Genomic DNA, 144,179 nt, shown 5'->3' with positions numbered 1-144,179 from the left:
AGAAAGATAGGAAATGAAACCACTAACTGCAAGGTCTTCTATCATGGTGTTGAAACACTGACAGCGTAACCATTTCACTACTGGTTAAAACTGTCACCCGTCATAACAGCCTGCGTCTGGGTGTGTGAGCCAACATCCTATTCATGTGGTGAGCAGGTGGTTTCCCGAGTGATGTATAATGTTCTATTATCACTTCTCTAGAGCTTTTTTCCCCCTATGGAAGCTAGCATTGAACAATGTGAACGACTAGGGTTGTACAATCAGTCTTTGTTTGTATAGCACTATTAATGTACTTCACAAGTAAAATAGGCAAAATAGTTACATAAAAAAAATAAATTAAAGCACAATGGCCCAGAATAAAATAAGTGATAAAAGCAAAAGAAGTGGCAACATAATCGGGCTGATTGTCCAGCTCCCGTGAACTAAAAGGAAAGGAATACCGAGGCGTTTCTGGAAGAGATTTACAGCAAGTTCACGCCAGTCCTGTTTAATCCACTTTATTCGAACTCTAGTTCGTTTGCCAAAAAGAGTCTGGTACGTTTGGGGGGGTGTGAATATGCAATTGAACTCTGATGGGGACCAAAAACTTCAAACTCTGGTTCATCTAAAAATCTGCGTCTTACTTTGGTTGAAGTAGGGTAAAAATGCTGAGCATTGTGGGTAAAAACAACCAAAACAAACATGTGAGCCTAGCGCTACTGCTAGAAATGTGTTATGATCTTTTTACCAAAGACAAGAAAGAAATCTTACAACCGCTAAAGTCCGATGCCACTCCATATTTGTTCACATTTTGTGAAGAAGGAAGTTGTACTCAGTGTCTTCTTCAGACGTTTCCTTCAGCTGTTCTTGGTGTAGCACCTCCACAGGCGAGGAGGGCAACAAGTTTTTCAAGGGGTTCAGCTCGCTGGACGCAGGGTGAAAGCGAATCACACCAGCTGAAAATGTAAAAACTTGCAATGTTAGTCCCCAATCAAGCCGAGTCTACCAAACTGTCAGGTGTGACACAAAGTGTCTAAACGGGCACTTAGTTCTTTATCTAAAGCTGATCAAAGGTAGATGCTAATATAACTATTTTAGTTGCAGTTGTTTCATAGATTTAGTTGCCATTTCATAGTTAGTATCTGGTTAAAAAGCGGACTATTTGTGGACCTTTGGCAAAGCGGACTGCGTATCCCATGATGCTCTGGAACCAGTAGAGGAGGAGCCTGGAGTTAGACGAAGAAGAAGAGTTTTTGGGTCTCCCTCTGAAAATGAGCTGTTAGTATGTTAGCTGAGTTCTGACTCTCTGTCGTGTATTTGTACGTATGATTCGTTCATTCTTTATCCACTAAAGTCCATCTAAAAATCCACCCGACTCCTTTTCGTCATTAAATCACTCGAATATACAACAGATGCAAGATAAGAGACACTTTTGGGGAACAAAGTGAATCATGTAACCATTTGTTATCATCTTTGCTCCCTTTAGCTCTTCATATCTGTCAAATGACAGCTCTGACAGATATTAAGCACACAAATGACAAAATGTGTCTAAAACAAAACACTTTTTGTCACTAAAGTTTAAGCTTACTGTCTAAACTTAAAAGCTTTTACAGGATTTCACTTTCATTCGTTCAATGTAGAAAGATGGAGCTTTTGTCAACATTATTTAGCAAAAAACGAAACTTTTTGGAACGTTACTAGAGATGCACCGATCTGATACTAACATCTGTATCGGTCCCGATATTAAATGACATTCTAGATTTAGAATCGTGACAATGTTTCCGGTCCATAAGGGCAGATCTGTTCAGTCTAATTCTATCTCACAGTCACAAGAAGAAACAGATGAACTGATGTTTCTATGTTGGTGAAAAGATGTAATCTTTAAAATGTATTCAGTGAGGCCTTCTGGTTAATCTGCAGTACACTGGTACTGGTTGACATTTATAGAAGTCAAAGTCTGACTCATATGAAGATGTGATATGTCTGGGTTTTCAGAACCTAATATCTTATAAGCACTGTTTGTGTTGCTTTTATCTGCTGCCTGTCCTGTACCCTTCTGATTATTGCATGCTAGCATGTGTGCAGCTAAGAGATAACTCTGTTTGCAAAACTACTCAATCTGACTGGTGAATGTTTTTTTTCTTTCACTCCAGAGAAGTAGGATAAGTGGTCAGTTTGTCCTTCAGAAGCCTTTAGCAGCACAAATACAGAGAGAGCTCAGGTTAACTCTTAAGTCTAAGCAGTCTGCAACCACAGGGTTCTATTAGGAACATACAATAGTTCTGACATATCACGGACCTCAACCATCTTCACCATCGCTGTGGTTTGCGCATGTAGGTTGTGCGTCAGATTTACGGGAGAAGAGAAAAAAAAAAAGGAAAAAAAACTGCGTTTAAAATTTTAACGTGTTAAAATCTGAGAGATTAAGATGATCAATTCGTACTTTTTGCCTTTGTCTTTGTTAGTTGAACAGCCCTTTAAGACGTTTTTTCCAAGTTTTTTTTTTTTTTTTTATCTTAATTGCTTTTTGCTTAAAAAAAAGCTATTAAAAACATTTCAATTGTTTTTGGTTGTTTTTTGTTGTGCATCTTGAGTTGATGTAAATGTGCTACATAAATTTACCTGACCTTTGACCTTAGACGACATGTGCCGCTCGAAAATAACAACAAAGTTCTTTACATCATTACCAAAGGACAATTTAATGCCAGCTAGAGTAAGTGACTAGCTAAGCAGTTGTTCTTTTAGAGCCTTTGTCATGTCCTAATTTAAAGGCAGAAAATTAATTCATCCTGTTTTTTGCACTGAATCGTGTGGCACTCCACAAAGTGCATGAGGAAGATTATTTATTCGTGTTAATGAACAAAGTCTGTCCGAGAACCATATCCAGGACATGTGACTCTGAAGTTAAAGTGTCGTTAAGCTGGTTAAAGGAGGAAATGGGACTGAACGCGGTTAATGGACAAAGTTCCAGCTGAATAAAAAAACAGAAATGTGTGTGTTTTTCATGTACTCTGCCATGATGTCCTACTTGGTAGATTGCATGAAATCCTAATGAAAAGTAACTTAAGCATGATGGGTTGGGTTTGTGTTAAATACATTTTTTTGAGTGGATAAAATTCTTATTATGAAATAACATCACAGCTATTAAGCTGCTGATGTATTTATTTCGTATCATATTGATTTAGGAATGACATGTTAATGAGTTTTAATGAGATTTTTTTTCCTTTCCAGACAGTTTCCCAAACACCTGCTTCATCAAAAGCTTCCTGTGTTCTACTCCTGGTTTCAGGGACTGCTTATGCTGTGTCTGCTGGTGTTCGTCGTGTTCTTGGCCTTTTCGGACAGCACCCTGTCGTGGTCCGAAACATTCTCTCTTCAGAGACAGTACCAGCGTTTTTTCAACCAGAACAGGCAAGTGCACGCACCTGCCTATCTGATTGACCCAAAACACAGAGCTTTTCATAATACAATGAAAGAAAAGACGACATTGACCCCTGAAGGCCTTCAGTACCATGAAGCTTATCCGCACAACTACAGGTTTGTCATGGAGAACGCTGAGGTTTGCAAAGTCAACTCGCCTTTCCTGGTCCTGATGGTGCCGGTGGCACCAAGCAACGTTGCGGCTCGGGACGCGATCCGGGCAACGTGGGGCAAAGACCGAGTGGTCCAGGGCGAGACGGTACTCACTCTGTTCGTGTTGGGTCTCGATAAAAGACACGATGTTGAGAAGCTCCAACAGGAGAACCAGCAGCACAACGATCTGATCCAGAGTAACTTCCTGGACACGTATCTCAACCTGACCATTAAAACCATGGTGATCATGAACTGGCTGGCCACGCGCTGCCCTGCAGCGGCCTACGCCATGAAGGTGGACTCTGACATGTTCCTGAACATCGATAACCTGGTGATCATGTTGAAGAAGCCAGGGATCCCCCAAAAGAACTACCTAACAGGAATGCTCATGTGGAACAGACCCGTTATCCGGTCCAAGAACTCCAAGTGGTACGTTCCCGAGGAGATGTACCCTGACCCCGAGTATCCCACATACACCCTGGGCATGGGGTACGTCTTTTCCAACGACCTTCCCGCTAAATTTGTCGACGTCTCGAAATACATCAAACCCTTTAACATAGAGGACGCTTATATTGGGATGTGCATTAAAAAGCTGGGACTTTCGCCGACGTCTCCGCCTGACCCTTCGCAGTTTAAGGCGTATAATTCTGTGTACGATCGCTGTGAATTCTCTAAGATCATTACGTACATTCTTGGCTCTTCGGAACAATTGAAAAACTATTGGGCAGACTACAAGAAGCCTGGACCTCACTGCTAAAGCCGTTCACACTACGGATGCAACGTGAAATCCCTTATGATGTAACTTATTTCTAGATATTCTGCAGGTTGAAAAATTGGGAATGACAATCAACTTTTAAAAAGAAGAGTGTTTTGCTTCAAATTTTGTGAAGCAAAGCTGTAATACATGTTACAGTTAAGCTGGCAGGATGTGAACCACTACTGGAATTGATGTGCAATTCTTTTAAAAATGGTTTTATGTTTTTTCTGTGTGTTTTGTTATATTTTAAAAAGGAAATTGCATAGAATGCACTGTTATTCAAACAGAGAAGTTGGCCTGCACTTTACCGAGTAATGGATGTCAAACACCAAAACTAACATGTCAACATGAAAAAAGGGCAAGGACTTTTACTTGAAGTTAGCACAGCATAACTAGTAAATGCAACTACGACTATCAGAGAAAATGTTGCATTATGTTGGCTATGTCCAATAAATTAAAAACATAAATCAACTGTGTTCCTGTCAATTGATTTTAAACGATGTACCTGGGATTTTGGAATAAAATGATACGTTTTGTGAATTTTGTATTCGATTTGCTTTTCTTTTCAGCCACAATTTCCCACATGTTCTTTAGATTTGTTTTTAATTGTTCTGGATTTTGACTGAGTACATACTAAAACTCATCACGATATGAGAGTTTCATATCCACCATTAAGGATGTTTGACTGATATTGATAATTGTAGATACGGGACTTTTTTTTTGGTTTTTGTTTTAAATACTGCCAAACTGGTGATGTGACATTTCCCGTTTTATCTACAGTTTTCTTTAAACACTGTAGTTTGTTTTATTTTTAAGCAGTTGTGTGGGGAAATCTAAAACTGTTAGAAGGAAGTTTAGCTTTCAACACGTACAATTAAGACAAAAATAAGTATTGCATGCAGCACCTACAACTCTAAACTTAAATTAAAAGTGGGTGGCGCTTGCTTATGGAAAGTAAAGATTAAAATGTTTGTAAGTTATTGCTTCACCATGTTGAAATTCTGACTTCTTTACTAGAACGCTGTTACCTTGACATCAAGTCCAGCTCCGGGTTCCCATTTCTGATTTAACTGGAACACAGTGTAAAACTTTCAGGAGTGCATTTTGTCTTCTGAAAACATCGGGAGAGTTTATCCGCTTCTCTCTGGAGCCAATACAGAGAGACCCAGAAGAAAGCAGCGATATGTTTGTTCTCTTAAGAGGAAAAAATGAAATTTGGCCACAGATGCTTTGGATTTTAGCTGCAAAATGAAGACGAAGAAAATGAGCTCACCGGTCGCCGTGATGTGTTACCCTTTTTTTATTGGTATTTAAGACATACAGAGTCTAAATCTTAAGATTTTATTTTTAACCGACCAATCCCTCTGTTTCTTTGAAAATAAAAAACAGTAGTTTGATGGAACTCAAAGTGCAACGTGGCTTTTATTTGTAACCTCTCAAGAGGTCAGATCATCCTCCCTGGGTCAGCTGGGTCACACCAACCAGCAGAACCCCACCCAACAGTGGAAACGGACTTTTTGTGCTCAGTTTCTGCCCGATGACAGAGATGATTTCACATCCTTCTGCTTGTTGGTCCCACATGAGAGAGTTTCCTGGTTCTGATCAGTCAACAGCAGTCGGGTTTTCTGAAGCTTCAAAACGCTCTGGCTGACGGAAACGTGCTCACCACTAACAAGTGAAGGCGTTACTCTCAGGTCTCCAATGGGTCTCTGAGAGACAGAGCAGCGGCTAACCGTTAGCATCTGAAAGAGTCCCCTCTGATGCTGCCTATATGAAAAAACCTTAAATATTTTGTAGCGTCCTCTATAGATTTCATATGGGAGTAGTTAGAAGCTAATGCTGTTTGGGGTGCAGTCTGATTCTGAAGGGACATAAACTGCTGTTTATCTGCTGTGGATCATCCTGGATTCAGATCCATCAAACATACAACAGCTGAAGTTGATGATGATCTGCAGAACTCAGGACCCTAGTGAGGAAATAAAGTTCTGGTCCAGCTTTCTGCAACAGAAACACTAGAATAACAGAAAGTTCACGATTTGCATTGAAATTAAATCTAAACTGAACATTTAATTGATATCTGTTGATATATCTGTGCAAAAATTTATCAAAAACCAACTTGACAAAACTTTACTGTACACTTTTAATAAGCAATTAATAAACTTATATTATCAAAAGAAAGACCCAGAATTTCTGTAAAGAGTTTTAATAAATGGACACAGGAAGCTGTCAGACCTGACAGCCCTACCAACAGTGCCGTATTTGTTAATAAGCTCAAGGCGCATGCGCCAGCCAAATGAAGCCTCGTGAAATAACGAAGCTTTCCAGCCCTTTGTTTTGCCCAAAGGTTCATTAATTCATGCTTCATTCATTACTCACTGGTGACATCTGCTGGTGAAACGGTGACAGCCTCACTCATCATACTAAAAAATAAATAAATAAAATAAAAAATAGCGTATGCAATGTTGTCTCAAAGTTTTTGTGAAACCCATGCTTGGTGACAGTGTCTAATGAATCCTGTTTAACTGTTTTATATTTTTATAGTTATTGAAATGATTTATACCCAAACTAATCCTGTAATATGTTGACTGTTTTTTTTTGTTATTGTTAGTTTTGTTTATTTTTTTATGTTACACTTATTCAACCGTAGAACATCAAATGTTTTATATTTATTATTATTAGTATTATTATTAGTATTATTATTATTATTGACTTGTTGGGTCAGACGGTATAGACCCTTTTCATAGTGACGTCAGACAATGGCCACCATAACTCGAATCGGTGTATCTTTACTTCCGGTGTGATTTTTTTCTCGGGAAACCTGACTGAAAAATTCACGGATACTCATTATCTTAAGGATATAATTAATGGTAAGGTTAATAATAACAGCATTAAAGTGTTAGATAACCATCATTACTCGTTGTCAATTCACCATTCTCTGACTGTGTATAAAATAAATAGCCTCCGATCGGAGAGTAAACCAGCTAGCAGCAGCTTTAGCCACAGTTAAGAAAAATATACACCGCTCCATCAGTGCTGTAACATTTAGAGATTCACTTTATTTATCAACTTTAATAAAACAGCATTTAAGTGTTAGTCGTTATTAGTCATTGTCAATTTATCATTCTCCAACTGTATTCAAAGGAACCAGCCTCTGATCGGAGAGTAAATCAGCTAGCAGCAGCTTTAGCCACAGTTAGGAAATGTATACACCGCTGCCTGTCAGTGCTGTGTTGCTAAGTTTCACAAAAATCACTCACATCTTCCAACACTGTTGTTTAGAAAAGCATTTTAAATATTGATTTTAGCGCTATCTGCCAAATAATTTACATATTCTGATGTGATTAATAATTTCTCCATTTGTTTTGTTGTCCATCTTTCTCAACAGTAGCCGACCTAACAACCCACCATATCTGAGATGATCCTGTTCCTCTGTCCACGGCAGGTTCAGTCAATCAGCTGTGGAACATTTGCTGCCTAGTCAAACTATCATGGGCCTCTTGATTTAAAAGGAGACAAACCAGTACAGAGCCTCCCTGCTCCTGCAAGTCACACTTCTTGGATGAACACTCACTACTGCAAGCAGCTGTTAGAAATGAAATCTTTGTGTATCTATTCTGCGGTTAATATCTATATGTATCTATTAATAAATGAATTGATGTTGTGTAGAGTTCTGTAAAAACTATTGTAAATAGCTTCTCTTGAGTAATCTACATATATGTAACTTTTACATTTAAATTGCTTCTTTTTGTAAATTTTACACATCTGGCAATGAAGTATGTGGAGGAGAGGAAATGCTAAAATTAAAGCTGCCATTAAGGACCAAATACATAAGGTTTGTGGCTGTTTCTTTAAAACATATATTTAATAATTATATTAAATACTACATGGTTACTACATTACACAAACATAATTACTACAGTTAACCATTTAAGTCATTGATAGAGAAAATGAATTTGCAAAAGGCATATACATTTTATTTCAACAGTATGTACTCAGGGTTTACAACTTAAGAAGACATCCATGTTGGGTCCTTGGAGGGTGCCAGTCTGCAGTGAACTGGTGCCAGTCTGCAGTGAACTGGTGCCAGTCTGCAGTGAACTGGTGGCAGTCTGCAGTGAACTGGTGGATGACAGAGACAATAATATACTGTAGTGAGCAGTTTGAAGCAGAAGTCCCACCATGTGATCCACAGGGTTTTCCCAGCTGAGCACAAACTTCATGCACTTTGTTTCCACAGGCACCACAGCAGAATCAAGTGTAACCTGTTAAAAGGGATGTAAAGTTGTTATTCCTATGTTATCAATTTTCTACAGCCAAGTCTACAACAGCAGGAAGACAAAGTATAAGAAACTTAACCTTCTAATCATAACATTTGATAAATATTAATTGGAGAAATGTGAAGTTAATGAGCTAATATAGATAGATAGCTCATCACATTTCTCCAATGAAACGTTAATATCTATATCTATCTATCCATCTATCTATATCTAAGACAACGTCTTGTAGCAAGAGTTTAACTTCTCAGGACGTGATGGAGTAGAGGGTGTTTGGCATAACTTAAGTTTTGGACTTGTGGCTACAAGTAATGTTGCTACTTAGCGGGTGGTGAAACTAGCGTTAGTGAGGAGGGTTTAATACTATCATGCATTTTACATGACGGGTGGCAACCCCAGTAAAAATGTGATTAAGATTTAAATACGTTCCATTTCCAAAACAGAAAGGCTACGTAATGTTAGCCAGCTAACAAATTACTATTGCTATCCTAGCATATCAACTAACAACTAGAAAAAACAAAAACACGTACCTTTGTAGTCAAACTGGTGTCATTCAACAAGGAATTTGTCCAGTTTAGATTATGTTGAAGAAAATTTGTTTGCAAATAGTGATATATCTTCAAATCATATTTGTGGCAGCAGCTTTAAAGTCCAGAAACAGCGTTAACTACACACACCGGAACTAAAGATACACCGTTTCGAGCCATAAAGGAAGTTGTGTGACGTCATGTGAAAAGGGTCTATTCTGACTCGCTCTCTGAAAAGCTAAAATTACTGCAAGTTTGACACTTGTGGTGTTCCAGTAGGCCACACCAGCACTTTTCTTTTGCATAGCTTCCTCTTAGTGATGGGCAAATGAAGCCTCATGAAGCAATGAAGCTTTCCTGCCCTTTGCTTTACAAAAAGGTTCATTACTCGATGCTTCATTCATTACTCGCTAGTGACATCTGCTGGTGAAACTGTAACAGCCTTGTCACTCAGTTGGAACATACTTCCAAAAATTACTAAATGCAATATTGTCAAAGTTTCCATCAAACTCATGTTTAGTAACAGGAGAATCAATGAAACCATATTTAATTGTCATATGTTTTAATTATTAAAATTATTTGTAGCCAATCTAGTCCTGGTTTATGTTGAATGTCAGTGGATGTGTTGGGTTTTCTTTTATGTCAGACTGATTTGACAAAGACATTTGATGTTTTAGTGTCTTGGGAGTGCAGTGCCTGTTGGGACATTCGCTTTTTCTTGGATTTATAATTGGCTCTCATCCCTTATATTTGGCTACATGTTGAATTTTAGTTCTACAACAGGATTAAATCTGTTTCTGCTGTGCAAGACTGATATATCTTTGCCAATCAGACTACAAATAATAGTGGAACTTTGCAGAAGGTGAGAAATTGGGAGGTGGAGGGTTAATTATTGTTATCTAAGAATTTTATTGTGAGCGATCATCTCAAAGTATTCCCAGATATCAGAGATTTTCCTCTTGCTGGCTCCATTTCAGACAATTAATCAAGTTTACTTGTGTAGTACATGTCAGCAACAATACAGTTCAAAGAGATTTACATCATAAAAACACAAAAATATAATTATAAAAAAACAACATAATCTACAATTGAGAAAAGCAGTAACAAACATTACATTTTGATGAGTGCCATGATCAATACACATCAAATATGTTGGTCAATATTCATTTTATTTTGGCTACTGAAGACAAATATTCTCCTCTGATGCGAGACCAAATGAACACCAACCCATGATGCAGCGCGGCTCACCGCGCTTTTACTTTGAAAACCGACACGCAAAATGAAGCAGTCACGTGACCCATGCAATGCGAGGCCTCGTTTGTTGCCAGTCACGTGGTTTTCAGCAAGACGTCACAAGCCTCGAAGCGGGGTTTCATCGGACACGCCCCCTTTTTACTCGGTACAAGCCTCGAAGCCTGAATTCATATGGCCCATCACTACTTCCTCTCACAGTTGAGTGGTTTCAGGGTGTTTTCAGAGCGGGTGGGACAGCCGTGACAGCCTCTCCGTGTCGATAACAGAGGTGCAGCCAAAAACCTTATCAGGCTTTTCGCTGAAGTCAAGAATCCCGCAGCGAGCTGTCACCCCGGCGGGCGGGCGGGCGGACGGACTCCTGCTGCCTGCGGCTCCATCGGTGAGGACCTTCGGGGTTCGGTCGGTCCCCGGCCTCCGGTGGGCTCTCCGCCGAAGTCGGTGTCATTTTGTTCACGTTTTCTGCTCTGAATGGACCAAGGCGACGTCTGGAAATGTTCTGCGGTGATGTGCGGGAGCCCCATCCTTTACATAAGTAAGCTAATGCTTAAATTAGTACATTCCTTTCTGAGTTTATATTCTGTAGCAGGTGGTTCGTGACACTAAACTGTTGAGGGCCTATTATTTTTTGATGAGTGGAGGCGTGGGGGTTATGAGAAAAATAATAATGCTTCGTCGTAAATAAAGTTGGATATGCTGAAAAAAAGAGGTTTTAAATGTACAAAAGACAAACGTTGGTTTTAGATCAGTGGTTCTTAACCTGGGTTCGATCGAACCCCAGGGGTTCGGCGGAGCCTGTGCCGCGGAGGTAAAGACACACTTGTGTAAAGTGGTGATGACGCCCCGCTTTGCCATCACTTGCTGCAGAGGATCACGTTACGTTACATTGCTTAGCCAATCAGAGCTACAGAGGAGCCCTGATTGAAGGAGCTCCACTCTCAGCATGGATTTGAACTTGTGTCCATAGACGTTAACACGTAGACGCCTCATGGAGCGGGCCGGCCCGTTGCTGCGATACGTAACAGCGTCCGCCATATTGAATGTGGAATATGTGGTATGGATCGAACAGAAAGGCTACGTAATGTCATGGATCGAACTTTATAAAGTGCCGTTCTACAAAGTATTTTAAGTTAATACCTGCCATTGACACATTTTCTCACACACATTAATGTATTTGACAATCAAAGAAATTACTAAAGACAGAGTTTCTAACTTTTGATGTGAATATTTAATTGTTTTGGGGCCTTTCTGAATAAAGAGCACAATGTTTTATTTGATAGAAATGATTGATAATTTTTATATTGAAATTGATGAACAGACACACTTTTGCAGTGTTTTATTAAAGAATATATTTACATAATTCCATAATTTAATGTGCATTTAACATTTCAAGACAAACTATTTTCCTGTATTTTTTTATACGTTATTGAGAAATGACTTTTGATTTATAAATCAATCATTGTCAAACATTAAACTACATATTTTTCTTACTTTTTTCAAGAGAATAAATATTTATTACAGTATGTCAACTCTGCTTTTGACAGCAAAGAGTGAAAATAATTCTAACAGAGTAAATTATTTTTATTTCATTACATAAGCTACATTATTACACTAATACTTCAGATTGAGATATTTAAAAATACACACAAAGTGAAAGAATAAAACATTTATTATACTGGGAACACTGGTCACAGGCTACAGTCTGCTGGTCACACTGGGAGAACTCCAATGACTTCTGAGATGTCCTGGTTCACAGGCTAAAGTCAAGGATAAAAGAGAAATTATCCAAAAGTGTAATAGAAAATACATACGATCTATGTTTTGTATATGTTTCTTTCACATTCAGAAAAAGACATTTTCAGCATGTTGGGCTCTGACTCGTAGCATCTTTATAGCTAAATACCGACATGGTGAAGCTGAGCTGGGAAACAGACTGAAGAACAGCAGCTCCAGCTCTGATCCTGACTGATCTTTACTCACAAAATCCTCTGGTTTTTAATTAACTTCTCCTCTAACAGCAGTTTCTCATCAGCTCTCTCTCATTAGAAAACAGTATGAAAACGTTAGCTGCTATGCTAACAATCAGCGGTTATTTCGGGCCAATTTAGCTACATAGGAAATATTTTCCGATTGTTTAGAAGGACATTTCTGGCTGCAAAGTCAAGTAATTCTGATCTTTCATCCTTACCTGGGGAAGGTAATCCTAACGAATCCAGTTTGTTTCATAAAACGGTTGAAACAAGTCCACAGAGCACAGGACTTAAGGAGCTCCGATCGCCCTGCTGCCACATAGAAGATGGCGGACGCTTTTACGTACGACTCAGTGCTCCATGAGGCGTCTACGTATTGATGTCTATGCTTGTGTCTTTAATTACTTCAGCAAAGCTCACCGTTTTTACCAAATTCTATAGTGTAAATTTGCTCCTTAGTCGCATCTTTTCGGGGTTGCTACTGCGTCTAGTGGAGTGGTAACACAACTAATATAATTACATTACTAAATCAGAATACCGCAAAGTGGTGAGAAGGGTTCTGTGAATGCGCATATAAAACTGTACCTCATAAAAGGTTAAGAACCACTGTTTTAGATAAAGCAGCGCCATCATTTTGTTCGCTGCTCTAGAACAAATAACAGGAAGCATGGCAGATGTGCTGTTATGTTGTGGCAGCTAACAGAGGAGCCTTACTTTTTCAGAGAAAATTATTTGCTAAATAAAACCAAATTAGTCAGGGTGGGGTTTCTTGTTGCCCTAAGAAAAGTGTCATCAGCAAACAAACATTTAGAAATTATAGAAGTTCAGAAATATATCTCAGTCAAGCACTTTTTATCCTCAAAAATGTTTGATTTTTGTTTTCTTTGCTTGTTTATATGTATGAGTATGATCAGAAATACTTATGTATTGGTTGCTTTAGTTTTTGGAAGAAAATTCTGTTTGATAAACATTTAAAATTTTGTTGGGACAGGTTGGGATAGGGGCAAGAAAAGACTGAAAGTTAAAGGATGCTTAAAAAACCCTTGCTTGTAACATTTCTCTGGAGGACAGGGTAAACAGGTGATTGATTCACAAGGAAGGATGGGGACAGGTTCAACACTTTGTGAGTCCAACTATTTAGGTACAATGATCTTCAATGTACAATTGCGAGTAATTTTGAGATTTTATACCAAAAAGGAAAGGTGATGCAGCACAGTGAAGATCCAGGAACAACGTTTTTGGAACATGTTCCCGGCATTAAAATTTAATTAAATTAATAAATTAAGTTTGTCCATTTGAACATTAAATATCTTGAGTTTGTAGTGAATTCAGCTGAATATAGGATGAAAAGTATTTGCAAATAACCCCATTCTGTGTGTAGTCATATTTTACTCAATGGCCAAACTTCATTGGAGTTGGGGCTATAATAAGGCCTTTAAGGAGCCCAGGAGTTTAGACTTATGATAATGAACTGTATTGAAAACCGGACAATGTACAACTCAAACAGATGCCACAGTGTGATGTGCTGTACTAGATTATAGCAAAAGCTAATTTGCATCTGCAGTCCCTTGACGACAATTTACAAAAATGGACATGCAATAAAATAAGACAGAACAAAGTAGAATCTGTGGCGAGACATAGATTATGGCAAGGAGGGATTCCAACTCATCACCAAATATGCTAACCAGTTTTAATTCTTTTCTCTACAGAAAACCTTTATGTCAGGAGAAGACGTCGTCATTTCGCTTTTGGTTTCAGTTCCTGGTTCTTTTTTGCCTGCTGATCCTCTGTCTCTTATACACCATGTGCAATAACACACAGTCACTATGTGAAGGTTTTTCTCTCCAAAAGACCTTCAACTGGGTTTTTGTCCAAACTTCTCTGGGTAATGCACCGCCTTATGGAGTCCACCTGAAACACAGACTTATGCTAAATGATATGCATGACAACACAGAGCCACATCCTGCGCAGCAGCAGCGCCTTCAGTACCATGAAGCTTATCCGCACAACTACAGATTTGTCATGGAGAACGCCGAGGTTTGCAAAGTCAACTCGCCTTTCCTGGTTCTGATGGTGCCGGTGGCTCCAAGCAACGTTGCGGCTCGGGACGCGATCCGGGCAACGTGGGGCAAAGACCGAGTGGTCCAGGGCGAGACGGTACTCACTCTGTTCGTGTTGGGTCTCGATGGGGAAATTGATGTCAAGGAGCTCCAACAGGAGAACCAGCAGCACAACGATCTGATCCAGAGTAACTTCCTGGACACGTATCTCAACCTGACCATTAAAACCATGGTGATCATGGACTGGCTGGCCACGCGCTGCCCTGCAGCGGCCTACGCCATGAAGGTGGACTCTGACATGTTCCTGAACGTCGATAACCTGGTGATCATGTTGAAGAAACCAGGGATCCCCCAAAAGAACTACCTGACAGGATTGCTTAAGGGCAATGTGCCTGTTATCCGGTCCAAGGACTCCAAGTGGTACGTTCCCGAGGAGCTGTACCCTGACCCCCAGTACCCCATATACGCCCAGGGCATGGGGTACGTCTTTTCCAATGACCTTCCCGCCAAATTTGTGGAGGTCTCAAAATATATCAAGCCTTTTAACATAGAAGATGTTTATATTGGGATGTGCATAAAAAATCTCGGACTTTCAGTTACATCTCCTCCGGATTACTCTCAGTTTAGGGACTATAACACAAGATATGATCGCTGTGAATTCTCTAAGATCATTACGTACATTCTTGATTCTTCAGAACAACTGATCGATTATTGGACAGACTACAAGAAGCCTGGACCTCACTGTTAGGACAAACATTAATAGTGATATGGGATTTACTTTTTATAATTTTTTAATTAGGATTTTTTTTTTTATGTTCTTACACTGGAATCTTTTGTTTCAGAAACTTTCAATCTGCACTTTATTGTAAAACAGGGAATTTATTATTATTATTTTGACATGTTTTATTTAAAACTCATTGCTGTCACACTGAGCAGCATTGAAGTTAAATTTAATTCACTCTAAAAATAATTTCTCTTTTTTGAGTGTTCCCCCCCCCCCCACTTCATCCGTCTAACAGATTTATATTTATCAAAAACTTTTCTGACTATTGCATGTAGCTAAAGGTTCAACCTAGTCAGGTTTATCTTGTTCAAGCCACTACCAGTGCTTCGCAGATGTACAAATACTTTTGCATATTTTCAATATTTATTCATGTTAAAGCCTGGAATTGTGAATGTGTCTATTAAATGTAATTAATCTTGAACTGATTTTTAAATAAGATTTATAATTTTTTTTCATTGCTAGATGTGGGATTCTGGTGGAGACATGCCCTAAAAGGCCTGCAGCAGAAATTGCAGAGAATGATAGTTCAGCAAACGAATAACTCAGGGTGACTGAATGCAAATGCAAAAGCACTTTTGTATCACAAAAAACAATACATTCAATGGAATTGATTAAAAACTATAATTGACGAAGAGCAAGTTTGTAAACAAAACCCAATATACAATTATTCAGAATTTAATATACTGTCCACTCCTGCTTTGATGTTATTTATTTTTTTACGATATGTCAAACATTTTGCTTTTAGACAATGTATTGTACATATGTTCCCATTGTTTGGGATACATTTAAAATTAAATGAATATGATTGCAATGTTATTGATTTTTGTTAAATCTGCTCTTTTAGAATTTGGCTGTTTATAAAAAACAATTGTCAAATAAATTTTTCTAATGAACGAAGCCAAATGAAATTAGGTTTTGTTTGCACTTCACCAAAAATCATAAAGAAAAGACAGTTTGATTTATTTAAATGCGACTCTCGTGTTTTCTGTTGGCTTCAAAGGCAGCAAACGGCACATGAAGTTTGGAATTGTAATTAGCAGCTTTCTCGTGAAGTCTTTGCTAAATTACTTCCTCGGTAAAGAAATCCTGTTTACATCTACCGAAGTCACAATCTGCCAAGTGGGTTGTAGTGTTGTGCAGTGCAGAGCATGTTTTAAAAAAAAACGGTCTTAATGTATAATATCTGTATTGAGCTTGCAAAGTTCCACTAAAGTGCTTTTTCTGTGTCCAGTTGTGTCATTCTACCTCACTTTAACTATCACTAGTATAAAACAAACATGACTTGCATATAAGTGTATTGAGAGAGGACCTTTGATGGTTGGCAGAACTGGAAATTGGTCAACAAGTCATTGTTTTTGTTCAGATATTTATCAGCTCCTGCAGGACTTTTTTTGGTTTTGACCAGTAGTGGAATGTGGGAGCAGATTTCCCAGACAGAACTGAGCAGGAAGGCTGACCGGGTGCAAACTTCCTCAGGAAGGGAGCAATTCTGACTAAGCATTTTAAAAAAAAAGTATTTAGTTCATGGTCCTGTAATAACTACAAGAACCATCACATTTATTCAAGAGATGACTGATGATTCTCTATGATCCATAACAAAATATCAGTAAGTCTGCATTTAAACTCATTAACGTTCCTATTACAGAGCATACCAATTTGCCAAAACAAAATGCAGACTATTAAACCTTACATGACTACTAAACATGCCTGTTTTCAGCTTGAACTTAAATACAAACAAGAAATTGTGTTCATTTGTTTTTCATTTGAAAATTCGTTATTACGTTGGATAAACGACAAAAAGTCAAATCGAAACAAAGATGTAAAAAACGGCAAGGTTCGCCTGACACCTAGTGGCATAAAAAGGTTATTGCACGAGTGGGATTTGAAATCGAAATTGACTATATACTGTGCAACTATATATTAGAGCAGTGGTATATATAGTCTAAAATAGTGTGGAAAAAGTGTTTACCTCCCTGCCGAGTTCCTATTTCTTTTACGTGTTCGTCACTCTCAAGTGTTTCAGAGCATAAAGTCAATCTAGATATTAGACAAAGACGACACAAGTTTTTTTTTTTTTTTTGTCAAAGTGGCGGAAAGAGGCCTCCATAGATTTACGTCGAAGCTTAAACCTTTCGAACAGTGAATCATGTTTGCTGTGAAAGCTGTTTGGTTTTGCTCTGTTGTTGGCCAGAGCCGACAAGGAAGCGGGGCGTGTCCAGTCCGCTGACAAGGATCTGTACCCTCAGGTAGCAATACCTTTCAATGGCCGCGCGCAGTTGTTTTATTTTTCCACCGTGTCATGTTACATCTACTTTAACATGACTTCCCATCTGCTGGGAGCGTTTCTGTACCTCAGAGAAGACGTCGAAGAGAGGAAGAGTGTCTGAAAAACAAAGCGAGGAACACAAAGGTAGGCTACGGGAGGGGAAATACAAAGTTATCGACGGGTTGTTAGACGATATAACTCGGTTAGCTTCCGATTATCGGACTGCAGGATGAAACACCTCAACCGTGTTCAGTTTTACACAAGTTTGGGGTCGTGTTCTTAGAGAAAATCATCTGGTGCAGGCAGCATACATCACCTACTTCCTTATTTTCTAAGTAAAGTTTTCCTACATGTTGCGGTCTAAATTTAATCACAAAAAACTCCATACATATGTAATAGCTGTTTTATTTTAACAATATTATAGATGTGAAGTTGGTCAAAATTGGTTTATTCGGCACGTTTCTCACTAGTGAATCACGAACGATCCGATTCTTTTGAACGGCTCTTTACCATGAATGACAGGATTCGAGGACTTGTTACTCCTTGGTTCATAGCTGAGTGTTTGCAGTTATTGTGCTGCCTTAATTGTTATAGTTAACGGTGTACGAGAGGAATTTTGTTTCTGCCAAATCAACTCAAGTCCACTTCTTTCCTGTTTATTACATTTTCCTCCTTTTTGTCTCTATATTACAAATGGCACTAAAATATAAAAAAATATACACCTGTAAAAAATAAAAAACTACATTAGTATTTGACATTTTGAATTTTTTGAAAAAAAAAAATATATATATATATATATATATAAAATTCTGCGGTTATATACTGAATGCAGATGATTGAACTTTTTTTGTGAACTTCACTCATGAGGATGAAGATTAAACTTTTATGGATAAACAGGATTGTTCTTATAAAGATATACACTTACAAAAATTGATAATTTGAACATGTTTTTGAAGTGAAAGTATCCTGAAGATTAGGTTCCCTTCAGAGATCCATAATCCCAAATTTACAGAGTATTGTTGTGTTCAGTTAGTGAGATTCATGGTTTATTTCTTTTATTTCCTTCAGTCGTGTGAAAAGTAGAAACCTAAACAAGCCATTCAGGTTTTGGATCCAGAACCTTAAATCCCCCAGCCTAACAGTCCTCCTGTCTGTTTCTGCCTGCTGAAGGCATTGCTTTTGATTTGAGGAACCTGTTCAACTTGTCGACTTGCATAAACAGGATTCTCTCACTTTTACTCTTCACCAAACTTTATTTTACCTTGCAAGTGTAAACTAAAATAGTCATGTTTAAAATTTAAGGTTTTAAATTTTAAAAATAATAATGACTTTGAAAAAAATTTAATAGCATAATTATTTTCTCAAATTATGTTGTATTAACCCAACTATGTAAACCATCCAAACAGTCTACACCAGGGGTGCTCAAACCTTTTGAGAGCAAGATCTACTTTTTCTCTCACCAGCCGCCTGAGATCTACCTCATGACACAAAGACATAAAAATTGCAAATTAAACTCTAATTACTTATTTTATATGCGAATATACATCAGTTATAGCAGAAATAATAAAGTGACAGAAAACCTAATCTAGTTTCTTCCTCAGTGAGATTCTGACACTGGGAGCAGGTTACTGGTTTCTCAGTCAGAAGCTGGTTGCAAACCTGACGCCAGCAGGTGTCAGTCAGTCATGGTAGATCTGAAATTTGGTTTGATGACCTCGATATGAGAAAATACAGACTGATAGGGGGAACCAAAGAGCCCAATAAAGGTAAAGGCAAATCTTCTGAAGTCGGGATATAATTAATTTAATTTCACATAATTATCGCGGTAGAATTTGTTAAAACTTAAATGAAATATATTTGTCCTATTTGATGTTTGTTGTGACGTATGCTCACAAACGAACGAGGTAATTAGTCCAATTTTGTCGTTTATTGAATGTTCAGAAACTACAGCAGATGTGATGAGCCACAGCAAAGGTAAAAAAAAAGGTAAAACAACCCGAACAGACTATCAACTGAAAACATCTCCTACCTTTTTACTCTCGGTCTCTGTCGTTTAAGCACACCCGTTGCCGTGGCAACCGCCTGCACCCCGCAAGCCGAGCAAAGATTACATTAAAAACACAACATTCAGTCCGTTACGATATCAGGTTTCCAGGCTTGATATTTATTTCTCGATTATTAATAAGCCTCTCATGAACACAGCGGTGGTTGCGTAGCTAATTTAAACTCCTACTCTGTTCGTCAGTCGGTCTTTGAGTCGCTTTTTTTTGTTTTTGTTTTTTTGTTAATGGAACCGAAACGCACAGAGTTGCGCAACACCTTGTTGAAACAATTACTGAGATTATTAATTTTAACACGTTTCGTTGACTTTTTATAATTATTCTTTTTTAATGAAGCTACAAACGTTTAGGATCTTAGTGAATTGGTGTAATGGGTCTGCCTTTTGGTTTTTATAAAAAGAACACAATAATAATAGAAATTTAATCTGCGCTAATGTTGATATAGATCAGAAACAGAGCTCATATAACTAACTCCAGATGTCTCTGAAGTGGTTACATTTACATTTTATAACTTTAATAACTTTTAAAGCCATTAATGGTCTTAGTTCCTCATACGTAACATATCTGAAGAAAGTTTTTTAATCATGCCAAAAGTGGGAAGGGGAAACTCACAGAGACGCAACGGTCTTCCTCCAGACAGAAATATGTAACTTTTATAAAAAACATTGTTTTACAGTGTGCTGTGGTGGTGCAGGGGTTAAGCACAACCCACATATGGAGGCCTTGGTCCTTGACGTGGCCGTCACAGGTTTGATTCCCGGCCTGGCGACCTTTGCCGCATGTCTTCCCCATCTCTCATTACCCACTTTCCTGTCAGTTAACTATCAAATAAAGGCCAATAAGACCAAAAAAATATATTGTTTTACGTATTTGTTTAAACTGTGACAGTACGGTATGAGACAGAAGATCTGTGAAAGAAATCCACATCCTCTGTGTTCTCCCAGCACTAGCTAGAAACAACCAATCATAGCCAAGAGGCGGGTCTTAGTGCTGTCAATCACACCCATTTACACGCCACTCACCCCCGCTGTTGGCAGAGCCTGATGTGAATGCTAAAGCTAGATAGCATGTCCACCGATGACAGCGGATAAACGGTTTTTCTGTAACGGTGAGTTGTTTCTTCACCATTAGCACATTTAGCTGCTCATACATGATCTTGATTAACAGCAGTAAGGCCCTCCTCCTGGCTATGTTTGGTTGTTTTGGTGTTTCTCCAGACGGCAATAGTAGCTCAAGGACGAGGTGGAGCAGGTCAATCTTTTCACAGATTGTGTCATATTATACTGTCACAACATGGTGACAGTTTCAACAAATATATTAAAAAAAACATACTTTTTTTTTTTTTATAAAAGTTGCATACTGCACCTTTAATGAATGGGAATCCCCTGCCAACCAGGAAAACTTGTCTGATTTGGATCACTGGCTCTTGAGCAGATCTTGAGTTCAGTGCCAAGTAGGAAAACCAATGTTTTCGATGAACATTTCAACAGTTGGTTGGCGTCCCACCCTCATCAACCGCCAGGCTGCCATATTTCTCCTCTGATCTGGAGGCAAGTAAAACAGGAAGTCAAAGCAAGAGGAGGAGTTTAATTTTTCTGAGACGGCAGGCGTCTGTTTCTGTCAGGTGTTCTTAGGTTAGGTTCTCATTCTGTTTATGAACCAGTATGCTTTAGGTAATGTGTTCATTCCAGAGTCAGATTGTAGAACCGCTTGTCTGAGACGTGGAAGAAAAAATAAGATGAATAACTTACTGAGAGGTACTGTTGTTTTCATTTTTTTTTTTCACAACTTTGTGTTGCTTCCTCAAATCGAAAACATTTTTACACATTGGTTGTAGCAAGTTTCAAAGGTGTTGGAAACGTATTTTACTGAAGTTTAGTGAAATGAGTACAGAAAAGATTCTGATGGTGTTTCTTTTTGTTTCTTCCGCTGTTGTGGCCCCAGTGGTTTTTATCTCTACTTACGCCACACATACAGAAAATACAAATATGTCACTGTGTGAGAAAACAGTGTGTGTGTCCTAACTGGGTGTGTACAGTGGAAAAGGTTTAAAGATAAGATTAAGAAAGTGATAAATTAGGTCTGCATCCGCAAACCCTGTTGTTTTTCTCCTTGTTCCTGAGTTACTTGTTTTTTGTGTTGCAACTTTGTCTCCTTAAAGGTGAAACATCAAACTCTATAAGTAACAGAAAGTTGACATATTGTCAGGACTGTTTACTTCCTGTTTTCTCACTATAAATGTATAAATATGGTCAAAATATATGATTAATGCCTAAAATTATTCTTTGTATTTAGTCCCTTTTTTAGCCCTAAATTTAGTTGTTTTATTTGACATTCTTGTCTTTATTTTCAGCAGATCTGGGACATTTTTCACATGGTTTGGCTCGTGGACATTGCCTGAGAGCTGCATTAACAGGTATGTGCAACTTATTTACCCTATATAGAAATATTTTGACTTTATCTTTTCTCATCATTTGAGTGCTTAAAGATCCATATATTAAAGCTTGCTAGTACAGCGAGTCCATTAATATTCACTCAGCTGCTTTGGGTTTGTCTGCTGCACATCCATGATACGACAAATATCCTCAAAGAGCCGTTAATGCTGTTAAAAGTGTTACAGCTTTCTCTGCATTCAATGCATAAAATTAAATATTAAACATCTTTCCTGTTGTAATTTGACACTTGTCAATAAAACAGATTTGATTTGACTGGCTAAAATAATATTTAAGCCCACAAATGTTGAAGTTTGAAACTCTATTTATGTGGCCCAATTAAACAATAGAGTGGCCGTGGGGGTATTTTGTTAAACTTTTGCATTTATGAAGAAAGATTTTTGTTTCAGGTTTACATTAAGAACTATCAGACATAACATTATTAATAAATCACATCTTCACATGTTAACTTTTATACTTCCGTGTTCATGAATGAGTTTGTAGAAATATGTTTTTGATTATTTACTCAGGAAAAGGCTCAGGAGTTAAAACTAATGGACATCAATAAAATGTATGTTGCTCCTCTAATCCTAAATTAATTCAGTTTCAAGGCAAATTTTAATCTTTCCACTGATGGACTTGTCTGCTGTGGATGTGCCCACCATCAGATTATGCTGCCTTAGAGTTTTGGTTGCCAGGCAACAGAAACCAGTTCCAACTGGAAATGCTACAGTCAGTCAACTTAAAATCCGATTAGGTTTTTGGGGGTTTTTTTCACTTTGACCAGCTTGAATTTAAAGGTATTGCTCATTGGCTAGACAATTAAGAAGTATTTTCATTTAAAAATGCTAAAATAATAACAATTCTTGGAAACCTGTCTTGTACATTAACAGTATTTGAGTATAGCATGTTCTTTACTCAGAACTTAGTCCTTTACACATGCTTTGCTCTGAAAGTTTTGCAATAACATTACTTTTTTTTATATATATATATATATATACACACAGTTCTAATGGACAACAGGAGACAACTGAAGGACATCTTCATCTGCGTTTTGGTAGGAGTGACATTGGTCATCATTTACCTTACCTATGACAACGAGCCTGATCGCCTGTATGGACCAGCATATAAAAAGTCCAACGTCACGGCCTCTATGCCGCCTGAGCCAAAGTGGGAGGACCCAGGACCGTACCATGTGTCCTACCCACGGAACTACAGATTCTTCATGGATAACTCTCCAACGTGCAAGACCACCAACCCGTTCCTGATCTTGATGGTTCCCGTTGCTCCCACCAATTTGGAAGGTCGGGACGCCATCCGAAGAACGTGGGGGGGTAAGAAAATGGTCCTGGGTCAGCTGGTTGAGACCGTCTTCATAGTGGGGCTACCTGGAGGGGTCGACGCCAACCAGCAGCAGGCGAGACTGAAACAGGAGAGCGAGCGGTATCGTGATCTCATTCAGAGTAACTTCCAGGACAGCTACCGCAACTTGACCATCAAGACCATGGTCATGCTGGAGTGGCTGGCTCAACACTGCGCCAAGGCCAGCTTTGTGATAAAAATCGACTCGGATATGTTACTGCATGTTGACAATTTGGTTGCATTGTTACTGGACCCCAAGACGCCTAAGGAAAACTACATGACGGGTTTGGTATGGTGGCACAGCCCAGTTTTAAGAAACCCTTTCAACAAGTTCTACATGCCAACCCACGTGATCGCAGAGCCGGAGTATCCCCCCTACCCTCTGGGCATGGCTTACGTCATGTCTCTGGATCTACCCAAGAAGATCCTGAGAGTATCGTCTCAAATCAAGCCCATCTACATTGAAGACGCATACCTGGGTATGTGCCTGAAACGTCTGGGTGTCTCTCCTACCGACCCTCCCGACCAGAGGATGTTTCAGGTCATCCCCCGGCATCCTTTGAGCAGCTGCGATCTCTCCAAAGTGATCGCCATTACTACGATGAGCATGTCACAGATGCACATCTACTGGCAGAGGATCGTGCAGGGAGTTCACTGCTGAGCCTGATTTAAATATTGATTATTTTTGGATGGTTTGGCAAAGTTTCTGGTTCATTTTGGTTCACGGAAGGAAAGGAAAGCCCTATTCGCATGGGATAAGCATTCTTTTTGATGAAAAGGCTGAATCCCAGGTCAACAGGGATTTGCTGGCTTGGACCCCAAAAGGTTTTCAGTTACAGCCAATGCAGCCTCCATTCTTAGCCAGAAGCAAATAAAAATGTGGCCAGGAAAACAAAAATATATAATAACGTTTTGGATCCCAACCATTTCTGTCCAAATCGCTGAGATACCGATTTGCATTGGATCAGTTTTTATCATAGGACCTCGGAGTTCAGTAGATAATTTGCTGGAGAACTTTTACTTTACAAATTACTGGCATGGTCGATTCGCACGGGATTAACAATGAAGAAAATCCATGTAATTCTTACAAATAGCATTTGGTCCACAGGTAAAACTAATCCCATGTGAATAGGGTATAATGTTGTTTTAAATTATTTTAGTAGTTTTGGAAGTAATTTTTTTTACTTATGCATAGAGAGCAGTCATTCTTCTGTGTACACAACATTTTTTACATTCAGTTTGTATTTGGCTGCTATCTGTAGAGTTTTTAACTTTCTTCCCCTTGTATACATATATTTTTTTCATGCACATTAAGCTGCAGTAACAGATTATGCAGGCCCAAATTTAAAGAAATGTAGCACATTTAGGATAAACATCAAATTTGGTTTGCCTGTTGTATAAGACACACTCCCGTTTTGTATAGGGTCTTTGTATTGGGTTGAAAGATGGGAAAAAGCTTCCCTACCAGTTGTTGCTGTTTTGCAGTGAGTTAGCTAAGGTAGCTAGCTAACACTTAGTCACTCTGATCGTTTTAGCTAACTTTAGCAGCTTAAAATAACTAAAATCCACAATACACAACACAATATAAGCTTTTATTTGATGTCTGTACATTCACAAGAGACTATTTGCAGCTGCTTTTACAGCCATCTATTAATTCAACTAATCAGCTAACTGTGAGTCTCTCTGGAGAGTCCTTGAAGATAATTTTCTAGGAAGTTATTAAATTGCACCTACTCTGAGGTTGCTCTGATAATCTTTAAGGGAAATGTAGGCAGCTATGAAGCACATTACACAAAGTGGTGATTAAGGATAGAATTGGAGGGGAAAAAAACTTGAAGGTAGAGAAGATTCATGTTGGAAGGTTAGAGTAAAAATATTAATTTATTTTAAAATGAATAAATGTCTCTGTGATCTTTTCCTGTAAAAAAAAGAAAAAAAAGGTTTACAGGATAAATTAAGATTGCTATTGTTACAGCAGTAGTTTGTCACTACACCAGAAGGGGGCAGGCTAGCACTGCATAAAAGCTGTAATCCCACCCTGCACTGACTTAAACTCTCAGGACTGCTTCACAAACAGCGGTTACATCTTTTAACACCTTTCAGTCACTTGTCTTGGAAGTATAATCACATTGGCACACGAGTAGTTGCTACAGCGTCAGCTGAGGAAACAGCTGACGCTGTTTCTGTTACTGTCATGGCTGATTCTCCACGATGAGACCAGCTAACCATGCTTTAGTGATATTCAGTAAGCAATACAGAAAGGACAGGCCTTGACTGACATGATCATGGTTGTTTTTTCTTAAAATCTCTTAGAAATAGTAGTAATAATAATACTAATAGTACTGTGACATGGTCAAGAGGTGAAACTAAATCCAAGCCTCAAAAATCGTAGTTCATATTGGACTTTTTATGACCTTGTTAATGACTTGCAATAATAATTGGAGGTTGATGAAATTGACTACGCTATACTTTAAGAAAAATTCCCAATAAGACAATGACAAATGATTGATTTATATAGCTTCTTTACATTCTGTTAATGACTGGACTACAGGTTTGCTGTCACCCTTGGATTTTGGGTGTACTATCTGAATTTTTTAAAATAAATATTATATGGCTCAGTCATCAGATTGATTGTTTTATTGTTATGAAAGGTTACGTCTTCCTCTCACATCCTGTTTCTGTTTAGACTGTTTTGTTTGGATGTGTGTCTGCTGAGTCTTCACCCAGGTTTATTTGTTGTCTCACTATTTTAGGTAGTTTTAGGCATAAACACACAGAGAGAAGACTATGCAGACTTTTCCAGTTGTGCACACGACCGAAGAAATTGTTCATCTTCTCTCCTGTTGACGTTGCTACAGGGTGCTACTGTGTATAATATCTTTCTGTGGTATGGGTATAAATATATTTCTTTGTATTTCTTTGATGAAGTACTGAAAGTCATGTAAAGTGTTTTTCTTTGATGACTGAATTAGAAAGTCCTTTTGGCAAAAGTGGATTGTGCAACGTAACAGCAGGGGAAGTAATAACAGTAACACTGGTGAGTTTATTAAAGTATTTCTTTTTGTTCCCTAAAGGTTGGATTTTCTACATAATTCATGCCGCTGCACTTTTACGCATGTTTTTACACACAGTCGTTCTCATAAACTCATAAAGGACAGAACTCTTAGTTCTGTCCTTTATGAGTTTCTTGATCATGAAAGTACTAACGATTGCAGTCACATCAGAGCATTTAAAAAGCCATTTGTGCACAGAAAAGGCTCCGTTTTGCTCAGACCAGGTGTTTCAGTAATGTCCTCCCCTCCACCCCAACCTCTTTCTTCTCCGGCTGGCAGACTGGCTGCCCTCTCCATCACCGTCTGAAAACAGACTGCACGGAGTTGTAAACTGTTTGGGCTACAGACACAATGTCTCACACACTCACTCCATCGTTTCTTTTATATTTTTTTACATATAAATATACACTTAAAAAGCTCATTTCACAGGCTCCAAATTTAAATGAAATTACTTTGTTGCACTTAGAATCTGACAGGGTGATACTTTTAGAAAGCTGGTACTGAAACTTTTAAAATAAAATGGGAATATCGGTCATCAATTAATGTTTATAATTCTAAAAAAATGTTAAGTTTTATGTGTGCTGTTCACTGGCGTTATTTAAACCAAAGAGCAACAGTCCATTGATGCTAAACCTGCAGTAATTTGATAACCATGTGCTGTCTCAATTTTAAATTATGCTTACAGTGCCACCTGGTGGTCAAACAAACACAAGATACTGTTTTCAATTAAGCATTTTAACCTTCTTGCCGCCTTAAGAGATGAGTTTTTACTCTATGCGCCGGATTCGCACTGACCCATGTGCGCTTTTTTGAGTTTTGCATCTCTGTGATTTCGGGAATTGATGGTCTGATGGGACAACCCACCCTTTTCCTTGTAACATTTTGTGTGCCCCTTCTGAGTGTCGCGCTAAGACTGAAGGAGGTTTAAATAAAGTTTGTAGGGAACATCACTCCCTTTTGCAATTACAAGTAATTAAATTAATTATGAAGAATCTGGGTTTACCTGCAAGGATGAAATGTCTAATGACGATCAGAAAGAAAAAGGAGAGAAAAGAAAGACGGTAGATGGGAGAACTTCCTGGATCAGATGCAGAAGAAGCAGCTCTCAGACTAACTCGTTCTTCTTTCCAAAACAACCGAAGCTCAGGCTCAGTGGATGTAAAAATTTATAAACATTGGTTTTCAAATCTTGCATCAAATTCTTGTCAGGATTTAGCTTAGAGCTTTGACTGGACCTAGAACACATTAACATGGTACATGTTTAGAACTGAATGTTTGGCTAAAAAAGTGCAGAACCATTTTTACACACATTTTTAAAAATCACAGGATGCAGATTTTAGCAGTTATTTTTTTTGCATGAAATAAATCCTGCGTTGAATTTCCATGACATAATGACCCAGGTAGGTTTCAGTAACATCGTCCCACACAGAAGAAAATGTATCAGTCCTGCTTTTCCATAAAAACAGGAATAAAATGGTGGTTCTTTAAAAAGTACTTCTATATTTGCCAGTTTTAAAGCTACTTTTTTCACAAAATGTTGTGTAACATTTGTGGCTATATATATATATATTTTTTTTTTTTTCAGCAGGACTCACGGCAAAAAAAAAAAAAAACGTTTTGTCTTCTCCCAGCGCTGGTTTCTGGTTTGGAAAAGTCCAGACCCCTGATCTACCACTTCAGATTCTATGGTTTATCTATTCAGCATCTTCCACAACTATGGCGCCCTTTGTCGGAACGTGTTAAAAAGACTTCAAATAAATTGTTGCTATAGTGACCGCATGAGTTGTATTTTACCTCCCTCATCTTCCTCTCTGTCTCTAGGTGTGGTAAGAAAACATTCAGATGCTTCACGTGTGAAGAAACGGGTCAAAAAAGATACGTTCGTGTTTGCGTGAGCAGCTTCCGCACATGCTGCTTCTCCAATCACGTTGACCTTCCTAAAATTTCTCGAGGACCTCGCCTGATTGAAATTAACATTAATCATTCGAGACATTCGATCTTCCTTTTTTTTTTTTTTAAACAAATCAAAATAATATATTGGTAGCTTATTTCTTTTAGTTTCACGAGCTTGCTGCTGTAACCCACAATATCAGAATACTTGACACTTATGCATTGTTAAGTGTGATAAGAGCATATGATATGATAAGAGCATAAATCACACTGTTTTGATAACTAAACGTAGCTATTTTCAGAGATGTTTGTGAGTAGGACGGTTAAATGTTAATTATTTGTCATCAAATTAAAAACAAAATCCGCTTTAGTTACAGAAATAAAGTAAAACTGATAAGTAAAATATAATATTCAAAAAATGATGGCCCACCAGATGGGTCCCATATGGGTTTGTCCGCGGGTTCCACGGTGGCCCCACATGGGTTTGCCCATGTAGGGCCCACGTAGGTTGTGGCCCTACATGGGCAAACCCATATGGGGCCCTCCTTTCCCCCACATGGGGCCCACCTAGGCATGCTGGTAGGACTGGCCTTGAGACAAGAAACTGTACCCAGAACTTCTGTTTGAATCAGTCATCACAGACGAGTGATTTCTGTTAGTTTCTGAAAGGTTTCTGCTGCTGGGACTAGCAGAAGAGCAATCAGTATTTGATCTTTAGAAACACTTATTCTTCTCAAACAGTCTGCAGAGAATCTCCTCTCTGCTACTAGCAAACACCTGGTGGAGCTGCATCTGCTGAGCTCATTATATGAACTACTGATCAGTCCAGCGCTATGGACTAAAGTTTGCCGACCCATAATAGAGGAATGTTGACGGGATGACGGCAGCGAGTCAGAAAGAGCAGGAGTTTCTTAAAAGAGACAGAGGCCCAATGTCAAGGTGTTGAATTGCGAATTCAATACATAAGGCATTTTTATAACAACTGAAGGTAGCATAGTGACTTGACTGCTCTATAAAATGCCACTATGTGGTGGGAAAACACACACTGCCCCTCTAAAAAATGCTGGCATTGTTTGGAAATGATGAGTCTAATTGCTAATCATTTTGGTTACGTTTGATGTGTTTTCAATTGTTGGTGTAATTATGGGACTTATGGTGGTTAAAGTTAATGTGGGTGGTTAGCAGCTGTTTGAAGAGTTAATGGGCAGTTTTATGTGTTTTCCAGCCACATTTTACAGCACAATCAAGTGGCTATGCTACCTTCAGTTGATGTAATAATGCTGTATTGCATGACTTAAAAGAAATCTGACCTAACGCCTTGAAATTGGGCCTCTGTCTCTTTAAGGAACTCTTGCTCTTACTCAGACTATGTCTTCAGGAAGTCATCACAACATGGCTCGTCTATTAACCCTTTAACAACATTTTTACCGGTGTTTCACTGAGCAGCAGATCCTATAATGACTTCAGTCAGGTGGTTGCTAATTGTTGCTGGCTAGTCTGAAGGAGCTGAGTGGGGTGTTGCCGGGGAGCGATTTCTCTGTGAGGTGGAGGCTCAGAAACTTCAAAACTGCAGCTCTTAGGAGGAGCTTCGTCCTCAAAGGCAGTCCACCCAGGCGTTTTGCACAGCTGGATGGTTGCCATGGAGATTAACAGATTTTTCAAACTTTTTTTTACTCCAGATAAAGAACACCCCAGGTATGTTTTTGATGAGGGAATAACATTATAACATGGTTTAGAGCTCAAAAAAGTCAATTCTACGTCGTACTAAGAGTGTGGTAGAAGTAGTGTTGTTTCTACGGAAACATTACATCCAGCATCATTAGGAAGTTCAGTCTTGGTCACGGTAGGAGTAGGAGGATTCATGCCGGGGCAGAAAAAGGGGGGATTTATGGAGCTGGTGTTTAAGTGAACGGTGGTCCTCTAGCTGAGTTATAGCTCTTTGTGTTTTGACAGTGCAAACGTTTGTCTCGTCTCTCCTTTACTGTGGTATTTTAACAAACACAGAGTGAGAAAATGAATCATTTTGGAAATTGTGCATCAGCCAAATGATTAGGTCTGTCATAGGGGAAGGGGGTCGTCTTCTCTCTTTAACATTTCTGAGCTAAATGATGTGTAGCACCATCCATCTTCTTTAGTCTAAGTCTGAAAGTCCAGATGCTCTGAAGACACATCCTAATCTGTGCTGTCAACACAAAAACGTGTCAAAACCGATTCGACTATTTTACAATTCAAACATTAGAAAAGCAAATTCCTGGTGAAATATGAAGAGATTTTTTTTCTCATTTAAAAGCACATTTTTTCTTCCTGGCAGGTGTTTAGGTGCTTAAACGTAAGCAAAGACGGATGCAGACCACCGCGGGTTGTTAGAGACTCTTGAGTAAATAATGAACCCATTGTGAGCATTTAAAGGGACTCCCGATATCCAAACTCACAGTAAACATCTGAGAAACTAGTCAGTATTACGCTTTGGGCAGTAAAAGATTCTGGCTTCAATATTATTTTGGGAAAATAATAATAACAGTCTCTTTTAATTTTAGCTGCACAAATTTAAAAGCACAATCCTTTATTGCGATGTACCTCCTATTATTGTATTTTATTTTATTATGATTAATTATGACAATTTTTTACAAGTCTTGTTTTTTGATGCCCCACTTGGCACTTGGTGCCCTACACTGTAAAAACAAAGCATAAACACCCCATAAACTCTACGGTAAAACAAAGGCAGCTGTGGCTACAAGTAAAACAAATTACAGGTAAAACATTTTTTAAACTTTAAACTAAAATGAACATGAAAACAATCTATAAAATGAATGTACAAATGACTGTTTTCATTGATTCATTTATTTACGGCAACTTTCCATCAATTCAACAGTGTACATTTTTTTATGGTCTATGAATTTTTTCTGTCACAATTTTACTGCTTATTACTGTTAAAAATACACATGTTTTTTAACGTGTACATGTCGTGGGTGGAGTAAGGGCACTGATTACAGCCGTAGTAAATATTCGTTGTCTTTATTTAGATTCTGAGACCTTAGAAACTGAGACCTTAGCATAGCGAGCTAATGTGAGCTAGCAAACCAGTCCGGCTATCCGCCTGGATTGGACGATGTTTTTAAAATGGTTTGGGTTACATTCTTTTCTGAGTGGGAAACGAAGGAACCTGAAACTAAACAGGAACGACTCATTAAGTAAATCAGGGCTCTAAAGTTAGCTTGGCTTCTTTTAATAACCCGTCACTTCAGCCAAATCCTTCACTCTTTTCCACCTCCCTGTAATCACGACAGGAATTTACTCCCACCTGTTTTCACACCGACCGTCAGCTGTTGTTTCAGGCGTTGTATTTGGCGACATGTGTTACACTTTGTCATCTTAAGTTTCAGGTTTTATACACTTTTTTTTCTTTTTATTCATTTTCTGGGTGTTTTCTCTGTAGAGTTTTGTTTTCCCGCTTTGCCGTCATTCAGCTCTGAGTAAAAATGGCGGAGAGGAGCGTCCCTGACATCTGCTTGTGGTCCACACACGGAGGTGAAAGGCTATGTGAAAGCAACACAGAGGAACTTTAGAGTCTGTTGCAGGAACCAAACACGATTTCCCATGGCTGTTCCAGTCCCCTCCCTCCGGTGTCGGCCTTCTGCTTCTCTGTTGTTTTCCCATCAGATTCTCACTCACAGTCCATTGATTAAATCTCACCTGTCGCCCTCGTCTGGTATTTTTCCCCTGCTCTGTGCCTCCATGTCTTGATAAGGTCATAAACGCATTCATTGTCATCTGTTCTAGTGTCTTTATATTGTTATTCTTCATCTGACATTCAGTGGGTGCTATAGTAAGCAGAAAAAATGAAAAGCATTCTCAAAAAGGGCATTTAAAATGTTCCATATAGGTAAGAAGGTAGAGGGGGAAAAAAGAAAAAAGTTGTACTTCTTTGTGCTTTCTTTCTTCCAGTAAAGATTGATTCTAAAAATACTGAACCCCCTTTACAGAATTATTAAAATAATTTTAATAATAGGTTGGTGTCAATATCCGATCGGTGCTGGCTAGCATGATAAGATCCACACTTCAGATAATTCAGATTCCCTCTTGTTTTACTTATTTATCGCAGTTTCTCAACTGCACTTCAAAAAGATTTCGTTTTGTTTTGATTTCCTCTCAAAAGATAACTATTTGTACTTGGTTAAAATATTTTTTATAGTTATAGTTTCTAAACTTTGGGTAATTTCTGTCCCAGGTTTGGACAAAATAATTCAAAGAAAAAAAACAAAAAAAATTTGACATATCAAACTCAAAAAAAAAATATCGGTATCGGTATTGGAGATACACTTTCTGCATTATCGGATTGATACCAAAGTATTAATTATTGCACATCTCTAGTATTAACATGGGTGTTTTTTGCGAATCCCTCTGCGGTTTGTTAGAAATGAAAGAACAAATAGCTTTTTTAAAAATATATATATTTATTATTTTTTAAATAAGTATGTGTAATATATCTAGCCTTTTGTCCAGAAAGCAAGGGTTTCTGGACAACCCTTGCTTGTCCAGAAAATATGTAATTTTATTGTACTAAATGACATCCAGGATTCCATTTATTTTCTTAAAGCTTACTACTTGATGTGTGAAATCACATAACAGAGAAGTATTTATATACCTTTGAATACAGACAGAAATCAAGCTTGAAAAGAACAGAACGCTAAAACAATGAGCACATTGATAAAATTGGCTAAATTCAAAACTTTTCTTGCTCTAAGCAGGAACATAAACATATTTGTGAAGATCTACAGGGCCAGAAATTCATTATTTTTGTCCAAGGACAGGTTACCACTATCACATGTACAATATAACAAAAGGTTCATACAACAGATTTTACAAAACTTCCACAAAATCTAATAAAATCAGAGATGAGGAAACAGGATTTAAGAAAAAAAAAACTCTGCATGCTGTTTTTGCCTCCCTTTATTTCTTCTGGCTCAGGCCCAAACACTAAATTTGACCGCCTCCCTCGGGGAGAGTAACTCCAGGCCCAAATTCCTTTGCGTTATTTCATGTTTACTTTCTGCTGCAACATTTTTTTTGCTCCCTTCTGTGCACCAGCTTTCATTAGAGGAACACCTCCAATGTCAAAAATGTCATCAAAATCCATGTTCAGGCATCTGCAGGCCTTATATATAAAAACATCCTGAGCAAGTTTCATGGATGTGTGAAAAGCACCGTGAAAATGCACAGCTAAATGCTGAGCTTCTTTTTTTTTTTTCCTGACGGAAAGAAGAGATGGTTCGAGATGTAGAAGAAGTCATTTCCGTTGTGTTGGGGAAGCCTGCGAAGGGTCAAGTCTTCCACAACTCTGACTGTGTGAATCACATAAACACCCAGAGCAGACCTCCTCCACTGACAGTCACACACAACTCTGTTCATCTCACTGGTTTGCTTTTTTTTCCTCACAGCTAAATCACATATGTGTGTGTTTCGGTTTATTTAAAAAGGCTCGTATGTTTTTGTTAATTTGATATTCCTGAAAAAATGTTGGGTGTTTTTTTTGTGTCTTTTTATTGATTCCTTTAATCTAAAAATCAATTTGATTCCAGGCACGTCGTCGTTTCGTGTCGATTTCTTCCCATGAGAAAATCCCACTTTAGAGTTTCATTGCAAACAGCAGGCCAAACATACCTAGGAGCGATGTGGATAGCTGTGTTTGCTTTCTCGCAGTCCCATCAGAATCTGTTCCTCTTTCTCACACTGACGCATCCCCCTTGCAGCAGCCAGGCTGCTCTGATCCCACCGGTCAGCCGGACCTGCAAGACAAAACCCAAAGGCTGCTGAGTTTTGCAGCGGGCAGCAAGTCGACTGATTCAGTTTGGAGATTGGGACCAATCTCAACGCATTCAACGAAACCATCAAAATTCAATTCTTAATTGTTAATTTAAAGAAGCAAGAAAGATGTGTTTTGGTCTTCAAAAGTTTGAATATATTTTTAGAGAAACTAAACTAAACTTGGCCATATCTTACAGAGGAGTGAATAAGTAAAAAAAAAAAAAAGAAGATAAATCAAACAAATGAAATCTTGACAAAACATCTCAGCGTGTTAAAGACTTTTAATTGTAACTAGAAGAACTGAATCTTTGTTAAATGAATGAGACAGTTCATTCATTTAAAGGTCCGACACCACGAATATGAATATTTACGCAGCAAAAACACAAAATCTTAAGTATTGATTTTGGTCTAGTTTCTAGTGCAAATATCTAAGTGCACTTGAAATAAGACAAAACTAATTTATAAGTAACTTTTCAGTAAGAAACAAGAGCTTGTTTTAAGTAAAAACTTTTATAATCCTGGTTAAAAAGTTCTAGATCTCAGACATGTCTTGTTATAATAAGTGAAATAATCTGTTAGTGGGACTTGTAGTTTTTCATGAACATTAAGGAAATATTGATCTGAAACAAGCTTTTGTATCTTGCTGAAAAGTTACTTGTAAGTTTTGTCTTATTAAGATACTTGTACTAGAAACTAATGACTTTGTAAGTTTTAAATTCACTCAGTATGCATATTTCTCAGTTAGAAAAGAGCTAACGTGTGTGTGTGCTTGTCAGAGAGAAACACTGGACTGGACCTTGTCTTGGAACAACCCAAGGCCTTAGAATCTCTTTGTCTGGAGATAAGAGTCATTCAGCCTCAAACTAGCATAACAAAGATGACATTATGTGCATGACCTGAAGGGAAATTAAAAACTGTGGAATGTCGCACTTTGAAGGTTGCATGCTCTACATTCTCATGAATACTTGTCTTGCCCCCTGTGTTATGGTTTCCAATTTAAAGATGGCTAACCGATGAGCTCCGCCTTCAAGGACAAAACTCCTCCTTGGAGCTGCAGTTTCAAAGCTCACAGAGCAGCCCTCCCACCCAACTCCCCCACAGTAGGAGCTACTTCTCAATGCAACGCTGGTGAAAACGTTCTCAAAGGGTTAATAGAGGAGCCATGTTGTGATGACCTCCTGAAGGCGAAGCTTCAGAAACAGCCGGAGCTTTTTAAAGCTACGCAGGCCCAATTTGAAGCAGTTAAAAGATTAGGACAATTTTCCTTTTGAATATATGTAGCATTTTATAACAACTGAAGGTAACAGTTACTTGATTGTCCTATAAAATGTCAATATGTACCTGGAAAATAAACAATGCCGTCCCGTTAAGTCATACACGACTGAAGCTTGATGCTATCCATTCACGCTACGGCTTTCTTGTCTAATTTGTGTCTTTTAGTTGGTTCTCGTGTGCGTCAGCGGCTGTGTGCCAACATATCCAAACACATATACACACCATGTGTTCTGGTGATCATGTGTGTGTACATGCATGATATTCTCCCAGACATATCTGGCTGTCAGTGATGGTGATGAAACCCTTTTGCCAGGCTGAGCACTGGGGAAAAGCAATGCCAGTCTCAGATTCCAGTTTGTCGCTGCAACACACACACACACACACACACACACACACACACACACACACACACACACACACACACACACACACACACACACACACACACACACACACAGACACGCATTCAGTGTCTCGCTTTTCAGCACTTGTCTTAATTGACAGAAGGAAATGTTTGGTTAGCAGCACACCTGCAGCAACTTTCCCAAGACTGTATATAAATAAACCTGCTTAAAATGGAAAAGCAAACTTGCACAGACTGTACTGGAAATAAAGTGAAATGTGACCGGTAAGCGGAGGCAGGGAGGAACAATCAACACGAGATGTTTGAAAGAGGAAAACAGGTGAAAGACAAGTGTGTTTTATCACTAAATAATACTTTTCATTCATATGAACACGGAGGGGATCTGAGTGATGCCAACAGCGACTTAGCAAATTATTATTATGCTGATGACATCCTAGTATCTCAAAGTTTGGATATTTTGGAATAAACTTTCAGTTTGAGCTCGGTCAGATTTAATGAAGAACGTTTGTAAATGTCAATTTTAAACTCTTATCTTAAATTTTATTTTGGATTCAATCACGCTCGTGTACACCCTGCCCAACGTGCTAATGGCGGAGAAACGACTTACAGTTTCAGGAAGTAGTTATGGGTTGTCATCTGTGGCTATGTAACTAGCCTTAGCATTCATGGCAGGTTTTGTTGTGGGGAACTAGCTGTAACAGAGAGAAAGGTACACATGCACAACCTAATAGACAGCGCTAAGACCCTCCTCCTGTCTCTGATTGGTTGTTTCTCACCAACTAGAAGGAAGAGGAGCTGGAACTTTTCACAGATTATTTGTCTCATATTAAATTGTCACAACATAGTGACAGATGCTTTAACAAATATGTTAAAGCATGTTATTTATAAAAGTCACATACTGCAACTTTAATGAATTTTTAATTAAAATTCCTTCACACATTTCCACTCACATAAAATCATAATAAAGTCTGTTGAAATTTGTGTTTTTAATATGATAAAATGTCATAAGATACCAGGCAAATGAAATGTTTTTTAAACATGTATTACTTTTTGTGATGCTCTTTTAAAGCACCATATGGAAGAAAATAATATGCCAAAACAATTCTGAAGCCAGATGACCGATATGTGTGAGCTAGATATGAGTTACCTATTAGTTCAAAGCTACTTTATATCAAATATAGTAAAATATATAGTAATTAATTCGTAAATGTATTTATTTAGTTCATTTTTTAAACAGGAAAAGATTAAAAGATTCCGGCCTGGCTCAGAATAATTGCTGTTTTATAGCAAAATGCTGTTCTGCAGAATATATATAAAAAACACACAGATACCCAACATCACATGTAAATAACAAAACTACATTTAAAAGAAAATAAAAAATTTGACATGAGTTGTAAACTGATGTTCTACGTGTTTTAATGATTACTTACGTAAGTAATGAATGAGAAGATAAAACATGGAGGAAAAGCCTCGCGCAGGTGCAGCGTGATACGGGGACGCGCACGGACGCGCGCGCCCTGCCTGCCGTACCTCCCACTTCCCCGCAGCTTGTTTAACTTCTTGCCTCCTTCACTCCACTGAGCGCTTTTGTTGAAGTCCGGCGGAGCTGATGAGAGTCTTCAGAGCGCTGCAGTGATTCTCGGCTCACTTTAAGCGATGTGTAGGAGCTAACTGCGCTGTGCTGCGAGAAAAAGAAAAAGCTTTTCCCTTCAGTTTTTGTTTTTTCGTTTTTCTTACTGATAAACCCCCCCCCTCTTACTGTGGATAAGGAATTGGAAGTGAAGCTGCATTCCAGCGGGGCTCTGGATTATACTTTCCCAAGGTAAGCTTCTTCTAAACCTCCGCTTGATTGGAAAACTGTGAGCGCACACTGAGTCTAATAACGACCTATTCTTGTTTATCGGTAGAAATATTGCACTTTTAAGAACGCTTAACGCCTAATAATAAACACATCAAACGAACAATGATGTTGTGATATCGATTATACTTATAGTTACTCAACAACTGGGTGAACCTTAAAGCCAAGAGGGTGTGAAAACGGAGCTCTGTTCGGCTTACATGTCAAAAACCGACTTCCAGGCTGGGGGGCTCCAGCAGCGGCGCCTCACATTCCTCCGCACCCGGTGCATGGGTCTGTATCTCGGGTCAAGCGGGCGCTCTTGGTGAGAGTCCGGGAGGGAGGAGGAGGGCTCCCCGCGGAGAAATGAGGAAACACGATTAGTTCTTATCTCTATCGCTTCTTCAGACCGTGGCGGTGTTGAATTTTTCGGATTAGAGGCTGTTATCTGCCTCCTTCTCCGCGGCTCCTGCCTGACCTCTGGTTCTCTTATCACCTCGTGCGGGAAACCTTTATTCGTGATGCCCGCGAGGCAGCAGAGGCAGCCTGTCTGCCAGGTCAGACGCTCGCGCTGGGTCTGATCTTTCTGTCATGTATTGTGTGTAAATGTGTTGTTCATAGCAGGCGCCGGCTAATGTTTGGTCGTACATTTGATGCATAAAAAAAATGAAATCGAAAAAAAGTTGTTGGTTTCTTCTAGAGCTATCTATGGTTTTCTCTGAATATTGTTATCTTAAGGCTTCAACTAAAAATTAAAGTGAATCCTAATGAATTTAGAATATTATCAAGAGCTGATTTATTTCACTTATTCGGTTTTAAAAGTAAAACATGTACAGATTTCACAGCTGAAGGACAATATCCATAATGGAAAGTTTTACGGAAGGAAAAAGGTTTGCAAGCAACAGGTGTCATCATCTTCCGAAAAGTTTTTGTTTTTTTTTTTTGTCAGTGGCTCAATTACATCTTAGTGTCACAAAAGTTTCAACATAATTTTTTTTTTATCGCCGTTGTGATGAGACTGCTTGCAAGCAATAGGATGCGTTATCTTCAGTGTTATGTAGTTCTTGCTTACCGTATTACCCGCATCTGGCGGGTAATATCAAAGATATGTCATCATCAATATCTTTGATGTAGGCTGCAGCTAACGATTATTTCAGTAATTGAAATGATTATTCTATCTATTATTCTGACGATTAATCGATTAATCAGATTTTAAAATTGGCACATTCTGCAGATTTTTCTTTTCATACTTGATAGGATTAATCCAATCAATCGAAATTAATCTGATTAATCACGATTAATCTGACTAATCACCATTAATTTGATTAATCGTGATTAATTGTGGTTAATACGGATTAAAATATTATATTTATGCAGTCATTTGCAATTGAATTATTGAACACACAATAAAATGAGTGTTGATGGCTGTAATCTGAGATATTGTGCAGCTCTGGTTTAAGCAGCTCATCATGAAGAAGTTTAAACACATCAGTTTGGTGAATTTGAACGTTGATTGATATAATTTACAGTTTCCGTTCTTTCAACAACAAACAAGCAAATCAGCATTGAAATAATCATAAATTATGATACATACTTACTTTTTTTTATTTTTCGGTAATATGTTATTACTTCATAATAAGTGAACCATGTGTCATTTTCATAGTTTGTATAGTAAAATACATTTTTTACCTTTGTTTATAGGCTTGTAGATCTACACTTCATTATGATGTATAGGGTGTATGGTTGAATTGTGCGTTTAATCAGACTCCACAGCCTTATTTTCATCTCAGGCTGCAGCTTTTACGCTAAATCACCACTTGTCGCCCTCATTCTCTGAGGTGTGAGGAGTCCGAGGCCCTGAAAGAAGGCCTAAAGTGGAGCACAAGGATGGGAAAAGCAAAGAAAGGTGGAGACAAAGGTAGAGGCAGAGAGCAGAGCAAACATTCCTGCCTTGGTGTCTCAGCAATTTAATTAATGTTTTTGTGAGATGCGGTGGCGAGCAGCTCGAGGTGAAGGCTTAACCCACCCTCCCAGCCCTCAACCTCCAGGTTTTCAAAGTTGGGCTAATCCCACGGGGTCAGCTAATAAGTGTTCTGGTCATGCTGCCATGACGACTAAACAGGACGGAACCGAAAGGGAAGCTCGCCAATCAGGGAGTTAATAACCCCACGAGGGAAGTTAAAGAGGTACAAGGTGAAGAAGATGGGGCTCTGCGCTGAATTGTGTATGCGTGTGTAGGTGTGCGTGTATTTGTGTGTGTGTGTGTAAGATTTTATTTGCTATCAGTCACATTAACAAAAGAAAAATCCCTTCTCTTTGTAAGCTTAAGTGTGCCCTGTGGTGCTCAACACACACTGATACACACAAGCTGGCTCCTCGGTTCAGGTCAGGTTTCGGTCACTGTACCATTTTTTTCTCAGTAGGAAATAACATCAGTGACTAATGCGGGTGATGTTGTTTTTCTGATGCCTGTAACTCAAATTTGGCCTCCGTTTACATGTTGTAATTTATGTTTCCATTACATCTTTTGTGTAAAGTGTTTTTTGGCTTTCAGGTTTTATTAAAATTTTCCCTAAACTTTGATTAGGAAAATGTAATTCAACTCATCGCTCTCATGTCCTGGTTAAGTTTCTTACCCCTATTTATTCTTTAAAAGGGCAGCATTATACAAAATCAACTTTTTTGAGCTGCAGTTTACAAGTTTCCGAGCTTCAGCCTCACAGAGCAGCTCTTCCCTAAACTCATCCACTCAACTCCTTCAGACTAGCCAGCAGCAATTAGCAAATGCCTGGTGGAACTGAACACCAGCTGGGGTCATTATAGGAGCTGCTTCTCAGTTCAACTCTGCTAAGAATAAAATTAAAGGGTTAACAGAGGAGCCACCTTGTTCCTGAAGGTGAAGTTTCAGAAAGTACAGGCGTTTCTTAAAGAAACAGAGGGATAATTTCAAGGCATTAAATTACAATGTTTCAAATTTCTTTTCAGTTGTGTTTTATATATACAGCATTTTTATAACTGAAGGAACACTATAAAATGGCACTATATGCCTGGAAAATACACAATTATGTCCCTTTAAGTGGAGCAGAATGAATCAAAGATCTGGTTACAATGAAATGTGTTACACATTTTGTGTTTTATCCCAGTTCCTGGAGTAATCCGCCCCACCTTGATCAGCCAGATTGAGCGGACCTGCAGCAATTATGTAACCCTCTGTACTCACTCAAGATCTAGTTCTAATTTGCCCTTCATGCAGGGCTGCTTAACCTAAAGATTGACTAGTATCTCCAGCTTTACAATTTATAATTTTCAAGGATTGAAAAGAACATTTGAGTTGTTTTTTTTTTACCCATGTGCCTTAGTGGACAGCAGCAGTGCTGATGCTGCCCAGTGTCCTCAGCTGACTGTTGTTTCAACTAAATCCTATTCTAACATCAGTTTTCTCTAGTAGAGCGTGTCTTAAATGATCAAGGATGTAAGCCAGTTTTGTGTCCATTTTCAGCATCCTGAAATGTCTCACATTACATCTTTGCAAGCTTCTCTGACACCAAAGGCATTTCAGACTTCCAATTTTTGAGGCTTTACATGCTCACTGGGTTGGAACCTCTGCCATGTCTGAACACACGCCCTGCCTCCTTGCCGCTGCAGACACGGTTTAGGTGGTTGTTACTCCTTTACTAACCCACGAAGAGTGTCCTTACGTACCTTCCTCCAAGTTATCCTCCTGGCATCTTATGTAAACATGGAGGACCAGGAGCGTGAGTCAGAAACACCTCGTAACATTTGGACCAGGCGGGAAGATGCTTCCAATCTGTGGTGAGATTACCTTGGCGTCTTTTCTAGACAATGCCATTTAATGAATCATAGGGATGAAAATATCCAACATAAATTGTTTTTTAACTTTGTTTGAAGTTTATAGCAAGGTGTTTTATTTAGGCTTGTTATAATGTTATTCGCTCATCAAAGCATACCTGGAGTGTTGAGTTGATTCATTCATGCATGTCTTAGGAATCCTTCAATCTCCAATGGCAGCCATTTTGAGAGTACGTAAATGGCGTTTCACCGCTCAACTCCTCAGACTAGTGGCAGCAGCAATGAACTAGTGCTACTAAGAATGGTTACTAATCTTTTAGCATTGAGAGCATTGTTGAAGGAGCTTCTTAAAGAGACAGAGGTCAGTTTCAAGGCATGAAAAAGTCACATTTATTTTAAGTTACATTTGATTTATACAGCTTTTTTACAGCAACTTAAGGTAACATAATAAGTTGATTGTGAGTGGCAAATGTGATGGTCAGAAAGCAGGGGTGTTGTCCCGTCAGAAGGTCAGTTTCCGAAACCACACACACACAGAAATACTTGTAAAAGTGCATGCAGGGTCAGTGAGACCCCGCCGCACAAATGAAAAAACCTGTGGGGTCTAAATGACCCCGTCTCTTAAGACCGCGGGAGGGTTAGGAGAAGAAGTTGTTCATTCAGCATTAATCGGAGCTGGCCATTTATCCTTCTATGTGCTAAAGAAAACACAGCACCCTCAAGTCTGTAAAGAGGAGCAACACTTCTTGAGGGCGTATGGTTCTGGGACGGTGGAGGTGTGACAGATTACAGGAAGAATCCCCCTGCCCCACCTCTCCTTAGCCCTATGCTTTTGTCCTGGAGGCAGATAGTTTGGTGGTATGCACATGCACCCTTTCATCCTGATTCAATAGGCTGGGTCCTTCGAAGCACCCTTTAGCGCATAATCACACACACACATGCACACACTCCCATTCAGTTTGTAAATAGACAGCTCCCTTGGGGCTGCCGGGCCTTGACAAAGCACTTTGGAAGGCAGAGGTCTGAACCTGTGACATTCTTACAAACCCCAAAAGACCCGACGGGTAAGGTGAGATGCAGTGTGACAAAAGATAACCTGCATTGCTGGAAACGTCTGACAGGCACACTGAGACAGATGTGGATCTTTTGGACTTTCTTGTTGTCAGGAAGTGTTATATGTTAATGAGACACAGAGGCCTCAGGTATGAAAACGATTTTACAAGGACCCTGTTATATGGCAGAATCCAGTGCATTGCAAAACTATTCACATAATCACAGCCTGGAAACAACAGGAGACATGGTTTCAAATATTCAGGCCACCTGTTGCTCTAGTGGCATTCCATGTCTTTTGAGGTGTGTCTCAAGCAGTAATTTACACCTAGACATTGACGTTTTTGCTCATTCTTCTTTAGAACATCACCCAAGCACTGTCAGATTGGATCCAGAGTGTCTGTGAACATGAATTTTCAAGTCTTGCTACAAATTCTCAAATGGATTTAGACCTGGACTTTGGCTATGCTAATTCTAACGCCTTGATCTAACCCATGCTATTTAAACTCTGATTGCCTTTGGTGTTTTCTGACCAAACCAACTTCAGATGCAATTTGACAGAGTTTTTAGTTATTGAGTGAAGAATCGTGCGAATGTGCGTCATTAAGTTGTGTTTACTACAAGGTTGATTTCTGAATGTATGTTGAATCATACTGAGCAAACGTTTTAAGATTTAAATTTGTAAAAAAAATAAAATAAAATAAATAAAAACATTTTCCTTTGAGTTAATTTATCCAAATGAAAACATTAAAATCAATGGCTAAAACTTAAAAAGTGAAGTTTAAGGAGTAAGGGTAATTTTGCAAGTGAAATTAGACACATTTTACTTAGAGAGACTGACAAGATCTGTTACAACAAGAATATTAACTCAGCTGTAGAATCATCTGCATCACAGTGTGACAGAATTGTGCTGAACTAATTCCAGTCATTTCAGGTATGTTTTTTTAAATTATCTAAGTTTAAGAGATATTAATGATTATACTCAGTCCTGTTGTGTTGAAACGCTGTGCAGTTCGTTATTTAACTAAACCATTTGATTTTTCACAAAGAGAAGAATGTGCTCATGTTTTCTCATTCCATTTCCACACTCAAACTCTCACAAGCAGAATCACTTAGTCCTCCTCTGAGGCCTCGCTGCAGCTGGTTGTGGATTAAAAGGTCGGAGGTCGAAGGGCGAACGAGTCGACCCGCAGAGATTCCGGTGAAGCCGAAGAAACGCAGATACAGAAGAAGTTTACAATCAGTCAAACTTACCATTGAATGACGAAAACAAATACGCGTCCCATCTGCCTACGTAGCAGAAACTTTGCGTTTTTAAGGGATTTGACGTGTTTAGATTTGGCTGGAAACTCAACATGTGGGCATGGCAGGAAGATAAACAGATCAAAGCAAAAACCTGCAGGTCACGGAGCAAGAAACAGCCAAGACATGGTAAAAGCACCTACAATTGTAATGTTAAAAATGTTAAAATCTGAAACCAGTATAGGATTTAATGCTACGTCATGTAACTTTTATTATAAATATATATGTTTTTTACATATCAGTTAAAATTATCATTATGTCAGCGGTATGGTATGAGACAATCTGACAAAAACAAATTCAGCTCTTCTGGCTTCTTCATGTGCTAACGCAGAAATAAACTGCTTAGTCAGAAAGAACCAATCAGAGCCAGGAGGAGGGTCCGAGCGCTGTCAGTCATTCTTGTGTATGCGCCACTCTCACCCTCTTCTTTGCGCTCTGCTACATTACAGCTTATAGCACCGAGAGTCATGAACGCTAAGGCTAATTAGCATAGCCACTGATGAGGGCGGACAAATAGTTTTCCTGGAGCTGTAAGTTGTTTGCCATTTGCAAATTAAATGTTCACTTTAGAAAATAAAAAAAAAACAAATAACATTCTCCATCTACATCAGAACTGCACTTTGCAGTGGTCAATCAAATTAAATCGCGACACGATACTTTGAAGCTTGCGGTAAGAGCCATAAAAAAAAGAAAAGAAAAAAGAAACATTTTAAGGCCAGAGTACTTTTGCATGACACTTTCTGAATGCAAACACTCCGCTTCGTGCCAACAAAACTGTGATTATTTTCTCATCATTCCTACCGAATGCAGCATTTGCAGACCGAAAATCTTTGTTCAGCAAAATCCGAGAAAGAAGAAAACATTTGAAGTCCGTGCTTACAAGCAGTTGTGTGTAATAAACGAAGAAACGAAAAGAAAAAAATGGTACACAACTTTTAATTACTGCTCTCTCTACATGTGTGGTGTTGAACACATCGCTTCAATCTGACCGGGCTTGAGAAACCATTGTTCTGTCTGAGACCAGCGCAGAGAGCTGCGGTGGCGGGCATGTCTGTGGCGCTTTTAATTTGAACGTCTTGTTCACAGATGAGAACCAAATGCCACTTCAGAGGGCCGTCACGTGGATCAAAAGCTGGACAACAGCAGCTTTTAAAGGACAATAGAGTTCAGAACAGAATGAAACAGTTCAAGTGTTGACAGTGGAAAACATGAACTTGCAAGTCAAACGTCTTCAGGATGGAGTGTGAAGTGCAGAACGTTACAAATGTCCTAGATGCTTTTGCGAAATTGAAATTGAGCTATCTAGAAGTTTACATGAAATGAATGCAGTAAATGCAATATCAAGTTTAGATATGGACCTGTTACCTCTCATTTCTGTCATACCATTCATACGGCTTAAAGTCCCTTTAATAAAATATGACTTAGATAAAATTTTACTTCTCTGTCTCTTTAAAAACTCCTTCTCTTGCTGAAACTCCACTTTTATGAAGTCATCACAACATGGCTCCTCTGTTAACCCTTTAACAACATCTGTACCTTTACATTACCACTGAGAAGTAGCTCCTATAATGAGCTCAGCGGGTGCTTGCTATTTGCTGCTGGTTAGTTTGAAGGAGTTTGATTGGGGAAGTTAAAGAGAGGAGGGGTTGCTCTGCGAGCGACGTTTTGGAAACCGCAGCTCGGAGGAGGAGCTTCATCCTCGAAGGCGGGGCTAGGTCCATGCAGGCGTTTTTACATGGCAGCTGAATGGTTGCCATGGGAGATTAAAGTATTTCTCAGACATGCAAGAAGGAATCAAGGCTGCAAGTATGCTTTGATGAAGGAGTAACGTTACATTATATGATACTGCCCCTTTAAAACAACATTTAAAAATACAAAAGTAAGACATCTGCTCCACATTATGGCACATGAAATTATAATTAATATTTCAGAAAAATTACAACTCACTGTACAAGTCTTGCACATGCATGTTAGTTTGACCTGTTTGTTTGGGACCCTGGCTTGGTATAAATTATATCTGCATTGCAAAATAACACAAATAATGGCTCGAGACCAGTCATCCGTTTCTGCTTCTTGATAGAAAATCAATGCAATTCCTGTTGACTTGATTGAACATCTGCGAAACAGAAGGAGACGAGCTCACAGCTCCACATTCATGTTTGGTATAGCATGTAAGCACCAGGTTTTATCTGCCTAGATGACTTCAAAAGTAGAAATTTTCACCTCGTTGCCACTCTAAGCGATTGTATCTCTTTGGTCTTGTAAACCTGTTCTTCCCACACCAATAACTTCATCCCACTCATTTTTTGTGCCAAAGGTTATTTCCATTGATCTCACTTGAAATCTAAATCAAGTTTTGAACATTGCCACAGGCAAAACTAAAGCTGTCTTATCGAAGCCAATTTTTTTTATTTTTTTTATTCATATACCTGCCAATTTCTGTTTCCCAATGAGAAGAGCTTGATTGGTTGGTTTCTTCCTGTCATGTGTGCTGCATCAGGACACTGTAACTGCTCTTGGCTAATGCGAGACTCTCCATAAGCACAGACAGACCAGCGCAGGTCCAAACCAAGCAGTCAGCGGGTCGGTCAGCTGCAGAAACATTGCTCCGTGGCTCTGATGGGGCCAAAACACACAAGGCTGCTCCCAGAATGACAGATGAGACGCATTGGACAAATTGATGCAGTGCAGATTAACGAAGCAATTTTCCAGCCCCAATCAACTGTGGAAAATAAACTCAGAGGATCTGCATTGGGTCTTGACCGGGTTGATCGCTGGTTCAGAACTTCCTGCTCGTTAAAACGTAACTGCTGCCATTTTTCAAAGTGACTGGGATGAGATTTCTGATCGTAGTTTGCTCTACATATCGACTCTTGTGGAGTTCAGATCTGCCTGGAAAAATACGTGGATCTTGGGTCGGACCAAAGATTGGTTAATAGAACAGAAACCAACTTCATTGGTCCACAAATGGGAAATTCAGGCGTAACAGCATCAAAATTCACACCAAAACATTCTTAAAGTGTTAAAAACAACAGCTATATAAAAAAAACAAGATTGATAATCATGCAACAATAATAGTACTACTACTAATAATGATGTAATGTAGAATTGAGTCAGATCTTTTTTCTAAAAGTGAACAAAGTGAACATGTTTATCAAACACTGAAAAAGACACTGTTTGATAACACTGTCTTTTTCACTGTGGATCAGTGAACAAAAACAGATGAGCAACAACAGCAGAAATGTTATTTTTTTTAAAAATGAGTCACTATAACCTGGCAAGAAACAAGGTGAAGCATAATTTAAAAATATATATATATATAATAATAATGATGATGATTGAACTCATTGAAATACCAAACAGAAACTAAATGACATAATAATAATATTGATGTTTCTATTCAACAGGTTACATTTCAGGTTTTGGTCATTTTGTCGTCACGCCACTGTGGTTTTGGTTGTTTTTTTGTTTTTTTACTGACAGCCATGACGTATTTTGTCCCTGTCATTCATAAATCTAGTTTTGAGCGTCCTTTATACCAGCTTTGAAGATTAAACTAGCCTTCCCCAACCTATACGTAGAACTCTGTAAGAAAACATTATTTGTGTGACTCTAATAGCATGAATTTTTTTGATGTAAGCATTGGTCAAGAGTCCAAATGAGGATTAGGAACACTATCAATGGGGAAAAAAAGGGAATGATATAAAATCAATTGAAGATATTCAAATTGAGATTTGAGCATCTTTGAAAATAAATATGTCTGTAATGATAAAAAAGAGAAAAAGAGTTTAACATGGTTAATGTCTTTTTAAATACCTTTCCAAATAAAAAATAAATAAATGAGAGAGCTAATTGGAGCATCAAAAAGACTTAAAAGAAAATGTTAACATCTGCATTGATGGTAATTAACCCCCAAACGTCTTCACTTGGGTTCACAAGCGAGCATGCAAACCAGAGTTTATGCAGAACCAAAACGTTGACGTAATTTGATAATAATATTCCTTTTACTCAATAAAAGAAAAACCAACAACAACTTGATGTTCGCAGTTTGAAGAGAGGCCAAGTCGTCAAAGATGTTCCAGCCGTGTTCACGCATGGCGACTGTTTGCAGTTTCCAATCCAAATCCGTAGCAGATGTCGTCCTGGTTGGAGGGAACAATGTGGACTCGTCCCTTGCCAAAATCAGCCAGTTAAGGTTAGGAGCAAAATTTAGATCCAAGACTGGTCTGAAAAGCAAAATAAAGAGAGAGAGAGAAAGAGAGAAAAAAAGATTGGTTGGAGCAAGCAGTGCGTCTGCCCGGTTGGACATGAGGTGTTTGTGTAAATGCCTCACGTCGTGTTTGCGGTTCTCCAGGCGTACCTGCCGGCTTAGTCACAGATAAGCTGGCGTGAATGAAATCTGGCTGAACCGCAGGTACATAGAGACTCTTACACATTGTTCATCAAAGACTTGTTTTGCTCCAGGGTTTGTTTGAAAAAAAAAAGAAAAAGCGTCACCCATCTGATAAAGTCTTGTTTTTCTGTTCAGTTTGTGGAGTTTATGTGGGGTTCTCTTGTTAGATGAACTTGTTGCGTTCATGTTTTTGCGCTCGTGTATTATTTTTTTATCCGTTTGTCTGCGAATGCAGCCTTCCTTGTCTATATAAACACAACACCGTTTTCTCCCCATTCCTCACTCCAAGAAAATCACTCCGAAGCCGCCCCTCCACCTCAACCCTTCGAGATTTTATTTTTTTTTCCCGTAGTCGTGTGTCAGCGCCTGGTCTGCAGTCGAGCGTGTCGTCGCCATTCCTTCACGTGTCTCTACCTCGGAGTCCAGTTTCACCCCACGGAGCGCAGCGGGGCCCGGCGTTTAACCACTAGCATATGGAACGGCATGTTTGGCATCAAAGTCAGCGTTGGTTGAAGCTTTGTCTCAGACAGTTAAAAAAAAAAGTGATAAAAGTTCAGTATTGTGCATTAGTCAGTCTGTTGCCTGATCTGTTCTCTGCGGGGTCATGCGGCGACTGGCTGCCGTTTGCTTATTTTAAGCTCAGACTAATGGTTTTAAATTGTAATAACTTTGTTTTTCTGATTTTCTGGAAATTCAGCGCTGGCAGATTTAGCAAGTCCCACAGCTGAAGCGTCTCTGAACCTGAAAAAAAAAAAGTATCTCCTTAATAACTCTAATTTATAGACACATGTGGATCTGAATGTTGTGGCAAATTTCTGAGTTTTGATCTGCTAGTGCAGGCTATTGCTTACTCAAATTTTTCTGTAACAGTAATGATATAACACTATATGAATACAGTTTTCTATATATGTTTTTACAGGCGCCCTGCCAGGTAGGCTTTGTTGCACTGTGTCAGAAAACAGGATTTTATAAATTTTTCAAAACAGAAAAAAAAAACAGTTTCCCACTTAAGCGGAACATAGCATTCTATATTAGCGATTAGCATGGTTAGCGTGACTGCTAAAACACCAGTCTCTGTATTAAGTAAAGAATACAGAGCCTTACTTTTTATTTCCAAAAGGCTGTCAACATTTTCGGATCCAACTTGTTTGATGATAAACAGAAGTTTAAAAGCTCAAAAGGATAAAACAACAACTTTACAAGTTGAGCCTTCCTGTTTTCTGCTGACAGATTAACTCACTCTCTCTGTCATGGCCTGAATGAAAAGAGAAATATGAGGACAAACACTGATGTTGGATAAGCGAGTCTCTCCTGTAGTTGAGGTCAGGACCTTTGATACATATTACTGGGTTGGACATCGGCAATTAGCTACATCAGCTACGCTCACCTGCAGGCGCAGAGATGACCTTCGAGTGCATCAGAAATCACTGAAAAGCACAAAAACATTTCCCACTCACAAAAAGAGGACGTAAAAACCACAGAGCTGGACGTTCGGCCCATCGGAGTTATATGTTTTCAGGCTTGATGTTTATTTGGCGATCATTAGGAAGTGATTGTCTGAAAACTTGATTAGCTGATATAAACACCTGCTGTAGTGATAATCTATCACAGAGTGTGTATGTGGGTTGCCTTAGCTGAGGGTTTACTGAACCGAACTGCGCAGCACATGTACATGCTAACGTCGTCAAAGTCAAGCTAGCGTAACTGAGCTACATCCCACCTTCTGGACTTTTTTAAATTAAAACCTTTTCCTGACTTGTGAGATGTGATCCGCTTGGACCTTGTTGTCTAGTTGTTGTAATGCTGACAATTCAAAGTAAAACACTGTGTCCCTTTTTCAGATTCTTCGAGTCATTTTTCTCGACCACCAATATTCCTCTCTTGATGCATCCCAGTGCTGCATGTGTGGCGCACAGTAAGTCACGTGACGTTCAATCCAGTAACGCGTATCAACTCTGTTCAGCCCAGTCAGCTTCTTCAGCTCAGATCATCCTCCTTCATGCCAGTCTGTCTGCTCATGTTGGGACATGATGGGACCGTTCCTGAACTCATCACATAAAACTGGAAACATAACATTGCCTAAAACGTCTCGGTATGCCGCATCATAAAGAGTTCCATTCATTAAAAACTGACAGACAGAAAGGCAGAGAACTATTGCACTTGTTTGCTTCCCTTAATGGTCCCACGTTTTGAATTCTCCGAGTCCTGGAGAGTGACCCATTCTTTCACTAATGTTTGTAAAAGTGCTCTGCATGCCTTGGGGCTGCATTCTTACACCTGGAGACGACTGGAATATCTGAATTTGGAGGAGAAAAGGAACACTTTTGGCAGTGTATGCAATAGATGCACCGTGCAACTCGAGGGTCTTTCAACTGCCAGCATAAATATACACACAGATATATATACTATGCAAGCATATGACTCTGTATTGATATAACTGTCATTATTATTATTATTATTATTATTATTATTATTATTATTATTATTATAATGCAGTAATAATAATAATAAAGAACCAATTTATGTGTTGGTTCTTTAGCACAGTAAATTGAACGGGCATACGAACCATCACAACATCTTTTACTTACATTTCTCTGATAATTACTGTTGTTAAGTTGATAAGTGATATATTTAATTAAATGAAAACATGACATTTAAAAATAGTATATAACGAACGATATCAATACAAAAAACAATTCTGTGACACAGAAATGTTTAATTAAAAGCATTCTTAAAACCAACTTAAAGGTTGGTGTTTTCAAAATCTGACAAAAGCATTTGTCAGACTATATATATATATATGTATGTATGTATGTATGTATGTATGTATGTATGTGTGTGTGTGTGTGTGTGTGTGTGTGTGTGCGCGTGTGTGTGACTGTTTGCATAGGTTTCAGCTGAATGTCACATTCCCAAGACAAGAAAAAAGTTAGCAAGACAATGTTAACTTGACCTTTAAACTGAAGCATCTAAATCACTCACAGGTCAGCTTTTGTACTTTTGAGCGTGGTGTGGGAGTGTTTGTGAAAGATACTTTAAATGTATTAAGGTCACTTTAACATTACTTCAGAAATATAAGAAGTTACTTTTTTTTTTCTTTTTTTTTTTTTACATAAGAAGAGCCATTATAAGTTTATCAGTTGATAAAAAGCTAAGTGCCAAACAGGGAGTGACTGGCTTCTGTCATGATTAATGGTATGTAGCAGAGATAAGCCTTCTGACGGGTGTGTGGGTGTGTGTGTGTGTTTTCTTAAGCTGTGACATCATCATCGATCTAAATTTAAGATGCGTATGCCTAAATGCATCTGCGATTGTGCAAGGGATTTTTTTTTCTCCTGTCACCCGTCTCTCATCAGATGATAAACTCTCCTCAGCCTTCAATAGGCTCTTTTTTTTCCCTCTCTGGGAGAAACACAAAGGCTCCCCAGCAGAGTCGCCCTCCAAAACACACATTTCCGGCGTCTGCAGTCGCTTTTCAGAGCCGTGAATCACAACGGCAGGGAACAGGCCTCGTCTTGTTAACGCGACAAAGCATACGGGTCGGCGCGGTGCAGTGAGCGGCAGCGTAAAGAGTTAAAAATATGATTCTTTTTTATTTTTTCCCTTCTGTTGCTGTGAATAATGCAGCCTTTGTTTCTGGGTCATGAACCAGTCAAGGTCACTGGCTTTAACAGAACCAAACAAACACAACGTGGTTCAGTTTGCGCTAATTGATTTGCCTTCCAGCGGAGACAAGAATGAGCATGTGTGTGAGTGTGTGTGTTTACTTTACGGGATCTGTCAGGAGTCAGAGCAAATAGATAAGTGACAAAGTAAACAGCCGTCCCACACACACACACACACACACACACACGACAAAACATCCCTCTGCAGAAGTAAGGCTCTACTCTGAGCTATTCTCACTTATATTTTTAGAAAGTAAACTCCTTTTTCAGTTGTAATCCAATTATGATTATGTGCATATTTGTGTGTGTGTGTGTGGACCTTGCGAGGTCTCTCAGCGGTAAATCCATCCACACACTGGGTTAATGAGGTGTTCCAGCTGCAGGGGACGGTTGGTAAAGACCTCTATACACACACACACGCACACACACACCTACACACACTGTTTGCGTGCGTGCGTGTGTGTGTGTGTGTGTGTGTGTGTGTGTGTGTGTGTGTGTGTGCGCGTGCGCGTGCGCTTGCACGCGCGTAGGAGATTAGGAGAGTGCAGCGGGCGCAGCATTCATTATGGTGTAAAGTTTTGTTTGAGCAGGACAAATTGAATCTGGAGACGTGTGATTTTGAATAACAGCTCTGACTGTTCCTGATTTTCCGGTGCAGGTTTGCCATGCATGTAAATTTCCAGTGCAAATTACTCTGCAGATTTCAGCGGCTGGACCCGTGATTGTGGCGAGCCCCGCCTCTTTTGGCCCAGTCGTCGGTTAAGTTCTGAGTAAACGCCACAGACTTCTGTCATCAGAAAGACAACACACCTTGGTAAAGGTTCCCAACTCCCAAAACTGTATCTGCACACAAAGAGAAATGTTGACAGTATAATCCAAGTGCTGTAACACTTTGCATGCCGATAAGATACTCAGCCTGTTAGATGAAGTTTGCACTTTCATTACAAATCTGCTCAAGTCTTTGTCCATATTCTACTAATGTCAAAACACACAATTTCTTTCTCTCTATCAACTTTTTATGTATCCGTCTGTCCGTCTATCTATCTACAGGTGTCAGTATCTTGTATAGTAAAGTTAAATGTTGAGGCTTACGTCTTAATTGAAATAAGCTGAGTTGTTTGAATGCAGAGTTATTGTCCAAGTGTTAAAAGCATTACATGCCTGCCTAGACTTGTGCCATTCCAGAGGGGATGTTTCGTATACCCCCTGCTTATCCCCCCCTCAGTCCAATACATTCACCGTCTTGCCAGAAGGCAGAATTTGGAAACTGAGACTCGGTCCAAACAAGCATGGAGGGGCCCCTGTTGGCTAAGCGTCCCGCAGGTGATTGTCAGTGAGTGATCAGTTCTTGCTGACGGAACCGACAGACAGATGGAGAGGCATAACGGATGAATCCACAGTGGTGACAACTGAATATATTGAATGTGAAGAAAACTGTAATGTGCAGCAGGACAGAAATGAAAGCAAGCAGGTTTGCTACGTAGAACGGTCTTCAGATGAGATGCCTTTCCCAGATGGGAATAGTTTATAAGGAGAAGTGATGACAGGTCAGGAACTAACGGACCTAAAGAGGCCACATGGGTCAACAACAAACCGCTGGGCTTCAGGGAGCAACGACTCCATGTTACAGTTTTTAGAGTTTTTATCAAAGAGAGAGAGCGAAAACAAAAACGGCGAAGAGGAAATATGTTTCGTGTTACTTATGGAGAAAAAAAAGAGATAACGTGAACTTAATCAACCACCAAATGTTGAACTTAAACATGAGATAATTACAACTTTGTGAAAATTATTTATTCTAGCATCTTTGAAAACGTGGGAATACTTGCCTGCATGAGAAATTCAAATTCAGTTCAAAGTTCAAAACTTACATCACTGATCCCAGAGGATCAATAAAAATAGTTATGGGGAAAAAATATTTTCCCATATGTTTCTCACAGGTAAAAATGATATCTTACAGCAAAGTAGAAAACATGGGAAAATCTTCCTCCAAGTTCAACATTTTAAAAAATATTCCTCAATACTACGTTGACATTTTTACGGGAAAATTATATTGTAACATGTGAACACAAGGTTCAGATGTGGGAAGTATATATTAATGTAAAACATGCAGATCCATGTGTGAAATGTTTAATGGACTGAATTTATACAGCATAGAAACACAGATCAGGAGGCATCCTGAGGTGACGTGTCTTACCCAGGGGGCACATCAACACACGACAGGAGGAAACTGGAATCAATCCTACTATTGTATCCACTCATGCTCGTTGCCCCAACGTTTGACATGTATTGCATATAACAGGTGGATTTGTGCCAGGTGTTTAGATTTTGGAAAACAAAGGAAAGCCTTTGGAGGGGCTGGACCTGCTGGGTGGGGTGAGGAACCCGTTGATAACTGCTTGCTGTTCTACTTCTTTTTCATTACAACTTTTGGAGATGTGACCACAAAGGAAAAACATGGAAATTCAATGCATTTAACTGTCACAGTTACTCCTCCTAACATGTAATTGCCAAATATTCTGCTGAAAATCTCACATAATCTCTCAAAACAATGATTAAAGGGGCAGTATTATGTGTTTTCCAGCCACATAGTTCAACTTTATAGCACAATCAAGTAACTATGTTAACTTCAGTTGTGATAAAAAATGCTATATATATCAAATATGACTTAAAAGATATTTTAATTCCTGATTTAGAGCCTTGAAATTGGACCCACCCCTTTAAGAATCTCCTGCTCTTTCTGAAACTCCACCTTCAGGAAGTCTTCGCAACTCTGTAGCAATGTTTCTACCAGTGTTTCACTGAGAAGTAGCTCCTATAATGAACTCAGCAGATGTTCCCCCAGGTCTTTGCTAATTGTTGCTGGCTAGTTTGAAGGAGCGGGATGGGGGAGTAAAGGGAGAGGGCTGCTCTGTGAGGCAGAAGCTTGGAAACACCTTTGCCATGAAGGCGGTACTGGGTCCACCTACGCGTTTTGAACAGCTGAATGGTTGCCATGGGAGATTAAGAAATTTATCAAAGGTGCATGAAAGAATCAAGGCAACACTCCAGGTTTGTTCTTGACAAGCGAATAACATTATAACATGATGTGAAGCTCAAAAAGTCACTAAAAAAAATTCTGTTCCCCTTTAAGACACAGACAGATTCAACCCAGGCTACAAGAACAGGCTTAGAGACAGCTGGACATGTTTGACAGGGTTTTACCTTCTGCCAGCACACCTGTGTGCAGCCAACTGCAGGTGACATGCTTATATCCAGCTGCTGACAGACTGATGAAATGAGAAAACTCACACACGCACACCTGCAGCCGTCATAGAAAGCTCATTTTCATCCGACAGAAACACCAACATGCAGCTGGCGTCGATCAGATTTGTCCTAAAAACGTTGCCGCATGAAGGATCTGTGATTCTCAAGGCGAAATCTAAGACAGCGTCAAACTGGCAATAGAAGGCAGGCCTTAAATTTGCCCGAGGAGCTTTTACCTCTTCGCATGTAAGGTGAGAAAACTAACAAGTCCTCACAAATAAAGCAACAGGAACACAAGCATTCCTCCTAACAGTCTGGATTTGTCACCGCATTCACTTTATTAGCAGGGCAGTGAAAAGGTTTGGGCGCAAACACCAAGAGGCACACACTGCAGTGTGACACGGAGCAGCAGTGCATCTGAATGCATTTTCATCATCGCAGAAGCAAAGCACAGTTAAACAAAAGGAAACCCCAGTCAGTGGCTGGAGCCACGGTTAAATGATGACAGATTAGTCACCAATCCAGTTTGATGGTGGCTGGCATCAAACCTTTGGCTCCAACAGAACTGTACCTGTGAGTCATTGTCTAGAATCGGTGCCGTCTCTTACATTTCCGCCTGTTTAACGTGAATTCGGTTTCTCTGTCTTTGTTTTTCCCAACTCGCCTGTTGTAGCGTAGAAGTGTGTGGGCGTTAGAGTGACTGAGGCCCACAGTAAAAAGCCTGGAGGAAGCACAAACAAACTCAGATTAGATCAGGATTAATCAGGTGAAGGAACAAGTATGCTGAGGATTACTGTCAAAGAATAGGAGATAAAAGAGTCTCACACAACATGCCATTAATTAGTGCCACAAGGGACAGGTCATAGTCCCTTGTGGCACTATGTCCACAGTGGACATAGTGCCACAAGGCACTATACACTACACAGCGATAGTGTATCGATACACTATCGCTGTGTATCGATACACAGCGATAGTCATTTCCTGATATATGAAGATCAACACATGTTGTTTTTTCACATGCTGTCTTTTCTTGCTTACCTTTCCCATGTTGATTAGTGTTATTTATGATTGATTTGACATAATCAATAATAATTGATTATGAAAGAGGTTTTTTGCGCTGTCTGTAGATATGAGCAAACTTATGCTGCTGCTATTTTCTTGTAACTTTCCGACTTGCATACCAGACTAGGAGTCACAGTTTTATTCATAGTTTGACTCGTCCTGTGAATTGCAGCGCAGCGTGACGGCATGTTTTTTTTTGCTTGATCCCTGAATTTACTGCAGGCGTCTCTGCTCTGCTGCACACTTCACCAGGTACTGCAGAACAATCTGATGAGATGTAATGAGAGCATTAGAACACCGACAGAGTGGAGCCGTTCTGGACCACCCTGACTTACAGACATTAATACTTCCAGCAGATTTTCAAGATGAAGCTGATAGTTTTCGAGAGTTTGGTAAAAAAGCAGCTAACTGAACACACCCTGTCACCAACATGGACAAATTTGTAAATAAATGCGTTTTATACTCCGGAGCAACTAATAGACTGGAAAATACGATATGTTCTGATGGTTTTTCCAATTCAAAGAGTAACCAAGTGTAATGGGCCTCTGTGTTAACAACACAGGGAAAGGGGAAGCATTAGCATTAGCATTAGCTTCGTCAGAGTGACAGGAGGGGCTCCTTTAAGTTCTACACCATGACATCTCAGAAATATTTCCAAAAAACTCAATTTCTTACAAGGGACCAGCAATTTACAGAAACAGGTGGGGGAGGGGCAACACCTTAGTGATCCTCCTGCATTTTTACCGGTATCCAAGTGTAAACACATAAAACTTTAGTAACACCATCCAAAAGTAAACTCTGATAGACGAGACACCAACGGCCGCTCTGCTAGACACCACAGTCTCTGTAAAAGAATACATCAACAACACCTCTAAATGTCTGAGCTGCATTACAGCATTCCACTTGTAAACAAGCACTTCAAAGACCTGGTGTTTTAACAGGTCATCAAAAACAAGACGGGTATTATCTAAATGGTTCTGTCTACTCATCTATTGTAATGGAAATGCTGGTCAGACGGTTAGCACATAATCCACAGATTAGCTTGTATCATGTACGAGCTAATCCCTGCCAACTGTCAAGCCTCATGGTGAAACTTGATTTTCCTTTTCTTTCAGCCAGTGCACAGCAACAGGAGGGGGAGGGGAAGCACAGGATTACTCCATACTTCATAATATTCCAACATTTAAATGATAAATTGTCTCTGTTTTAGCTATACGACTACAATATGAGAATTGTAAGTCAACTGTGAGTTCAGTGTGCTTGGCGCACACATACCTCTGTGTTCAAACATTCCTGTGCAACAGCACACGTTTCCTGCTCGCACTTTGATTCCTCACACACCACTTGCACACTAAGAGTTTTAGGAAGATTGAAGTTGTGAAACAGATTTGACTGGTAAGCTTTTCAGGCATGAGGTAACAGGATATTTCACTTTGGAAATTTGGTACCAATAACTCAAGTCCCTGTTTCATTCTGAAAGAAAATGAAGTAACCTCCCAGTAAACTCTCTTAACACAATTTATGATCCCAGCTTTGCTTCTTTGTCTCCGGCTCTCAGTTCTTCACCTTTTGCCTTCCTTTACTGGTGAAGCCTTTATTGTCTGATTTGAGGATTTCTTCTAGTGATTTAAAGGTGCTGTAAAGTGACGTCACTCACTTAGTCGCTTGATGTGACTTTCATAATCTTTGTAATGCTGGCTGGCTTAAAACCCTGTTCTTGGCAGGATATCTGCCGTTAGCTGTCCCGTATCCTGTAGCAAACCACACACAGTTGGAGTCTTCATTAAAGAGGCAGTATTATGTAAAATAAACTTTCTTTTTTGAGCTTTACATTATGTTATAATTTTGTTCCCTAAAGGAGTAATACTCCTTTGCAGAGTATTACTTTGATTCTTTCATGCATGATTGAGAAATCCCTTAATCTCCCATGGCAACCATTCAGCTGTGCAAAACGCTTGGGTGGACCTAGCTCCGCCTTCAAGGTGTAGCTCCTCCCCAGAGTTGCAGTTTCCAATGTACCGAGCATCTGCCTCACAGAGCAACCTTCCCTTGTCAGCTCCTTCAGACTAGCCAGCAGCAATTAGCAAACAGCTGGTGTATCTGCTGAGCTCATTATACAAGCTACTTCTTAGTCTAACGCTGGTGAAAATGTTGTTAAAGGCTTAATGAAGGAGCCATGTTTTGATGACTTCCTAAAGGCGGAGTTTCAGAAAGAGCAAGATTCTCTTAAAGAGACAGAAGCCCAATTACAAGGCGTTAAATTATAAAGTCAAATTTCATTTAAGTCCTATTTGACATGCACAGCATTTTTAGAACAACTGAAGTTAAAATAGTTAGTTGATTGTGCTATGAAAAGGCACTATGTGCCTGGAAAACACAGAACACTGCTCCTTTACAGAAAGATAGTAGAGAAACACAGATGGAGACTTCATTCTCTGTTCTCCCACTATCTCTGTCTTATCACAAGGGGAGGATGAAGGTTTATGTGGGTCTCTCTTCTGTCTCACAGTGACCGATTGCTGCAGTGAACTGTGGCTAACAGAATCCAGCTGTGTAATGGACTGAGTTTATTCATGTGCTCGTGGAAACATATGCAGTAATATGTGTTTGAGGGGTATGGGTTGAAAGACCCCAAGTCCCCTGCTGCTGAACCAGGGGACGTGTCCAAACAGCTCCTTGAGATGTATGTTTATACCGTGTGGTTTTGTGCATCTTTTTGTTGATTTGCAGGTTCTAGAAGTTCATTGGTCTCCTTATTGTTGTTGAGAACATAATTCATTTATGTTGCAAATGAAAAGTGTATTATTTATACTGCTGTGATCTCTTTGTGAATTTGAAATTTGTCACAATTAATTTGGGATCTTTGGGGAAAAAAAAGATTTGATTTGCAAGTTTCTGGTGCATGTGTCAATAATTTAGACAAATATCATTATTAACTTATTTCTGTAATTCTGCTTGTGTGGTAGAAAAAGCAACATGGATAACTGTTCCACTGTCAAGAACATACTCAGGTTGTTGTGTTGATTCTTTCATGCATATTTGAGAACTCCTTCAATCGCTGGTGGCCGTTAGTGGCTTGTCGACGTGTTGTGACGTGTCGGCAAGAGCCGGAGCTTCTTAAAGAGGCAAAGGCCAAATTTCAAGGCGTTTAAATTGCAAAGTCACATTTTTTAAAGTTATATTTGGGTTATAAAATGACTTGGTGTTCCTAGAAAATACATGATATTTTCCATTTAAGCATCTGTTATCACAAATTTTCACTGACTTACACAGAGCAAACGCCTTGAAATAATTGGTCAGTCGAAACTCTTGTTAATCCCGCTCTATTGCTGTCAAACAAAAAAAATCTCAGAGTTTGTAGTGACTCTACTCAAGTCCTGGAGACAAAATGCTCTGGCTGTCATTGCTAAAATGGACCTAAAATCATGTTATTAATGTCACATCATTTTCCATGACACTAATTTTATACATTTCTCTACATTTACACTTTTTGGCTTTAATATTCCACTAAGTCTCATAACATGCTGTCCCAGTTTCTCCTCTTGCTCTTCCTGTTTTGATACTAAACACACAATTATATTTCCTCTCCTTTCCTGTCATCAAATTACTTGCTGTGTGCCAGAAGGACTCTGGGATCCTGAAATGACTGGCAAGCAGCTCTAATGTTTCGTAAACAGTAAGTGACAGCACATAGTGAAAGTCTTGTTATCTGGATTTATTTTCATCCCAGCTTAGAGCTCTCATCTGGTCTGAAACCAAAGAGCTGCTAGTTTGATTCAGAAAGTGAAAGTAACAGCATGATGTGGTGGTCAAGAAAGTACAAATGCTTTGGTTTTCGTCTAAATTCTGGCATTTTAGACGTAATTATCAAGCAATCAATTGATCAGTTCTTATTTATTAAGCTTTTTTCAGAAATTGCGAGAATAAACACCAGGATAAACACAGAAGGCGAATTAAAACAATTGGCAAAAAAAAAAAGAAAATAGGATCAAAACAGAAAAGGGGAAAAATATGAGTTGACATGCAATGGTTAGAAGTACCGAGGAAATAATTGCATTAATGATCGTGAGGAGACACTGAATTACTAAAGGCATAGGCTCTGGTATGTTCAACGTTTACAGAAGTAGGAAAGTAAGTGTAAGAAATGAAATAATTTAAAATCAATAGCAGACAATAGCTGTGTGACACAATTGTTGGAACCAGTTTAATTTAGACAGAGGGCAGAGTCCTTGACCCATAGACTTGGGTTTAGGCTTCTGGACAAACTAAAAGTACAAAAATCTCCTAAATATAATAACGTTTACAAGACCATATAAGCTATATCACACACTTGCAATTTCTTAAGTCAGTCAGCTTCACCAGAAAATTATTGTACATTTGTTTGCAGAATATTTCCTGCAAACCTATTTTGATCAAATTTATCCAACAATTAGCTGAGTGAGTCTCCAACAATGAGCAGAAGTCTGCATTTTACCTTGTTGGGTCTACGGGCTGTACCTAAAGTTAAAAATGTGGACAGGAAACCATTCACACATCATTTTAAAATGTCTTTTAAATATGACCAGCTCAACTAGCAAATCAAAAATAACCTTTTTCTTCCTGCTTTCTGTTTTTCAGAGCGCTGGGCTGTTGTCATCATGTTGCTCTACATCGTTTGCTTCCTGCTGGCCTCTGAAGTGGTGTTCTCCACTGACTGCCCAGAGTTATGTTCCTGCAACTCCCCAAACTCAGTGTTTTGCATTTACAGGCGGTCCAGCACTGTACCCCGTGTCCCTGTCTCCACCCAGCATCTATACATCTTTCAGAACGATATTGAAACCTTGACCCAAGATGACTTCAAAGACATTGTCAAGCTGGTGTCACTGGACCTGAGCCAGAATAAGTTAGCAGAAATTCCTGACATGGCTTTTAAGTCGCTGTCGAAATTGAAGAACTTGGACCTTTCTGCTAACCACATAACACACATTTCCAAAGACAGCTTCTCGGGATTGGTCCAGCTAGAGAGGCTGTATCTCCATGGAAACCTCATTCAGAGCATTCATTGGGAAGCTTTTGAAGGTTTAGAGATGCTGTTGGAGTTGAAGCTGCAAGGAAATGAGCTCACCTCACTGCCTTTTCTCAATTTCCCCAGACTACTTCTTTTGGACCTCAGTGACAATAAACTCCCACCCTTGGAGCATTCACATCTTCATACTCCCCATCTAGAAGCTCTGAAATTGTCCTCATTAGGGCTTCCGTCATTGGATGAAAATCTTGTAGCCTCCCTGAGAAACCTTCATGAACTTGACTTGTCAATGAATCAGTTAAAGGAAGTCCCCCAAGCCCTGAAGCAGGAATCTCTCAAGGGGCTTACGAAACTAAGCCTGGCTGCTAACCCACTTTTTGAGCTGAGGGTGAGTGACTTTCAGCAACTGGTTGCACTTCAAGAACTGGATCTAAGTGGAGTTAATCTCCAGGGATTTCCTGAAGGTTTCTTTGAAAGCTTCTCAAAGTTGACACAACTGACCGTAGCCGAGAACCCCTTCAACTGTCTCTGTCCACTGGCCTGGTTCCCTGTCTGGCTAAAAGAAAAGGAAGTCAATTTGAAGCGACCAGAGGAAACCAGATGCCATTTCCCTCTCGTTAATGCTGGGAAGACACTTTCAGCATTAGAGCACAACGACTTTGGATGTCCACTAACCACAACAGAATCTGTTGACTCCCCTGTAGAAAACACTCCTGTTCCCCAAATCCCTACCACCTCTCCAGAAACCGCCCATACTAATGCTATCCCTCCCCCTCTACCATCTAGTGATGAAACGTTTTCCTCCATAACAGACGACCCATCCTTCGGATCAGATCCTCCAGTGTCTCCTAGCTCTACCGTTGTGGAAAACGAGTTACATTTCTGCCCACAAAACATCTGCTTGAATGGAGGGACTTGCTATTTTGACCCAAATGGCCTACTCAACTGTTTGTGTTCTTTGGGATCATCTGGAGACTACTGTGAAATTCCCGAGGTCCCACAGAAATCTGAAACAGAGGTCTCTGTGGTGACTTCAGCAATGCCAGATAAACTAGATGCGATCAGCTCACGGGAGGTAACATCCACATCAATACTCCTTGACCTGCACCACTTCATCGAGACACGGCCTAACATTCGTGGCATCAGGCTGACCTATCGTAACCTTTCAGGCCCTGACCGTCGCCCTCACATGCTGAGTTTGCCAACATACTACCCTGTATACACTTTGCGTGGTTTGAACCCAAACTGTACCTACTTGGTCTGTGTCAGTCCCCTTGGAGAAAAGATCATTTATAAGGGTAACAGCTCTGTAGAACTGGGTCCCTGTACAGAGGCTCGCACTAGTCCTACTATCTTTGTAGAACATTTGGTAGATCCAGACACCCCTATGACAAAGAATCTCATTGCAGCGCTGGCAGTCCTAGCATTAGTCCTGGTGTTGGTTTTGGTGGCTGGTACAATCATCTGTGTACAGAAGAAAAGGCAGGCGAATTCAGAAATGGAGCTGGAGCTGGGCTCAACGGATCCTGAGGCAATAGACTTGGAGGGTAAAAAGGTTCATCTAGAGAACGGAGTCAGTGGTACACTACCTCTCAAACAGCCCGAGGCAGATCGTTGCCAGACCCCACAACTGCCCCCATTACTGCAACAAAATGGCAGGATGGACTATGAAGCACCCTTGATGCAAGGACACTGTCCATCAAATAACAATCAAGCAACACTGAAGCCGTCTTATTTCTAACCCTAAGCAGAGTTTCCGTTGGGACGTTCTGAACCTGCTACGTCTCTCTTAGTCTCAGATGTCCACTATTGGAGATAGGGCACTTACTGTCCTCTGTTGTGCACATGATGAAATAACATACCAGATTATATATTTAAGAGACTCAAAACAATGGGATTTCAGATCACAGCATATTCAAAATGTGCTTAACCACTATGGGACAATGAAGAAGACGTAATTGAAATTCAGTGAACAGGGAGTGGCAGTGGAACATCTAATCCAATCAATAAATCAAGTGCAATCAATTAGAAGGGTCTTCGTAGTGGACAGTGCCTGCTAGTGACCTACTATAACTGTGTACTATTTTTCTTTGCTTATAATAAAGAGAAAGACTTTAATCTTGTTGCTGGATATGGGAATCCTGAAACTGAAAAAAGTGCCTTGAACTGGAGATGTGCCAGAGGTTTAAAGACATGAAGATTTTTGAATCATAAATTTTTATGTTAATGGACTTTCAAGTACCTGCAAGGGATTGAAAAAAAAGTTGCACTGAAAACTACACTTGTTTCTTTTGTGATGACTGCTACAAAGCGAAGATTTGGAGAAGCAACAACAAAGTTATGTTTGGAAACTTTGCAAATCGTTACAGACCATAACCGCTGTTCAAAGTCTGGATTCAAGTGTTGACATCATCTGATGTGAGGACAAAACAAATCTCGCAAACACAGATTTGGGATTCTGCAGTTTCTCCAGAACCACCACAGTTTCCTACATGGCAGAGCCTTCAGCTTCTCTGGAATTAAATTTACTGTGAAATGGACTTTATTTGTATTATTCTGTGCCGTTACAGAGAGGCTGTTTTACCAGTTGGTTTTCTGCATTTTTTGTGAATTTTTACTGTCTTTTTTGTAAATAGTCATTTAGTATTAATATTGTTGAGAGATGAAGCAATGGTTGTTTCTGCTCAAAGGGCATAATGTCATCATGTCTCATCATGCCAACTTTTCCTCTTTATCTTTGTTCAGCTCAAGATAGCTTCACTAAATTCTATGTCCAGAATCGAGAAAATCAGTTCTGGAAAAACAAAGAGCAGAAATATGATCATGTTAAGTTTGAAACAGAAAACCTGGACTTCAGTGCATAATGCAATGTACATCCAGGACATTAGTGATGCTATCAAAAGTTCCCGGCTCAAATTTAAGTTTATCAAAAAGATTTATAAAGGTAATTTATCCAGTGAAGGGGAAGAAATCAGGAGAAATATGGTAACTTTAAAACTTCACATTAAGTCAATGTGAGTTTTTATAAATGGTGGGTCAAATTATTGTAGGGGAGTTACTCAAGTGACTCCCTATTAGGTTTTCAGCAAACCCCAGTGAAGTAGGTCCTAAAAAAATGGGCTGTTAAAGCAAAACCATTACAAGAGGAAAACCTTCATCACCATGTAGAGCCGAGCTGAGCCACGCTGAGTAGCCATTGGTGAACACACCCACACTTTCAGCAGAGATTAACTTTATAGTTGTTATAAGGAGCATATCGTGTTTCCAAGTCAATTAGGCACTAACACATTCAACTGACATGTTCCCATTAAATAAATATTTTTATTGTAAAGTAACTGTCCTCCTGTGTACACCGATAGAGCACCAGGTGGCTCTTTATACACATTCCTGTTTTAAGAGAGGCTTTTTGTGTCAAAAAGTAACGCTAAAATTACTTGTTCACTGGAAAAGCAATGATTTGTGTTCATATTTTCAATCATTACCATAAAGTTTTTTGTTTTTTTTTTGTTTTTTTGCTGCTCAGAAATCTGACATTTGGCCTTTAAAAAAGATGTGTCATCATGGTTATTTTTACTGCTTGTCATTTTTGTTTACATCACTTAAAAGTTTCCTAAATTACATTTTGGGTAAAGATAAATACCAGTCTAATTCTCACAAGACCTTATCAAAGCACACCGGTAGCAATAAAACACAAACTTAAAAATGCTCATAAACATCCAAATTTAATGCAGAAAGAGAATTGTAATTAATACTATTAATATTTTTCTATTGAAGATGTTTAACATGTGTTTGTTTTCCATAGCCCCAAAGCCCCGACACAGCAAGAGCAGCTACTGTGATGTGCAGTGAGACTGTGACAAACGTTGGCTGTTTCTGTCATTCTTATTAATTTAATTTTCATGGCGGAAAAAAAAATTAATGAGAGCAATTATGTGTTTTTAAAGCGATGTCATTGTGAAAACGTTAAAGAGTCGCGTTGTGATTTTGGATACATATAGAAGGTTTTTTATTTCATCCCACGTCACACTGTATAAACTGTATGTGAAGAAACATCAACTCCATTGGAGTTAAATTTATCAAAAACCATTATTACTTTTTAAAAAATGTTGTCTATTTGTTCATTTTTCTGTGTCTTTTTATATATATATATAAATCAAGACCATCCATCACCAGCTTTGTCTTCCTGTTCTCTTTTTAATAGTTTTACAAAATATGTAACTGGAAGATTCTCCATATTTCTTTGGCCAGTGAAAATAGCAGGTTATGTTTGTAATATTTTTTTACACATGCTTTTTAACACTACCTTCCCAGTTTGTTTAGGGAAACTTGTCTTTGTTTGTTTGTTAGTTTCACTTGTAGCATTTCTGTATATATTTTACCAATGCTGAGAACAGAACAGTATTAAAATGACTTATTATTGTTATCATCTGTGTTGTTTGGTCATTGATGCACTTTTACTCACGTGTTTAATGACTTAGCGGTGGATTTAAGAGTTTACATGAGATCGTTGTTTGGTTTGTGGCTAGAACACAAATCTAACATACACATCAAATATTAGTGCCTTTTCATTGTAAACTATAATTTTAGGCAGGGGAGTTTTTTCACAGTTCATCTGTCTCACCATGTCACGACATGGTGACAGTTTCAACACTTTTTTATAAAACTTACGTACTGCAGCTTAACAATCTGACCTATTATGTGCATTGAAAAGTGATGAACTAATTCACTATTTGTGATACAAAGCAGTCAAATTGGGGCTTCTTGTAATTTGCATCACAATAATATTTACATGTTATAAAAAAAATAAAAAAATTAAGGACTTCTAATTCTACCAACCCGACCCCAATGGATGCTTTGTACGTACAAAAGGTGAAACTTATTTGCTAAGGCTACTGGCTCAAAAAGAGAACAAATTCCCACTTTACAGTCTGTCATCCTCATCAGCCTCTCAATGTGATTTTTATTTAGAGACGTTGTTCCACATGGACGGCTGCCAGCTGCCGAGAGAAAAGAGAAAGATGTGGGGAAAAAACACACACACACAAAAAAAAAAAACCGTGAAGAGAGCAAGGCTTGATTTATTTGAAAAATCTGGTTGCAATGGAAGCAGTCAAAACTTGCCATGGGTGGATGGATGGATTATTGGAAAGAGGAAAGAGGAATAAATGAATGGGTTGAAATCCAACGGCAGACAGATTCTTGGACTTGACGCCGGCTTAACTGGACCCTGCAAGTCACTAAAACCCCCCCAGGTTCAGAGTTAGCGTGCGTATGTAGCACGTAACATACGTCCATAAGGTCCACGTGTGAAGCATTTGTCTTGGAATATGTCATCGTTGGCCTACCTGCGTATTTTAAAACTAAACACGAGAAGCATGGATGTTTTTCAAGCACATTAAACATGACTATTAATCCTTGAAAACATTTTTATTCAGCAAGAAGTGAGTGTTGCACAAAACTGAAGAGAATTTACACAGAGACATTGGAAAATTGTGAAATATTGAACTTACTGTGATACATTCACAGTTTTCTTCCCCCCAAAGAAACATTTGACAGGTTACTGATGTGATGTTGCTTTAATCGACTTGCATCAAGAAAAGCAACTACACCACGTCACCGTTTTGCTGCTTCTAACAACATAATATTAAAAACACTGTGAAACCAGCTTACGTTGTCGAATGGGTCTCCAGGCCTGTGCGACCTTTAAGTGCAATGAAGTACAGAAAGACGCAATAAATATCAAGAAGCAGAGGGCTTGAGAGAGATGTCCGAATGAAGTTTATTTTGAGCTTAGTAGCTTGTAAAAAGAAAAATACCAAAGAAAAATCGGGTCTCTGTCGAAAGAGGGAAAAACAAATCGAGAAGGAATGAAATTAATTGCAGCAATATTTTGAAGTGATTCAATCATGAAATAATGTGATTGGTACGTCCTCCAGTGGATGAAATCTACAAACCTCGCCACCGGGATCGGTGAGACTGGATTCCATTAAGACTGGATTCCATTAAGAACGAACAATGCAGGAAAGTTGATTCCTCAAGTAACTTTTTAGAAAATCCAGCTGGTTTTCTTCTTTTTATTTGGTCTAATTTAGCAGGTCTGATTCAAGGTTCGATGTGTTACGTCAAGTTAATTTGTACAGCACATTTCAAAAATAAGGCAGGTCGAAGTGCTTTACATCAGATATCTTCATAATACATCAGTGCTTCATATAATACAGTTATACATTATGAAGCAGACCTGTGAGGACACTTGCAGTAATCATTGCAACTAACGATAAACCTCTGGATGAGTTTCTGTAGATCTTGCTGGGACATTTGTCCTTTAAGTCTGGAAATGTTCTTCAGGTGATAAAAGGCCGACTTTGTAACTGTCTTTATGTGACTCTGAAGGTTCAGGTCAGAGTCAATCATCGGCCATTTTGGGCTTGATTGCTGGTTTCTATCTGCAATAACGGAAGCTGAGCACTGACTCCAGTTCGTTCCTCTTTGGGTCCAAAAATAAAAAGTTCAGTTTTGTTTCTGTTCAGTTGAAGAAAGTTATGACTCATCCACACATTAACTTAATGTCAGAAGAAATGCACCACCGTGACTGTAGAGCTGTGTACGTTGTGCTTTTCAGAGTTGGTATTCTTCATGTCCCATGCTTCATGGGAATCTGAACGAGATCATCATCATCATTAAACATTTACAGTAAAATTCATGATAATTCTTCTGGATGCTAATGAACACTGTAATAGTCACAAATGTCAGCCGCAAATGTAGCCCTAATCCTAACCCTACTCTGTCAAGTTTTTGACAAATATTTCAATGTTAACCCTTTCATGCATGAATTATGATCCTTTGTGTCAGGATTTTCTTCCAATTGTTTTTTGACTTTCTTAAGGTATATAAAAGGTAGGAAAGAATTTTTTTTTTTTTTTAAGGTGATCTATTGTAATTTTCTCCAAATACAAAGTTGTTATTTGAAAAATCCATCAGTAGTAATGTTCTTTAGGGGTTATCTGATGTCACAATATTTTTTTTACCTGCCAGAGTTGTCTACAGGGACCGGGTCGGTCAGCGTGCTTTTTTTGTCTGTCGGCCATATTGGATTTAACAAAAATAATGTCTTTCATTTGCAGCTGATGGCCAGTAGTTGATAATGTATTTTATGATGCATTGGTGTCCACTTCAGTGGTCTGTGTGCATTTATAACATAAAAATCCACAAGAAGCACAAGAAAATGGCTTTTAGATGACTGTCCACTGTAGTGACCACTCTGCATGAAAGGGTTAAAATGACACCCCATTTAAAAAAAAAACCTTGGATATTTTCACTGCCTCTTCACAGAGTTCCTTCACTCTTCATTTTCTTTGAACGGCTTCCTCTGAACTTTATGTTGTAATCTCAGATTACGCTAAAACACATAAAAGACTAGCACAAAAAAAAGAAATAAAACAGAATTGTCCTTCTTGTCTTACTGACTTGTTTTGCTTTTATGCCAAATGAAAGACCTAAAAGAACGCAATTGATGTTAACTTTGTAGGTCCGTGCAAAACGTTTTCCCACGCTGTCTCGTTTAGCAGCTCTTATTTCTCACTTTCATGAGAGGAAAAAAAAAAATCTAATTTGGAAATGGTTGTTCTAAAATGCACATTAATTAAATGATCTGTAATTGCTGTTCATCTCTTCGTGCAGCCCTGTGGAGTCGTCTTACCCAGAGACCTTAATGATTTCCATCCTCTGTGAGGCAGAAGTTGGAGCAAGCCCACCCAAGATTTCACTCTTTTTTTTCTATCTCTCAGATAATGACTGCTATTTTTTAGGTATGCTAACCAGAATTTGTTTCATTTCTGTTGCAAATAGCAGTGAAGGTTAAATTTGAATGACACTTAAAGCGTAAAAGGGAATAGTTTTAAAAAAAGAAGCAAATTTGACAATTTTGTCATTGATTTCAATAGGCTTAATGCTGCTTTTTTATTTTACAAAAATGTTTTTTTAAACCTTTTTTAATAACTACCACCATGTCGTGACAGCGTAATATGAGTCAGATAATCTGCGAAAAGATTAATTTCCTCCAGCTCCTCCTTGAGCTACTGCTGAAACAACCAATCAGAGCCAGGAGGCGGGTCTTAATTTGGTCAATCTCATGTACTCACTGCTAAACTTGCTAATAGCAGAGAAAACTGTTCATATCCCATCATTGGTGGCTGGCAGAGCACTAGAGTGATTGACAGCACCAAGACCCGCCTCCTGACTCTGATTGGTTGTTTCTGACTGAGCGCTTTATCTCTGCAGTTAGTATTGGGAGATATTTCTCCAGACTGATATTTTTTCCCCACAGATCATCTGTCTTATGCTGTCATGACTCAGTGATAATTTCAACAACTATGTTAAAAAAAAACTAAGAAAACCCCCCTAATTTTTTAAAAGTAAAAGTTACATACTGCAGCTTTACAATAAATATCATGCCTAATTTTTCACAACTATGCTTCCTTTTAATTTTAGTTTATGAATACAAAAACTTGTACAAGCCTAAAAAGAAAAGATGGAACGAGGAGGTGAGCGGAGGAGCAGCGAAACGTTTGGGGTTTTTTGGAGCAGCAGCAGTTAATCGGCTCTGTTGTCTTTGCGGCTCAGCAGCAGAGCCTCGGGGTCGGGCGGGGTCATGTTGTGATAGGAGACGACTGCACAGAGCGGGGATTATTTTACGTCAGCCAGCATTTTCAGTCCTCCGGTGTAAAAACAGCCAGATCATACAGGAGGGAATTATTTGGATGTAAACGACGTAAATGCCTGAATCATCAATAAAAAGGTTCAACAAAAAGATTTGGGGAGGATAAAAAGCTGATTTCAGACCAGTTTAGTCAAAAAGACGGACATCTTTTAAAAATATGTTTGTATTTGAATTTGTCCTGTTCTTTTAGAATATCACCTTAATTATAAGTGTAGCTGAAGATATGTTTGAAGTTTAGCTCTTTTTGTGCATCTATCAGGAGACAAATGTGGATAAACACACTTGGGCTTCACTTGCATAAAATCTTGCATTTTTCTCTCCCGTTCAGAAGAGTGGCGACGAGGAATGGGGCTCTGCCTCATGACGTATTTATAAAAAGAAAGCAGAAGTTTCCACATTGACAGTACAAAGAAACACTTCTAACAGAGATAGCTCTGTGCTGACGGAATATCTCTGAGTTAGAATAGGAATGGAGTTTAGGTTGTATACAATAATAATAATAATAATAATAATAATAATAATAATAATAATAATAATAATAAATCAGTGTCTTGTAATAAGCAGTAAAACCCTGACTGGTACTGTACTCATTTTTTGAAATAGATATTATGTAATTAAGAAAAAAATAATTGGCCGTTAAATGTAAAAGATAGAATTAAACCAATCAGAATGTTTAAAAAAAAAAAGAAATCCTCTCATTCCTCCATAAAATCATTCTGTAATTCTTTCATATTTCTTTTTGACAAACATGTAGTTTATGTCCACATTTTTTACTTTTCAGTATAAATGAGTTTTACTCCGCCTCAACCAGCTACCTCTTTGAACACTTGACTGCTGCAGGCCCGTTTTTCTCACCCCGACCTTTTGCCTCTCTGACACGTGACCTTTGACCCCTGCAGGAACAGGCCGTGACCAGCCTCTTCATGCCCACTCACACAAGCCAGGCTCTGTTTGGAGCGTCGCTCTATTTCGGGCTCCACGTCGTTGTCGGCTTTCGTTACGTGGCTCCTCTCTTTCCCCCGAAGACGTTTCTGCCTTCGCTGGTTTCAATTTGCTCCCCGCTCCAGTCAGCATGTTTCAATTTCATTTTACGAGACTTTCTCTAAATCAGTCTTATCCTTTTGTCTCTTAGGCCAGACTGCAGCACCGGAGGCTGCGTCCAAGGGAATTTCTGGCATGATTTTATTCAGAATTATTTATAGACGTTATCTTTCCGCGCTCCACCGAGCGAACAAACATCTTTTAAGCGTCCCCGTCGGGCTTTCTCCACCTTTCCCGTCGTCAAACTGATGCCGGTGGAGTTGTTGAATTGCTTCCCATAACAAAGAGCCCAGTTTTATTATTGTTGTTGTGTGTTTTTCTTGTTTTGTTTTCAGGACATGTGGGAAGCAGGTTTCAACACAGAGCAGTGAGACGGAAAACAGGGAAGAGGAGATGAAAATGTATGAGGAGAAATCTGGACCCGTTTGTTCTTTTTATGACCAGGTGTTTGTTTGTGTTAAACCTTTGTAATTGTTGGTAACTTTGCATGATGGAAACATAATATAACAATAGCATTTTTTGGGTTATTATTTGAAAGAATAGCTTTTGGGGTTATTTTTTTACTAGTACTTTTTGTACTAGTAAAACAAAAAACAAAACAAAAAAAAAAGGATTTCCTGTCCAAAGTCTTATTTGCGATTAATCCTGCCATGATGAATAGTCTCAGTAATTGTTGCTGTTTTGACATCATTATCCAGGGCTGTATCGATAACGGCCTAATGCTTCACGTCATGTTTTCAACTTGTAGCAATGCAAGGTTAATTTTGATGAATTTTTGATGAAATTAACCTGAAAATTAAAATTTAACCTGAACTGAACATGAAAGTAACTGAGGAGGAAATAAAAAAATAACCACGGCGAAAACGAAGACTGAAGGAAAAGCAAGAATAAACTAAGAAGCTGAATAAGCTGAGCATAAAACAATCAAGGAAATAATCAAAAGTGCAAACACACCCAAGCAACAACAGTTTTCTGCCTGCACCAATTAATATTGTTATTCCAAATGGAAATCCTTCTCTGTTTTTTTTATTTTTTTTTTAGGTATTTTGCCTTCTGGAGTTACTCAACTAGCTTAAAAAAACATTGGAAATGCTGATTATGAGTGTTTTTTGTTTAGGTGTCCTAAGAGTTTTAGGGTTTCTGGTTCGATTTAGAATATTTGATGCGTTTCTACTGGAGCCGACAACGAAGTAAGCCTTACTATCACAGCTGGATCCAGATTTTTATGTCAAAATTGGTTAGAAGGATGTTTGAAGCTTAAATTTGAAACAGTTTAAAAACTCAAGGTCAAATCTACCTTTTAACGACGTATCCCCATTGACTGCATATGTCGTACATTAGGATTAGCTTGTTTAAACAGGAGACAGTCAGGCTGCTTTAAGTACTCTGGACTTTCCTGCTGTGTTTTTTCTTTTTTTTTTTTTTTTCACTGGGCATTCACCCTAATCCATATTTGTTTTGAACTCGGGGAGGATTTTTTTTTTTTGCGTTTTCACCGTGGTTTGGCCGCTCGTCTTTGCAGAACCCGTCCGTCTTTTCCTACCCAGCATGGTTTGGGGCTTCTCCTTCCCTGCCGATGGTAAGTGGAAGTGGGTGGGGAAGGGAAACTCGCTGAGTGACATTTTGGGCAAAGTTCAGGGGAATAAAAGCTCACCATGAATCACAGCTGAGACTGTATGCAGACTGTTTTGTAGTCCACTTTTAGTAGTTACCAAAAGAAAAATATCTGATTTTTCATACAGGGTGGAGTCCGTCTCGTGCGATATTTTATTACACTAAAACAGTTGCCTTTACTTTATTAGGATATGATTTTCTTCAGCTTCACCCGTTTTTTTGTGTGTTTTTTTTAACATCTGCACTTCAGTTCTGCTCATCTACTTAAAGCCTGTCGACTGACGGACACAAGTTCGTTTCCTCTGACATAAAACGATCTGCAAAATCCCCCAAAACGACGACGGAACCGCCCCTCGCAAATATGAGACTTTTTTTTTTTTCTTCCTTCCACAAAGAGACACAAAGACTTTGTATCTGTCTGCCTGGGAACGATTGTGATGAAATGTTTAATCTTGTTAGACTCTGTGCAGAAGAGACTCAGCTAGCAGGTGCAGTCTGCAGAGGGCATAATGAGTTTACCTCGGAGACCAAACACACAAGGTCAGCTATGTGAGAGAAACACACAGACTCTCCAGCGCTGAATGAAGACTCACTCTTGTTGAACTAGTTCTTTATCCGCTCCGTCGCTCACTGTGCACTGGAGGTTCATTAAATGATACAGAAATACATTTTAAAAAATGTTTTAGGAAATTTGTGTTTTTCTATGGAGCTAAATTGGTCCCATTAAAGCTTGTTTAAAAAAAAATGAAACTGAAGAAAATGAAAAAGATTTGAAACAGAAAAAAATGTTTGAAGAAAATAAGTTTGAAGCTGAAAAATTAGTTTGGAAGTGAGAAAACATTTGAGCCTGAAAAAAGTATTGAAACTGAAAATAAAGATAAATAAAGTTGAAAAATTATTTTGAAACCATCAACATAATGGAAAGAAAAAGATTTGAAATTGAAAAAAGCTTAAAACTGACAAAAAAAAAAATATTGAAAATGAAAGAAAAAAGTTTGAAACTGAAAAAAGTTTGAAAATGATAAATAATAAAGATTTGAAACTGAACAAAAAGGATGTCAACACACCAAACCGATATCAGTGGGAAAAATATATTTACAAATTTGCGAAGCATTTTCTCCTGTGGTCTCAAAGTAAAGCTGAAGATCCACCAGAACCAACAATTCAGCTCCATATTCTTATATACGTTCAGTTTGGATCAATTTCAGTGTTGATCCAAACAATGATCAAATTCAGAAAACAACGACCAACACTAAGACCAACTGACCACAGTGGAAACAATCAGTCAAGTAAAAGCCGAAGATCTCCGAGAGCGCCGAGTCATGCATGGCAGCATTAGTGGAGGTTCAGTGATCCGCGGCTCAGCTGCAACAATCTGTTGACAGGATAACCATCAGTTAAAGTCTACACACATTCAAGAGCGTTAAAAATAAAGACTGGAAGTTCCATAACAGCTCACCACAAACCATGTCGGAGACGCCGCGTATATAAGCGGAAGGAGAAACTCTGGACAGATGTACAGAGAAACTGAGAGAGCTGATGAGAAGACGGATGGAGGCAAACAGAGAGAAATCCTGGAAGATCTGAGAAAGAGGCTCACATTCCAAGATAATTATCATGTTATTCTGGATAAAGATAGTCAAGCACCGCCCCCTCATCCTCAGCTCCACTAGACTAGCGGCAGCAGCGATTAGCAAACACCTGGTGGAACTGCACGACTGCTGAGCTCATTTCATGAACCGCAGCGACCACAAGAACGACATGAATGGACGGCGAGGAGACGCACTGCTGGGATGATGCTCTGAAGAGGGGAGTGTCTGAAAGAGTAGGAGGTTCTTAAAGAGACAGAGGTCCAATTAAATACGGCTAATTTGCAAAGGCAAAGTTTTTTGAAGTTGTTTTTGATATGTACCACATTGTCATGACAACTGGAAGCAACGTGGTTACTTGACTGTGGCTTAAATCAAGAGCCTGGATAAGACTATAATACGCTCCCTTTAAACACACCCAGGGGTCCACAAAGCTTTATGGTTGTGCGCTTAAGGAAATTATGCGGATTTACACTTACTACAAACTCACATAAGCCTGGTCAAAGGTTTATGTGAGAAGCCCAGATCTGGATTAGACAGCAGCATGGTCAGGTGTCACAGTCAACACATGAGCATGTCCAGACCCCAACCCAGCCGGGAATTTGTGTCAAGACTGGAAAACTTGATGTTCACAGATGGTTTCTATCCGTTCTTACTAACCTTGAGCTTTATTTATTTATTTTTACACAGAAAAATGAACAACAGGTGGCTGTAAAACGTGTTTACCTGAACAACTGAATAATCACACAAGCTACAATTTTCACATTTTTATTAGCAAAACATTTTTTTCCTTCAACCTCACACTGACTTACATTTTCCTCCTTCTTGATCTTGTTCTTTTGTTTTTCCATCGTTACATGCGAGTTCCTCGACAATCCATGCTAATGTCTTCAAAGTCAAATATTGACCTTTTACGACCTTCAATAGAAGTTTATAGGCTTTTAAAGAATCAAGTCCTACAAGCCACCAGAATAATTAAAAACCAATCCAGGAAAACTGACTAACACGTGTGCTTCCCAATGATTTTTTTTTATCCATTTAATGGTTTTTATTTACTAAATGTTAGTCATATTTTAGCAAACGCCACACACGCGGTGCTAAGCACTGTGGGAAAATGTGAGCTTGCAGGTTAGAGACCGAATATTGGAGCTCAGCTCAGGTCATGTGGGACCTGCTGAGAGGAGATATGAAAGAGTTTCCTGCTGAGAAAATAGCAACATCCGTTATTAGCTGTCTCGATAGAAACCAGCCAGAGATGTTTCCGCTGCCAGCACCGAACTCACGGCAACGAGACGAACCTGCTTGAGGAGGCAGCAGGGCGTCGCTGCGGGCTGATCTTCCAGTTTAGATTCTGTTGACATTTTTTTAAAAAATACATAAATCCCAAAGTTTTTCTTATACGTTTTTGTGGACGTTTGTTTTACTTTTGCATTGGTCGTGTGTTGCAGGTTTATAAAATGGCTTCTGCATGAACAGCTGTGAATAATTTTTTTTTGGTTGGACTTGTTTTAATCTGCTCCGAAAGAGTCTGGGCCTCTACTTCCATTATCCAGGTTGAATTTCTTTTTGTTTCATCAAATCCTTCTGAGTTCTCTCTAATGCTCATGTAAGACACTGACGGCTAACAACAAACCCATAGAACCCCTTAAAAATAATAGTTAGATCGAATGTCACAGTGATTTTAAAGGTGAGTGTTGGAACAACACTAATGTAAAAGGTTGTGTTTTGGCTAGAATCCTATCAAAGTATCTTGAACTGCGACAAAAGGGGGGGAAAAAAAACTCACACTGCAAAAATAATGTTTCTAGTTTGAAACGTCTGAAGAAACACAAAATCTTCCCAGGCATGTTTTGTCAGGTTTCTGGTGCAAACATCTCACTACATCTGAAATAAGGAAAAATCAACCGAAAAGCAACTCATGAGTGAGATGAAAAAACTTGTTTTAAGTAAATAATTCTTGAAACAACGACTTAAAACAGCTATTTTTTTCCCCGTTATAAGTTATAATTTCCTGTATTCGAAAGCTGAAATGATTGATTTGATGAGAATATCTGAAATCTTTCAATTTACTTTCCTTTACTTTCCGTGCTGGCATATTTAACGCGCTCATGAAGTAAATTGAAGTAAATTGCTTGAAACTTTGGGGAAATAAAACACAGTCAGAGATTTGATCTCGATCTGCGGCAGACCAACTGGAGCTTAATGCGGCTGTAACGGTCTGCTTACAGCAAACGTTTCATGTATTCACGCTCAGACGCATCTTAATTACTGACACATAAAATATCTTAATAAGGACTCAGAGATAACACCAGTCACAAATGTGGGTGGCAAATTAGATGAGAAACCTCCACAGATATCCCGCTGTGAGACCAGGCTGCTTTTAAAAACGGCACAGCTACATTGTGGATTTATTTCAGAAGCAAAAGCAAAAACAAAGTTAAATATTTTGTGGTCAGAAATGTGTCCCCCCCCTCCCCCCCACACCCCCATTTACTACATTGAAAGTTAAACTTTTAAATCTACCTAAAAACGTTTTCAGTATATCTGGCATGCAGCTCAACCTCAGACTGGAAGGAGAAAAAACACATATTTTGAAATCTCAAAAGTCCTCATTGGATTTAGGTCTGGACTTTGACTAGGCCCATTAGCACGTTGACTGGCTTCGACCTAAACACTTCCACTATTTTTCTGTTTGAAGACGAAGCTCTCGTCTTGTTTGGTTTCCTCCAGGATTGCTCCGTCTTTGAGTCTCTGCTTCAGCTGAAGGAAACGATTCCCACAGCAAGATGCTGCCACCACCGTGTCTCACTGTGTTGACCTTGATCTTCACTGAGTTTTCCACCTCATATAACATTTTACATGTAGGTTCAACATGGTTAGTTTGAGTTTTGTTGAATTAAATCACCTTTATCCACATATTTGCCGTTTATCCTGCGTGACTTTTGGGAAACTACTAAAAACATTTCTTATTTTTCTTGTAGTACTTCTCAACGAAGGTCAACCAGTAGTTGTCCTGTTGACCGAGTCTCCCACCTTCATGATGCTGTTTGTTCTTCAATGCTCTCTAATAAACTGCTGCATTTATAGTGAGATCAAGTGGAACAAACTGTTTATTTAGGAGGTGACTCCTGAGGGCAGATTAGGTTTTATTAATTGATCTTTAAAGTAAGGGAGACGGATTACAAAGCCACAGCACTCTGGTCCAATTTTTATTGGGAAAATGTGAAAACTGTGAATCATGTTCCTTCTTACAATTACAAGCCTGATTTTCTTGGTTCATCACTTGATAACACCATAAAATACACGGCCTGACCACCACCTGGATTTAACTAAGCAAATAGGTACCAGCCTCCGATTGGATAATTACTGAACCGGTGATCACGTATCAGCTGGCAACAACTTATCCAACCCCAACGGGTGCAACGAGTTGCTCCTGATAGAAGCAACCTTGTTCAGGGGACAACAAATGGAAAAGGTATGTTTTATTTTCTAGCTCTTGGTTGGCCCACCCCTTTGTAATGCCGCCCTGGGCAAGTGCCACCGTTTGAGATTTTATTTCATTTGGATGTACCAATGTTTTGAAACATTTGGCACATAAAAATGTTTTATTATTTCAAACCAAACGTGTCTGAAGAGCCTCGGGTTGCCAGGTTGTTTTTACTCAGGAAGATTTAAAGGAAGTCATTTTATTTTTAAACATTCATTTAGAAACCTTCTTCTCTGTCCGTTCATTTCCTATGGATCTTGTGCGATGAGACGACAGTCACTCGTCAAAATTTTCGGATTAACCGCATGCGTTAACGTCGCACTGCTGCAGCCACCGTCCTGTCCTTTAGGTCGCCGTCCTCTCTTCAGGTCGGTCTCACAGCTCAGCTCAGAAACAAAACCAGCTCTCGCTCTTTTTGTGCCGCTCCATTTCTGTCCGAATTCGCTGACGCCACCGACCTGCCTGTCTTGTATGCTAGCACAGGCCCGGCCCCCCTGGTCACCCTAACCCGAATCTCCTCAAAAGAAGACAGTTGAACTCCCTTCCCATTTTAGTTTTTGAAGACATCCTCCCACTTCCCTCCAAACCCAAGACCAAGAAACTGATCCGCATTTCTCAGTCCAACCTAAACTTCTGCTCCTAAATCCACCAGTGAGATTAATCAGCTGGGTTTCAGCACCTAATCTCAGATCTGCTTTTCTCATCTGGTGTGTTGGTGACCCTCCCATCCCCTCCTCAGAGGTGCAGGCAGAGAGGCAGAGAGGCAGAGCGCTGACTGACGGCTGGAATTATGAATGCACAAAAACTCTGGCAACTTTTTCCTGCAAGTACCTCATAACTTTTTTCTTTTTCTTTTCTTTTAATCAAAACCATACCGGGGACTTGCCCCAGACTTTTCCACCGCGGCTCCTCCCGTACATGCTCGAGGAGGAATTAAAGCAGTGCCTTCTCTCGCTCTTTTTTTTTTTTAAACAGCGGAAAGTTTACACAAAGGAAAGCCTTTATCCCTGGAGCCTGACTCTCTCTTCTTTCCAAATACTTGCGAGATGAAATCAAACTCCCTTTTTGAAAATTACATTTCAAGTCCCCATCCTTCCTTCCTCCCCTTCCTCTCTCTCTCTCTCTCTCTCTCTCTCTCCCCGATCTGTAAACCTGTCCAGCTTTCCTCCTCTGCAGCATCAGCTGTTCTGTTGCAGGTCTTAATAAATGCTTTCTGGAGGTTTCATGGGAGAACGAAGCAGATGCTGCCAGACTAAATACAGGATCTAGGAATCAAAGTAAGATATAGTGAAGGTGTGTTCTTGATGGATATTTTTAAGAGTCGTCATGAAAGCTGGTTAAGCTTTTTATTTATTTATTTATTTTTTAATGTTGCCAATAAACAGCATTGCTATATTCAATATATATATATATATATATATATATATATATATATATATATATATATATATATATATATATATATAAAGTAATACAGTGCTATGATACTAATTGTCAATGCTAGGGCAATTAGATAACAAGGTCAAATGGTACATTACATTTCACAGGTTAGGAAAAAGTTTTATTTAAAGAAATACAGCGAGGGCGATAATTAAATCTTAGAATTTTTTCCCCCCAGGCTTTGGAAGAGAGAGTGAAAGAAAAATCTAGTTCTAAGTGGCTACATGTGAAGGAGTGTGTTATTGTAAATGTAACAGGATGCAAACAGATTTCCAAAAAATGGTTAAAGAGAACCGATCTGAATTGGTCATCATTGAAACGCTGAAATCTGCAGTATAAACAATATGATTTTCACATATTTGTTAAAACTTGAATGTCTTGAAGTGCCTGTGAAAACATTTAAATGGATCTCTGTCTCCTTCCTGTGGTCCTACTGCCATCTGCAGAAAAACACCGCTCAATCAGAAACAACCAATCAGAGCCAGGAGGAGGGTCTTAGCACGGTCAATCATGCTTGTGTACGCACTGCTCAGTGTCCAAACGGGGGAGAAACAACCTCTTGTTCCAGGAAAAGCGGTTCATTTGCCGTCATTGGTGGCTATGCTAACTAGCCTGTGCATTCGTGGCAGGCTCAGGTGTGGGGAAGGACCTGCAGCTTAGCAGAGAGCAAGAAGGAGCAGCGTGTACACAAGGATGATTGACAGTGATAAGACCCTCCTTCTGGCTCTGATTGGTTGTTTCCTTTTTATACTTTTTCTCAGTACTTTGTGCTATGAGTACCTAAAAGACTGGACTGTTTATGTTTTTCTCTCTCACATTTTTCATTTTCTTTCTGCGCCTGTTCACGTAACTTGAATGCTTTTTACTTTTTTCTTCTTTTACATCACAATAAAAAGGTGGAGGAGCTCCATTTCTTCCGGATTGTCTGTCTCATATTATTATGCCACAACACAGTGACAGTTTGAACAAATATGCGAAAAACACACTGCTTATAAAAGTTGCTTGCTATGAATAGGACTAATTTTGGGAGGAACGCAGAATAAAGTGCAAATGTGCAAAAACCTCTTAATGGTTTCACTGCGTCTGTTGCGAGCAGAGAACTGGGTGGTCACTTTCATTTTCCGAGACAAGGTCCAACAATAGTAAACCCTATCAAAGCAAACTGCTGGCTTAAGCTTCCACACAACCCTGACAGCTTTAATCAGGCGGCCAGTGTGAGAGACGGGCCAACACTCAACTCTAACTCCAACTCCATCCTTCTTCTAACAGGACACTGGCTATTTAGAGAGTTAAACCCATATTTCACATCCCAATTCTGTGTATTAAGCTCCAAATCCACAGTTGCATAAAATCCGTCCAGTTCTCTGTAGTTTTTCTCAAATCCTTATGGGCTCGTTTGTCATGGGTTTGTAAATATGAATTCTGCACGAGGAAGGAAAGAAATAAAAGCTACGGTTTTATTAGCTGTCGCTAATAACGACCAATCCCACCACTGTCAGTCCCGTCACGCTTCATCTGCATCTGAATGTTATTTCACTGCCGTGAGACTGTAACACGCTCCCCTTCCCACACACCAGAGGTCACAGGTCGCTCTCTCTCTCCTCAGCACAACCATCATCGGTTTCATCACTCAAACTTCCTCTGGAAGGTAAACTACACGCACCGTTCAAACTTCAGCATCAGATATCTTCTTCAAGGGAAATGAGATGATTAGTAAAGACGTGCGTTTTTTTTTTTTGTTTATTATGAAAATTATTATTATCACTATCCACCTAATTCCTCAATCCCATGATGCATCGGGGGAACTCTGTTAGCAACGTCTTGCTATGTAAACAAACAGGCTCTTGCAGAGCAAATAAATATATATACATTTATATGTCGTGTATTCAGAGCACTTCACTTTTTCCACATTTTGATATGTTACAGTCTTATTCCAAATTGTCTTAAATTAATCTGTACTAAATTAATTCACTAACCAGATAACAGGAACTGGGATTGAATCTCTAAGCATCTCTAAACTAGCCAAGTTAGCTTGTCTCTAAACTATTTGGAATTTCTTAACACATTAATGTTAACTTTGGACCTTAGCCTTAGCCACTATGTGTAAATTTTTATGACATACGATTTTCCCTTTTGGATCAAATTATTGAAATAAATTAGCTTTTCAGTTCTGGCAGCAGGAGATATAAGCAGTGCATGGTTTGTGTTGTAGCTATGTTACATTGGAGAAGCTAATTAAGTTAGCTCCTCTAAGCTAACAGGCATTAGTGAACACATTAATATTGACCTTAAATCTTAACCTCAAATACTTCAGTGGGACGTTGTGCCAGAGAACAGATTAAACTGCAGTCTCATTAAATGCTGAGAATGTTCTAGGAAGAACATTTGTGTTAAGAGTTTCATAGCAGGAGACTCAATGACTCACTACTGTGATTTTTTTCATTAGGATATTTGCATGATTGCACCAAGTATTCAGCCCCACCCCGCTGCCACCGATATGTAAAGAATTTGTGACCTCCTCGAATGTTTGGCATGACATTTGCTACGGGGCGAATTTTTCTCTTTGTGTGGACCAACTGGAAGAGAATCAGAGGAGAGCAAATTCTTGCGCGTCCACGTGTTCAGTAGAAGCTAATAAACTGTCGCCAGACTTCAATCTTGAGGCTGTCTCTTTAGCCTTTTCTTTCTCATCTGGCTTTCCATTTTCAGTAAACAAAATTAATACTAAGAACTGCAGACCAGGGATAACAGGCAAATATCTCTGCGCTGACATTAGACATGTAAGAGTGTTTAAATCTTAAACTATAACCTAGACTTTCAGAGTAAGTGCTCTTTCTAGATTCCTGAGTTCCACAGAAAGCACTCTGCGATGATTAAGCATCAATGTTGACTGTTAAAGAAACGGCTCTCTGTTTTCACGACGCTGTGTGTCGTGGAGGAAACGAGGACACTCAGCCACACAGGCACCAAACTGAGCATTATGTTGAGAAAAAAAAAAACATATCTGTAAATGGTAATTTTCTCATTCTTGGTCGAAACAAATTTAAAACCTTGCAAAACCACTTAGCGTAATTTATGTTAGTGGTGGCTTCATAACAAACTGCTTGAACTTGTGGAGGATCAAGTGAATCGAACGGAAGAAACAGAGAGAAGCAAAGACTTGTTTCTGTTATTTTGAGAACTGAAGTGCAGCATGATATGCTGTGTAAACCGGAGTCTGAAGCCTGTAGCTAAAATTATTACATGTGACTCTGTAGGCCCTCCGCTGTGGCTCTTATTAACTTTGCACAAAAATATTACTTTTAAATTACAAAGGTCATTAAAGTTGCAACAAAAAAAAAAACCCCAACCCAAAACCTTATTACGTTTCGGATCCCACCCATTTCTGTCCAAATCACAGAGATGCTCATTCGCATTGGATCAGTATTATCACAGGACCTCAGAGTTCAGCAAAAATATAGTGGGTAATTTGCTGGTTAATATTCATTTTATAAATTACCAACATGACCGACTGACACGGGATTAACAACACAAACAATCGATTAATCAGAAGGCCAAAAATAATTGCTTGCTGACCATGACTACCATTGGTTTTAGCTCTCAAGTTGTCAACATGACACTCTTATATATACGCGTAAAGAAAAAGGCCAGCATTGCTTTGCTACCTATTGTCAACACTAGAACAACTGCATAACAAGGTCCGAGGGTATCGCATTTCATACGTCCGTTAAAATGTTTGATTAAAAAAATAGTGAGGGACGTAGCTCAGTTATGCTAGCATGACTTTGACAACCTTAACATGTAGATGTGTTGTGGGATTCTGTGTTTCTGTTAAAACGTAAGGCGACCCACACACCAGTCTGATAGATCATCAGTAGAGAAGGTGCTTAAATGATCTAACCAGTAGCATACAAAACATCAACACAGCTAACATCTAGAGAAAGACTAATCCTGGTGGCATTGTCACTCTTCCAACAGGAATAAAAATTGATTTAAAATTAAGATTAAAGTAAGAAGGCCTTCGGTTTGAATCTTGGCTTTAGGCCATTTTTTTTGCATGGGGTTTACATTACTGTACAGGTGTATAAAATCCAAAACAGAAGCTTATATTTCAGCTTTGACTGCCTCACCTGCTTCCCCTGACTCCACATGGCTGGTGTTCTCCCCTGGCGGGCAAATCCTGCCTGTCATCCACTGACTGCTGGAGATGGGGAGCAGCACCGAGCAACAGATTAAGCTGGAGCAGCAGACGGATGGATGTTTACGTAACTGTGCCCCTGTACGGATTAAGCAGGTACGGAAGATGGATGGACAGTTTTTGGTGTTGTACAAATAGAGAGAATTCGAATAAGTGCTGGAGGATGCAAGCAACGTTCAACATGTCTTGTTGTTATGGCTCAGACAAAAGAAATCATACAAAATAAATGCCAGAAATAATGAAGTTGAATGTAAAAAAGGGTCAAATTGGTTCTCTTATCTGGCTTTAGCTGTATTAAGTGGCGTCTGTTTTAAAACGATTATCAGGCTGAGAAGCCTAACATGTAATCTTCACCAAATGTCACGGGAAGTCCATTTTTTTTAACTTGTGGCACAAAGAAAGCAGACATAACATGGAAGTGCAACTGTGTCAGAGTGAAAGGTTTAGTGGAAATGGTTGCTGAAAAAGTGGAAATAGAAACTAAAGTTCAAAACTGCTCAGAGGATAACCCCCCAAGTGCTCTAAATGCCACATGTTGACATTTCATGCAGTGGATTTGAGATTTGGGTGCGTGTAAAAGAACAACACTCGGCGACGCGGTGGAAATGAAAAGTGCTTGAGTTTCTGACAGGAGATGAATGTTATCTGTCATCTCGCACGGAGTCTGTTTTCCTTTTTCTTGAAGATGTGTACATAAAATGCAGCCTTGGGGGCATCGCCACAGGTCAGGTTTCTTTTATCTCGGCACTGGGTTGAAACATGTATTCCCTGCATGCAGAATAAAATGAAAAGACCACCGGTGTTGTTTGACTAAGATTTCATTCATCGTGACAAAAGCTTTTCTTGTATTAGCTGCGATGTCTGTGTTTGTATTTCCTGTGAAGGAGAATGAAATTATTGACTACAGGAACATCTTCTGATGTGTTCGGGTTTTTTTTTTTTGTTCTTCTCACTGTTGAATTTAGATTAACAATGCTTTATGCGTGTAAAAGGCTACACGTTGAAACTGAAAAGATGTTTTCTTTGTACAACGTCACGGGTCTGTTTAAATAGAACATCATGCATTTTTTGTGAAGAACAAAATCAGATGAATGGATCATTAAAGAGGCAGTATTCTGTTTTTTACAGCCATATAAAAACATTTTATTGTAGAATAACTGTAGTTATTAGAGGTGTGCTGATCGATCGGTCACCGATCATAATCGGCCAATTTTTGTGAAAAAGTGCATGATCGGTGATCATTGGCTCTTGTTGCCGATACCAATCACCTGCATCTCATTTTGCAGCCTGCCTGTGCAGCTGGTCTCCTCTTTCCTTCACACTGTGCAAACGCACAGCAACAAATCCTAAGCGATGTGGAACTATAACGCACTGAGTGAATGGGGACGTTTGCGTGTTGCGGCGGAAAATTGAAGCACGTCAAAATGCATCAACACAACGAAGCTAATACGACATAAAAACAATGTCATACTTGACGGAGTTTGGCTACATCGAGGCTCACTGCAGTAAAAAAGACATATGGAGGATCAGATAGCAGGTAAAGCAGCGCACAGCTACAAACACTCACCCAGATTAGCATGACGGTCAGAAAGCTAAACAAATAACCCGCAAAATAATTTAAGTCTTCGAGCTGCGAAGTAAGACGCTGGTTCTGCTCTCACTGTTGAACCGCTGCTACGCGCTACAGGTAGTAATATTTCACAGAAGGAGCGCCGCTTCTGCTCCACCTGGTAGTGACTCTCACACCAAACCTCTGCTTAAAGCTGCAGCATCTAACCTAAAAAAATACATTTTACATACTATTAAAACTTTCGCTGTCCTAATATGAGACAAATAATCTCTAAAAATATAATCGATCTCCTCCCTGCTCTGCATAATTACTCCACTCAGTCAGAAACAGCCACTCAGAACTAGCAGTAATCAGCTAGCCGCCATGCTATCAGAAAGTTTTCATTCAGTAACTCTGGATTGTTTATTGTAATGGATCCTGTATTTGCCTTTGAATGTTAAGTTTTATACTTGAATTTTTTTGGCAATGTTGAGAGGTTTTATTTTGGCTTTTTGCATTATTTAGCCGCTTCAGAGCCTTCATATGTTTTCAGTCTGTTAAAGATAGTATTACCGATAGCAGTACAATTTGCAGAATGCCTGTTTTGTTTAGTTTTCTTCTTGGAAAAAGTTATTAAAAGCAAATTTTTTGTCTAAATTAAGGTGAATTCATGGTTCCTTTTTCCACATAATGTAAACGGTAGTATTTATCATAAAAATTATTATTTTTTAATTATGTGATCAATATCGGCCCTTATGGGTGATCGGTATCGGCAGGAAAAAACCTGATCGGCACATCAGGTTGATACAGTTGATTGATATCAACTGTATCAATCTACAGTTGATATAAAAATGCTGCATATTTCAAACATGACTTTGTAATTTAACGCCTTGAAATTGGATCTGTGTCTCTTTAAGAAACTCTTGCTCTTTTTTTCAGGGGAATCGAGATTAAAAGATTAGTGTCATTAGTATTAATATGTCAGAAACTGTCAGACTGGTCAAATGATTAAAAAGTGTTTATAATACATTTAGTAACTTACAGAATAGACAATTAACCAATTCAGAATAGTATTAATAATTAAAAAGTAAAGAACCAAAGCATGAAATGTAACTACTTGGAGTGAAATTTCAAAGAAAACTTCAAAGAGGTAAAGATGTAACCTTTTTAAAAGAATATATCTTTTCCTCTAAAAGTCAAATGTTGGTCTTTATGTGATGTTAAAATGTTCTGTAAAACAGGCGTTAGGGTTTTCATTAGCAGAAAAAAATGCTTGAAATATGCCACTCTGTGCGCAATGAATGTGCCTTTTGCAGTGAATCGCTACCAACAAAGCTGCTTTTCAATTATCCAATTTATTGAGACGCTCTTGTATTTCGACAATCTGCAGATGGGGAGAATGTGCTGACGCGCCACATCCATCATTTGCAACTATTGCACTTTTTCTAAACGTTTAATTTTCACCGTCACTTCTGCCGTCTACATAACCCACATCTGTTAGAAGATGACTGAAGGGAATATAAACAAGACTAAATTGAATTCAAACTAAAGGAAACTGAGCATTTCCACTGTTATGCATTTTTTGCTTTCCCCACCAAGCCATTTTTCAAAAAAAGAAGAAAAAAAAGGAACAAATCTGGACTCGTAAACTCGACGGTCCTCTGTGAAGCTAAGCCTTGCTCAGTTACTGCTAAGGTTGTTGAGGCTCACTGGTGATGACTTCTCCAGTTTTATTCTTCCCTCTCCGCTGTAAAAGTGCAAGCCAGAGACACCAACGGGCTTCCATGACTTTCCCAAATAATCACATTCATCATTACATTGGCAAGTCTTAATGGCTAGTAATCATGCGGTGTGGAAAACTTGTGGCAAGAGTTTGATCCAATTCCGAAGCATTAGTGGTTCAGAGGCTCTGTTTTATAGGTTTATTTTTTCTGTGTGTTTTTGAGTCCCGCTGCATGCACATAAACGAACTGACATTCTGGAAGCTCCCCAGAGCAACCGCAGTCTTGGCCACCGAATTCCTCATTTCTTTGGAGAAGCTGGAGGCTAACAGGGATGTTCCATCGCTGGAGACTCTTGAACCATAATGCATCATTGATTCTAACAGCCACTTTGTCACAGTTTGCACAATCAACCTTTCTTGTGTACCCAGCTTCCACTTGAAGAGGGACGTTTTCTCCATTTTACAGAAGAAGTACTTAAAGAAATGATCCAGCACTTCAAGAAATGATCCTGCTCTCAGATGGAAACAAGAGCTACATTTTTTTATTGCGCATATGATAAACACAAATTGTTGCCATTAAGAGGAACTTTGTTACCGTTACAAAACCTATGAAAAGTGGTCAGAAACAAAACAGCGTACACATGCAAGGTTCCACATGTCTTCCGAAAGAATTAAAACCGCTTGAACTTTTTCAGTTTGTCACATTATAACCACAAACTAAGGTGTTTTTTGGGGGATTTTAGGTAATAAATTAACACAAGGTAAAGCAAATAAATGGAAGGACAATTATTTATAGTTTTCCATAGTTTTTATACAAATATGGAAAGTGGTGTGCATGTGTGTTCATCCCATAAAAACCTGTTATTTAACCCTCTCATGGTCTTTGTGCGATGCTCAGGATGAGCACAGCAGATGTCATGGTCAACGCTTGACCATGAAAAGGGTCAGATCATCAGTCCAGTGTGACCCCGCTGGAGCGTGCAAAGGGTAAAACGCTTGTGGGGTCCAAATGACACCATTTCTGAAAGCTACGGGAGGGTTAGACAAACCTGTTAGAGGTTACAAAACACTTTTGGTATTGGAGTGGAGGGTCAACTTCTACCTGGAAGGCATACAGCTAGGACAATGGATCAAATAAAATCATTTTCACGTATTAGAACGGTCCAGTCAAAGTCCGGACATAAACCTATCGTAATGCGATTTGAAGTGTAAAGAGTTTTAGGCAGCAGGTGGGTCTTTATTGAATGTGAGTGGCCACAACAAAACCTGGAACAAGTCTTTCTGGGAGCGTTTTGAGTTTTTTGCAGATTCTGAATGTGTGGATTCTAAGCTTTCTAATAATGTCAAACACATAGAAATCAAAAGTAAATGAAGAAGATATGGCTATTTGAATGTTGGCACTGTGGAAGCAAGATTAGGGACGAAACAGAAAAACTGTCTCCAAGCATATTAATTTACAATACTTTGCAATAACCCCCAGCATTGACTGTCAACAGGTATTACTCAGAAGGTATGCAGATAAAAAGTGAGGTATTGTCTGACTTACCTAGTTAGAAATATATACATTTTAGAAGTTTTCAGCTTTTGTTCCATTTTTCCTGTAAGACTGACTCTTTATCACCTAGTTGCCAGTTTCTAGTGACTTTTTGCTGGTTTTCCTGGGGAAGGAAGGTCATCACCATATGACTAGTTGGACATCAGAGTCCATCCTCCAGCCTACCAAAAGCATTTTCAACAACGACCCTTGTGCTGCAAAGGTTTTGATTGCACATCTGTTGTCTTCCAGTCAGGAAATGGTTTTAAGAGTCAGTCTAGTGATGGAAAGACTGAGTCATCCAGGGTGTAATCACTGGGAATCACTGTCCCAATGTTCCTGATAAGAGCTGGGTATACATGTAAGTTTGCCTGGTTAAGCTTCTACAGCCTGGACAGTCTGAGAACCTTGGCAGTGTGCAGGACCCCCAATCCAGCTAACACATTCCAGCACAACCCCTGACCAATGTCCCAGCAAGCTCTAGAGAAACTCACCCATGTGTTTACCTTTAGTAGCACTGATTACTGCAACAGCATCCTCACATGTCAGCCTCCCTAAACACTCAGATCTTCTGGTTCTGATCCGCCCTGCGTCTCCAGAACCAGAACCAAACATGGAGAAGCAGCATTTAGCTTCTATGCACCAAAAATCTGGAACCAATTTACAGAAAACTACAAAACAGCTGAAACCCTGAGCTCCTTTAAATCTAGACTAACAACCCACCAGTTTAGTTTCTTTTAAACCATAACACTTTGATGTGTAATGATGACACTTGGCAAAATATAAAACATTTACTGGTTTTCACAATTGTTGACTGTGTCTTCTATGATTTTGTCTTTTTGTGTTTTTATGATGTAAAGCACTTTGATCAACTTGATTGATTGATCTATAACAGCAACGTCAACCTTTCTGATTAAAATACTCAGTATGACAGAGCTATGATGGGTATGTGGCTATGATAGCATCCACACAGAGGGGAAGGCCCGACATGTTCTCAATGTACATGCCCATTTCTTTAAACCTCTCTTCATCAGGCAAACTGACTTGTTCTGGCATCAACAATGTCTCTGCTGCAGCACAAAACTCCTGCGCACAAAGACACATCGTCATGATACGGACTCCAAAAAGCTGTCCAACTCTCCTGTACTCTGAGCCAGTAGCTAGCTTCCACAGTGCAGAGGCCACTTTATTCTTTAAAGGCACAAAATGGCGGAAAGTTGTTTGCTGATGCTCCAGAGCTGGCCGTAGTTTGTTGCACAGGCAGATAAACGTTTGTTCTGACATCCTGAAGGTCTTTAATCACTGCTCGATTACATACTGCTTTATGGCTTCCCACAGCCTTTTCCATGTCTCTTCTTTTTGGAGTCTGACAAATAATCCACAGACAGGTAAGTTCTACTTAAGAGCAGTTTTTTAATCTTCTAGACTGCTTTCTTTGCTGCGACCTACCTGTAACCTGAAAAGCATTAATCAGGGGGCTTGTGTTTGTTGGATTCTGCCAGTAAAATGAGCTCTAACAAATGAAAATCAGATTGGAATTGCACACAGTCTGAAACGGTTAGGCAACACACAGCAAGCAGCGGACATGTTGATCCAATGCTAGGCATATGTGAGCACTTAAGTGTTTTCTGGCAGCTCTGGAGTGCAGTTTCTGAAAACAAAACACCAGCAGCGGATGAAAGACTTCATAAAAACATGCTGAGTAAGTAAGTGCAAAAAATACTGGATTGTGCAAGATGAAAAGTGAAGAAAAGGGGACTGGCTGGACAAAATGCAGACCAAGGGTTTTATTTTTAATTACACTGGAATTTACTGGTGCTTTGAGATTTATCTTCTTTATCTGCATATCAAAGGGACAAAGCTTTTCTCTTTTCCTGTTCTCCCAAAGAAGTACATGCTCGGAGTAGCTTCACCTTCAACTCCATTCACCCATCAATGCGTCCTCAACCGAAATCCAACTAAAGCATAAAACTTTTAAATCCACGTAATCCAATTTTCATCAATTCCAAATCAACGGCTGCAGGTGGAGGAAGTTCAACACACATGTGGCGCAGCCAGCAATTTATAGGGCCGCTAAGCTGGCAAAACGGGTGAGAGCGTTCTCCAAGTCCTCCAAGAGAAAAACTCAGAAGCCAGTAATGGAGGCAAACGGGAGAAAACTTGTTATTCTCACTCTTCCTTTAATTTAGCATCCAAGTAGGTTGTGATTATCCACCTGGGAGGATCTGCAAAGTGGGTAAGATTCAAAACCACCACGAGAAATGTTATGGCCTTTACTTGTTTAACAAGTACTTTACTTTTCCAGTTCATGTAAATGAGAAAAATATGTTACAACAAAAAGTTTTTTTTTTTTTTTTTAGTTTTTTAAGTAATAACTTCCTTCAGCACATGATATGATTCGCATCTTGTGACATCCAAACAGCAGCAGAGCCTAAGCCAGGGGTCGGCAACTCGAGGTCCGGTCTCCTGCAACTTTTAGATGTGCCTCAACTTCAACACCCCTGAGTCAAATAATGAAGTCATTAGCAGGAAGATCTGGATTCTTCAAGCCCATGTGGCCGCAGGGTGAGAGAACTTGACTGCACTTAGGAGGCGATTCAGCTGTGTAGGACCAGGGAGACATCTAAGAGTTGCAGGACACTGGCCCTCCAGGACCAGGATTGCCCACCCCTGGCCTAAGCTGTCAGTGGTCAGCAAAGTTTCCCCACTAGGAAGCATTCATTGTCTCCATGGTAACTGAACACTGTGCTTTCCATGGATGATGGTAGCCCTGACCCCTTCCATTACGGCTCTGGGCTTTAGTTCAGAGGTAAGCCACGGATTCAGGATAGATGTTGCTATGGAAATGGACAAAAAAACAAAACAAAAAACACAGCAGTCTCTTACTTTAGGATGTACATGCTGCATGCATACCTGCAAATAAAATGAACAAGCAACCTCAACAGAAACTGGTTGAGCCTCATTCCCCATCGTCCCATTCCACTAGTGAGCTCTAAACTTTATTTAACACGTGGTTGAAGGGACTTCAACCACGTGTTGAAGTCCCTTCAGGCACCATTTGTCTCCAATTAGTTTGACAACTGTATTTTTATGACAGTTGTCAAACAAGTTAAAGTGCATTACCACCGCCTCCTAGATTGGAGCTATTTAGCAGAATGCTAGATTGCACTGTAATGTGTTCAAGGACTAAACTACTTGCTTTATAATTTGTTGGTTAAATCAAGCGTAGCTGATGATATGCTCGTATGGTTTACCGTAAAGGTTTGAATCTGTGTTTTATGTCTGTTGATGTGAATACTATCAAAACGAAGCATTCCAATTTAGTTTTTTTACTTTGTTTACAGTTTAACCAGCATGTCTGAGTAAAGCTAAGAACAACTTATGTTCTTCTTAACACTTTCTTCTTGATATTTTCCAGATGTTCTTTCCGCACAATTCTTTCTAATATATAATGGACGATGTTGTTAAATATTAAAATTTTGCTTTAATCAGACATGTATTGAAAAATGAAAGTTTTTGTACCTTAGTATGCAGACAGGACTCATTTCTTTACAGATAATGTCACTCCTTTTAGCATCTCCAGAGGGTCTTTTTCTCTGAGGTTGATGGGCACATTTTAAATGCCACTTAAACGTCTGAACCTACAAACTGAGCAGGTTATCCTTTTACAAAACAAAAACTAAAAAAGTTGATTCATCTGGACTCAAGCTCATTCAAACCACGGCGCGCAAATCTTGTAGTCAGCCCAGATTTTGAAAATAAACTCAGAAAACACGCTGAAATGCCCCGCGCCTTTTCACACATACTGCGGTATTTGTTGAAATCAACACTGAAGCTGCTTTTCCACGTATTTTCTCGGTCACTCCCGATCTGATGAGCTCATCACTCTGCGTCAGGTTGGCGGTGCGCTGGGTGTCGTCTTGCAGCTGTGCAGCATCAGGCTGGAAATCCCCTCATCCACAGTCCGGGGCCTCAAATAAACACGAATGTTCGGTTTGTGTGTGAGGCTGGTGGCGCTTGTTGAGCTTGGCTGCCACAGTGTGTATTTAGGTGCTCTCTTTAATGGCTGAGGTATTTGTGTTCGACTCTGGCTGTGCGATATAAGTGTTTGTTGTATTTGTGTCTGTCTAGGTGGACGGCTCCAGATCTGGATTCGTCCAGCCCATGTGGCCCCAGGGTGAGAGAGGAGGCGTGTGGCATGAGATGCCTCTGTTGAGTGGAAGGGAACACAGCAACTTCGTACCAGCGTTGTGTTTTAATGCCTCCGTCTGCGAGAGGAGAGTGGACAAAGGGAAAACGAGGACATGACCCATGTATGATAAAAAGCTGCTTGCTTTTATTAACTCCACCATGATGGTAATCCTCTGTTTTAACCCCAGTGGCCCCCGCATACGTTCATACGCTGCCTCAATATTTATACTTAGATCTACACAGTCATTTTTCACTTTTTCCGTTTTTTTTACCTCCTACATCCTTAATTCCTCATCCCTCATTCACCCTCCCCCTTGCTTCTGCTTCCTCTTCTCCTTCACTTTCGCCCTCCTTTTCTGCTTTCCCTCCAAAGTCCTGGAAAGTTGCCCCGCTCCCCTCCAGCTACGACGCCCACACTTTCCCCACTGCTGGTTCACACAGAAAACTCCCCACACACGCTCTCTCTTTCTCTCTCTCTGCACATACACACGACAGGCACCATTTGTCTCCAATTAGTGTTTTGTTTGCAGGTCTTCTCAGACACCTATGTGTGTGATTCAAAGCAGTGAATGAACGGTGGAAAAGGAAAATAAATTAGGCTTTTCTTTTGCACACCAAGTACCTTTTTTTATTATAACTGGCTGCCTGAGGTTGACTTATTTTTTTTTATTATTTCATGTTTTTTTTCTTTCTTTCTTCTTTTTGTATACATCCTGCACCTCTAATTAGTGAACTACTTGTCAGTCAACCGGTGTGGGTGGTCATGGGACGTTCTGGCTCCTATAGGACAACTTTCCATTTGAAAAGCCACAAACCGACATATATGTAGCTTTGCAACTCTCACAAAGTTGTACACAATAATGACGAAACATTAGCTGTGACTTTATTTTAACTTGGGCAAACCACTACAGACCTATTGAATAAATATGAATATTACTGAAAAGTCAATTTATTTAAGGAACCTTATGACAAAGTGACGTTATATAGATTAATGAAATTTAAAACATAGAATATTATACCAGAATGTTAAATATAACACAAAATAAATATATTTTTAATATAAAATTTGGGATCAAAAGTTTAGTCTCTGTTAAAGGTGCTATACTTTAACGGGTATATTTCAAAAGATGCTTATGTTCTGACAACCTGGCCTCATTTGAAGAAGTCATTGAATATGACTATATGACTGTAAAGTATTAAGTTGGCCATAATCAAAGTTGTATTTAATTTTTTAAGATGATATAATTATGGACCGTAATTTGCAAATTGAGCAATAATATTTGTTTGCTTGTTATATTGGAAATATTACGTTACGTTATTCAGTATTGATCGGTGATTCTATTAAAACTATTCAAATTTCACCTTGTTTTGATGAGATGCTAAAAAAATGCATCTTCCCCAGATCAGAACCAATTCTTGAACTGTTTGTTGAATAATTGTTACATAAATGATGACTTTGCAGATTTGGTCGGACAGAGAAGCCTCAATGGAATACTAAAGCGGTAAACAATATGGAGATAGTTTATCTTAAGAGTCATGTAGTCAGTGTGAGAATGGAATAAAAATAGCCAAAACCATAAAACCACACGCAAAGTACTTTGGGAAAATCTCAATTCACAAATGCAGTAAGAAGTAGATGGGTTTTAACAACAGAACAGATTTTCTGGCCTCAAACGTTTTGTGAAACTGAAAAAAATGAATAAATACAGTAAGCCATAACAGTAGACACAGTTGCCAAACATTTTCTTATCTGGGTCTAAGGATATACTCTATGTTGACTGGATGAATTTCTCTATATGTGGTGTTTTTTTTTTTTGGTTATTTAATTTATCCTATTTTATTTATCTATTTACTTTTGCTTCCAGGCGGTGGGTTAGAGGGGGGCGTATATTCCCACGATCTCTCTGGGACAGAGCCAAGAGAAAGGAGGCGGAGGGAGGACCAGTGTCACTAATATTTGTCTCCAATAACAGCTGCTCGCCTGACCTCAACCTTAACTTTCAAATTATTCACAACGTGACAAATCGCTTCTCTACCCAAAAAGAGGTGAGTCCTTCTAGCTGAGAAATGTTGTCACAGCTTCAGTAATGACACTAATAAACACATCCGAGCGCCAAATGCTGATTTTTAAACACTCATCATGTGAAAAATGTAATTTTTTTTACACACAAATTTAAAGGTGTGACATGAATATGGATCCTAAATGAAAACTTACAACTATATTTTGCTTCAGTTTCACGTCTGTCATTGTTCACGCTCACAAAAATGTTCATTTTTTTAAAACAGCTTTGGTGGAAAAACGTTAAGCTTTGAATCTTCCAAAAAAAAACACTTTAATGGCAGTTGTTAGCAAAGTTCCATCCATCCATTCATTTTCTTTACACCCTTGTCCCTCAGTGGGGTCGGGAGAATTGCTGGTGTCCATCTCCAGCTAACGTTCCGGGTGAGTGGAGGGGTCACCCTGGACAGGTCGCCGTCTGTCGCAGGGCAATACAGAGACACACAGGACAAACAACCATACACACACACAGTCACACCTAGGGACAATTTGGAGAGACCAATTAACCTGACAGTCATGTTTTTGGACTGTGGGAGGAAACTGGAGTACCCGGAGAAAACCCACGCATGCACAGGGAGAACATGCAAACTCCATGCAGAAAGACCGGGGCCGGGAATCGAACCCAGAGCCTTCTTGCTGCAAGACAACAGCTCTACCAACCGCCTCTGTGCAGCCTAAGCAAAGTTGGCACAGCCAATTAGCAATTAACATAGCACAAAGGACTAGGTTGGTTTCCATAGGCTCAAAAAAAAAATTAAATCAACCTTATAAAATATATTTATTTTGATTGTTTTAGTTTGATATTAAACATTTTTGATCTAAAACTCTTTTTGTGACCAACAAGGCAAAAGGAGAAGAAATCCCTAAAGTACTTAACCACTTCATAACTTTAAAAACGGGTAATTTAAATTAGAAAATATCTCAGAAAAAGGTGCAATTTAATGTGCTGGTATTGCTTAGAAATCTGTGATACTACTACAGTTGTGTGCATGTAAAAAGAGTTGATTTTGGTATGGTGAGCATCCAGAAGTAGCAAAATGTATTCAGAGCGAAGGAAGAAAGTCCTGAAACATGGAGGTGAAGAGAACGGGCAGGAAGGATTGAGTCTTGTTATTGTTCGAAGAGAAAATTTAGAGATTAGAAACAAAATGAGTTTCGGTCTGTGAGGTGGTGCATAGAGTCTCTTTGCTTCTCCCACTTAATGTCTATTTAAGTAAAAAAATCTGGAGAGGACAATACTTGGAAGTTGACTGCAATAACACAAAATCTTATCAAGCATTCTTGTCTAGTTTCTGGTTCTAATATTTCAGCACACTTGAAATGAAATAAAACTAGCTTGAACTTTTCAGCAAGATACACATGTTTGTTTTAAGTCAATAATTCTTGAGTATTTTTCACTTAAAACTGGAAAAATATATTGTTATAAGTGGAAAATAATCTGCCAATGTAACTAGTATTTTTTCTTTTTTGTCTATATTCAAGTGGACTGAAAAGTTTCTTTTCAGCTAGCTTCATCTTATTTCACTTGAAATATGACGATTTTGTGTTTTTGCAGTGTAGAAACTAGACAAAAAATATTTGGTGTTTTTGCTGTGTAGCAAAAAAAATAAAAAGTTAATTCAAATACAAAAACCCAAGCTAAGTAACGCAACAACCGAAACACGGCAGAGTGTGGCAATTTTTTTTTTTACATCATCTAAACCAAAAAAGATGAACTAAGACAATCTATTTAAAAATTTACCCAATTGCTGACCCGGATGACACGCGAAATTCAGATGGAGGGCCAGAAGGGGATTTCTCCAGATCAAAACAAAGCAAAGTTGATCACGAGAAAGCTAATGCCCTAAATAGGCTGGAACAGACGAGGCATCGCGAAAAAATACGCATATATTTAGGATATGATCCGTATTATCTCTGTAAAAAAAAAGACTTATCTCATAATTGTGAGAATTTACCAGGTGTCGAGGCGATCCACATAACTAACTACCTGGAGCTGCAGATCTCATATTATACGATGAGTCAGAAGAAAATTATAAAAATCCTGGAGAATACAATCATTTAGTTTCAAGTTGGGTCAAGCATTTGGGATAAAAAAAAAAGCATTAAATGGCTGACTATTTGTTTCTGCAGGGTGAGTAGTGCTATTTTAAGTAATTAGTCTATGATAACAATGCTATCGCTAACAACAAACTAACCCATGTTATTTCATGAGGTTGAATGTCCTGGTAAATAATTTATTTAGCTTCTGCAAATCCAAATTCATGCTGGAGTTGTACATTAATGTTGAGTTGCTGTTGGATTCAGGTCCAATGTAGGTCAACGATTCGCCTCAATCTACAGAAACCCCCGTGTTCGTGTCTGTTCGTGGTCAGACACGAAGCATGTGGGGGAATAGTAACAGCTCATGGTGACTGTATGGCTGGATATGTTATATTTAATTTATTTAGCGTTTTCATTTTTTTAGCATGAAAGTCCCACTGAATAAACATATTTTCTGTCCGTGACTCGGCACTGAGCTAGCTGCTAACAACATTAGCGCTCTGAGGACAACCATGCTAGGGCATAAAAATATATCTTACCTTACACATGAATGCTTGTCTTTCTAAGAAACTATCCAATAAAATATCTGAAAATACAATTTAAACGATGCGATTGTTTTCTGTGGCGCTGCAAACTGTGGCCCTGTTAGTTTCCGCACTTCCTGCTTTAGAGGAAATTATTGAGCCACTTTTCTCCTCTTTTTTCAGTAAGATTTTTTAAAATTAACTCCCTTGTGACCAACTACCTTCGAAACACAAGCATAATGTTTATCTTTCTCTCTATTTGAACGGTTGGAGCAACCGTAAAGTCAGACTTAAGACATTTTGATGTTGGACCAACAGAAATAAATGGGCTGAATTAACTTCTGGCCTTCCATGTGCATTTGGTGACATCGGTGCTACGTCATCTGCAACCCAGCAATAGGTTAGCTTCATCAGTATCAGCTTGTAACTACATAGATTTTATGTGTTGGGTCATTTAAGTTAAAAACAGCAGCAAATAGCTGCCACACACTGCAACTTTATCAGCTCTGAGAATAAAATCAGGCAATCCGATAAGTCTAATCTAGATCTACCTGTCATTTTTTTTTTACTTTTCTAAAAAAGAAGAAAAAAAAAAACCCTGTTGGGGTGGGTGGTCTGTGCAGCAGATACACCATCTGAGCCAGGACTGTTTTCTCACCAGTGTTGTCTTTCAAATGTTGGCCCAAAGAAGTGCAGTGGGCCGTCAGCGTCTTACTGCTGAATCACTCCTTTGCTTTTAGCAGGAAAGCTCCTGAGGTTTATCCTGAAGGTGGATCTGTTACCAATAATAGAAATATGTATGAAATGAAGATTCTGCAGGAGTTCTGTGTTCTGTCTGAAAGGAACACCAGGACAAAATGTATTCTTCGCATAAAAAGAGCTAAATGAGAGCTCGTGCTGTCAAAAGATATATATATAAAAAAAAAAATCACGTTGTAAATTTTTATGTGCAAATGTGATAATGAATGCCTGCGAACATGTTTTGACAGAAATCTATCTGTCAGTTTCACATACTAAAGACATCGACTTCAAAACCTCACATTCCCTAAAGTAATATCTAAATTAAAACAAAAAGAAAAGCAATGGTGGCTTCCAGATTTAAAATTAAACAAATACACAGGAAAAACACTTCAAACTAATCTGAAGCCGACATGAAAGAAATAAAGATTGGGTGGTCTCATGTTTGAAACCACCAAACATGGCCACAACGAGAACCACATTCTCTCAAATGAATTAAATTCACTGGTGAATGCTCGGCTCTTTGTTAAGGTAACCGCCGACTGATGAGCAGGATGTAAACAGCACATCAGAAACTAATTTGGCTCATCTGTCGTGGCTGCTTTGTTGAAGCTACATAGTACATCATCTCTTAATTCATAGAGTATAGCCTAATCTGCTGAGGACAAGCAAACTTTCCCAGAGACAGAAACTAGCTTTTTTTTTTAACACTACATTCAGATGTGACATTTATAACTCTTTCCCATCAGCTCAGTCGAGCCGCGCCTGCTAACTACAGCTAGCTTGTATCGTATTGATTTAACTGTGACACACGGCAGATTTTTCTGTTATGCAAACGAGACTCTATGCTTCATTTTCCTTTAAATAGCAAAAGCTGCGGCTTAAATCATTTTCCCTAGTCATTATTTTATCGCTCTGAATAACACTGGTGTGTGTCATACTTTGAAATGCACGTCCGGTCATGAAATGATGATGACTATTTGGTGGGTTTATCAACTTTGGGAGATATTTGGGCTATTTTATTTTTGTGCATCTCCATCTTTGATAAAGTTTAGGAGAGGAGTTGTTACTTAAGAGATACACTGCTATGACAACATGCCATGCTGAATGCAGTATGTAACTTTTATTTAAAAAAATATGTTTTGACAGTGCTGTCATGATGTCAGTGGTTTTGTGGGGGTTTTTTCTGTTCAGGTGTGTTTCTGTCTGATGTCAGGGTTTATTTTGTACAATGCAGTTTCCAGTGTTCCCAGTTAATTTAGTCCTCCTGTGTCACCCACATCAGATAATTACTGTATTTTCCGCACTATAAGGCGCACCTTCAATAAATTACCTATTTTTAAACTTTTTTCATATATAAGGCGCACCGCATTATGAGGCGCATTGAATAGACGCTACAGTAGAGGCTGGAGTTATGTTATGCATCCACTAGATGAAGCTGCACTAAAGTGAATGTCAACAAAACAGTCCAACTCAGCGAGGAGAGCCTTCTGACTGGGCCGGGGTGTGGCCGGACAATGGTCACCCTTCTCCGTTCGCGCACAGCATGTTTGTGGAGAATGTGGTGCTAAATGACCTGCAGACGACCTGATTCTAGACGGTCGGTAGGTAGATAGGTCAGTCAAACTTTATTAATAGATCACCAACCAGCGTTCTGACAACTATCCCAGCATGCACCGTGTTCTTATTCTTCTACAGGCGAAAATGAAGTAGGCGGCTGCTTACCGTAGTTGCTAGACCTGTTGTGGCTCAATATTGGCCCTTATATAAGGCGCACCGGATTATAAGGCGCACTGTCGGCTTTTGAGGAAATTAAAGGTGTTTAGGTGCGCCTTATAGTGCGGAAAATATGGTAGTTATTTCTCTCACCTGTTCTCCAGGGGATTTAAGTTTGAGTGGCGTCTTTGTGGGTTGTGATTCTCGTCTGCGTGTTGGTGTTTCACCTTGTGCGAGTGTCACTCCGAGTTTGGACCTGCTTCCTGTTGATTTAAAATGAAGAATAAAAGAACGATGCCACGCCGCCGGGTACGCTTTGGTTCGTCTGCAACACCTAAAACTCCATTCCTGACAGAAGAATCCCGCCAGTGCAGCCATTTGAACCAACGTAAAGGCGTCAGCAGTCCTCTGGCTGTTTCTCCTCCACATCTTGGGGAGGACGACCTGTGGGAGTTTTTTTACGGGGATCGGGAATATTATCTCCCGTGGTTCGCCCCTGGGTCCCGGAGGGGAGAACATTCACCTACCTGGCTCCGGCCTGATTCGACGTCCCCAGTTGCGGGATCCCCTGTTCGAAAGCCTTCCATAGCCCTGGACCCTTCCTCCTAGTTCCAGATGGACCGCAGTGGCCAACAATTCACTCTGAGTATTACGTTTTTTTTTTTGTTTTTTTTTTACATAGTTTACTGAATAGAAGCTGACCAAAAAGACAAATACTAGCATGCATGGTTATGAATTAGATTAATTGGAAATAGCCTCTTCATTCTGAATAGAAAGGTTTTCAGATAAGTTATGTAGCAGCCGTCAATGTTAGCATATGCTAATGATCGTTTGCTGTCAGAAAAACAATGTCTAGCTGTTTTCAGCTTTATTAAGTTACGGCCACAGTTAAGAAGCAATTATGTAAGTCTTTGAGAATGGCAGAGACAGTTAAAACACCGTTTACCTGTGAGGCACAAACGAAGAAGGAAGAACTAACTGTAGACAACGCGAAGCAAACGTCAGAGACATTCAGGGGCACTCGGATATTTCCACTTCAATTAAGACTGGATTTTACATGCTTATTAAAAGACGGATTTGTAGGCCGATTACGTCATAGCGTGGCGACAAGGCCTGTCCGAATTCAAAGACTCCTTCAAATGCATCCTTCTTTTCCCCAGATTTGAAGGATAGGTCCGGTGTATCCTTCACGGCCCACGATATCCCATAATTCATTGCAGGTTCCAACTGGGCGTTCAAGCAGAGCGTCAATGGCGGTGAATAGCAACAAATTATTTAGCTATATAACACTTTAAATGACACAACGTGATTTGGTACGTTTTTAGGCGAGAATGTAAGTGTAAATCTCAAATATCTGCTCGGTTCATCAATACATCACCTAATTGCAATATTGCTCTGACATTTTCGGACCTGTCTGCTACCGCTGCGTTAACAGCCAGCTCCCCGCCAGCTCCCCGCTGGCCGGGCGCTCCAGGTTCGGTGTATCTAGAGAAAACGCCCAACTCCTGGCACATTGTTATGAAAACTCCCGCTAGCTTTCCCTAATGAGTGGGACTTAGACACCGATATTATTCAGACAGGTCTGGTTGAAAAATGTTTGGTTTATAAAGTATTTCAAAGCAGAGCACATCATTTTGATTGATTAATTAAAGTTAAGCCTTCAAACATAATAGGTTTATTTAACCGTGATGCCCTATCTGCGATGTGGAGAGTATTATATTTGTAAATGAATAATTTGTATTCCTTGTAGAAAAGTACGGTACACATTTGAACATTTTAGAATCAAACTAAGAGATTTCCTTTTTACTATGGAACATCCTTTAATATAAAAGGTGAAGAATAATATATAAATCAGTAATACATGACTGAAAAACAAACTTCGGCTCCGTTGTTTTTTTTTCTTCTCCCTCTCTGCTTCACACTGTCACGGTTGCTTGGCAACATGAGTTGCGCTGAGGTGGGGCGGGAGAGTTGGTGAAGACTAGATCTGTCCGAATCCACAGATAATTTTTTTCCCGGTCTTAGTTTATTCTCAGCCTTCGAAGGACCCGTCCTACGTAGACCAGTCCTTCGAAGGATGCAGACCCTGAATTCGGACACAGCTTATGTGTTCTTGTCTGTACTCGTGTTCTCGCGTACTTGTGAGACGTCATGGCTCCACCCAGAAATGCCCCTCGAAAGTCTCACGTGACTGCATGTCTCACAAACAAAGCCTCTCGGTGCTTAGTTTCTATGTGTAATTTCATTTCGACTGACTCTCTGCAAAGTATTTCTGAGTCGATTAGTGTAGCATTTCTGCCGGAGTTTCAAAAAATATAAGCCACGACAATGGACAGGGGAACCAACAAGTTCATGTCATCTTTTTTGGACGACATCAAGGTTTTTGAGCCATGCGATGCCTCCAAGATTGTGCGCGTCACAGCTAAATGCTACCGGTCAATAAGGAAAACAGCAGATCCTCAGCATAAATATAGCTGTGGACAAGTCGGGCATTCATGGTTTTGAGGGTGATTTCTGTTGGCACATGTTCGTATGTGCCTAGGCCTCATACACAGTACTCGGAGGCTAACACGATTAGCGTGGCTAACACGATTAGTTTAGTAAAAAGCCTTTTCAGGTAAAATAAAATCTTTAATGTATGTCAGATACGGTACACATTGCATATTGATCTTGTGACGTCCCCCTCCACTTTATGTGGAGGGATCCGTCATTTATTAATTGTGTTTTGTCCCGAGGCGGAGCGGAAGGGGCGGGGTCCAGGAATCGCCAGGGCCAGCGCGTCCTCACTATATAAGCAGCCTGCTCCAGTGCGTGACGAGAGGGGAGAGGAGTAGAAGTTGGCTTGGAGCTGAGTAGTCTTCTCCACCCATCTCTGCTCTCCAAAGGTGGTGCTTCCCTGACCTGCCTGCCCACCCCGTCTTTGTTTGGGTTTTGTTTTACCTTTTTCTTTTGCAGGACTTCCCCACTCACTACCAGCTTCTGAGATGCAATCGGCCACAGGGGGCCGCCTGCTCATTTGCTATTCTGTTGGTTTGTTTCCTGTGTTGCTCAATAAAGAGTGTATTTACTGTTGAAGGCCGTGTCTCCCTGGGTTTTGTTACGGCTCAACGAGCCAGGTCGTGACAATCTGTTCAACTAACGTAAGACTGTAACAGACAGGCTTCAGGATGTAGAAGTTGTATCGGTACTGCCATTATGCTGTACTTGGCTAAAAGGTTTTCATAATGGATGTGTTGATTATTGACTTTCTTTTTTTCATTCACTAAACACAAAGAAAGCAAAGCAATAATACTTACACCAGCACACAGTCCTTTATTCTTATTGATCCTACAACGGTTGAGCTGCAAATGCGGTCATGCACAAGCTTTGATCCAAGCAAGGCATTCCATTTCAGATTTTGGAAATCTGGGAATTTTAGTTCCACAAATACGATCAGGATACCTGACATCGCCTGTACAGATTCCTCACTGACGGTGGAGAACCATTCTTTTTCAAGTCCTGACGCAAAAACTTTCTGCCGGTCTGCTAGTCCACAATGTACATTAGCATTTTCTTTACTACTGTAGCTTGTGTTTGTGAGACGGTCACACACGTGGTAGCTGCGCTGTGACGTAAAATGGGCGTTAGCCAATGAAACGCAAGAACGCTCATATTACAAGAATGTGTTCTTGCTCCGCCCTTTTTTAATCGAGGATGCATCCTTCTACGTGTGAATGGACAAGGTGAGCACATAAATTGTGCTTTATATGCATGCGGTAACTACAAATAGCATAATCAAATTTTTTTTTTCTCAGGAAATCTGGGTATTTGTTTTTTTTTATATTGTTAGTACAGTGTTTCCTTTCAATACCAATTACATTTATTCTCTCACTAGTCATTTTTGGGCATGTACACTTATAATAGGACAAATATTTTAGCACAAATAACCTCTTAAAGATCAAAAATGGAACTTTACTTTTCCTTGTATATAAAAGCAATACACATTTCCCTAAGACATAAATGAGTATGAACTCTTATTTTTTATTGTTTTATGATCTGACATAAATATGGGGCACTGCAAAGTACATGACAATTATGCTATTTCAATTTACACAAGGGTAATTTTTAGTCAAGCTCACCGCCTACTTAAGCACAGTTTGCAGTGTTTAAGTAGGGAATTTAAAAATCCATCCATCCATTTTCTGCCACTTATCCAGGGTCGGGTCGCGGGGGCAGCAGCTTCAGAAGGGAGAGAACTTCGCTTTTTGGCTCAGCTCTCTCTTCACCACGACGGACCAGTACGGCGCCCGCTTCACAGTAGACGTTGCCCCAATCCGCCTGTCGATCTCCCTCTCCCTTCTTCCCTCATTCGTGAACAAGATCCCCAGATACTTAAACTTCTCCACTTGAGGCAGGACGACCCCTCTGACCCGGAGAAGGCACTCTACCCTTTCCCGGCTCAAGACCATGGCCTCAGATTTGGAGGCACTGAGCCTCATCCCGGCCACTTAAATTGCACCTGATAACAAATATATGTTGCTCACTTCCAAATGGTGCACTTATCGCTAGAAGCAATTCGAATGTATTGCGAAAAAATATAACTTTCAAAAGTGAAAAGTATTAAACTATTAACTATAAAATAACTATGCAAAACAGATGAAGTCATGACTTAAACCCCAAAATGTATTTTTTTAACACAAATTTCATCTTATTTCATAAGATTTATTTCACAAAACAAATACAAAACAGCAACATTGACATCCAACTTTTTTCAGTTTGAACTGAAATTATCGTTTTATTTTCATGATTTCTTTTCCGTTGACTTCAATTTTGGCTACAATGCTGCCTTGTTCCAGCTCAGCATCAAATGGCTGCCAGAGCTGCAGAAATCCTATATGTGTGCTCATTCTCTAGTAGGACTTCTTTTGACGTCTGAATTATCCGTGTCCATGACTCCAATGATTACAGCGGCAATGTTCTCCTCCTTTTTAGCCTGTTACTACAATACAAACATATATTACACATATAATCAGGTTTGTGAGTTTTTACGTTATCTAAAAACGAGAACAAAAAAGAAAAACATCAAGACTAAACGTAAAATAAAAGTAGTAACTTACAACATACCTCTATTTTTATAAATGACGTGCTCTGCAGCTGAGCGCCGTAGCCATATTCTTGGCACCTTACGTGGGAAACCGTCACGTGGTGCCCAATGCAGAGCTCGTAGAGGGCTGCCTCCCTCCACAGAGACAGGGACATTGTGCAGCTGCCCTGTAATTACAGGAATTATTACCAAATTAGAGATTTATCAAGGAGCTCTCAAAAAGTCAATAATTAGACAAACGCACTACTCTACCTTTTCTGATCACATGCTGCACAACAACATACAAGCTATTATTGTGTCAACTTAAAATTTTTCATTTAAGTTGAAAGTTACAGTAGATAATTTCTATGACAGTATGCTTTTTACATTTTTGTTTAAACTGTTTCTATATCCGTTGTATAATATCAACACAGATATGTGTTTATCTGTTTTTATAAAAGTTGACTACTGCAGCTTTGACCAAATCTTAAAACAAGTTATCGTACCTGTTTGAGCCGCAGGTTGTGGATTGGGTACATCTACTCTTCCAGACCTGACCATCCTAACTGCAGCAAGCTGAAAAGTACAAAGAAATGTACTTTTAGAGTTTACATAATGGGACCTTTCATGTTATCCTGTAGTTAGTTTAGATCTACAGTTAGCAAATTAAGTCCTATCATATGGGAAAATAATAAGAAATTCATGCCTCAACAATTTCTACTTGGACACTGATCAGCCGTTTCCCCACTGCCGTCAGCTCCTAAGGGTAAGTAGCGCTGAAGGATGTAACAAAGCCTCTGCTTTGTCCAGCAACTCATTGTTAATGGCCACCTTAGGCCCTTTATAAAACTGCGTAATCGGAATTACATTAAGCATGTAAGGGGGCTCCGTCCCCCTTAGGGCATAACCCCTCATAATGTATGACTGCCCCTCTGAGATGTTTTTTAAAATACTTTTCAAATATTGTTAATTTTGTAACACGTTCCATCTGTAATAACTTGCTGTTCTTTTTTTTTTTTTGTTTGAAGAGGCTTTGTTCTTCCGTCGCTCAGTCCCCAGCTTATTGCCTTTTCTTCTTCTTTTATTTTTAAAATCTTGATGTTTATCGGGGTGGTCTTTAAAACGGTGTTTCCAGACTTAAGGTTGTTGTTTTAGTTAAAACCATCCTACGGGGAAGAAAAGGAGAGAAACAAAATATCAATTACAACTCCATCAAGCCTCTGGCTTTGTCAATGGCCACCTTAGGCTCTTTATAAAACTGCGTGGTCGGAATTACATTCAGCATGTAAGGGAAGGGAGCGGGAGATCGACAGGCGGATTGGGGCAGCGTCTGCCGTGAAGCGGGCGCTGTACCGGTCCATCGTGGTGAAGAGAGAGCTGAGCCAAAAAGCGAAGCTCTCGATTTACCGGTCGATCTACGTTCCCACCCTCATCTATGGTCATGAGCTTTGGGTCATGACCGAAAGAACGAGATCACGGATACAAGCGGCCAAAATGGGTTTCCTCCGCAGGGTGGCTGGGCTCTCCCTTAGAGATAAGGTGAGAAGCTTGGTCATCCGGGAGGGACTCAGAGTAGAGCCGCTGCTCCTCCACGTCGAGAGGAGCCAGTTGAGGTGGCTCGGGCATCTGGTCAGGATGCCTCCTGGACGCCTCCCTGGTGAGGTGTTCCGGGCACGTCCCACCGGGAGGAGGCCCTGGGGAAGACCCAGGACACGCTGGAGGGACTATGTCTCTCGGCTGGCCTAGGAACGCCTTGGGATTCCCCCCGGAGGAGCTGGAAGAAATGGCTGGGGAGAGGGAAGTCTGGGCCTCCATTCTGAAGCTGCTGCCCCCGCGACCCGACCCCGGATAAGCGGCAGAAAATGGATGGATGGATGGATGTAAGGGGGTTCCATCCCCCTTAGTGCATAACCCCTCATAATGTATGTCTGTCCCTCTGAGATGTTTTTTAAAATACTTTTCAAATATTGTTAATTTTGCAACACGTTCCATCTGTAATAACTTACTGGTTTTTTTTGTTGTTGTTTGAAGAGGCTTTGCTCTTCCATCGCTCAATCCCCAGCTTATTGCTTTTTCTTCTTTTATTTTTAAAATCTTGATGTTTATGGGGGTGGTCTTTAAAACGGTGTTTCCAGTCTTGAGGTTGTTGTTTTAGTTAAAACCATCCTACGGGGAAATAAAGGAGAGAAACAAAATGTCAATTACAACTCCATCAAGTGCCACCTCCTGAGCCCCACACTTTAATGGGGAACCTATTAATAGCCTATTAATTATATTAGCTGTATAATAACTCAGCAGCTATAACCAGGCCTGGGTGCATAGGTGGGCATTGATGACCCGGCCACAAAGTCAGCCGGCATTTTATTTGATTTCACTATAGTACATTTTGCAAGTTTCTAAGAGAGGCTCCACCAGATTTATCTCCAGAGCCGCTGCTTTAACACCGGAGCCGTTAGGCGGAGGAGCTGTTTACCAGCCGATTAACAGCAGGTGAAAACAATGTTCAACTGGACAGGCAAACGATTGAAGAGCTGTTCAACAGTTTACAGCAGGTAAACAACTGATAAACAGTTTACTTGTCGAACCATAATTCTAACCTGCTGTTGAACGGCCAGTAAACAGCTGTTCAACTGTTTACCAGCTGTAACCAGCTGCTAACCGGGGCCATTAGAACTAAGCGTTAAAGGTTGTTGGCTAGAGCTCGATGGGCATGGCCCGCTAAACTGCCCAGCCGTTTACCACAGTTAAAGGCCCCAGGTGGGCAGTTCCCTGCTCCACAAATAGAAAAATACTGACACATCTGTTATCAAGTCTTGAAGCGGAAATTTTTCCAGAATTTCTAAGGGAAAAAAGTACCTGAAGAGCGAGACCAACAGGCTGAGAAACAGCTTATAGCTGTATAATTTTGAAGACTTTCAAAGATAAAAGCACACAAGGTCAGTTACACCCCCGACACAAAGAATGTATAGAAAAAAACGACCAACGGTTAAGACATCAAACTCAAACCACATTTTGTTAGAAAACCATTTAGTTTTCTGTCAGTTAAGTTCAAAATATCACACACCAGTTTACCAGAAACTGCAGTAATTTGTAAAAGCAAAGTGTTTACTGTCCTACATAAACACTGTCATAGATGAGTTCAGCATGATCTCTTCTTTGTTTGTATTCATCCATCCATTGTTTTTACCCCGTCACCCATGAAGGGTCGTGTGGGCTGCTCATTGGGTGAGAGGTGTGGCACAACCTTGACACGTCTGTTTTAGTCATGAACATTCAAAAACATGAATGAATGAATTTTTGTCAATCTTGCACAATTAAATTGTGTCCCTAATGGTTCCATCCGTGTTGGCCACACTTACAAATACTGAGCAATTAAAGTGGGATCAAGAGGATGTTGTTGTCCTACTCCCAATGCAGTGGGAGATGGTTGCTTACATAATTTCAGGTAAGCTTCATAGCATAGCTTCCTTCACGATCGAGCCAGAGCTTTACATACACCAGATGTTAGTGATTGGGTAAAATCGGATCCAATCCAATAAAACTTAACAGAGTCCACCAACCAGTTGTTTCTCAATAGCCAAGAGTCCAGACCCACTGGCCAAAGCAAACATAAAACAATGGGGTGGTCATTCACCAGACTAGGGTCCTTGTTTGCTCTTTTCATCAAGGTTCACACCAGAAACCCTGATGTGAACCTTGATGGGGATTTTGAATTCAATAAGCAGTTCAACTCTGTCATTAGGAGAAGTCTTTATCACAGGCAAGATTCAAAACAAACAGAAGTCTTTAACCTTCTGGTTAGTCTTTACCTAACCAGGCTAGAGATCCTAATCTCATTAGAGCCAATGATGTCCATCAAGAAAGCAGTGTCTTTGAGGTGACACCATAAACTACATGTAGTTTGTGGCCATAAACTACATCCACATGTGAACCTCCTATTAACTCAGTTGTGTCAAACAACCCATCAGAAGTTTTCAAATCCATGGCATTATTATCTGTGCTTTCCCTCATTGTTTAAAAAGATAGTAATCATTCTGAATTTTTCTTTCATCATGATGGCATTTAGCAAAAGGAAATTGTTTTTGCTAAGTCTTGCAAGTTTGGTTTGATTTAATTTCAGACGGTGAGGAAAAAAGTGTGTCTTTTTAGTTGATGTGTGTAACATTTAGCTTTAATTATACATTTTGTACAATAGCTGATATTAGCACGGTGAAGGTGAAAGTGAGGTAGTACTTTTTCTCTAAACTTTATGCTCAGTGGATGAACAGCGCTCAAACATTTTCTAGGTTTAGTACGAAATGATCTGATGAGAGAAGTTTTCTTTATACTAGTTCCTCTTTCAGTCTGCGACTGTCCCACCAGACGATGGCCCACCAGCCAGCTTTTTCCTGTTTGCGTCTTTGTCTGCCAGACGACCCAGGTTGGTGCTAAACATCTGCGGGTGCTCTGAAGAGAACCATAAAGCGTCATCTGCAAACACAGACACCTGACACAGCCTCTGCTGGAGCTCTGCTGAGAACCCCACGTGCGTGCGGCCTGGAACTAAATGGAACCTGAATTATGTGCTCAGAGCAAACAGAGACAGGCTGGTCAACAGAGAAAGGTGGTGTTGTAAAGTTGTCAGCGTGCCTGGCTGAAGTTAAAAGCTGTGAGAACTGTTGCGTCCTGGTGTTTACAGCACACAGGAAAGAGGAAGCGCGGACGTTCGTCTCACAAACGGGGACGAGGCGGGCTGTAAACGTGTTTGACTGCTCGCTATGGCAACCAGCACTTCTTAGATTGCTTGTGTACACCATTTTTAATTTCGACAAAAAGATAAAAGACAAACACACGGCAAATTGTTTAAAATCTCCAAAGGCTTCAGAGTGCAAGGTTTAGGACACAAACAGTATAGTTTTGGATACTGCAGGTTTTTCATTGTTCAAAATGGAAAATATTTAAAGGGGCAGTATTATTTCGAATCGACTATTTGAACAGTTTTTATATCCTGTTCTAAGGTTAGTCTCTCATCAAAAACATACCTGGAGTGTTGCCTTGATTCTTTCATGCGCCCTTCAGTCTCCAGTGGCAACCATTCAAAACTCCTGGATGGATTCGCCTCACAGACCAGCCCTCCCCTGTGGATCCCCAACTCTACTCCTTCAGACTAGCCAGCAGCACTTAGCAAACACCAATAGAGCTCATTTTACAAGCTACTTCTTAGTTCAAAGCTGGTAAAAAAAAAAAGTTTTTAAAGGGTTTAAAGAAGAGCCATACTGTAATGACTTCCTGAAGGCGGAGTTTCAGAAAGAGCAGGAGTTTCTTAGAGACAGAAGCCCAATTTCAAGGCATTAAATTATGAATTCAAATTTCCTTTAGGTCATATTGTATTATTATAAAAACTGAAGATATAAGTTATTTAATTGTGCCATTAAAAGTAAAGGGGAGATTAAAACAGACTTGCCATCCATGTATGAAAATGTTCTGCATGCCCAAAGCTACATGTTACAACAGCAGGAGCAGCTCACATTCACAGCTCCTGATTGCAGCAGCAAAACTCCACAGAAGTTGTGTCCAGGCAGAGGTTGGCAGCAGCCTGCGCAGCGTAAGCCAGAACGTTTTCATCACAGCAGGAGACCGTGCTTGCAATCAGCCTGCGTCCTTCACTCTCTTTCTGGTAAGCAATGAAAATACGGCTCTTACTTGGACCACTTAAAGAGCTAAAATCACTCAGCGCTGACAGCCACTGGAATGCGCGCAAACGTGTAAAAACAAACTTATACCCTCCTTGTGAGCGCGTTTCTGTCCTCGCCTGGTGTGCAGTGAAGCAATATGTTAATATCTAGAAATATGAGCTTATCTTAGTGTTTACGTACAGCTGTTGCAACGCAAGTGAAAATGAACCCAGTCTGCGTTCAAAGTCTTCTGTCTTTTCTGCCATACTTTTTTCTTCCACAATAACCTTCACTTGCACCTTAAACTCATTGTGAAGGTTGTCAAAGACCATCTGCTGGTCAACTGTAAAGTCATGTAACAACTCCACAGAAATACAATAATAAATTGTATGCGATTAAAAATACAATTTTTAATCGCATAAATACATTTTTGATATGATTTGCTGTCTTTACATGCATAAAAAGAACTTGATATTGAATGGCTGTATCTGGATCATGCTGTTCCAGGGTTCTGTTGTAAAAAAAATATAAAAGTTTTGGGACAAAGGATCAAACTTGGCTATGGTGCTCACATCTGCATATTTACGATAGTAGAAATATGGTTTGTCTTGGCTACAAAATGGCGACGCATGTCAAAGTAACACAAACAAATTAAAGCTGCAAGCGATGTTGGAGGCCCTTGCAGCGAAGCACGCCGAAGGCCTACTGGCAACCGCGGGGGTTCCAGCACCGCCACGCTCTCGCCAACGCTTTTGCGCAGTTCCCGCAGCTGTCCACCAGGCGACACATCTACATCTTCCGCAGCGCGCCCTGACACAAGCACAGTCAATCTGAATTGCAAATTTAAGCTATTGGGCTCTTTAGAGGCTAACAAAGGTCAAGCCTAACAAGTTTACTGTTAATAAGATGAGGCATGTATGATTTAGAGCAGTGGTCCCCAATCCCCGGTCCGTGGACCAATTGGTACCGGGTCGCGCAAGAAATAATTGCATATTTCCGTTTTATGTATTATTTGAGTCTGAATCAATCAATCAATCAAATTTTATTTGTATAGTACATTTCAGCAGCAAGGCATTTCAAAGTGCTTCACATAATTAAGATAAAAACAGCATGTGACAGTGCATAAACAGAAAGACAAGGAGAATTAAAAAAGAGGTAAGAAAAACATTAAAACCCGCACCCCTTGACTTCAGTTAAACATCTCACACCTCAGAGTTTTAGTTAAACGCCATTTAACAAGGATTCTCACACGTCAGAGTTTTAGTTAAAACGCCATTTAAGGATCTTTTATTTTGAAAATCCTTTAACCGGAGTGTCTCGGTTACTTGCGCGCCAACACGGAGCCCACAAGCAGCAAAATGAGTAAGAAACAGATCAGATGTCTTTGTAAAGTTTCTTTGCAAAGGGGAAAAGGCCCAGAGAAGAAATGGGAGAATGGATTTATCCCAGACCAGGGTAGGTGAGTTCCACATTACAAGCCCGCTCTGCGTAACATGCGGCGACCGGCTGCTAATGAGGCAATGAAGCTTCAAACTGCTTCACCACGTATAGACCAAGCAGACTGTGGATATAAGCAACACTTCGGGTGTTATTGTCTCTCGTCACTCCCTGATGGGACTGTCTCGTTGCTGAGAAACAAGCTCAGGGCTCCCGTTAGTCATTATCGTGAGTTAAAATGTTCACGAAAGTAACATGTTCGTTTTTGTGGCACATCTGTATCTTATTTTGAAGGGATATGTAAACGTTAACATAGCGACCAAAGTCAGAGAGTGTTTGGACAGTGGTCGAGAGGAGAGGAGTAGAGCTTGTGAGTCTTAAGTCTGGTTTAGACGGCAAGATTTAAGAATTGTCGACCGATTCTCCAAACCTCTGTGACCACAGAGCTGATAAAAGTACAAGTTCGATCAGTTTGTGTCTCCAGCCACACGGCAGGAGCAACATGAACCGATTCCAGTCACAAACGTCCCAATTCCTGAGGATAATCCAGTAAAACCCCCAACATAGCATACAGGAATTTAGAATAACCAAACATGGATGACGATGTAGAAGCAATAGTGAGTTTGTGGACTCATTTTAAGACATAAAAGATGTAACAAAAAGAAAAGGCGGTGGATAAAAGATGACGGGAGCAGCCGCTCTATGCTGCACTATTGTAACAGGTGGAACCACTAGGTGTCGCTCACTCCACATCCTGAGCTCCCATAAAAGGGAAGCTGGCAGGCTGGTGGCCAACTATCAATTTCCTGTGTGTTTGACCAGGTGTGTGTTGGCCCCCGCGTATCTCCTATTTAAGGTCTGTTCACATGACATTTTCTTTTGTTGCAGTCTTGAAGAGGACGCGTAGAGCTTTGTGCCTCGTTTTTTGGTGTTATTTTAAAATAAGTTGAAGTTTTTATTGTTTTGTTTTTTCTTCATGACTTTTATTCTTTTTCTAATCTTGTGTTTTCTAGAAGATGGCTAACTGCTCCCCTGCAAAATTTCAAAGCTTCACAAATCCTGAGCTGGATTTGTGAAGCTCTGAAGCAACAGGCTCTGAAGCAACAGGCTCAGCTCGCTTGCATATGTATTTTAGATAGTAGGTAATTTTAGAAAGTATTATGTTCAGAAGGATTGTTATGAAATTATGTATTAACACAAACAAATAAACCAGAAGTTATGTTTTCTATCAACAAAAATGATTAATCTCTTCTTCTTCCCCTACCAGAAATTTTTATTGCTCTTGCTGAAAGTTGAGACAGTCTAATATATTCTGCTGGTGCAAATTGTGTTTTTTTATTCTTTCCTGTTCTCAGAAGGGCTGTTAAAAATGATGCAACACTGTTCTCACTTAACAAAACAATACTTCTTGCTCTCCGGCTCCTTCCTGAGCTATTAATTTCAAACGTTTCACAATCTCACGTACTCTGCATATTTATATTTTTGTACCCCTGAAAGTTTGCCCTCTCGGCTCTCACTCAATAGAAACCCAGTTGCATAGAAACGTTGAAATGTTTAAAAAAAAAAAAAAAGATTCCCAGACCCCCATCCTTGAGCACACATGTCAGAACCACCACTACACACATGGAGATCATATTAAGCAGTCATGAAAATAGCCAAGCGAGACCAGACGTAAACAATGGCTGAAAAGTAGAAATCATAATTATGAAATGATTAAAGCAGTCTGTTCCACTTGTGCTTCACATCAGACTCCCACCATGCTACACATTCTCTACAGAAGCTGCAGTGAATGCCCCACAAAACGCCATCCGTGTCAGTTATGATTTCACTTAGTTAGCTTCCTTTTTCTTGTTATCATTTTGTGACAATCCTGTTTGCTCCCATAGCTGAGTAAACTTTAAAATCGATCTGTAGATGGAGGCGTCAACTATTACTTCCATAAACAACGCCCTGCTGAGTGACCTCTACGTTCTTCTTGTGAGCATAAACTGTTGAAGTCTGACCGAGATCACATCATTCACGAACGACCGCGCAACAACAACGACGAAAAATCAGATTTCGGTGGGGCGGGGGAATTATCAGAATTGAGCATCACGACCTTTTGTGTGAACTAGGATTGTAATAGCTTTGGGTTTTTCACTTTAGTTTAGTTTAATTTCATTGAGACTTTTTGTTTGACTCATTCAGTTAGTTTTAATGAATTTAAAAGAGAATGTTAGCTAGTTTTTATTAGTTATTATTATTTGTTGCACAAATCTGGAACAAACTTCCAGAAAACTACAAAACAGCTGAAACACTGAGCTCCTTTAAGTCAAGACTTTGTTTAGAGTTTCTTTTGAACCATAATAAATGAAACCTTGACCGGTATATTTGATGTGTATGATTTTGGTGATGGCACTCATCAAAATATAATGTCTGCTCAATTGTTGACTGCCTGGTGTTTTCTTTACGACTTTGGAATTTTTGGTTTTTGTTATGTGAAGCACCTTGAACTGCCTTACTGCTGCTGAAATGTATAGAAATAAACCTGATATGACTGGAATACTCAGCAGAAAATATTATTTTCAAAAAATTTATTCAGTTATTGTTGATCGACCAACTGACTGGCGCTTCCACCCAACTGTTAATGTCACCATTTAGCAGACCACAGTACGCGCCACCAGGAGGAGTATGGAGGGCTGTTATCTGCCACCAGTTGATGTAAACTGCCTGTGTGGGGTAAAAAAAATCAATTTCACATCAGTTCGAAATAGATTCATAAACAAGAACATTAAGGATATTATATGATTTGTATGTCTTAGTTTTGTAAACATACGATATAGTTCTAGTAAGTTATAGTTTTCCCCCCATTAACTACTGTTTTTATTTATCACAGTTAATGAAAAATGTTTTCTCAATTTTAGTATTTATTTCATTAGTTTTATTTCACTACAACAACTTTGGTGTGAACGTAGCCAAACAGTAAGTGTTGCTGCTGTTCATTCTGCTGAAAATGCAATTTCATGTTCCTTTGAAAAACATCTTCAAATAATAATTTAATCTGTTTTTTAGCGGCTGCGTCTTAGAATAACGCTCAACTGTGAAAAGCTGTGATGTAGTTACGTCTTCATGCACCACCACATGATAAGAGAATCTAAAGAAGAATCTCAACATCTGAGTTTACTCATCAGAACACAACCAATTTTCCAGGTTTCCTTTTTCTCTACGCATCCCCCCGTCGTGCCCCCCAGCTCCCCTCCCCCATGCCTCATTGTGTGTACACTGATGTAAACATCTGTGTACATTTATCTGACACACAAATGTGCCGCAGAACGTGCTGCAGAGCTCACATGAAGCCAGGCAGCTGTTGTTGAGATGACAGAGGAGGAGGAAGAGGGCAGGACCCTCTTGACCTCAACTTACGCCACTCGTATGAAATGGAAGTCAGCAGCGGGACGGCTGCATGTTCAAACCTCCGTTCAGGCCAGAGGTTTGCAAAGCACACCAAGGGAAAAAAAAGAAAGAAACATGCACACAGACAATGTTATACAGTGAAACCACAAGCAGTCTAAGTCTATCTTCAGTAATTTATGCCATAGTTACTCACTTCCTCTGGTTGTCACATTACAGTCTAAACTTTGAAGGCAGGAATGAAGAGATTTATGCTACAAATACAGTTGGTTTAGCACAGGGTGTTAATTAAGCAGGCCGACTGAATGCAGCGCTTTTGAGACGTGCTTTTAAATACTAATTTGTAGCTATTAAAGTAAAATGATGCGTAAATTTAGCTTTAGTTTACACACTGGGAGGCGAAAGGAATGACAGACATTTCTGGTAAAATGGTTCGCTTTCTCACTGCACTGTGTCAAATGATCCTGTGGTGGCGCTGCACCAAAAAACATTGAATATGACATGAAAACCTCTGAAGAAGGCACTGAACGCAACTTTCTTCTTCACAAAATGTAAACAAAAATGGAGTGGTGTCAGATTTTAGAGGCTGTAGGATTTCTCTTTTGTCTCCGGTAAAAGACCCCGAGCCATTTCTCTCGTTAGCGTTAAAACTCCTGTGTGGGTTTGGTTGTATTTACCCAGAATGCCCTGCTCTAAAATCTGCTTCCTGCTTTTGGAGCGTTCTCTGATTTCTTGGCATTCATGGATGCATACGAACTGAACCAAAATTAACTTCAACCGAACCAAAACCTTGACTTTTAGGTGAACCAGAGTTCAATATTTTTGGTCAGACAACGCATTCCCACTTCCCCAAATGTTCCAGGGAAACAAACAAGAGTTTGATTAAAGAAGACTAAACAGGTCTGGTGTAAATGCATCCTTAGGGTGGAAAAAGATAAATCCTACGACTAAAGTTTGACACTATTCCATTTTGGTTTTTGCATTTTGATCAGGGTATCAAACAATATTACAAGCTGTGAACATCTCACTGTTCAATCCATCATATGAAAAAGGAGAGTATGATTCTGCTGAAAATCGACCAAAAAATGGTTGTGACCCAAAACTGACAGGGTCAGCATAAATCAGAGAAGGAACAAATTGAGTCTTGACAAAAGTTCAGTCTGGAAGACACTATTGTCGCACCTGCCTAAATCAGCGCCTCCCTCTCTGCAACCTGGACCTATCAGCACTGGTCCAAGCCTCACTCCAGCCAATCATCGCTTGGGCTCCAGTTCAAAAGGACCTTCACCCATGGCCTCCTCTACTCACCAGCTGCGATTGACCCACCTCCGCTCCATCTCCACCTTCTGCTCCCGGCTCTCAGGCCTTATCATCCTCTGACCGCTGCCACCAGTACAGGCCCTGGAGGGTCTACATTCCTATGCTGCATCAGGAATGTTCATCGAGCTTATCGAAGTCCAGCTCAACGTCCCCGGTCGGGGCCTGAACGCCAAAGACCGTCCTCATTTTGTCATTAAACTCCTTTAATCGCTTTCTTTCTCTATTTGAGTCTCTCCAGATTGAACTAATGTTCCTTAAAAATGAAAATAGACTCGCAATAAAATACAAACGCAAAAATGTAAAAAAAAATATATATATATTTGCATGAGATGACGACAAACGCTGCAAGGCAGACAGTTTGCATCCACTCCTGTGATGGCATGGTCTCTCCGTATAACCAAAGAAACGTTCTTGTATTTTCTCCTTCATTTCCTGCATTCACAAGACGATTCATGTCGCTGCAAAGAACTTAAACATTTATACATGTCTGGCCACCAAATAACAGAGCTTAGGCTCCAAAATAAGAAAGTGGCAGAGCTGCTTTTATGCTCCAGGCCTGACACCTTTTGTCTTAAGTAATCTGTTCGGAATAACACAAACAGGCTCTATTTTCATTCGCGGTAATTACAGGCCACTTGCTGCTCCGCACTTGTGGGTTCCTGTAATTAAAGACAATTTGGGGGCAAAATTGAGGAAGATTCCCATCCGCTCTGAGAGCGAGGCTGCAAAGCCTCTGGTGGACTGGCACATTCCACATGAGAGCAACGAAAAGCCAAAACCAGAGTGGCGGACATGCTAAAATGGACAAAGACTTTATTTCCTAAAGAAAGAAAGAAGAAACGGCAGGGGTTATATTTGGCCGGCAAAGCTTTTTTTGTTTTGTTTTGTTTGCCTTTGAAACATCCGGTGAGGCAGCAAAAGGCCACATGAGGAATAATGACACATGGAAAAGTTGTCATTGGCCTACAGCATACGCCATAATATAAAATTATTGTTTTGTTTTTCTCTAATACATTGTTTAGTGCAGTGTGCCTCAATGCCCCTTTGTATGATAAACTGTAGTTGTATGAAAAAATAAGCTATTGGAGTAATAAAAGCACTTTGAAAAGACTGAACAGATACGTGGAAGATCTCCAATACAAATGTCTGCAAAACATCTGTCAATATTCTGCTAATGTAAAAAAAAAATAATAATAATAATAATTTTAAAAAAATTCACAAATGTGTTTCCATTAAATAAGAAAGGCAATTAAGAATGGCACATGAATAAGTTTGTCCATGAGGTAAGTCATTAAAAAAAAACATGCCACACTGTCATCCTCCTACCACTTCCTGCAGTCTTGTTCATCTTTTCCGCCAGTAGTAACATGGCGCAACACGTGACTCGTGACGTCCCTGGCCTGTGGGGGCGCTGCACCAGGAATTACTGAAGGAATCGACAGGAAAACATCCGAAGAAGATATTATCGCATATTCCTTCTTCACAAAATGTAAATAAAAAAGGAATTGGGTCAGATTTTAGCAACTGTAGGATTGTTCTCTTGTCTTTGGTGAAAGACCACAAGCCATTTCTCCCGCTAGAGTTAGACTCTCGCGTTTGTTTTGGTTATATTTACCCAGAATGCCCTCCGCTGTAGTCCGCTTCCTGCTTTTGGAGCAGACTGTGGTCCGCTTGCATCCACATATGCATTCGAACCACACCAGAGTTCACTTCAGTCAAACCGATACTCAGGTTTGTAGATGGTCCAGAGTTTGATATTTCTTGGTCTGCATCATCCACACATCCCCAAACAAGCCAGACTTTCTGGGCAAACAAACTAGAATTTGATTAAAGTGGACTAAACAGGGCTGGTGTGAATGCACAAAAGAGAAATCCTACAACCACTAAAATCTGACACTTCATTTTTTTTTTACATTTTGTAAATGAGGAAGTTGCACTCAGTGTCTTCTTCGTGGGTTTTTGTGTTGCGTTGGTGTTAATGCACCCTAAGTGGATGGAGCTTCTTCTTTACGATTCTGTCTAAATGCCAAATTATTCTTCCTGCCTTTGTGTAATTTCCCATTCTTTGTATATGCTAAAGGTTGGGCTTTTGGCTGTCTTCTATTTAACATTCTGCCATTACAATGAAAGACAACCTCACCCACCCAAAGCATGGGAACAATCAAGTGGGTGAGGTTGAATTTCTACTCTGAAAAAACACACTTGGCTCCATACAGAGGTGAGAAATCATTTACACCCCAACCAGTCAGACACTTACATCATTTCCTTCGCACACGTTCTTGCTTTTCACCGATATAAAACACTTGTTGAGACATTTTGATAATGCAGAGAATAATCATCTGCTTTGCAGAACACAAACTGCTATAAAAATGTGGTTTTGGCCTCTCAAGCTGGACAGTCAGTCTGCCTTTTGCTTAATGTGTCAAAAAATATGTGCAAATTAAATACATTTGCTAACGCTACTGCAACAGTGAAACCACCAGCAGCCCATGGTGTTAATGTAGCTAGCAACAGTAACACTGTGGCAGAGGCCAGTCTTTTTTTCTGCTGGGAAAAACTCCATGCAGATATTCTCATGGATGTTTCCTGAAGATTTCTGCAGACCAATCACACCCCAACGCTGCAAAAATCCCTCCCAAAACAGATGTTCTCCATCAGTGCCGTTGCACTTCTTAGCCTCAAGTGCACTGGCTCGATCAATTATTGGGGTTGGGGGGACAGGCTGTGCGTGAACATCATACTGGAGAGCATGTGTAGCATTTGTTGCTCCATATGCATGCTTCAGTTGATTTGAATTAGACCCTCCTCTAACGATGCAGGATCACAAAAACAGTGGCTACAAAAGGATGATGTTTGCTTACTTCCGAATTCTGTAGAGCCACTAAGGTATCAGTCAACGCACGGGGCTAATATCATTGGCAGTACGTCCTTTTCTGAAAATGTCCTGAAGGGTTGCTGACCACCTGTTTCCCTTTTGCCATAAAGTCAGATTGAGCCCCTTTAAGAGCCAAAACTGGTAATTAAACCTTTTGAACAGAAGAAAATGGGTGAAGGAAGCCTTGAACAAAATAAGTTTGTTGAGAGGGAAAAAGAGAAATTTGACATAAAGAGGCATCAACATCAGGAAGATTGTGAGGCAATGAATACACACTAGTAAATGTACAAAAGTATGCAGCCATGTTGGTTCAATATGATTCCAGTTCACTATGTGTAGCTCCAACAGCTTTTGTTTTTCTGAGAATGATTTCTATGTGGTTTAGGAGTGTGTTTTTCCAGAAATGTAATAGTCAGATCAAACAAGTGTCAAGGGAACTTCGAAGTTTCCTTGACAAGTTTTAAGCCTTTTCGTTGAGTTGGACAAAAAGTACCGACTTGCTTCCTCCGTAAAGTGCTTTGTTTTGGGTTAAGATCTAAACTGTAATATTGAAAAAGGAACAAGCCATCCCCAAACATAAAATTATAGTTTATCAAAAGTAGCAAGCTGAAGCCAGGTTTGCAATTTAGCTAAATTTCTCCTTGTACTTTGTCATAATCACACATGTCCCCGTGAAAAACGGCAGCTTATGCTGTTTGTGACTGCACCTGTAACCCGACAAACCTTAATTCATGGCTTGTACAAGTGTGTGTAGAACATGCACTCAAAGAGAAACAGGATCATTCCTGTGATTTCAGGTTCAGTTTCCATTGGTTACCAGAAGATGAATAGCCCAGATGAATGTGACTAGAGAATGTAGAACCCAGGTACGTTTGATCCTTTAATGCTTGTAGCCAGTGGCGCAACTACACATTATTCAGGTGGATGCGAAGACATAGATCTATGGAAAAAATGTGTATTATTTTTGGTTTGACGAGCTCTAGTGACCTCTGTGTTGGTCAGAGACACTCAAAACCTGGTTTAAATGAAAGCCAAGAGTGTCCCCTTTAAGAAGATACCAAACACTATATTATAAACCTTTGACAAATGCCCATACCATGAGCCTAAACCATACATACACCAGTCTCAAAAAACAGAATTTTTCCAAAGGGGTTGTTTACTTCATGAGCTGATAACTTTTGGAAGGGCTAACATACCAAAATATCAACTAGAGACTTTTCAAAAAATTTCGATAGACTTTGCCACCCTGAAATGGACAAAAATTTCAAATTTTGGCCTCTGGGAACAGAAAGAACAGAGAACATATTCATATTCATAATCATTGCAGAAGTCACAGAGCAAGTAGGACTGTCTCCTAAGAAGAGCTTTTCAAGATAAAAAGTCAAATTCTAATAAAGAAAGAAAGTTAAACATTGAGCAGCTTTTGGATTTGGATAGACAACATAAACTTTAGATACAGATACACAGAAGCCCCAAGGCATCTTGAAAGAAGTCAATTATGTCTACTGAAAGAACAAACCTCCTGAAAGAACATGAGGATCTGAAGATTCAAATTGAAAAGCTTCTTCAAAAAAACGACGAGGACTTTAAAAAACTGTTTGAAGAAAACAGAACTTTAAAGGAGGAAAACACCACCACGGAGCAAATAGATGCAGTTTTGGAGCAGAAAAACGCCGCCTTGGAGCAGAGAAGCACCTCCTTGGAGCAAATAAACGCCACCTTGAAGTAGACAAACGCCGCCCTGGACAGACAGAGAAGCACTGCCCTAGAACAGAGAAGCACCCACCGCCTTGGAGGAGAGAAACATCGCCTTGGAGCAGAGAGGCACCACCCTGGAGCGGAACGACGACGTCTTGGAGCAGGAGAACATCAAACTGGAAGAGGATAAAACCTCCCTGCTGGAGAAAAACAATATCCTCAGCCAGGTAAACAACATCTTGGAAGAGGAAAACGCCCTGAAGCTGACTCGCATCGTCCTGCAGCACAGAAGTGTCGCCTTCGAGCAGGAAAGAAAAGTCTTGGAGCGTATAAATACCAACCTGCAGCTTGAAGTGGAAAAGCTGAACCAAAGGCTGAGGGACAAAGAGAAGCAGCAGAACGAGAAGCTATCTGAAGAGGAAACCGACGAAGACAACCAGCCGTTTTCAGACCAGCCACAGGAGCGGCCACCTATATTCAGACGTGTGGTCAGAGGTTTCACCAGTACACTTGTGAGAATGTACCCAACAGTCAATCTCAGGCACTGAGTTGAAGCATGGTCACTCTAAATAAAGGGTCATGAGGCCTCCAAGCTTCATGCTTGATTGTCAGTGGCAGAAAAGCTTCAGAACAACAGGTCTGAGGTGTCAGAGGAGCTTGACACTTGGGGGCTGATGGCGGAAGAGCTAATGTTGGCAAGAGAGCTTGAGGCCCGCAGGACTGCGGTGATATGGGAACTTGACGCCATCGATCTCAGGTCTCCTTCGTCACCAGACAATCGGACTCTTAATCTCCTTTGTCACCAGGTCATCAGACACTTATTTACACTATGAACTCTAGTTTTGTTTTAGTTAGGCCTCCACCAGCTAGAAACAGTCGGTTTCACCTCGACGCATGGCTCTGGTTCTGGAACCAGTCTCCTTGAGAGGGGCTGGACATACTTCCACTCTGGAGTTGCCCATGGTGAGAGGCGCCAGACAGGAGTGGGCATACTTGTTGCCTTCCATCTTGGCGCCTGTACATTGGGGTTAACAATGGTGAACGAGAGGGTCATCGCAGGTCCTGTCCGCTGACCTCCAGGGCTTCATTGTGGGTCTTGTCGGTTTCCCGGCCTGCCTCCAGGGCTTTGTTGTGGACTCCAGATAGGGTTGCCACCTTTCAGAAATTAAAATAAGGGACGGTCCCCACGGCGCGGGGGACTCTCATGTGATGTCCACTGCAGTGATAGACATTATTTTATAGCTGTGTTTTTTGTTTTTAAAAAGTGATCCGTAGAGCAGTCATTCATGCACAGTTGTTTAGAGTATCCCAAAATTGTACTCCAATCACACCTTAAAAACACGTTTAATTAAGCAAGTGTAAAAAGTATTTGGTAAACTACTCAAGTACTGAGGATCATATCACCTGATTTAATATTCAAAATGTGCATACTGGTACTGCAAAGAATATTACAAAAGTATTTATAGAAAAAGAGTTGGGTTTGGAGGCTGGTTCTAGACCAAATTTACTACAGGAGCCAGGATAGTCGGTGTTTTTCCATGGTGTCACTTGAAAAAGAATGAAGAAAAAAAACAACAGAATATTTAATCATTTGATATAATAAGTGAGCCAAAGAGCCACTTGTGTCTTCAGAGATTAAGGTTCATGGCAGATGGAAAGTATGATCATATACAGCAGGTTAAAAAAAAGTGATCCACCTAAGTCATTTATTTAGTATAACTTCTTTGGTACCCTGTTGGCCCCCATCTAGAACCTCCCAAGGCTACAGGTCTGTGTCTGGTGCATTAATAATTCATTAAATGACCACTGAACAATTAATTCACAAAATATATCAATATTTCAAAATAAAACCTCCAGAAAGCCCTAACAAACATTTTAAAGTAGGAAATATTTATGTCTTTAGTGTTAATCTATTTGTATGACTTGTTCTTGAAAAGACCTGTATTATTTTGGCTGATATTATTATACATTAAATAAGCAAATAATAAAACCAGTAAAACCACAATAAAGAAACGTACTCGTAGCAAAATGTTCTGTAGCATATCAGCCTCAGGAGATCATTGAAGGATGAAGTGACGCTGATTTCTGGTTCTTTAGGTTCTGATGGGTCTGCAGTTCCTCTCCTCATCCATTCATACAGCAGCACACTGCGCCACATGGACACATTTTTTTTTTAAATTGCCTGTATTCATCCTCACTAACATTATTCAGCCTAGGATTTGCGTCTTCCCTCGCACGTCCGTATCTTAATGAGAGGTTTTACTTCTAAGGACAGTGGAGAATCGGGTTGAGGACGTTTAAAAAAAGACGCGGGTTGACAGCACATCACCGGGCTGTGTAGTGTCCGTCTCTAGGCAACCGTGACAACAGCATCGGTCCGTGGCGTTCTGGGGTCCTATGAAGTTTCTGCCCCAACAATTTAGCTAACTTTAATATTTCCTGTGTTTTATTTACGTCATTATTGTTTACACTTAGTGTTGATATGTGTGATAGGCGTGTCTATCGGACATTTATAGAATACAGAACAATACGTATCGGTTCAATACGGGACGATTCTGTATTTTACGGGATGGGTGGCAACCCTAGTTAATACTCAGTGGTGGGTTATTTTTAACCTTCACAATTTTACTTTAACAATGAATAAAAAAATTGTAGTGCTGAACTTTTAGCTGCTGTTGCCAGGGATCTATAATGAAATATTGCTCGTATTTTTATTCTTTAATTCTTTTTCAAGTGTTGCCATGGAAAAAGACTGACTGCCTTGGCCCCTGTGGTAAATCTGGTCTAGAACCAGCCTCCAAACCTAAGTCCTCATTTATATAAATATTTTGGTAATACTCTGTAAAATATCAGAATGTTCACATAACTTTTAGACTTTTAGTTGTCTGAGGACACATTTTGAATATTAAATCAGGTGTTATGAACAGTTACTCAGTGGTTTACCAAATACTTTTTATACTTGCTTAATTAAACGTATTTAACCCTTGTATGTAGAAATGGGGTCCAACTGACCCCACACACGTAAAACTTGTATCATTTGCCATAGTCCAATACGTTTGCCTTAGTCCTCGCACGCACAAGGGTTAAAGTATTACACTTTGATTGGAGTACAGTTTTGGGGTACTCTAACCAACCTCTATGCATGACCGATTGCTCTATGGATCACTTTTTAAAGACACAAAACACTGCTATAAAATAATGTCTATCACTGGGTGTCCCTCATTTTGATTTGTGAAAGGTGGCAACCCTAGACGACAGTCTCTTGTCCTCATCCTGCCTGTAATTTGAGCAAGTGAAATTTCAAGCTAGTACACATAGATGTGCAGACGTTGACTAGCGATGCAACACAAGAAAGCTGAAAAAAATGTAAACTTTGATTGCTGTACATGTGTGTCAAGTTTATAACACATGGGAGAGAGATTTTTAAGTAATAGCCTATTTTTAATTGATAGGTCGATTAATTAGCGTTAATATTAACAAGTAAAATTTTTCAGATTAATCGCATGTTTTAACGCATTAATGTTGACAGCCCTAAGTAAGACATTACCTCAATTCTTTCTAATCAGTGAAAAAAATAACTCGGTCAAAATATAAAACACAATATTGTTTTAAATCGGAAATCAGGTGAATGTTCACTCCACATTGGGAAAACTTTGCAAAATGTAATTCCTTAGTTCCTCACATAATTTTTCTTCTGTTGTACCGTCCGTACAGGTTTCCATTCAATAAAATTTACATTTTAACAGACTTCATTTGCGACATGTACAATGTGTACTGGACATCTGGAGAGGATTGACAGTCATCTTGTTCAGCTTGGCACTTCACTCTTCGTATTGGAGGATGATTGTTCACAATGCATTTAATTTCCAGTAAGCTTCATAGTATTTAACTGGTGCGTCACATTCGTCAAGGACAAATGTTAGTGGCTGGGTGACATTTCAAATTTTAACAGAGTCCTTGCCTCCAGTAATTCATTGTTTATCAATAGCCCAGAGTCCAGACCTTCTGCACGAAGTGAAGCGTAGAACAAGGGGCTGTTTTTTTTTTTTACCGGGCTAATGTAGCTGTAGATTTCTTTCAAAACAAGAAAAACAATATCTTCTGTCAAACAAAATTATTAAGAGTATGACTGGTCTTAATAATTAGTACATTAGTACCTGATGTCATGATGTCTAGATGGATCCTCTTTTATTTACGTCTCTAATATAAGGCTCACAACTGAACTGTTGACAAACTCAACTGATTTTAATTTCGGGTATATAAGTTAAATTAAAATACTATCAGGTGCAAAATTGTGACAATACCCACAATAAGACGCTTGTTAAATCACATTAACATTTCTGAGGTTCAGCTTAGGCATTTTACACACGGAGCTTGGTTTAGATAAAAACAAATATATCTGCCACATTGATTTAAAAAAATTATACACATAGGATTGGTTTAGAAAAATAGTTCTCCCACACAAACCCACTGAATTACACCTCTGAGCGTTGTTTATCATGCCAAATCCATAGGGGGCAGCTAAAATGTCGATCAATCACAATCCTTCAAAACAATGACAACTTCCTTTTAGGAATTAAACATGGCGCCAAGAGATTAATTTGTGTGGACAGGCAAATAAGTTGGACTACTTTTAAATACCACGCTAGAGAATAAAGTTAATAAAACACAAGACGATGTCGACTGGGAATCTTGTCAAAGCAAGTCCATGTGCCCTCTTTCTCCCTTACAACTCAACGTATTGGAGAAGTTGTGTTTGTAAAAATCAAATAAGTAAAACGCATTTGAACCAAAAATTAGTACCTAACCATGGTCAAGTCTCAGACCAGTGGTGGGAAGTAACGAAGTAGCTTCAAGTACTTCGTTACGGTACTGAAGTACAATTTTCGTGATCAGGTACTTAAGTAGATTTAATAATGGGTACTTTCTACTTTTACTCCACTACATTTTACAGTAAGTATCTGTGCTTACTGTAAACTGTCGCGTTACTCGTTACATCCAAGTCGCTTGCGCTTTTTGTCCGTTAAAATGTGAAGTTCGGGGACTTAAGGTGGCGCCGTAAAAATCCAAGCAATAATGTGACTTGAATGTCTTGTCACCTATCACCTCCCCCTTTACTCGCACGCGGACATGCGCAGTGGTTTCCTCTGAGCGGGAGAAGATGTCTGTCAAATCCTAAGTCATATAATAGCGCTGCATAAATCGACATGTCAATTCAGCAGCGCTTCGCTTTCACAGACGGTGGGGACTTCATCCAACTTTTAGCGTCACTTGAAAGGAAAGCTTAAAGAAAGGTAAGCTCCGTGGACGTGATGCTAGCAAAACTAGCTGTACTGACTGAGACACACATGTTACATCTGCGATGAAAAAAAGTCGTCACTCATGCCTGAATTATTGCGTGGAGGTGTTGACTGAGGTGTCGCATATATGGGACAACGCTGGTACCAAAGTGCAATATAGTGATATGACATTCAGGATCCGATTCTTATGGACGGATCTTTACTAAGGTTGATAGGACTGAAGCCTCACCGAGAGCCGTTTTTTGTTCTTGTAATGCTCCTCGTACACTGCAGTAGGTATTATATCTAAGCCACCTGCCTCTGACCTCCCTGAGGATCCAGAACTCTCCGTTTCTGAGGTCTGAGACCGGGGTCCAGATATTATCTTTACACCCGTCTTCCTCCAGAATGTGTCTGGCCCCATGACATTGCATAGCAGGACCTGTCTGGATCACTACAAGAAAAGTTACAAAAAATATAAAAAGCAGCGGTCTTAATTAAAACCTCAGACTGAAGAGCTTTCAGCCTCCAAGTCACTTAAACTGGCTCTTTTAAATACCAGATCTCTCTGTGCTAAAGCTCTATTAATTAATGATTTCATCACTGAGCATAACATTGATGTTTTATTTCTGACAGAAACATGGCTGAACGACAATAATGAAGCAATCGTACTAATTGAATCAAGGCCTCCTACGTACAATTTTTTAAGTGAAAATAGAAAAGACAAAAAAGGAGGAGGTGTGGCTTTAATATTTAAGAATACCATGAGCTGTAGTAAAATCTCTCTGGGTAATTGTATGTCTTTTGAATATCTTGGAATAGAGGTTTAAAAGGTCACAAACGAACTTTGACAATAACTCTATACAAAACACCAACATATGTGGAAAATGTCTTTGCGGACTTCAATGAGCTTCTATCTCTCATATGTATTGATTACGATTGTTTGATAATTGTCAGTGATTTCAACATTCATGTTGACAGCCCCCAAGACCGAGGGGCTAAAAAGCTCTGTAATATATTAGAGAAATTTGGTTTAACACAACATGTCAAACAAGCAACACACACTCAGGGACACACACTGGACCTGGTTATCAGTAAGAGTGTGAATATTTCCAATGTATATGTAACTGATATTGCCCTGTCGGATTATTTTGCTGTTTTCTTTGACAGTTCTTTATCCGTTGACCCACTTGGACAAACAGCTACTATCACAAAACGTACTTTCACAGAAAACACAGCAGAAACATTTAATCAAATCTACTCTTCTTCCTCACTCTCAAGTTATAGTGACGTAGATAAGTTGGTGGATGATTTTCAGTGCAAACTTTCAGATATCATTGATTACGTTGCCCCCACTAAAGTAAAGGTTGTGACTGGTAGGAAGAAATCTCCATGGAGAAATGCACAAATGGTTCAATCTGCAAGACAACTCTGCCGCAGGGCCGAACGGAGATGGTGTAAAGGTCAACTGCACGTTTACTATGACATCTACAAAGAAAGACTACGTAACTATCACACAACACTAAAATATTCAAGAGAGGCTTTCTTTGCAGATGTCATAAACAAAAACACTAACAATGCTCGAGCTTTATTTGCTACTGTTGACAGGCTCACAAATCCTCCAATGACTTTGCCACCTGAACTTCAATCTAATGCCGCAGTTTTCAAGTTTCTTTTTAGAGAAAATTCAAAAGATCAGAGGATTAATCTGCACATCCACTCCAAAGCCAGTACCAATGCTGTGCCCAAACAAAACAAATGCAGGAAAAATGACCCAATTTCAACTACTAAATTATAAAACCCTAGAAGAAATTATAAGTCAATTAAGCTCCGGTTCCTGCTGTCTGGATGTCCTACCCACACATTTCTTTAAGAAAGTCCTGCCTGTTGTTGCTAATGATCTGATCCAAATAGTAAACTCATCAGGTGTTTTCCCCCAGGCTTTGAAAACACCAGTTGTCAAACCACTGATAAAAAAGAACAATCTGGACAAATCACTACTGCAGAATTACAGGCCGATCTCCAACCTCCCATTCATCAGCAAAATTATTGAAAAAGCAGTTTTTAAACAATTAAATAACTTCCTAACAATAATGAATCGCTTTGACTCCTTCCAGTCTGGTTTTCGTGCTCACCACAGCACGGAGACGGCCCTTGTAAAAGTGTTCAATGACATCCATATAAATACAGACTGTGGAGAACCACAGTGCTGGTTCTGTTGGACCTCAGTGCAGCTTTCGACACTGTTGACCACGACATTTTACTGAATCGACTGGAGAGTTGGGTCGGACTCTCCGGTCCAGTGCTCAACTGGTTTGAATCCTACATAAAGAACAGAGACTTCTTTGTTTCAGTCGGAAACTTTTCATCAGAGAGGTCAAAGGTCACATATGGGGTACCCCAATTTTCAATCCTAGGACCCCTTCTTTTCAATATTTATATGCTCCCACTGGCTAAGGCTATAACAGGACATAGGATTAGCTACCACAATTATGCGGATGATGCACAGCTCTACATCACGATGTCACCAGGTGACTCTGAACCCATCCAATGCTTAGAACAGATCAATGTGTGGATGTGCCAAAACTTTCTCCAGCTGAACAGAAACAAAACTGAAGTTATTATCTTTGAACCTAAAGAGGAGCAAACTAGAATCAATCTGGTTTTCAGTTATTACAACTAAAAACCAGAGATCAGGCCCGAAACCTGGGAGTAGTGATGGACTCTGACCTGAACCTTCAGAGCCACATTAAGACAGTCACAAAGTCGGCCTTCTATCACCTGAAGAACATCTCCAGGATTAGAGGACTAATGTCTCAACACAATCCAGAGAAACTTATTCATGCGTTTATCTTTAGCCGCATTGATTACTGCAACAGCGTCAGTCACAGGTCTGACTAATAAATCAATCAAACAGCTGCAGCTGATCCAGAACACTGCTGCTCGCATTCTCACTAAAACCAGGAAGATAGAGCACATAACACCAGTTTTTAAAAGTCCCTACACTGGCTCCCTGTAGCTCAAAGAATAGACTTTAAAATATCACATATCTGAGTCTAAACTATGTTACAGAGAGTAAACACAATAAAAACATGCTTTATCTGTGGCATTGCTCATTAAAATGGCACATTACTGATGTATTAAAATTAAATACGATCGGTTCACTATATTAGTGATTAGGTATTATTCAGCAAGTACTTTTACTTTTAATACTTAAGTATTTTTAAAAGCCAGTACTTTTTTACTTTTACTTAAGTAAAATGTTAATGTGGTACTTTTACTTGAGTACATTTTTGTCTGTGTATTTGTACTTTTACTTAAGTAAATTTTTTGAGTACGCTAACCCACTGTCTCAGACTACAGGGACTCTAAATCTCCAATGTCCACATGCAAATGCAAATAATGAGAATTCTCAAACCGTCACTTAGGTAGGAGTTTTTATTAATAATAATTTTTTGTCATACTAAATGAAGTTTACATGTGGATGAAAAGTCAAATAGCATAAAAACCTAATCATTTTTTTATTGGGCGTGAATCAGGCCTTTTTTTATGGCCTTTAAATTCACTTTCAGCAGAGCAGCTTCTTTCCCCAACTTTGAGTGTGCAAATTAATTTTTTACCCCGTTTTCTTCTGCTCACATCACATTAGCCAGTCCTTCTTTTCTTCTCTTTCACGTTCCTCACTGTCCACTTGTGCCGTCTCCGTCTTTATACCTGCTTGTGGGTGATCAGAATGACTGCTGTCATTCCAGCAGTTGGTCTAAATATCGTGGGATCACCAAGGGTAATGTGTTGGGTGGGGAGAAGCTGCCCTTTGTTGTTGGTGCATTGTTGTGTACGTGCCTTGTTTCCTGTATAAGCACCAGTGTGTGTGCAGGCAGCAGCAGTGTGAAGTATGGTATGGGCTCTTTGCATGTCAGTTTCCGCGTTCGGGGAAAAGAGGCTCGGTTGTTTCCGATCTATTGAAAATGGCATTTTACACTAGGTGCTTGGAGGTATGTACATCGAGGTATGTACATCGATCCGAAGCCCCAACAAGTAAGCTGGAGAACGGTTTTAAGATGTACGCCTCGTTATACATTCACTGACATGAAGGTGAGTTTTACTTTCTTAAACTTTGTGGTTAACATTAACCTTAGCTTATGCTAGTAGGCGATATTCTCGGACATTGTTCTTGTAAACATGTGCTATTTAAGTATTTAAACATTCTAACGACAATGTTTTTACCTTATTTTCAAGTATATTGTGTTAGTGTTAGACTAATGGGGAGGTTACGGTTCGGGCTTTTTACTTTCGAAGCATGACAAAACACCACGAAGCACAACAAGCCTCAGCTTAACAGTAGCGCAGCTCTGGTGTCAGAGATCTGGTTCAGCTGACTGTTCAGGTTCAAAGTTGTTTTTAGAAAAATATAACCGTGTTGCTTAATGTCTCCGTGTTATTTCGTTTTATTACCTTTGCATGTTTCTTGTGAAGAGCTCGAATAGGACGGTGTTTTCAGCAGTGTGTACAGGCGGATCAGTTGCTCGGCTGTCTGGCTCTGGTCTGCTTTCTCGTTCCCATACACTCGCTCTTTCAGGCTAAATACAGAAGTGATTTCATGGAAATAACTCAGGTACAGGTCCTTTATTTACCATCCGTCTCCCCCGGTAGTTTTAGGCTATAAAAGCTGATCTGGAGTGACGTGAAAGCTGCAAACTTTGCTGTGCGGCGTTAGCTTTAACTGGTAGCGACGAATGTTTACAAGCCACCATCTTCTTAATTCAGCATCGCTTGAAAATTAATGAAAACTTGAAAGCCCCCAATGTTCATAGTATTGCTTTTTTTGCGTCTGAAATACGACTTTTGTCTTTTCTAGCTGTCATGGTAACTCAAAGCAGAAACAAGTGAGCCGCATTGGCTCATCCAGATGTGACGTCAACGCGGTACGCGCTAAGAGCCCATTGAAGGCAGAAGGACTAGAAAAGAGGTGGAGAGGAGGTCAAGTAGACCACACATGCCCTCTTGCAGATACAAAAGGATTAGCATACTGAAGATGTGTAGAACAACTTGTATTAATACTTTTTCACACATGAGCACACCCACCCACGTCGAGATGTACACCTATACTGTGCACCCTGCTGACTTAGATGATAACGTATATTAAGTCAGGCATGAGTAATAACACTGCAAAAAAAAGCTGTTTTTCACGCTCGCACCTGTGCATGTAGGTACGTTCACATCCAGTGGGTTCCCACCTTTTTAATTTCTGACGAAGCAACACGAGCAGAGACCCCAGGCTCATAATAAGCCGACAGTTAAAAATAGAAGCTCTGCGTATGCACAAAGCCCATAATGCATGTAGTGTCTCCTTTCTTAAGCTCTAGAACCCGACGGACCCACCGGTGGGTCCAGCTGCCACGTGACCTCGGCTCGCTCTGTAAACAAAGGCTCCACGTGCCTTTAAAAAATTTTTTTTAAATTATCCGCTAAAAGAGGCGTTAATCTTTCAAAAACTATTCCGCATAAAGGTTTTGCCTAAAATGTTAAGATTTTAGAGCTATTGAAAAACAGCTGATGAGATATAAAGGTCCTTGGGCGATGACGCAACTGCCCGGAAAACACCCGATCAGCTGATCATCACGGCCATTTTGTGGCTTCGCGAGACAGTGGAAAGACTCTCAGAGCATGGCACAAGATGTCGGCTATGCAAAATCATGACGTATTTTCCGGAACCCGATCTAAATGTCTGCGTTCTCCGTGCGCTGAGCATTCACTGAGCGCACACACACCACAAACTCTTAACTAACATACTTACTGTATAACAAACCTATCAAAACACTCTTAGTAAAATCCACAGCATCAATTCTCCCTAGTCTCTTGCCGTATCAATTACCATTTCATTGACATTTCTGTTGTAAATAGTTTCATTATTTTCAAAATGCTTGCAGAAAAAAGAGAGGAAAATGCCAGGAGAAACAGCTTGTCCTCAACCAAGCACATCATTTTCGGCTCTACCTGGTGCATTCAAATGCCCTGGTTCAGTTCCCAGATACTTTGGGGGAACAGCAGAGGAAAAGCGAAGGATTTGTGTGTGGTGCAAGCAGAATGGCAGTAAGAGAAAAACACCACTGTACTGTCCCAAATGTAACGTTGCCCTCTGTCTTCAGCCAGACAGAAATTGCTTTGAGGACTACCACAAAAACTTGTAGTTTGTGGTCTTTTTTTGATTTTTGAACTTGTTTTTTTTTATTTATTTATTTATTTATTTTTGGTGGTGGTCTTGGATTTTCAAAATTGTTTATTTGCTCTTGGAAATTACTTCAAAAAGTATTTTTGACTGTTTTACCTTGTTTCAATAAAAGTTTTCTATTTGGAGTCAAAGAAAGAGCTTTCAGTTCATCATTATTATACATATACTGTGCACAATGGTACATTTTGCATATAAATGGGGTAAATGTCATGACCAATGGTTATATTATATGTAGAAAGTGTCATTAGATGGTAATAAGCTATTTAATTTTAACAAACCCCCAGTATTGATGTAAAAAAACACATTTGGCACAGTTTGGTGACATTTTTGGATAAATGTGCCAAAATGGCCTCTCCGCCTAAGAAATTTCTCACTAATACCATTCTAAAATAAATATGATTCATCTGATTGAGTCCAAATTTGGTATACTTTTACACAACATTTAGATTTAAAAGTCTGTACTACTTTTTTGTGCTATAAATAATATTTTGGTAGTGTTTTGCAATGTTTATTTCAAAGAAAATTTTGGCGAGGTTCAAAAAATGCAAAATATTTTGTATTTTGTCCCTAATATTTCAGGCAGGGTCAAAACTACAATGGTGCTGACACCAGAAAACCATTCCATGACATCTTACCTTTACAGAGGTTCCAAAAGTTTCTTATTAAATCTAATAGCTGTGAGGCTATAAGTGATTTACTTTTGTGTGTTTTTGTCAGGCAGAAATTTATTTATACCCTGCTGAGGGTGTAAGAAAAGAAAAGATATATATAAAGTAAATAAAACTTTATTTATATATATATATATATATATATATATATATATATATATATATATATATATATATATATATTTAGTCATTCTATAATTGGAGATACATTTGATGTCCAGAGTCATAATTTTTGGCCTGCTTTGCTGAAATGTTTTCTCTTTTTTTTATCTTAAAAATTCTTAATTATTTGTATGGATCACAATATGTCACTGTTCATAACATTAATATAATTACATTTAAACATGTTTTATATAGTTCCATAAACATAACTACTTGTTGTCCGAGATGGTCATGGCTTTTTCTTCCCAGTTTTGAAAATGATGGAATAACAGGTTTTTCAGGATTTTTTTTTTTTTTTGGAAACTATAAAATATTTGTACAGCCTGCTGAAATAGTCAATTATACAACAATATTGCAATAAATGAAATAAAAAGATTTTTTTTTCTAAGAAATATGTGTCCGAGAATATTTCGTCAACTCTGTTACCATAAGGTTCTGTCCCTTTAAATTTTTGGAATGACATTCCACAGCTTTAAAAGTTGAATGAATTGGAGTATTGACAAAAGTTCAGTCTGGAAGACTCTAGTCGCACCTGCCTCATCAATCAGCGCCTCCCTCTCTGCAACCTGGACCAATCAGCGCCGGTCCAAGCCTCACTCCAGCCAATCATCGCTTGGGCTCCAGTTCAAAAGGACCTTCACCCATGGCCTCCTCTGCTCACCAGCTGCAATTGACCCACCTCCGCCCCATCTCCACCTTCTGCTCCCGGCTCTCAGGCCTCATCATCCTCTGACCGCCGCCACCAGTACAGGCCCTGGGGGGTCTACATTCCTATGCTGCATCTGGAATGTTCATCGAGCTTATCGAAGTCCAGCTCAACGTCCCCGGCCGGGGCCTGAACGCCAAAGACTTTGTTTATTTTCATGTTCATTTTGTCATTAAACTCCTTTAATCGCTTTCTTTCTCCGTTTGAGTCTCTCCAGATTGAAATGACATCACGTCCTTTTGCTGACAAGATTTCAAGCACTCAGGTATGTCTACCCTTCTCTCAGAAATTATTTCAATATGAAAAGCGTCAACACCAAGAGCTATCGTTTTTTATGTCAATCTTGTTTCTCTAATATCACTAGGAAGACACTACTTATTTTTTAAATAAAAATATTTCTATTTAAACCTTTTTAAACCATTATTTTATTGGTGACGTGCACTTTTAGCATTTATGCTAGCAAGTGGAGTTTTTAACAAAAATGTTTGAAATTGTCAATTCTGTTACAGTCAAACTCTGTTACCAAGGTACAGTAACAGAGTTGACATCATGCAACTCTTGAGTAGTAATTTTAAGTTATTGAATAAATAGTAATAAACGTTGGAATGAATTAAATAATTAAATACATCTTAAAGTAATTTTTGAATAACTACCATATCTAACATAGCCTACATTTTTACTTTAGATATGTCATTTTCAACAGCTGAAAAACAAAGATATTGAACTAGAAGAGATGCAAATAAGAAAAGGAGAGGAGAATTTAGCAAAGGACAGGGAAAGATGGAAACGCAAGAAAGACTTGAAAATAGTCAGATTGGTGGCAGACATGACACCAAGAAAGAAGGAGCAAGTGAAGATATTGGAGAAGAGCACCGGCTGAAAGCAGAGCTAGAAGAATAGTGCATAAAGACGAAGAAGAAGATCCACCACAAATTCCACAGTTCTCTATGTCAAACCGGACTTCCACAAGCATAAATGATATGGGAAACAGGTTGGTAGACACTAAGGGACATGTTGCAACATAGAGATAATGGGACAGATGTGTGTTTTGTTCACCAGAAGCTATTGTACTGTATCAGGGTAACTAAGACTATTCAATCATACTTTTCAGTGATACTTCAAGCCAGACAACTGTTATTACAATTTATTAATAGCAAATTTTTTATTATCTTAAATCTGAACAATCTTTTATTGTAAAGTACCGTTTCCTTTTTAATTTCAGGAAGAAATCAGAGAACAGGAGAATGCAATGTAGGATCATGAGAGTGAACAAGAAAATGGAGAAGTTAAACACAGATGAAAAAGTGACAAATACAGTAAACGGTATGAGAGACAAAGAAAAGATGGACAATCACCTAAAAGCAAAACAAGCAAATTAGTTGGTCAATCTTTTGACTCTGATAAAGTCCAGAAAACTCTTAACTACCATCTGAATCTGTTCATGTATAATGCTTCCAGAATTGCATTTTATGTTGTTTTCTTGTAAGTATTTTAAATGATTTGTGAGTTTATGTCTTAAAAGACCCCACACAATTAAAAACTAAACAGTCCAATTGTCCGGTCAATTCTGTTACTACAGTCGTCAACTCTGTTTATCAGTTGTATTTTCGTTAAAAAAAAGTTGTTTTTCATATCTTCCATAATAAGCTTCCAAAATAATATGTAGCTGGTGTTGGCAAAAGAGTGATTTATCAAAGTTGAACATATTTTCAATAAAATGCCTGAAAAAAAAATTGAGAAATTATCAGGTTTTTTGTCATTTCTTGAAGTGCCAAATGTATCTCCAATTATAGATTGACCCATATATATATATATATATATATATATATATATATATATATATATATATATATTTTTTTTTTTCAATGAGAGACCCATCCAATTTGAAGAGACCCATCCAATTTGAAAAATAACCATGGAAACATACTAAAGACTAAACTTCCATAGAGCCTCTCCAAATTAATTTCCCAACGCTGGACACAATCACACTGATAAAATGAAACGAGATACAATATATTTTAAAATGAGGCTTACCTTATTTAAAGAAAAACTCACTCCAACGACACCAGGTTTGTTGAAAATTTAACAAAATATGATGCGTTATTCATAAAATGTATTTATTTTTAAATTGTTGAACAACTTTATTAAATGTCAGGGAGGGCTTAGCCCTACTTAGCCCTCTTATACCAGTCGTCCCTGTATATCCCGACTACCAGGAAAAATAATATTGCCCCTCACCATTTTTTTTATTCCACAATCTAATTAGAATGCTGGGAAAAAAACATTTTTGAAAAAAAAAAAAAAAAAAAGGTTTTATTTTTGAAATATCATGTGTCCACTACAGTGGACATCGGAACGCCATACATTTGAAATTGAACCTTAATGGCAACCAGTTTGTCCCAAAGAAAATATCCAAACATCAACACAAGAATGAATTTCACATTGACAAAACTGAGCACTGATGCCTAGCAAGAAGGTTCTGGGTTCGATTCCTGGTCCGAGGTCTTTCTGTAGGGAGTTTGCATGTTTCCCTGTGCTTGGTGGTACTCCTTCTTCCTCCTACAGTAACAAAAATATGACTGTCAGGTTAATTGGTTTCTCTAAATTGTCCCTAGGTGTGAGTGTGTGTGCATGGTTGTGTGTCCTGTCTGTCTCTATGTTGCCCTGCGACAGACTGGCGACCTGTCCAGGGTGACCCCGACCCCACTAAGGGACAAGGGTGTAAAGAAAATGGCTGGCTGGCTGTAGAACAAAAAATAAATGTCCACTAGAGAGGACAATTTTTCAACTTTTAAATTCTACGATAAAATACAGTCAAAATAATTCATAGAATGTGTTAATATGCTGCTAAGAGACTTTTTTTTAGAATATGCCAACAAAATTTTAAACCAAAATTTGCACAATAAAAAGTATTATGCACTTTGTCTCGTCCTATAAAATGTGCTTGTACTGATGGACTGCATTTTTCTGAATGAGTAAAAGGAAGGTACAAACGTTCCACCCCTTCACATGTCGTATCATTGAAAGCCCTTAATGTCCTCTAGATACCAAAAGAAACTAATTCAGTGGAATGCAGTGGGTGGGAGATATTCAAGTTTACAAATGTCCTCCAGAGGACAAATTTGAACTACTGGTAGTCAGGAGTGTGTATATATATATATATACACAGAGAGAGAGAGACATGTATCTTTAAAAAAAATATATCGATAGACTTTGCCAGCCTGAAATGGACAAAAATGTCAAATTTTGGCCTCTGGCCCAGGACTAACAAGGGGCAGCATAACTGACAGGAGTCAGAACACACACTGTACAATAAGGGGCAAATTTACAACATAAGAAAAATATATTGTACAGTTATTGACATTATTTAACATTAAAACTAAGTGCTGTCTTGTCTATTGTTTTGGCAAAAAGGAGAAAGATATTCTTAAATGGTATATTTTTCTAAATGAGAGCTGAATTCTACGCAACTTATGGTTTTGCCCTAATAATGGGTATTAAGATATTGTCATATTGCTATATTTTTTTGCTCTCCAGAAAGAATGATGTGCCATTTAATGCTTCTTTGGCATCTGAAATGGCACTCAATATTTTTCTTAGCATCGAGTTTGAAATGTATATTATGACAACCCCTATTAGAACCTACTGCTTTCAGAACTTATATCTGCTCAAAACTGTTAACAGAATTTGTTTTGCATGCAAAGACAAACCACATAATTACAGTGGCCAAGTTACAATTAATTTCTGCTTGTTTTGGTCCTCCTTTTTTTTCTCCTGGAACAGATCTCTGACCTGTGCAATAATCATCCACTCGGCGTTGATTTCCCCCAGATATGCTATTCTGTTCGCTCCAGGCCCATAAGTTAGCAAAAAAACCTCAAACCTCTGTGCAGGAAGGCCAATTGGTAGCTTGGCTGAAAGCAAACAGCCTATCAGTCCGTGTGATACATCTGAGGGATCTCTGAAAAAGCATTACCAGTCATGAGGTCATTCATTTGAGTGTCCTTGTGTTTCTGTGGCAGGGTGAGAGGAGGAGGAGGAGGATTGTGGAAAGATATGAAAAGACCATGTGGAAAACATTTGGCAATCTGGTGATCTGATACTGAATCTGGGGTCAACCTTTTAATAGCTGAAGAGGTAAAGAACATCTCCTTGACCTCTTGAGATGAGAATAAATACACATTCATGTACATAAACACACACACCTCCCACACACACACACACACATCAGTGTGAGCCTACATGCATGTGGTAGTGATCTGGATCCATAATTAGCTGAAAATGGGGGTGGAAGGAAGGGGAAGGGTGAAATTGGATGAGAGGTTCCCCTGATTGAGGGGAAATGGGAAACAGGCTCTAACCAATGTTACCCTTTTAGCCTTACACTTGTACACACACACACATGCACACACTTGCAACTAAAACGTACCGGACTGGAAATAAATATCAGAGTAGGCCTGCTGCTTGGAGCAGATTTATCCCTTGTGATTACAGGTTCCATTCTGGGCGTTTTGGAAGCTGTAACTACGGCGTGAATCATAGACTAATCAGATTTGGATTACTCATTCTTACCTTTGCATCTGCATTTCTAAACCACACATATAAGAGTCATCGGCCGTGGTTGTTTAAGTTTAGTACCCATAAGGTTACTTTTTATAACAACGAAAAGGTCAGGCCTTTCAAATCTTGGATGAATGGTTTAATGGTCTTTTGTCTCATTCAGTGGCAAAACCCAGGTTCTACAAAACCAGAAGTTTTTGTATGCTGATATTTTTTTCTCACCATCTAAAGTTAAATCAGACCAAATGTTTCTTCGTTAGGTCAATTAGAATAACCGAAATTGTTTCTTTTTTTTAAATGAGTGAAAATGTCTGTAGGGATCTGAAAAAACTCCCAACTACTTTGTTTTTGGTGTACAGTAGTGACTCTAAGGACAGACACTACGGTAGCATTGAGAACTACCGTCATTTGGTCAAAGTCTATAAACCTAAGAACTTGTGTGTACCTAATTTATTGTAACTGTAACTTGTATAAATATAAGAAATTTGGGCAACACTTTATTTGAAGGGGTGTTTATTTTGTTCACTTTTCTCTTTCTTCCTGACATAAGACTGACATGACACTGCCACAAACATGACATAACACCTGTCATGAACATGATGGAGTCACTATTAACGGAAGTTTGCGCAAAAAGTTGGGTTAAAAGTCTGCTAAATGTGTCAACTTTGCATGAAAAGTGTCGTTATGATAACAGTCATAAACATTCATGAAGACTTCATGTTCATAGCAGGTGTTGTATCGTGTTTATGACAGTCATGTCAGTTATGCACACCCCTTTAAATAAAGTGTTGCTGAAACTTGTGTGGGACCAAAACTGTCTGTTGCTCAGGGGGCCACAGTCTACCAAATCCTGCCCTGATCACCTACCTACATGTCTTTTTTACAGGGTTGACACCAAGACCCATTACCTTCAGAAGTCTTTATTAAAACGCATGAGAACCCACAGAGAACAAATCAAACAAATCCCTGACTTAATGCTCTCCGTGTAAAACAAAAATTCATTTATAAGGGAAAACAGCAGGTATGTAACAGCTGTGGTAAACTAAGCTTGTCGTTCAGAGTATGTTGCCATTAAGCCTGGGGGGTCCTCCAGACTAAACATCCATGAACATAAATGCAGACAGCTTCCTGCCATAAATAGCTGGTTATATAGTGTGGCCTCATTTCTTTTCTCTTTCTATGTATTCTTATTCTCAAAAATAATTGCCTATGAGCGTGCAATAGTAGCATAGTAGCACAGGAGGACCCTACAAGTCCAATTACCCAGCACACTCTGTTTTTAACCTTTTGTATTGAACCGTGAGAAGATGTGAGGTTCCTTTACTTGTGCGGCTCAAGAAAAAAAAAATCAATTAGACCTCCCCATGATGCCATTTTAGGTTTCCCAGTTACTCCCAGCAACCACACGTCAGTCCCACTTGATTGGCAGGCAGGAGCTTTTCTCTGTTTGTATAGCTGAAAGGTTGTTTAACTTTTGGCATTAATTGCAAGACGAGGTTAAATGAGGTCTTTAAGTTGCTTGTTCTGGCCAGAGTTTAATTGGCTTTTATTGACTTTGGTGAAGTCTTGCTGTCTTGGACAAAAATTACTCGCTTTCTGATTTTGCAAAGGTTTTGGTTCCTTTTCCTCCCCGTTTCTTTCTGTGTCAGAAGTATACGAATGTGAATGTGTTTGGTGAATACTTAACTTTTGGCCTTGCAAAGCAGAAATCTGATGTATGTCCACAAAGGTGGTGGAGTTTTTCCTCACTGAGGGCGGATGGTTTTCATTAAAAACTGGGAGCTGAAATGAAGATGCACAATATTTAAGTTACCTTGTGAAAAGACTACAATATTAATTCTACACTATACATATTTTCATAAAATAAATACAACTGTGAATATATGAAGGAAAGAAGTGGAGTAATAAAAAAATGCTGAAATGGATGTTGATAAGAGGGTAAAATAAGAAAGCTGAGCCACTATAAGGTATTAGAATTGGAGCCTCCAATTTGGTTCTTGTGCCTCCATGATAGTAGGAAAACAAAACTGATACATTTTGTTCACTTTTCTCTTTCTTCCTGGCATTTGTATCGGATATCGGCATAAAAAGTGGTACCCCAATGAAACAACTGGCCAAATATATACAGTATATTGGTAAGTAGATTTTTAATGGATATTCACTAATTGCATCGGTCATTTATGACTGCAACACTGGACAATCTAAAATAGGAACGAGCATTATTCCTGATCCCAAAACAACAACAAAAAGTCCATTAGGACTCTAAAGTGCCCCTTTATTATAATAACGCCATGGAAAAACAATAAATGTATTGGGAATGCTAGCAAACATGCTAGCATTTAAATTTTTTCTATTAATATCAAACATTGTCTACTGTCTTGAAGTTAGACTTATGTTTTTGTTATTAGCCAACAAGCCATTAATAGCGCATTTGCCGACAGCTAATGCTATTTGCTGTTCTGAAACACGTTCTCATTAGCCAAAATGCTAATATTAGCCAACATCGGCTTTAGCCACATCTTCGTAGTCGGCCTCCATCCACACCATTCAGACAGAAAATGGGCAGATAGAGGAAGGTAAATAATTCAGCCAACCTCTCCTCTGATGGCTGATACATGATGAGCACTGAAATATTAACATATCTCGTATAACTGTTTACATCCATCGCTGCCTTGACTTTTAATGACTGGTCGCATGAACAAGCTTATTAATGCCTGATTTTAATTTAATTTCTTATTTAGTAGAAACAACACAATTACAAAATAGTGTTTTTTGACATTAGCAGAATATAGACAAATATAGGTTTGCACACATTTGTGATGGAAACGCAGCCATTGACCTGACCTGCCTTTTCTGACCATTTTCCCCTTTAAAATTCAAACTACATCCTATTACCTGCCCAATAAGGGACATAAATACCCAATAGCATATTTAATATTTGATGTGTAATGTGAAAAACATGCAAAAATAGAGCTGCATTTACATACGATGCTGAAAAAGTGGCATGTGAAAAAATAAAACATTTGGTTGTAACATTTGCAGTAATTCTATGGTTTAGTTGAAATTATTCTTTTGAGGAAAAAACAATTATGATCCACAGCAAATCATTTCTGACAAATCTGAGCCACATCATTTCTAAGTTTACCCGGGTGGTGATATCTGAAAAGTTTTTTACAATATATTTTTACAAAATGCTTTAGCTGAACATCTGTTTCTAAACGTTAAATGAATAAAACCATTACTTGAAATGATTTCTATATTTCAACATAATGAGGTTTTCATACTCATAATAAAATATTTAATCTCTGTTATTTTAATTTTTTACACCCGAGTTCAGAGAGAAAATAATAGTGATTAAAATAAAACAAGGCTTTTTCCCAATGCGAACAGAGAAAGGAGTTAGAGGAAATACCACAGCATATAGTAAGCCATTCAATATGGAATACTGCAAACCATGAACAAGAGTAAATTATGGTCATCATGACGTCATAACAACTGGGAAATGTGGTAGATTGCACCATTTTAAAGACCTTTTGAGGATAGAAAAATGCTTAAACTGCTCCACATGAACTGTGAATCTACAATAGTCATATAATTTCTTTTCCTGAGCTTCAATTGGATTTTTGTTTTTACTTTTGACTGTGAACCGACAAAGAACTGATGTAATGTCTGACTATTCGTGTTGCGCTTCAGAGAGCATGACTCAAACGTTTTCCAGTGTCTTAGCTTTTGACACTTTGGCTGCTGGGCTCTCCCACATGTGGGTCTGTTTAAGCTCATTGGGTGCGGAACTTTGACTAGACGACAAGATCATCTGGGATGCCGATTGGAACAAAATAACCCGCTCCGATTTAGAAAAGAGCAAAGTGAAACCTAATTATGATTAACACCAGCTTGCCAACAACATATCAATTGCAAGTGCAGCGTTTCTTGCAGCAAGTCATGCGTGGGTACTCTCGTACATCCATCAAATATGAATAAATGTTTATTTTTGCAGATGTGTGTGACTCAGTCCATAAAGGCTTAGTTGCTTCCAGAATTCTTTTGGCAAGTCTTTTTAGTTTGTTTGCTTGAACAGACAGTTTTAAGTTCATTGTTTTAGTGAATGTTTCAAACAAATTGCAGAAATGAGGCCTGGATTAGGTTAATGAGCGACATTTGACGTATTGTAGCATTACAGTGCATACACTGACCCACAGCGTCAAACTGTTGCAGCAATGTGCAAACCTTAATTGTATTTTTTTTTCTTGATAAAAAGTTGCCTTTTGTTCCATTATACTGGTCTTGCTCAAATCCTGCTCATAACTACTGGATGTTTTAAGCAGGTGGAATATTTTTATTTATTTACACAAGCTCAAAAACCTAAGAGATACAACATATTTCTAGAATTTCAATTTGAGGTCACAATAGGTCATGTAGACGCACGTTTAAAAAAAAAAAGTGGGTGAAAGTTTGAGCCGTCCATAATAAAACTTACCCATATCTTCTTCCTGCTTTACTTCTAGTCTTATTTGCATAAATAAATCCACTTTGCCTAAATGTTTTCATAAAGCTTAAGTTGTGGCCAAAAGTTTGTGGTCTGTGGTTAAACACATCCAACAGAGAGCTTAAGCTTCTGTCAGCATTCTGGTCAGTGTTGTGAGGATGAATAAAGATGAGTGATTGTTGACTAAATGCTGCCACCTGTTGTCAAGTTTTAATGCTACACTTTCTATTAATTTGTTCGACCTTGCGGAGTTCATGGCTTGATGAGTTTGTCAGCAAACAGGAGATGAAAAACACTGTTAATGTCTGAGTGGTTTGTATCCGAACGCTCAATTTATTATGAGCTTTTTAGGGTATGAAGAAAAAATGAAACATTTCTACATTGTACACAAAATATATTATAACAAATACACATTTATGTTTTATTGTGTGTATTTCTATTCAAATTTTTGTCTATTTCTGAACATCTTAGACTCAACATGTAGGTTTTGCTTTTTGAATCATAGAAATTGTTTAGTTCTTTACCATGTTTTACTTTTTATACATTTTCAAATACTTATTTTTATATCCGACTTAGCATTAAGTTTTTGAAGAGTTCTTGCATAAATGAAAACGTCCGTATCCTGATTATTATCATTGAGGATTTACTACACATTGTTTTCTAAAGTATAAACGAGAGACTGAAGACGATTTGACTACATTCATTTTTGCAGACTCAATAAATGACAGTGGCGGAGAAAGGGGGCCTGGCAGCACGAGTGAAAAAGCGTCCAATGTAAAACCTCAACTCAAAACACGTGATTTTGAAACCCGGAAATAAACAACGCTCACTTTTGACCCAAAAAGCTTGCTACCTCAGTCTGTGTCCATTTTCCTTCCAGTCGGTTATAACTACGTGTCTACAAGCAGAATGGTGTCGGCTCTGCTTCATGTAACGGTACCGCTCCTATTCTGTGTTGCTTTGGTGAACACGAACCTGTTCAGTGAAGTTGAAGTGGACCTGACTTACGAACATTACGCAGAAAGAAGGGCTGAAAACATGCCTGCGTTGTTGGTAATGCCGTTCAACTGCTTGGTTAACGTGACGTACATCTTCATGGGACTGTACTGGCTGCTCCGGCGCAGAGGCGTTACGGAAACGGAGCAAAGCAGCTACTTGAGACAAGTCTTCGCCCTCATGGCCGTTTTCTACGCACCAGTACAGTGGACGCGCCTGGCGACGCTGCGGCGCGCTCCCGCGGTGCTGGACCAGTGGCTCACCTTGCCCATCTTCGCGTGGGTCCCCGTGTGGATCGATTTCATAGAACGCGCGCCGGGGAAGTGGCGCGTGTCGCACGCGGCTGTGCTCGAGTTGTGCTCCGTCGCCAGTTACGGCTTGTCGCTCGCGCACGAGCGCGGCTTTGAGGTGGCTTTGGGTTGTCACGTCGCGCTGGCGTTGTACAG

General features: G+C 39.4%; 5 protein-coding genes and 1 long non-coding RNA gene across 16 annotated transcripts in view; 5 read left to right on the top strand and 1 right to left on the bottom strand.

Annotated features, from left to right (window-relative positions):
* LOC103475697 (beta-1,3-galactosyltransferase 2-like) overlaps positions 1–4,849 on the top strand; it is a 7,694-nt gene extending 2,845 nt beyond the window's left edge. Inside the window, exon 2 of one of the 2 annotated variants that reach the window (XM_008427625.3) lies at positions 3,269–4,849. In XM_008427625.3, coding sequence (XP_008425847.2) covers positions 3,278–4,309 — 1,032 coding nt within the window. In that variant the 5' untranslated portion in view covers positions 3,269–3,277 and the 3' untranslated portion in view covers positions 4,310–4,849. Of the gene's footprint in view, positions 1–3,210 lie in introns of both variants that reach the window. The other variant, XM_008427541.3, reaches the window with a different exon arrangement.
* Positions 4,850–10,197: 5,348 nt separating this feature from the next.
* LOC103475609 (beta-1,3-galactosyltransferase 5-like) lies at positions 10,198–16,401 on the top strand. The gene is made up of 2 exons (XM_008427428.3): positions 10,198–10,896; positions 14,041–16,401. Exons 1-2 carry the CDS (start codon positions 10,856–10,858, stop codon positions 15,137–15,139), a joined length of 1,140 nt encoding a protein of 379 aa, XP_008425650.2. The 5' UTR covers positions 10,198–10,855; the 3' UTR covers positions 15,140–16,401.
* Positions 16,402–16,948: 547 nt separating this feature from the next.
* Positions 16,949–26,368, top strand: LOC103475355 (beta-1,3-galactosyltransferase 2-like). Of its 8 annotated transcripts, none has more exons than XM_081602543.1 (4): positions 16,949–17,585; positions 20,178–20,249; positions 21,858–21,917; positions 22,995–23,983. In XM_081602543.1, exons 2-4 carry the CDS (start codon positions 20,216–20,218, stop codon positions 23,954–23,956), a joined length of 1,056 nt encoding a protein of 351 aa, XP_081458669.1. In that variant the 5' UTR covers positions 16,949–17,585; positions 20,178–20,215; the 3' UTR covers positions 23,957–23,983. The 8 variants fall into 8 exon arrangements, 7 of the variants coding, with proteins under 7 accessions (XP_081458669.1, XP_081458620.1, XP_008425526.1 ...); XM_081602494.1 differs by having other exon boundaries at positions 16,953–17,585; positions 22,941–23,983; XM_008427304.3 differs by lacking the exon at positions 20,178–20,249 and having other exon boundaries at positions 16,959–17,585; positions 22,941–23,983.
* Positions 26,369–37,124: 10,756 nt separating this feature from the next.
* On the top strand, positions 37,125–65,472 carry LOC103475860 (vasorin-like). 2 transcript variants are annotated; one of them, XM_008427825.3, is made up of 2 exons: positions 37,125–37,504; positions 60,662–65,472. In XM_008427825.3, exon 2 carries the CDS (start codon positions 60,682–60,684, stop codon positions 62,788–62,790), a length of 2,109 nt encoding a protein of 702 aa, XP_008426047.1. In that variant the 5' UTR covers positions 37,125–37,504; positions 60,662–60,681; the 3' UTR covers positions 62,791–65,472. The 2 variants fall into 2 exon arrangements, with proteins under 2 accessions (XP_008426047.1, XP_081458440.1); XM_081602314.1 differs by lacking the exon at positions 37,125–37,504 and adding an exon at positions 59,368–59,720.
* A 36,879-nt stretch (positions 65,473–102,351) lies between these two features.
* LOC103475978 (uncharacterized) lies at positions 102,352–110,941 on the bottom strand. 2 transcript variants are annotated; one of them, XR_014085521.1, is made up of 5 exons: positions 109,292–110,941; positions 106,277–106,436; positions 104,777–105,436; positions 104,312–104,458; positions 102,352–104,186 (listed from the first exon to the last, which is right to left on the bottom strand). It is a non-coding gene; the product is annotated as an uncharacterized LOC103475978 (long non-coding RNA). The 2 variants fall into 2 exon arrangements; XR_014085524.1 differs by having other exon boundaries at positions 104,777–104,846.
* Positions 110,942–143,545: 32,604 nt separating this feature from the next.
* The window catches only part of tmem187 (transmembrane protein 187), a 1,136-nt gene continuing 502 nt past the window's right edge, over positions 143,546–144,179 (top strand). Inside the window, exon 1 of the mRNA XM_008428098.3 lies at positions 143,546–144,179. This exon is cut by the window's right edge and continues 502 nt beyond it. Within this exon, the coding sequence (XP_008426320.2) occupies positions 143,647–144,179 (533 nt within the window). The 5' untranslated portion in view covers positions 143,546–143,646.

This window comes from Poecilia reticulata, chromosome 1, assembly GCF_904066995.2.
Source record: "Poecilia reticulata chromosome 1, P_reticulata-male-v2, whole genome shotgun sequence".
In the NCBI taxonomy this organism is placed as follows: domain Eukaryota; kingdom Metazoa; phylum Chordata; class Actinopteri; order Cyprinodontiformes; family Poeciliidae; genus Poecilia; species Poecilia reticulata.
The sequence above is the reverse complement of the archived record's forward strand: the minus strand, read 5'-3'. Positions and strand labels throughout refer to the sequence as shown.

What these genes read in the sequence shown, in the direction of transcription:
- LOC103475860 (XM_008427825.3), top strand. Translation starts at nt 60,682, where the DNA reads ATGTTGCTCTACATCGTTTGCTTCCTGCTGGCCTCTGAAGTGGTGTTC.
- LOC103475609 (XM_008427428.3), top strand. Translation starts at nt 10,856, where the DNA reads ATGTTCTGCGGTGATGTGCGGGAGCCCCATCCTTTACATAA. An exon ending in GAGCCCCATCCTTTACATAA is followed by an intron (nt 10,897 to 14,040) that starts GTAAGCTAATGC and finishes TTTTCTCTACAG; the next exon opens with AAAACCTTTATGTCAGGAGA.
- LOC103475355 (XM_017307315.2), top strand. Translation starts at nt 19,162, where the DNA reads ATGAGAAAATACAGACTGATAGGGGGAACCAAAGAGCCCAATAAAG. An exon ending in AACCAAAGAGCCCAATAAAG is followed by an intron (nt 19,208 to 21,854) that starts GTAAAGGCAAAT and finishes CTTTATTTTCAG; the next exon opens with CAGATCTGGGACATTTTTCA. An exon ending in CCTGAGAGCTGCATTAACAG is followed by an intron (nt 21,918 to 22,940) that starts GTATGTGCAACT and finishes ATATACACACAG; the next exon opens with TTCTAATGGACAACAGGAGA.